Raw genomic sequence first — 144,179 nt, 5'->3', positions numbered from 1 at the left:
GTGACACTAAGACTGGAGTCATAGTGGTGGACAGCGAGGAAGGTGTCAGAGCTTGCAGCGGGATTAACCCAGTTAGAAAAATGGCAGATGGAATTTAATGCGGACAAATATGAGGTGTTGCACTTCGGCAGGGCCAGTCAGTGTAGGTCAGTAAGTACTGTTGCTCACTCCTCCCCAATGTCCAATTTCACTGAACGTTCCCCTACACAGAAGAATGGTGTCAATAAGGATAAATCCCCTATCCTCACCTTTGTCAGTTCTATGAGATTTAAGTGATTTTGATAGTTTTTTAATGTCATAAACATTAAGCCAAATTCAGTAATTAGAAGATATATTAACATAGCCAGAAATGTCAGAACTTAACTAGAAATATCCAAAAACAATTTGAAATTTTGAGAGGAAATTCATCAGCTTGGAGTAAGTCTGGTCTCCTATGAGGATTCACAAGGCAACTAGCTGTCCAGCGAATGGATTTAGCCTTCCAAATTTAACAGTAAGTCCAGGATTTCTGCACGGAAGTCTGGGAATTATTGACATTTACACTGCTAAATGCCAGCTCCTTTTGAGAATTGTCGGTGTTCATCAGTGATATCTGGTCCCCTATCTCCACAAGAGCAAGGATAAACCTCAGAAACATTTTCCACCTGTTCTGCAACTGATAAATTAGAATTTCCACTTTCAGCATGTCATTTAAATTTGAGGCACTTCACAGAACAATAAGTAATTGCATGCTCCAATTAAAATGAGCTTGTCTGTGTGGTTTCTGTTACTGTTACAGTGTTTGTAGTTCTCCGACAGGACAGTAACCAGCTGGCAAACTGTCATTCAGCAAATTCCCTCTGGAGTCTGGGCATTAGTACATAAGGTTCTCATTTTACTCATCAGCTGAGCCTCATCCATCAAAGAAGGCAGATCTCCAAGGATCAAAATAGTTATGGAAACTGAGATGATCAGTGTATATCAGTCAATTTTACCACAATAAATATTTCAAGATCTGTATTTTATAGCAATCTGGATTGTGTTTGATGCATGTTGAACAGATGTTCTCTGGTGTGAGAGCGCGGTCCAACGCTTTCACATGCAATGGGTTTTGCAAAGTTATGAAGATAATCAATGTTGGGACACAGAGCTAGTGGAAAATCAGGAGGATTCCAGTTTCAATAAATCATCTGAAATAAAGACTGGAAGAGTTGGAATTAAAGTTTGAGGAGAGAGAAAATGGCCTATTATCAGTACAGTTGGGGATGAAACAAGCTTTGCATTGCAGAAAGTAGGAGTGTGGCTGGAGCAGAGGAAGGAAAGGGAAGTTCTGTGATAGGACAGAAAGAAGGAAAGATTGAATGATAAAAGTGGTGATGATTCTGAGAGAGGATAGTGTCAGAGAAATGTAAAGAGGAGATCATGAAAATGAAGAGAGCAAAATATGTATGCTGGGAATTTCAGATAGCTAGATCGGAAGGACTGATTACTTACAAACGTAGAAACATAGAAAACCTACAGCACAATACAAGCACTTCAGCCCACAAAGTTGTGCCGAACATGTCCCTACCCTAGAAATTACTATGCTTACCCATAGCCCTCTATTTTTCTAAGCTCCATGTACCTATCCAAAAGTCTGTTAAAAGACCCTATTGTATCCACCTCCACCACCTTTGCCGGCAGCCCATTCCACACACTCACCAGTCTCTCAGTAAAAAACTTACCCCTGACATCTCCTCTGTACCTACTCCTCAGCAACTTAACCTGTGTCCTCTTGTGGCAAACATTTCAGCCCTGGGAAAACGCCTCTGACTATCCACACGATCAATGCCTCTCATCATCTTATACACCTCCATCAGGTCACCTCTCATTCTCCGTCGCTCCAAGGAGAAAAGGCCGAGTTCACTCAACCTATCCTCATAGGACATGCTCCCCAATCCAGGCAACACCCCTGTAAATCTCCTCTGCACACTTTCTATGGCTTCCACATCCTTCCTGTAGTGAGGCGACCAAAACTGAGCACAGTACTCCAAGTGGGGTCTGACCATGGTCCTATATAGCTGCAACATTACCTCTCGGCTCCTAAATTCAATTCCATGATTGATGAAGGCCAATACACCATACGCCTTCTTAACCACAGAGTCAACTTGTCCTATGGACTCGGACCCCAAGATCCCTCTGATCCTCCACACTGCCAAGAGTCTTACCATTAATACTATATTCTGCCATCATATTTGACCTACCAAAATGAACCACTAGAAATTTATCTTGGTTGAACTCCATCTGCCACTTCTCAGCCCAGTTTTGCATCCTATCAATGTCCCGCTGTAACCTCTGACAGCCCTCCACACTATCCACAACACCCCCAACCTTAGTGTCATCAGCAAATTTACTAACCCATCCCTCCACTTCCTCATCCAGGTCATTCATAAAAACCATGAAGAGTAAGGGTCCCAGAACAGATGCCTGAGGCACTCCGCTGGTGACCGACCTCCATGCAGATTATGACCCATCTACAACCACTCTTTGCCTTCTGTGGGCAAACCAGTTCTCAATCCACAAAGCAATGTCCCCTTGGATCCCATGCCTCGTTACTTTCTCAATAAGCCTCGCATGGGGTACCTTATCAAATGCTTTGCTGAAATCCATATACACTACGTCAACTGCTCTTCCTTCATCAATGTGTTTAGTCACATCCTCAAAAATTCAATCAGGCTCGTAAGGCATGACCTGCCTTTCACAAAGCCCTGCTGACTGTTCCTAATCATATTATACCTCTCCAACTGTTCATAAATCCTGCTTCTCAGCATCTTCTCCATCAACTTACCAACCACTGAGGTAAGATTCACCAGTCTATAATTTCCTGGTCTTTCTCTACTCCCTTTCTTGAATAAAGGAACAACATTCGCAACCCTCCAATCCTCTGGAACTTCTCCTGTCCCTATTGATGATCCAAAGATCATCGCCAGAGGCTCAGCAATCTCCTCCCTCACCTCTCACAGTAGCCTGGCGTACATCTCATCCGGGCCCGGCGACATATCCAACTTGATGCTTTCCAAAAAGTCTAGCGCATCCTCATTCTTAATATCTACATGCTCAAGCTTTTCAATCAGCTGTAAGTTGTCACTATTATCACCAAGAGCCTTTTCCATAGTGAATACTGAAGTAAAGTATTCATTAAGTACCTCTGCTATTTCCTCTGGTTCCATACACACTTTCCCACTGTCACATTTGATAGGTCCTATTCTTTCACATCTTACCCTCCTGTTCTTCACATACTTGTAAAATGCTTTGGGGTTTTCCTTAATCCTACCCACCAAGGCCTTCTCATGGCCTCTTCTGGCTCTCTTAATTTCCTTCTTAAGCTCCTTCCTGTTAGCCTTATAATCTTCTAGATCTCTAACATTACCTAGCTCTCTGAACCTTTTGTAAGCTTTTCTTTTCTTCTTGACCAGATTTATTTCAGCCAGATGGTAATAGAAATGGTACTTGATGATACTTGAAATGGTTGAATTCAGTGCTGAGTCCTGATGTACCAAATGGGAATTTTTTTGAAGGTTTTGTTGAGTTATGTTAGAATTGCAAGATGCCAGAGACAGAGCTGTCAAGGTGGGAATGGGCTGGCAAATTCAAGTCTGTTACTCTCTCCACCAGTGTCACTATAAAGTACTTCAGATTTTCTGCAAATTTTGCTTTTTGAACCTCAGAATTCCTTCCTGCCTCAACTGGAACAGATGCTGGAGTTTACAGCATTTATAGCATTTTCTGTTTTCATTTCAGACTGCAAACGACTACAGTGCTTTGCTTTTGAATAGATGTTCTAGCTGAGATTCTTTGAGGATCATTTACATCTACACACAGTTGTAAAAATTTTTTAAGACATGACAAAATGAAGAAATCCAACTGAACTAAACACCTCAGTCTAACGTCCTCCATCAGCATTTTTGCCACCTCTGCAATTCCTTCAAGTGCTGCAGTGTGATTCTAGTGCAGCCTAGTGGGTGGGCAAGGAACTTTCTTTGTCTCCTTGTTTCCGCATCTCCTTTGTCTCTTTCCCTCTGGGTCTTCCTGACTGATGAAAAATAATTGACCTGAAACATTAACTTGGCTTCTTTCCTCAGAGATGTCACCTGAGCTGATGAGTATTTCCAAAATTTTCTGTTTTATTTCAGATTTTCTGCAGTTTTACTTTTCAAAACTAGGAATTCCTTCCCGCTTCAATTGCAGCAGATGCTGGAGTTTCAATCTTTGGCACCTCTGTTGCATTTCAACTATTTTTGATCAGTGTTACCTCTGTCTGAGTTAGAGACTCACTCCAGAACCCGAAGGATACATACTTCAGTACAGTGGAAAACTCAGGTATGGTTGGGCTTGCGACCTTACAAGCGTGCTTTTAAACCGAGGTCTCCTCCACTTTTCCAGTGACTGTAAGGGATCCCTGCTAAAGAACAGCAGCAAATTCCTGTCAACATTTATCAACATTAACCATCAAAAACAACTACTGGTTATGTTTCACATATGGCAGAGAAACTGATCAATAGTCATTGTCATTAAACAACTGGGTAGCAATTGCATGCTTCCACAGTAGGGACTCACTTATGTTGAAGTGACTGGATTGCAACGAATGGCAACAAAACTTTCATGTGTATTTGGTTCATATAATCTTTCTCCCTAGATGCATACAAATTAACTACCATATTTTTCAATCTAACAACAGTTACTAGTGCCTCACTGGCTGAAAAGATTAATTAACATTGTGCAGAAGTGTAATAGATTTTTTTTAAGTTTCCAGTTCTTCGTTTTTAAAATGACTTTTTTACTGTCACTTTGACCAGCTCAGGGATCATAGAAAGGTTAAAGAATAATTATTACATCTATATCAATATTATCTAGTTAATATTTAAATTAAGGAAGTCTTTAACGCAATAAAATTTCACAGGCTCACCATTTTGCAAGCAGGTCACAAAGAATAGTGAATGGCAGCATTTAATTCCTTTTGCAAATGAGAGAAATGCGATCTGTGCTCGAGATATCTCAAACAGAGGAAAATTAGTGGCAATTATTTAATTCTTTCACCTATCTGTGGGAAGACTCAGTTGTCAATGAAAGCTTTACATATACAGTATAATTTGAATGTCATTTAATTATAAAATCTTATAACTAAAAGCAAACATATTATAATTTTGACTGTAAGTTCCATTTCAATTCTGACAAACATTCTGTGCTGGATGAATCCTGTTTGTATAGTAGACCAACCAATATGTCCAAAGCAGGAAGCTTTTAAAAATTATTAATATTGATGAATATATTCATAACTTGGAACAGTTTGAAATTACAAGGAATTTTCTAAAATTTTTGGGAACCTAGCTTCCTATTTTAATACTATTAGACTTAATTATCTATTCATGCATGTCCTATTAAGACTGATTGTAATTTAGATGAATGCACAGAACTATTAGACAAATTGAAAGCACAAAGAGGAGTTAATTGACTCAGATGGAACAGATTGGGATCATCTGCACCAATGCATAATAAGCTGACAGCTATTTGTTCTGTTTGTATGCAGCCTGAAGTTTGTATACTCAGTTTGTTTTCATTTCAAATTCTGAAATCTGCTGTCTCAGCCAATATCTTTCCTCCCTCCCTCCCTTCCTTCCTTCTACCCTGACCACCCAAATGTGCCTCAGCCTTGCCCACCACACAGCATTCTGCAGCTTTTCTTCCTTTATAAAAACCACCCTCGTTTGATCTAGCTGCTTCCTACCCAAGTCCTGCCATCACTATTCTTAATAACTCTGATTGTCCCTCTACTCTCCCCCATTCTTGGGGCAACTTGGACTTAAAAGCTTTCAACCCCTTAATAAATGCAAATATTTTAAAAACTGAAAATTTATCATCTGATATGAAAATGTGAAACAAGAGTATTTGAACCTTCACTGAATTCTGCAAAATATTTTATCATTTGCAGTGCTCATTATCAAAAATTAACGAGGTTGATAGTGTTAACAAGTATTATATTGTGAGGGTAAAATGTGAAACAGCTTTAATCATAAAACATTTATATAGCTAGTATCAAAAGACAGAAAAAAAATCACAACTTAAACATAGCTTAATTGCGGGTTTAATCACATCATCCTGGAATAAGGCAACAGTAACATTTTTATCAAACGTAGGGAGTGGGATGGAGAGAAAATGAGTGAGAAAAGGTTGGTGATATGGAGTGAGTGGGGAAAGAGAAAGGGCAAATGAAGAATGGACAAAAGAGCGAGAAACACAGAGAAAAGAGGTTTAGAGAGGAAAATCAGGCTGGGAGGGAGAAAGAGAAGAGAGTGTGTTACTTAAACATTGGCAGTGCACCTTCAGGCCCCTGAATCTGCTCCCTGATAATAGTAACACAGGTCATGCCCCAGATGGGAGGGTCTTTAATGGTGGATGCCTCGTTCGTGAGGCCCTGCCACTAGAAGACGTCCTTGATGGTGGGGAGGTTTGTGTCTGTGATGGAACTGGCTGAGTCTACAACCCTCCACAGCCTCTTGTGATCCTGTGCACTGGAGGCCCCATACCAAGCTGTGCTGCGATTACTCAAACTGATCTCCCCCACAAATATGTAAGAATCCCTGGTGACATACCAAATCTCTTCAAACTCCTGATGAAGCAGAGCCTTCAGGAACTTCCAGTGAGGACAAGTGTGTGTCCTCCCTACTCCCAATTCCTCAAGTCAACAATCAACTTCCTGGTGTTGCTAATGCTGAGTCTGAGGTTTTGCTGTTGCAGCACCACTCAACCAGCTGATCTCCCTCACTCCTGTGTGACTTTCTGAGATTCCACCAACAAGACAAATTGGCAAATTTATTGATATCATTTGAACTGCACCTAGCCATACAGGCGTGTGTAGATAGAATAGAGCAGTGGACTAAGCACGCATCTTTGAGGTGGGGCTGGCCTGATTGTCAGCAAAAAGGAGATATTATTACCAATCTTAACTGACTGTGGTCTCCCAATGAGGACATTGAGAATCCAGTTGAAGTGGAAGGTACAGATGCCCAGTTTTTGAAGTTTGATGGTTAGTAGTGACAGGATTATGCTGTTGATCACCAAGCAGTAATCAATAAACAGCAGCTGACATAGGTTTTGTTGCTGTTTAGGTGCTTCAAAGTCAATTGGAAAATCAGTGAGTCCGCTGTATGCAAATTGAAGCAGGCGCAGGTCCTTCATCAAGCACGAGTTAATTCTACCTATGGCCTCCCTCTATGTTAGCCGGTGGGATAGTGGCATCAGCACCAGACTTTGAGGCCAGTGGTCCTGGGTTCACATCCAGCCGGCCCCTTGCACACTTTCCATTCGTGCTGGGTTGAGCATCAAGCAATTCAGCCTCACAAAAAACAAGTGCTAAGGAAACAGCAAAATAAGGCAGCATAAGGCAGGAGAAGGAACAACAGTAGCCAACTCCTCCGAGCACTTCATCACATTAGATGTGAGTCCTTCGGGGCAGCATTACCATGATCTACTTGGGCTCCGGTGTGATTGACAGGCAAGAAAACCACTGACTGCAGCATTGAAGATATCCTTGAACACTCCAATTTGATTGGCACAGATTTTCAGTACCCAGGCCTTTTGGGTTTTGAAGGATGTTCTGACGTCAAGAGATCACAGGGTCACCAGATGCTGTGGGGATTTGCACAGGCATGGTGTAGAAGGATCAGCATAAGTGAAGGAGATAAAAAAAAAAACACCAATAGAATCCTCAGTCTTTTTATCTGCCAGCTTTTTCTTGTTAAGAAAATTTCTATGACATTTCTTTTGGATGCTGGAAACAATTTGTAAAGCATTTAACCCAACCTGCTTTGGATCTAATATTTGTGCAAAGGGAAAGAAAGCAGTAAGAGTATAAAACTATCACTAATATTCCTTCTATAAGACCTTTTAAAATGTTACAGATTCATAGCCGATTATGGCAATCAGAAACTTTATGAACTGAATTTTAAATTTTAAATTACTTAATTTTATATAGAGAATAAATACTTATTTCTCAGGTAATTTTAATGTGTTATTTGCCATTTGCTAAAATGTGTAGTTTTCAGGTGCAAGTACGTAGAATAAATCTTGTAAGCAATTAATTATTCCTGGCTGAATGATTGGAGAAGTGGCTTGCCTCTGTCTTGTGAATGGCCATGGTTTAACAGTAGGTGGCCAAACCTTGCCATAAGCTGGAAGAAAATGCTACAGCTTTTGAGGAAGATATCTTCATGTCTTTAAGGTTAAGTTTTGGCTATTTTCACAACACTCAAAGGAGTTAAATTGTTGTATGACAACATCTGTTCCTCAGTTGAAAATCTTTTACCCTGTAAATTAGCACCTGTGTGACTTTCCACTTGTGTGGCCCTTAATCTAAAATAGCTTACTGAGGGAAGAGCTAAAATAAGGGAATTGTTGAAAACACTCAACTCATCAGGTAAGATCTACATTGTAAGAAACAGAGATAACACTTCAGGTCAACAATCCTTTATCGAAATTTGTAATTTTTTCTAATGAAGGGTCATTGATGAAAACGTTTCACTCTACAGCTGCTACCTGACCTAAAGGGTTTCCATCATTTTCTGTTTCTGGCATCCTCAGCAGTTTTGAATTTCAGCACCTTTGAATAATTTCATTAGAGATAAATTACTTTGGGACACGCAGATCTTACATAACTGCATTTTACCCCCTTTTACTTAGTGGACTCCCACTAATTTGTTAATATTTTCTTATTTTCTTTGTAAGAGACTATAAATAATTTATTTCTATTGAATAAAGCTGAAAATGCAGGAATTACTCTAAAGTTCGAACAACAGCTTTTGTAAAACCAATTAACATTTCAAAATCATGACTCTTCTACAGAGTGGGAATAGTTAATAATAAAATAAGTGTTAAGATGCCCAGGAGGAGAGTCTAGTATGGCAATTCAAATACAAAAGAGCATAAAAGGCTTCAGAGAGCAGTGGACTTCACCCAATACATCACAAACACATGCCTCCCCACTATCAGTAGTAGCATCAGAGGCTCTGCCTCAAGAAAGCAACATCATTAAATATCTCCACCATCTGGGCTATGCCATTTTTTCCACAGCTACCACTCAGCCGAAGGTATTGAAGCTGAAAGTCCCAGGCCACAAACTTCAAGAATGGCTACTTCCCTTCAGTCACTTGGTTCTAGAACCAACTGGCAAAATCCTAATCACTACAGTTCAGTAACATTACGATCAATTTGCACTAGAATGTACTTTGTTTATTTTTTAATTGTGTTCCTTCTTTTAAAAAACGTTTTATTTACACTTCCCTTCTGAATGCAGTTTACTATATATGATGCTAAGTGCCTGTGATGTTGCTGCGAGTAAGTTTTTCTTTGCACATGTGCTTATGTATACTTGTTCACATGACAATAAACTTGACTTTGGCTATCACGTGTGATTGACTTTCAGGTTTTATTTCACAGAAGGTCTCCACTCCCAGTAGAGCTTTAAGAGTTGCGTCTACTTTAATTAATCACACTGCTTGCTAATGAATCAATTTTTCTCATGCAAATTGATTGCATCAGTATCTTATTGTGATAAATTAGGATTTTAGCAACACATTGATTGAGTGGAAAGGGAATAGGCAGATCTTTTACCTTATGGCAGGCTCGGACTGGGGAGGGACCACAGAGACTGCTGCTGCTTGCTTTCCAGTTCATCTCTACCAATGTCAATGATCTGACTGAGGGAACAAAATATCATATTTGATGATAATAAACTACTTGGTGTTAAGTGGGGGAAGGGAGGAGACTGTAAAGAAATTTCTGGTGAGTATGACAAGCTGAGTGAGTGGATGAGAATTCAGCGAATAGAATACAGTTGGAAGTGTGTGAGGTCTGCGTGGCTGCATGTAATAGAAAAATGGAATATTTGTTAAATGGTGAGAAGATGAGAGGTGTTAATATTTAAAAGGTTATGGTTCTATTTAATATCAGAGAATGTGTACAGTATACAACCTGGAATTCTCACTCTTCACAGACATCCACAAAACAAAAACATAGAGATTCAGAGAATGAATGACAGAAGTGTCAAACTCCAAAAGCACCACTTCCCCTCCCATTTACACCAGCAGAAACAATGACCTCCTCCCACCCCCTCCACCATACAAGCAATAGCAAAGGCCCCAAGGAGTCCATCAGAAACTGCAGTCCATAATCCACCACTTCAGTTTTTCAGACCGGCTCACTCTCGTTAGCGAGGAAGGGAAAGATCGTTCTTGCCAGCAACGAGAGTGGGAGACCAGCAGCTCATTGTTCTGATGTGATAGCCTTTCACATCGCTTCTCCGAGCCCTACCCCTTCGACTTGAGGACCGAATGGCTGTCACTCACCATCAGAAGGAGAGATGGGGTCTTCTTCCGACAGCAGGACTCACTGCCTGCTATCTCAGTGTTCCTGGCTCCCATGCCACTTCAGTCAGCGGCATCTGCGAGGAACCAGGCCACGCCCCAAGGGCGCACGCAGCTCCTGGTCATATCGAAATGAGAGGGTGCAAAGCCAGTCCGAGAACCCACCACTTGTTGAGAACCACAGTCTGAGCTGTAGCTGTAGATCACAGACTCCAGCAGGACCACAGCCACCTTGAAAATAAAAGGAAGACATGAGAAAAGATGAGTAAGCTGCTTCGAGGATAAGTGGAAGAAGTTGCCTGGGTCTACAGAAAGAATGTGGTTGCCATGTAGGGAGTGAAGCAGAGATTCAGTAAACTGCTTTTAGGGATGGCGGTTTGCCATATGAGGAGACTGAGTTGATCGGGACTGTATCCTTTAGAGATTAGAAGACTGAGAAAAGGCCTTATTGAAGGATGAGCAATGGTGCTGGAACAAGGCATTGAGGTAGAACATCAGTCATGTTCTTGATGAATAGTGAGGTTGGCTCAAAGGGCCATACAGCCAACTCCTGCTTCAGTTTCTTATGTCCCACAAAAAAGGTAACAGCACAATCCGAAAGAAGCTGTAATAGGGAACAAAATTTGAAATGGATATAAATTGTATAGAATAACTACTTGAAAATGTGAGGAATATAGAGTAAATGTTGGAAATATGAAATTGCATGGCTGGAAATTCTTATTTTAAAATTCCCTGCTAGATTATACATCACTCTGAGTGAGACATCTCTCACCATCCCTGTGGTATTTCTGCAATAAAGTTTTGGAATGCCTTACTAACAGCAATGCAGAGAAGTTTTATTCACAGGAATTGTGGCCATTTAAGAAGGAAGTCCACCATCCACTTCAGAAGTAGGTCTATGAAATGAAGGGAATCTAATAAATTGCCGGACCCTTCATCATCAACAAGTTTTTTCAATGGTCTTCCTTCCATTACAATTGTTGATAAATACAGCATATGACTGTCTTCTCAAAGGAACATAGGGATGGATAGAAATGAGTTGATCATAGCAGCATTAAACCAACAACTGCTTCAGTTAGGCTGGCCACTGGAAGCTAGAGCAGAACCCAATGCTGTGTTTACTGAAAGGGCGTTACCTCTTTTCTTTGGCACCACAGGATGGCTGGTGGGAAGCAAGAGCTGACAGCCACATCCAGTGACTGGGAGCTGGAGTCAGGCAGTGAGCAATGTAAGTAGCTAATTGCTTGGCTGCATCATGCCCCGGTTATGAGGGAGGAGCTAAAATGAACTCCTCTGGTTTTCAAGGCACAATGAAATATGAGAATTTAGTTATTTCAAATTTATAGTTTATCCAGAACACAGTTAAAAAGCAAATTATAAATTAAACAATTAATATTTAAAATATCTTAAATAATTACTTGATATATTTTAACATTTATCGACTGGAAGTTTACTGCACTTTGTCTGAATCACATCATTTCTCCCAGTTTTTAAAAATAAATATAACTATTGATCAGTTGCTGACTGCAGTGCACAGTGACCTTGGCTCTGGATTGCTGCATCCTACACTCTCAGATTAAATTGTTCATTTCCATTCAATATCATTCTTAGGTCAGAAATCTGTGCATAACTAAGGTTAAATCTCTTAGGTTAATCATTATATTTCTTTATGCCAAAGTCAAAGAATTGGGGCATTACTATGAAAAGTTGAAAGATATCTTAGAATGAAAATATGTAGCTATGAGTTCATCAGCTCTGCTGTGCAACATTAGTATATAAAGCACACTGAATTATAATTTGAAAACATATAGCTGAACGTTGTAAATTGAATGTAAGGAAAATTAAACAGTCACTGATATAAAATTACAAACACAAGCGATTTTTAGATGCCGTAAAATTCTAATTGGTCTGAAATGAAACTGGAGTGTAATGTAATTTCACTGGGGTCAAAACTGAAGCATCATTTCTCCTTTCTCTCTAACTAACCTTCCCACTCCCCTTCCTCTGTGGGATTACCCTTGCATTCCAAACCACTCCACATCATTCTACTACAATATAACTCTTACACAATCTTTCCGAAAGTTTCCCATTCATTTCTCCTGCCTCCTTGCACTAGCATCATTGAGACAAATCAGACAGAGATTTCAGCAAACCACAAGGAAATTATGGACTGTCCAAAGCAAAAAGGGACTGCAGAGGAAGTAAGGCATTACCTTCTATAAATTTCTTTGTCTCCCTACTTAATTGAATTATGGAGCACATCAAATTAAACTACTTTGAAAACTATTGGAACACTGCATTGACATAATTCTGTTCACATTTAAAAGCAATACCTTCTGATCTGATGTTTATATGCACAATAATTTGATAAAATTTAAATTTAAAAAAGTTAAACTCGGTTAATTTTAATAAATAGTAAGTAGTGGGATGAAATTCACAATGCTGAAGGGTGGCTAATGGTATAAAAAGATAATTTTTCAGGAATGCCAATAGGAATGCTCATTAGAATATCATGTACAAATGAAATGAAAATAAAGGCAAGCAAGCAAATGAGAATTACAACAAGAAATAGCCAGTCAATTTTATTAAAGTGGAACTTCCCAAATGGATGACTCAGAAGTAACCTTCAGAGAAACATTTTGAAGCATTATCATATGAAAACATTTATATATTAACCAGTCACAGACATAATGCAGTATTGTAGGTCTCCCAGCGATATACTGGATTGCACAGAGGGAGAGAGAATTTAAAAGAAGTGAGGGGTACCTGGCACACTTTGGGCACCAGCGTTCCTGAGGAGACATTGAATCACGGAGAGGGAGAGATAGTTTAAAAGAAGCGAGCGGGGAGCAGTTAGCACATTTTTGCACGCCACCGTTTCTGAGGAGACATAAGTAGGCACTTGGCAAGGTCCAATAAAAAGAAGTCAGATAGTGGGAGTGGGCCAATGTTATGGAACGTGGGTTATGACTGAAGAAAAGATGGCTGGAGTCAGTTAGCACTTTCGTGCAAGCGTGTTTATTAGGCGCATCAAAAAATCAAACTTACAAAACTTTGTGAAAATAACGAAAAGAAAACTGCCAATATTTACAAAAAGATATCTAACAGAAAACTCAATTACAGCTCCATACTTTGGCCAATGTGAACTTCTGGCAGCTCGATCTCTTTCTCTCCTACCGACAGTGACCCACCCCTTTTACTTAGGCACCAGGACATCCCATCGTTAATTACCCACAAAGTTAACTTTAGACCAAACATGAATCAGATGCAATACACCCACAATGTAGCTACAATCGCATTACAAAATAAACAGAAGCATCTGCCTTAAATACAGTACACAAACAGCATATAGACATTTACACATCCCCATTACTAAAGAAATTAAATACTAAAGAAAAAAAATACTAAAGGAAGTGTATGGTGGGAACGGAAACACAAAGCCAAACCCATTATGAAAATATACCAGGTGGGAAGACATTGAAGAGCACACAGTCAGCACCATGGCAGCAGAACATCAAGGGGTGGGGTGGGGTGGGTGTGTGTGTGTGTGTGTGTGTGTGTGTGTGTGTGTGTGTGTGTGTGTGTGTGTGTGTGTGTGTGTGTGTGTGTGTGTGTGTGTGTGTGTGTGTGTGAGTGAGTGAGTGAGATAAGTGAAGCCCCCATGGAGAAGCATGCAAAACTAGTGGATCATGAGTAAAGTCCTCCTCATCACTGAGTGCTTTCACAGGAAAGCAGCAAAGCAGCATCCATCATCAGGACCCCCACCATCCAGGCCATGCTTTGTCTTTGCGGCTGCCATCAGGAAGGAGGCCCAGGAGCCTCAGGATCCATACTCCAGGTTCAGGGATAGTTATTACCCCTCAAGAATCAGGCTCTTGAACCAAAGGAGATAACTTAATTCAACTTCAACACTGAATGTTCCCACAACCTATGGATGCACTTTCAAGGACTCGTCATTGCATATTCTTGATATTTATTGCTTATTTATTTATTATGATTATTTTGATAATATTTGTCTTTTGTATTTGCATAGTTTGTTGTCTTTTGCACACTGGCTGTTCATCTTGTGAGTGGTCTTTCATTGTGTCTCTTTGTATTTACTGTAAATGCTACAAGAAAATGAATCTCAGGGTTGTATATGGTGACATGATTTGTACTTTGATTAGAATTTTACTTTGAACTTTGAACTGAGTAATTATAGATTTGAACTGTATCATAACATCAATAAAAGGCTTATGGATGGAATAGAAACTATAGTTGGACAGATCTACAGAACTGTTGAATGCTCATTGGCTTTTTGTTCTCTACCATCTAACATTCTTACTTGGGATTACAGTGAAATATTGAATTCATTCAAGATGAGAAAATGAAAATTGCTAAATATATTATAAATTTTATCAGCATTCAAAAGTTGAAAGAAGATTGGTTTATGTTTTGAACTAAGACAATCAATCAAAACTGATAAGGGAGAGTATGACCATTCCAAAAACAGGGTGGGAACGGGGAAGAGGGATTAGATAAAGAAATGTTACATTTTATCATTCTCTTTGTTTCCAAAGTGTTCTTTAACCTATGAAATACTTCTGGAGTGTGACACTGCTATATAGGGATGGAGGCAGCCAACTTATACACAATTGTTCGATTTCAATAATGGCCACATAATTTGTTCTGGTGAACAAGAGATAGATATCAGTCAGGCTTTTGGAATAATCTCCCTGTTCTTCTGCAAAATTTTGCCATCTTGTCTGCTACATCTACCTTCAAGTACAGGTAATGTCTCATCTGAAGGGCAGTATTTCTACCAAGACAACACTGCCTGAGGACTGCACTGTATTTTTAAAAAAGCAGAGAAGCAGAATTTAAATTGAAATCCAGAGATACAACTGAGAGCTGCATAATGCTGATTGTGTTGATACTCACGTGGTAAATCCAACTGCCTCCAAATGCTGAAATGTATAAACTAAAACTGGCCTTTCAAAGCTCCATTTTATACAAATTATGTTCAACATGTTTGTTGTTCACTTATAAAGTTGAACATTTGTTTTAAGCACAGCAGCTTGGCTATTAATGTACTTTGAATTTATAAACCTGGCCTTTCTTTTGAATAATTAGAATAACATCTATATACGGACTATTTACTTCTCAAAAGGAAAACATTGCCTCTCCTTTGACTCACTCATGATAGAAAAGCTTGTCATCAAAGTGAAAGGTTAAACTTTTCTCAGTCCTAAATAACCGAATGACTCTTATAACTGCGGAACTTAAAATTCCTCAGACTGATTAAGTGTGTGAGCCATTAAGTCCTGAGTGCTGCTTTGTAACCCAAAGCAAAATAGTACATTTCCATTTGTGTAGCCTTTGGATTTGTATGGACTGTCCCAATACTTGTAAATGACACCAGGCCAACCCACAAGAGAATTTCACTAAACTATCAGACAGGAACTATTTTCATTTCATCTTATGAGTGTGCTGCAGTTCATGAACCATGTACAGCACAGTCCAGGCTGCAGGGTAAGGTCACAATCATTCGACAGAGAAGGTGATTTATGTTAGAGTCAATTGTTAAGGATGAGGTGATGGAGTACTTGGTGACACATGACAAGATGGGCAAAGTCAGCATGGTTTCCTTAAGGGAAAATCTTGCCTGACAAACATGTTGGAATTCTTTGAGGAGATTACAAGTAGGATAGATAAAGGGGAGGCAATGGATGTTGTATATTTGGACTTTCAGAAGGCATTTGACAAAGTGCCACACATGAGGCTGCTTACCAAGTTAAGAGCTCATGCTATTACAGGAAAGTCACTGGCATGGCTAAAGGATTGGCTGATTGGTAGGAGGCAGCGAGTGGGGTAAATGTAAGTCTGTGTCTTTGCAATTGCCTAACCCACACTTGTGCTCATTGACGGTACCAATGCGCTTTTTTTGCCGGTGGGGGGAGGACTTTGGGGTTCTAACATTTGACTGTCATTCATTCTTTGGGGCACTCCCCTGTGGATGGTTGTGAAGAAAAAGCATTTCAGGATGTATATTGTATACATTTCTCTGACATTAAATTGTACCTTTGAAACCTTTGAAAAGGATCCTCTTCTTACATGAAATAATTGATTGCATAAGTATTCACTCCCCTTTAATATAATACTCCAAATTATCACTGGTGCAGCCAAATGGTTTGGAAGTCACATAATTAGTTAAATGGAGATCTGACTTTGGAGACCTGTATGCAATCAAGGTGCTTCAATTTGGTGTAAGCCAAACACCACACATCATCAAAAACAGACCATCCCTACCCTGAAACATGGTGGTGGCTATATCATGCTGTGGGGAGGCTTCACTGCAGCAGGCCCTGGAAGGCTTGTGAAGGTAGAGAGTAAAATGAATGCAGCAAAATACAGGGAAATCCTAGAGGAAAACCTCATGCCTCCTGCAAGAGAACTGTGACTGGGGAGAAGATTTGTTTTCCAGCAAGACATTGACCCCCAAGCAAAAACCCAAGGCTACACATAAATGGCGTAAAAACAACAAAGTTAATGTCCTGGAATGGCTAAGTCGGATCTCCAGACCTCAATCCAATTGAGAATTTCTGGCTGGATTTGCAAAGGGCTGTTCACTCACGATCCCCATGCAATCTGACAGAGTTTGAGCAGTTTTGTAAAGAAGAATGGGGAAAAAGTGCAGTGTCCATATGTGCAAAACTGATAGAGACCTATCCACACAGACTCAAGGCTGTAATTGCTGACAAAGGCACATCTACTAAATACTGACTTGAAGGGGGTGAATACTTATGCAATCAATTATTTTGTGTTTTATATCTGTGATTAATTTAGATCACTTTGTAGAGATCTTTGACACAAAAGAGTCTTTTTCTGTTGATCAGTGTCAAAAACAGCCAAATTAAATCCACTGATTCAATGTTGTAAAACTATAAAACATGAAAACTTCCAAGGGAGGGCGGGTGAGTACTTTTTATAGGCACTGTATTGCAGAAAAGTTTCATTTACTAGATCAGTTGCAAACACGGATAGTTTAGCCTGTAGGTGGAAGTTTCAAAGGAGGATTAAATGTTCCTCCAGTCTTACTTTGACATTATTCCTTCCTTCTCTTTCACTCATTTAACTGTATTTTTGCATGTCAGCACACAATGCATGTTTCACTTTCATAGTGCTTCTGACATTTTAAAGAGTTGTGTTCAAAGTATCTTCTGCTGGTTCGTTCTTGTATCAGGAGGAAATAGCACTCGACCTTTAGTCAAACAACATCATGTCAACAATCCCCTTCAGTAAAGCCATGTCAACTAAAACATAAAAATACAAATTCAGAGAGTAAAGGAAAACTAAACAAACACAAAGGGATGTAGCTTACATAGAATTGTCCTAAGTTTTTTTGGAAGGAAAAATAGGTGGTATCTATAATGCCGATTTTACTCACATGCCATCAAAGAAAAAGATACCTTCTTCTCTCCATTGTTAATCTCTTCATAATCTGTTATTGAAATGAAATAAATAATTCAGGATCCTATACTGGATACACTAGGCATCATTTACAACCCACCGAAAGGACATCAGAGTCCAAATCTACAGAAAATAGTAAATAGGACCCATAATTCTAAGTCCAAAGGAAACTGAGACTGCAGAGATTAATGGACTCTGTCAAGGACAGACCCATCCCCACCATCAGGAGGAGCAGCCTCGTGATGGTAACGTCCCAGATACCCATCATCCAGGCCAAGCCACAGCTACCATCAGGCAGGAGGTGCAGAAGCCTGAGGACCCGCAGCACCAGGTTCAAGTACAGTTACTTCCCTTCAACCATTCAGTTCCTGAGGTAACCAGCACAACCCTAACCCTACAGTATAGCGACACTGCTATCACGTTGATCACTTGCACTAAAATGAACTTTGTATTTTTGTGCAACACACACAAAATGCAGGAGGAACTCAGCTGGCCAGGCAGCATCTAGGGAAAGAGTACAGTCGACACTTTGGGGGTGTTTCTGTTGCTGTACTTGCGTTCTTCCTGGTAAAGTTGCGTATAACTTATGTCTAATTTATGCTTTTCTTTGGAATGCTGTTTATATGATGTGCTTCAGTTGCTGCTGCCACTGATGACTTTTTTTTTCATTGCACCTGTGCTTACTTGTACTTATGCATAGGACTATAAACTTGGTGTTGACATTGACTGTGAGAAAATATTGATAAAGGCAAAAAAATAAGAAAATACATGTTTCATAATCAGTTAAAAGCTGTGTTATATAGGAAAAAGTGAATTGTAACTTAAATATCAATCGATCTATATTCCTAATTTTTTTTAAATCTTGAAGAGAACTTTTAACCGAAGATGTCAACAATCTTGTGAGGTGAGGGAGGAGATTGCCAGAGCCTTGCCTCATATCTTCGTGTTCTCTCGAGCCAAAGGTGGGGTCCCATAGGACTAGCAAATAGCTAATGTTGTTCTATTTATCAAGAAATAAACCAGGGATAATCCTAGAACTAATTGATCTGTGAGTCTCATGTCAGTGGTAGGGAAGTTACTGGAAAAGAACTCTTAGGGATAGGGTTTATGAGCATTTGGATAACTATTGCAGAGGGCCAGCATGGCTTTTTGTGGGGCAAGTTATGGCTTACTAACTTGATTGAGTTCTTTGAGCAGGTGATGAGGATGACTGATGAAGGTAGAACTGTGAATGTTATTTACGTGGATATTTGTACAGTGTTTGACTATGTCCCTCATGGGAGGCTCATTGAGAAGATTAAGGTGCATGGGATCTATGTTGAGGTGCTTATTCTCGCTGATTTAACCGATGTGCCCCAGGGATCTGTACTGGGACCTCTGCTCTTTGTGATGTATATAAATGACCTGGATGAAAAGGTAGATGGATGGGTAAGTAAGTGAAACCCCTTTTTACCGGGCGTCCCTGGAAATGCGGCTCAATAGCCCCTCCCTAACAGCCAGTGGACTCCGTGGCGAGAAACCCGCCTTTCTGGGCTTCGTATGTCTAGGGTGCATATGACTTTGGTCCCACCAAATCCGTGAGGTTGGGATGTCTCACCCACCCAAACCCCAGTTTGTGTGAATGCTGTGTGACTTATGGCCCCCATCAGCAAGTAATAACAGATCATACACTGCATACAATTATATACAAGTATATTTAAGAATGTTAGCTTAAGCAACAAGTTATTAAAGGAAAGAAGGAAATGAACAAAAAGGATCCATTATACTTAAACACTCACATGTGCACAGTGGAGCTCAAATCTGCCAGATTTTCAGTGCACACACTGCACCTTCCAAATGTCACTTGGAATCCATCTTGAACAAACAGGCTCTCCCATAAGAGTATTATTCCTTCCTCCTTGAAACTATTCATCTGCACAAAGCACCTTGTGCAACAGGGATGACATCCTCAACCATCTTCCCTCTTGTCTTCTCCCAGCTCCTGCCAACAAAGATCTTGACTCACACCAGTGTCCCTCACAAAACCTCCCTGCCCGGCATTCTCTGGAACCTTCTCCCAATTCCACCATCCTGACTGGCTGACACCACATTCGAAAACTGAACAACAAAGCCCCTTATCTCAGCTCAAACCCAAACAGGCTGAAAGCAGAACAGACTGCTGTTACAGAACTGCTAAAATGAAATACCTACAACATAGCAGTAAAAATCTTAACCAGGATGTTACATAAATTTGCAGATAATACAAAGATTGATGGTGCTCTGGACAGCATAGAAAACTGGCAAAGAATATAGTAGGATATAGATCAGTTACAGATATGGGCAGAGAAATGGCAAATGGAGTTTAACCGGACCGAATGTGAAGTGTTCTGCCTTGGTAGGTCAAACGTAAAGGGGCAGTACACCGTTAAGGGCAAGGTACTTAACAATGTTGATAAGCAGAGAGACCTTGGGGTGCGAGTTCATGGTTCCTTGAAGGTAGCTACACAGGTTGATAGGGTGGTTAAGAAAGTATATGGCAAGCTTGCCTTTATTAGTTGAGGCATTGAGTTTAAAAGTCAGGAAGTTATATTGCAGTGTTACAAAACTCTTGTTTGGCCATTTCTAGAATATTACATACAGTCCTGGTCACCCCATCACAGGAAGGATGTTAAGGCTTTGGAGAGGGTGCAGAAGAGGTTTACCAGAACGCTGCCCGGAATGGAGAGCGTGAACTCTAAAGCGAGGTGGACGAACTTGGGCGGTTTTCTCTGGAGCGCCAGAGGCTGAGTGGAGATCTGATAGAGGTTCATAAGATTATGAAAGGCATAGATAGAGCAGACAGACATTATCTTTCACTCAGGGTTGAAATGTCTAAAACCAGAGGGCATGCTTTTAAGTTGAGAGGGGGTGATTTCAAAGTTTTTTTACACAGAGAGAAGTGGATGTTTGGAAAGTGCTGCCTGAGGTGGTGGTAAAAGCAAATATACTAGAGGCTTTTAAGAGATATTTAGGTAGGCATGTGAATGTGAGGAAATTGGAAAGGCTTTGGTGTAGGCAGAAGATATTAGTTTAGTTATCCATCTAGCTATTAATTTATTTGATTTGGCACAACATTGTGGGCTGAAGGGCCTGTAAATGTGCTGTACTGTCCTAGGTTCTAATTCCTTTCCCTCCGCAGTTACTACTCAACCTACTGAGTTGCTCTAGCAGATAGTTTATTGCTCCAACATCCTGTGTCTCCTTCTTTCTTATAGTAGTCAGGTAAAGACAGTGGACTTCCTTTCCAGAAGGGATATTAGTAAATCTCGTAAGGTTTTACAACAATCCAGTGAATTAGTGATCAACTTTTCATAGTGTTAATGGATTTTAAATTCCGCATTTGCTACGGTGGGAACTGAAGATGCCAACTAAGCAGATGGTTGGTGATGAAGTTGGTGATAGCATTGCCGTTATGTCCTTTAGACGTCACTTTTGTAAACTCTTCCCCAATATTTCACGCAGCAGATGATACTGGCTTCTATGTTGGTGGGGACTTCAGGACAAGGTCAGGAGGCATTCAAACTCTGATACATCTTGTTGACAGGATGAAATGTCTACAGAATGATGACTAATTCTAAGGGATTGAGGACAGGCAGCAGAAAGAGCCTTTTTAACCCAGAGAGCAGAGAAATTGTACAACACAGTGTAATAGCACATCCACACAACTTCAATACTCTCAGAGAAAAACCCCTATCACCATCTTTCAGAGAAGGTGTTATAGTAAATATAACTTTGTCAGCTCTTCCCATTACTTGAGAAGAGCATCTCAAAGAAGTCGAGTCAGTGTTTGGTGCATTGAGCACAATACCTCAACACATCAGGTCAGTTTGTCAGGATTAGACCAGCACATTTCAGAGGAAATACCCATTTCATGTCAACTTTCTAAATTAGGGAGATGGTAGAGTATTGAGAGGTGTAGTTGAAGACAAGCCTGCACAGGACTTAACATCAACTGTTTGGCTTTGTTTTCCTGTTGCCATTTCTATGAAATTCAAAGTAGGTATTTGCAAGGTGAAAATAAATTCCGTGGTGCAATTAGCACAGGACAGAGCAAAGCTCAGAAACAAGACCGGGGTAAAGGTCACAGGATATCCAAGCTCACTTAATGAGGCAATTCTATTCCAAGAACTAACTGAAGCCCGGGGCACAGGAACTCACAGAGAGGTTGGACAAACTTAGATTGCTTTCTCTCAAGTGTCGGAAGGTTATAAACATTTTATAAAGGCTTATAAAATTACGCGAGGCATAAATAGGCCAGGATCCTTTTCCTCAGGGTAGAAAGATTGAATACTAAATTAGATAACTTTAAGGTGAGAGTGGGAAAGTTTAAAGCAGATTTGAGGGCAAGGATTTTTATAGAGCAGTGGGCGCTTGGGAGCAGCTGCTAGGTGTGGTAGTGGAAGCAGATATGATAAACACATTTAGATAGGTACATGAACATGTAGGGAATGAAAGGATATGAATTATATGCAGATAGAAGAAAGTACTTTAATTCGGCATCATGCTCAGCCCAGACGTGGTGGGCCGCAGGGTCTGTTCCTGAACTGTACCGATCTGCGGTCTATTTCATTATAGAACAGTGGGGCCAAAATTCACAAAAGTTTTAGCCATCTTCCAGCCATTCACTGGATTTCCAGTTGACAAGGTCATTGGTACAGTGATAATAAAGTGCATGAGTTCCTTTACCTCAGGCTTCGGTTAGGCCTCAGAATAGCAAGACCTCATTAAGCATGATTTCATTTGACACACCTTACCTTACTGGAGGAAGGGAGGCCAGCCAAAGGGTTAGGGGTAAATGAATCATTTTTGAATACAATTCTGCCTCTCCCGACAGTGTCTTCACCTTTCTGGCATGATACTAATATCCCCTACTTCTGGATTGAAGGCTGAGGTTGGTGTTTCAGATTCCAAAACTTGAAAAACCCAATAGTAATGGCCTAAAAATTCATCAAATTGCCCTTTCTAGAAAGCATTTGCCATGTTAAATCTTTGTCAGTAAATGTCAACCAATGCCATAATAAAATTGCTAAAACATTAAACTAACATTCATTGCATCTGCTGTTTTGATCTGTAAATTAGTAAACATCGAAAGGCATCCTTGTCATCCTCCTCCTCAAATCATCTCATCTTATAAACACACACCAATAACAGAGTTTAAGTCTTAACATTGCAAACACTCACTGTATACACACTACGTAAAGAGCATTCTATTGTAAACAAACATGCTCCTCCATGATCTAAATGCTCCACTCACAACTCCTTCTGCAATTTTTCTCCAGCGGGCTAACTCTGGAACTCAAGAAATGAAGAATTACCAGCTGAAATCAACAATTTACTCTGTGCGGGTTTTAATTCTTAATGTCTTGCCAACACATGGAATGGAGACTCCTGGGTTCCCAGCATCTGTTGTGTTGCTTTTGAAGAGATCGGTGCAGGAGTTGACTGTAGATACTCAAGCCTGCTCCCCCTTCATAGAACATAGAATGGTACAGAATAGAAACAAGCCTTTCAGCCCACTATGACTCCACCAGTGATGATACCAGTTTAACTAATCCCATTTGCCTGAATGTGGTTCATATCTTTCTATGTCAGTCTAAATGCCTTTTAATCATCACCTTAAAGTCATTCGTGAACAAGTGTGTCCCCACAAAATCAATAGACAATAAAGTGCAGGAGTAGGCCATTCGACCCTTCGAGCCAGCATCGCCATTCAATGTGATCATGGCTGATCATCCACAATCAGTACCCCATTCCTACCTTCTCCCCATATCCCTTGACTCTGCTATCTTTAAGAGCTCTATCTAACTCTTTCTTGAAAGCATCCAGAGAATTGGCCTCCACTGCCTTCTGGGGCAGAGCATTCCACAGATCCACGACTCTCTGGGTGAAAAAGTTTTTCCTGAACACTATTCTAAATGGCCTACCCCTTATTCTTAAACTGTGGCCTCAGGTTCTGGACTCCCCCAACATCGGAAACATGTTTCCTGCCTCTTGCGTGTCCAATCCCTTAATAATCTTATATGTTTCAATCAGATCCCCTCTCATCCTTCTAGATTCCAGTGTATTCAAGCCCAGTTGCTCCAATCTTTCAACATATGACAGTCCCGCCATCCCGGGAATTAACCTCGTGAACCTACGCTGCACTCCCTCAATAGCAAGAATGTCCTTCCTCAAATTTGGAGACCAAAACTGAACACAATACTCCAGGTGTGGTCTCACCAGGGCCCTGTACAACTGCAGAAGGACCTCTTTGCTTCTATACTCAACTCCCCTTGTTATGAAGGCCAACATGCCATTAGCTTTCTTCAATCAGAGTCTTTCTCAATCAGAGCCCTGAATGAACCAAGAGATCCTCAATCTGCTGAGGGCCAGATCAGTGGTGCTCAAGTCTGGTGACCAAGGAAAGTACAAGAGGTACAGCTATGACCTACAGATGTCCTACTCCCTCGAGATCCTTCAATCTAAAAATCAATCTCAGTACTGGATTAAGCAGTACTTAATAATTCAGCATCTACCTGTCTCAGGGGTAAACAGCCCCAAAGATACACAGTCCTCCAAGAGCAGAAAAATACTCCCGTTCACATCTCAGCCTCAGAATTAGAGTCCGAAAGTTATTCAGCATGGAAACAAGCCCCCTGGCCAAAATCATCTCTCACACTCTCTTACCTCGAAATCATATTCTGCAGTTCTAGATTCACTTTATCTCCTGTCAAAACCCCACAGAATTTTAAATAAGATCACTTCTCATCTTTCTTAAGTTGAGTTTATCAACGAATGGTTCTTCATGAGACAACCTCAGTACCCAAGAGTTGATGGGCTCACTTGAACTTGAAATCATTAGTGTGGAATATGTAGAAATGAGTAATAAATACGTTACTCTGTGTGACACTTTTAATAACAGCTGGCAGGCATTTTGTGATGCAGCAGCAAGAAAGGAGGTTGGGGACAGGCTGGTATCCTCAGGGCATAGAATTCAAGTAGAGTGCAATTTCATTATCCAATTTATTTTCTTATTCCATTTACCAGGATGAGATCCTTACAAATAATAACTTAAGCCACATGGAATATAATCAGAAAAGAGCCCACGGGACACTGGAAAATGTCAGACTGGATTCAGATTTGTTTCAGTAAAAGTAAAGAGTAATGGTCGAATATGTTTGTGACTGGAAGTCTGTCTCCAGTCGGTTTCTACATTATTGAGTCCTTTACTTGTCCTAATAGTGTTATTTAAATGTAGGAAGCGACAACTAAGAAGCTTGCAAATGATACAGTTATGCCATAACCTCCCTGCTCATTTAGTAATCCCTGGGCTAATGATGGCAAGTATCCCATAGGACTTCTTAACCACCTTTTCCAGTCTTCAGGGACCCTGTACACCGAGACCCCTCTGTTCCTCAGTATTTTCTGGGTTCTACCATTCATTGTGTATATTCTAGGCCTAATAGTCCTCCCAAAATTCAAAATGGTTGCAGTTGGTAGGAAATTGTAGATACAGAATGTGGTGAACTAGATATACCTGTCTGACTGCTCCTGTGGCTCCTCCCACAGACCCTGCTGACTGCTCCTGTGGCTCCTCCCACAGACCCCTGTATAAAGGCGACTGTGGGCTGCTGCTCTCCCTCATTTTCCCCAGGATGTAGTGCTGTTTATTCTTCCAGTCAATAAAAGCTGATATCTCGCTTCCTAAGTCTCAGCGTGAGTTATTGATGGTGCATCAATTTTATTGACTGGAAGTTAAAACATGGAAACCGTTTTACGCCCAGAACGCTTAGATTTGGACCCCCAAGACCCTGAAGCAGCTCTTGCCTTTGAACACTGGCTTGTGTGCTTCCAATCATACTTGGAGGAGGTTCGTGCCACCGACTCAGCTGTTAGGCTCAGACTTCTCCTCTCGAGGGTCACCCCAAAAGTTTATTCATTCATCAGGGACCTCTCCACCTACGAGGGGGCGCTTGCCGCCCTCAAAAGACAGTACCTGCGGGCGTCTCGGACCAAAAGTTCCGTATGCTGTTCCGCTGTGAGCGTTTGGCAGTCACAAGTCCGCACGAGTGCCTGTAGAGCTCAGAGAAATTCAGCAGTCGACTCATTAGGCCGCTGTTTTCGTGTTGCCAAGCGATGCCGGGCATAAACTGCGTTCACCGGCCGCAGGTACTGTCTTTTGAGGGCGGCAAGCGCCCCCTCGTAGGTGGAGAGGTCCCTGATGAATGAATAAACTTTTGGGGCGACCCTCGAGAGGAGAAGTCTGAGCCTAACAGCTGAGTCGGTGGCACGAACCTCCTCCAAGTATGATTGGAAGCATACAAGCCAGTGTTCAAAGGCAAGAGCCGCTTCAGGGTCTTGGGGGTCCACTGCTATGTAAACATGCGAGGAGTAATAAGTACTCCCCGCTGGTCGAGAGGGTTCACCTCCTGCATGCTAATCCCCAGTATGCCTACGTGGTCTTGCCTGATGGGCAGGAGGACACAGTCTCTGTCCGCGACCTGGCGCCTGCCGGAGCAGCAGACCACTACCCCGAACATTCCACGGTAACTATGAACCCTGTACCTGAGGTGACACCGCACACACCGTGCCACACCCAGACTCCTCACGACGCTCATGTACCGGGCATCTCGTACGCGTCTATTCCGGGGACCTCGCACGCACGCGAGGGATCCCTGACACCTCCAGTTGGGACAGAACCAACCCGCTCTCCGCCTCCGGTGCAAACACCACCTCCGGCACCTGTGCCATCACCACCTCCGGCACCTGTGCAATCACCACCTCCGGCACCTGTGCAATTGCAGCCGGAGCTACGTAGATCGCAGCGAACGATTCGACCACCTGATAGACTTAACCTGTAAATATACTTGGGGACTTTTTTTTTTAAACAAAGGGGGGGTGAATGTGGTGAACTAGATATACCTGTCTGACTGCTCCTGTGGCTCCTCCCACAGACCCTGCTGACTGCTCCTGTGGCTCCTCCCACTGACCCCTGTATAAAGGCGACTGTGGGCTGCTGCTCTCCCTCATTTTCCCCAGGATGTAGTGTTGTTTATTCTTCCAGTCAATAAAAGCCGATATCTTGCTTCCTACGTCTCAGCGTGAGTTATTGATGGTGCATCACAGAAAAATACCAATCCACTGTTTAGGTGATTAAAAAATAGCAAATGTATGATGCCTCAGGGTTCTTTGAGTTACAGCAAACAGATAACTTGGCAAAGGCTAGAGCTGTAAACAGAACATCCTTTATTGAAGTCAGCGGCTCTTAACCAAGCAGCAGTGTCTGGTGGAGCAATGTACCAAACTCATACCTAAAGAAATGCATAGAGAGATTAACTGCAGGATGCTTAGACATCAGGTCATATTCATAGAGCAGTTAGAAAGGAGTACGTTTGCCCCCAGTGATGGGAATCACATTTACAACCTACTTTCTCATAGCCTTGCTCTACCATAAACTACAAAGCTGCAGACAAGAGCCAATTATGGGATAGTTCAGGCATTGGCTGACATGGACATGATGTCCAAATAGTCTCCTTCAGAGCCATAAACTTGGTTGCTAGGATCCTATGGAACAGTGAGTTCTACTCAACCTATAAGGTTAAACTATAGGCGTGTCATTTTACTAAAATACCGTCAGTTCAATGAATAAACAAACTGCCTCCGAGCAAGCTGCTAAAATGTTTTTATGTTGTGTGGCAAGGCTGCTAGCTAGCAGGAAGTATTTAAAAATGTTCCTAGCACTAACCCCTTGGGGACTCCATTGCATACATTCCATTTTTCCAAAGAAAACTCTTCATTACTACCTTGTGCACTCCAGGTTGTTAGAGTGAGTCCAGAGACGGCATAGTGGGAACTCTGACAGGAAGTTTCAAATTTCCAACAGCAGTAAACATGAGAGATACCTGGAGGATAGTGAATGTGGTTTGTTTATTCAGCAAAGCATTAGGGATAAAAAAAAGTAATAGCAGGCCGCAGTTCTGATGTTAGTGGTAGAGAAATAATTGGAAAAATATTCTGAAGGATAAAATAATGGTCACTAGATCAGATCAGATTCTGAATAGATTCAGATTCAGATTATTGTGATATACACCTGGCTGCAATGAAATTCTTTCTGCCTGTGAAGCTCACAGTGCTAATAATAAATACAGCAATAAATATGGCCTTGAGTGCAAAACAGCAGTATGGTGCAGAGATTGCCATGCAGTCTGAAGTAATTTACGAAGAAATGCTAAGTTGACAACAATGAATAACTGAAGTAAAACTAAGAGTCTGAGAACATGGCACCACCATTGGGAAGGGGCTGTGAAAGTGGTATTTGATTCAGGTCTGATAGCAGTGTTGAAGAAGTTCTTCTTGAGTCTGGTTGCCTCTGTGGCTTTGCTATGGGGGAAATCTGCCTGATTCATTCAAATGAAGAGGTAATTGAGTGTGTGGTTTGGATAGGTTACATAGATTTCAGTAAGGTCTTTGACAAGGTTCCTGATGGCAGCCTGGTCCAGACAGCAAGAGTCCATGGGATCCCAAACAAATTGACAAATTGGATCCGAATTTTCCTTGGTGACAAGAGGCGAGGATGATGTTCAACAGTTGTTTTTACAAAAGGAAGAGTCGTGAGGTTTATTATATACACTAACGAACTGGATGGGAATTTAGGAAATATAATTGGCAGGTTCATACAAGACTCAATGGCTGATGACATTATTGACTGTGAGGAGGGTAATCTTAGGCTGCGGAATGGAACTGAAGAGTTGGGGAGATGAACAGACTAATAAGGACGTAGAGATTAATTAGAGGCAGGGACGTAGAGATTAATCCTGAAAATGTAAGGTGATGAATCCTGGGAGGACTAATCAGGCTAGGATATACACAATGAATGGTAGAAACCCAAAAATACCGAGGAACTGAGGAACTCTCCTGAAGACTGGAACAAGTGGTTGCAAAGTCACATGGGATACCGGCCTTCATTAGTCTGGCCGTAAATAGAAGAGCAGGAAGGTTGCTGTATAAGTGTATAAAATATTAGCTGGGCCACATCTGGACCAGCCAGTGCCATTCTTGTTGCCATGCTATGAGGAGAATGTGAGTGTCTGGCAAGAGTGCAGAGGAGAATCACTGGCATGTTGCCAGGAATGGAATGCCTCTGCTAAAAGGGGAGACTAGATGGGCTGACTCAGCTTTCCTTGGAATAAAAGGAAGCCAAAAAGGAAGCTGACTGAGGTACACAAAATTTTGATGGATAACAGTAGGGGAAAAATTCACTACCTATCCTATATCCAAAAATATTAGGTTTAAAATGTAGGTGATTTGGAAGAGATTTGGGAAACAATATTTTCATGGCTGAGAACTGGAAGGCTCTGCTGAAAGTTGTGGTGAAGGGAGGTACTTATTTTTGGTAGAATTTAGATGTGCACTTGAAATACAAAAGTGGGAAGCCTATGTATTAAAAGAGTTTAATGTCAATAAGCACATTGAAGGCAGCGCAGACCCACTAGGACAAGATCCTGTTTCTGTGCTGTATGATTGTGTAACTCTATCCCTACCAACTTCTGAGAACTCTACCATGACTGCTCAAAATGAGGATGGATCGTTTGGAATATCACTTCTTTACAAAAGCTCAGCTTTACCCCTCCTACAAACTTCTCACCAATCTACCCCATCAAGTACCTCCTGCTCCATCGTTGAAGTCTATGGGCCCCACATTGTCCTCACCAGTTACTGCAGAACCCACGAAAATAACATATCCTCAACCCTGAGGGACTGCTTAAGAAAAAGATTCCCATTCATGTAATGATATTATACAATATATCTTGATCAATTTGCCAACTATCTCGATCTTCGTGTTATATTGTATGAAATTAACTTCTACATCTTTGATCTCCATTGATTTCTATTTTACTGGAAGAAGATTCTCCTAGATAATGGCCACCTAAAGATGGCTGGCTTTGCAAGCCTTTCTTTCCAATTACCTGAGAATGTTCTGCGCGGCTTTGCCATGAACATGCCACTTCCAATTGCTACATAGCAGAGATCATATTATGAAAGTTCTGTTTAGCTGATGGTGGAAGATGCTGTCTGGTCCAAGTAATTACACTACAGAGGCTACCAGTAAATGGGATTAATGTAGATAGGTAAATCAGGTGGCATAGATGTGCTGAGCTGGAAGACCCATCTCTGTGACTCAAAACCAGTTGTTTAACTTCAGTGTTGCATAAATTTTTTGGAATCAGTCCCGAGGGGTCGTATAAGCTTTCATTTAGAAAGCCACTAATCATTCAAGCACAGTCACTGTGTATTTATTAAGGGAAGGTCACATCCAACCAATTTGATTGATTTTTTTTTTGTGGTGTGTGATTCATCTGAAATAGTCAACAAAGATTCCAGCAGGAATTCTGACAAGATCCCATATGGCAGGATGGTCAGAAAAGTAAAACTGCATGAGATGCAAGGAAATGATGTAAATCAGATACAAAACTGACTCAGAGGCAGGAAATAGTGGGTAACGATTCATGGGCGATTTTGTGACTGGAAAGCTATTACCGTGAGCTCAGTATTTGGTCCTTGGCTCTCTAGTTGTATCTGTTATGATTTAACCTTTAATGAAGAGATTATGATGTCAAAAAATGCATATGATTCAATTACATGGCCAAAAATCAGGCAGTGTTTAAACGTCAAAAGGTATTGATGGCCTGCAAGTCAGACAGCTCTTTATCAACTGTACAGACACAATGGAAAGAACGCCCTCTTTCTGTGTCATAAATTTATATGATACTGCTAAAAGGACTGATAGGGGAAATCTTCTTTGTCAAGGAAATTCAGTTCTTACAAAACTTTTAAACACAGTTTGGCCTTTGCTTTTCACATCGCTTTGTGTGGAGTTTGAGCCTGCAGTTCAGGGAGCCGTCATCAGCTCGCCCGGAGAAGTCGATATCAAAGGTCAAAGCCCAAAGGTCAACTAGAAGTCTGGAAATTGAGGGCTAATGGCCGAAGGCAGGAAAATTGAGACTGGAGGGTTTTGATGACCGTCCTTGAGTGAGAGAGTGTGGGTGGGAGGGATGAAACGGACCTGTTTTGCTGTTTTTGTTTTGTTGTTTGCTGTGTTCTGTTTTGTTGTTCTGAGCACTGTGGGCACGCTTCTCTAGCACTGGAATGTGTGGTGGCACTTACGGGCAGCCATGAGTTATCCTTGTGTTGGTTGTTAACGCAAGCAGTACATTTCACGGTATGTTTAATGTACATGTGATAAATAAATGAATCTGAATCTGACAAAGAAAAAGATCAACCCTCACCCCTACTCCTACTAATCTCAAACAATCTAGGAAGAGCTTATTCAATTAGGGAGGAGAATATATTTCAACTATAAATAAGTCTAATACTTATTATGATTCTTCAGTTAGCAAAAATCATGTTGTTTGATGAGTTATGCTAGGTTTGCCAATAAAAGATGTATGAAACTTGCAGTGCCAACAAGAACGGAACAATATTTGTTTTGATTGCATTGGAGGCTTCGAAGTGAAGCCCAGGAACTGTGGAAGTCCATTCTAGAGTGATAATGCACCTGGAATTTTCAAAGAAGTATTCAAATGGAACGAAAAGACTGAAGTAGTTCCTTGTGCAGCTTGCTCCTTGAATCTAGTTGAAAGGAGTACTTTTCATGTTTGCTTAGAAACTGCACTGCTCCTTTTCTCAGTCAACAGGACTTTGTCATACCCTACTAAAATAATATCCGAACGAAAACCATCGATTGATTGCATTCAATAAAAAGTTTTGGGCACTGGATGCTGATAAAACAAAAGGCCTTTCAGAAAACATCGTTACGATTCATTGAAAATCTCAAAGGACTCAATTATCTTGCTTCCACGCTTCCGCACTAGATTCCACCCAGCACATTCAAGACTGTTGAAGGATCTTTGGCAAGCAACTGAGGAAAGGCAAACCAGCCAAGAGCAGCAAAGCGAAACATTCCAGGAACTGCTCAACACTGCCCAGCTCTCTGTCTGTTGGGTGATGGTGGTTTTACTGAAGGCTGAAACAAGTAAACAGAGTAGACAACATCAATGCAGACAAAACGCTGGAGGAACTCAGCAGGTCAGGCAGCATCTATGAAGGGAAATAAACTGTCAACATTGTGGTTCAAAACATTAACTGCTAATTTCTCTCCAGAGATGCTACAGAATATCTTGCATCTCAGGATAGACGATGTGATGTCAATGGAGTGAAAGAGAACTGCGTCTATATTTTATCATAAATGATCAAAAAGTAATAATTTGTTATAACTGAGAGAAAGAACTAGAATGAGAAAGCTTCAGGCAAAATGAGAGGAGACATAAAAATATGTAATAAATCATTTCACAGATTATTCTTATGTTTGGGATTGGGACGATGTGGGGTAACAGTGCTTTCCCTCAGCACTGTAGGAACCAGTTCTATGCATGGTCTGTGGCAACACGAGAAGCAGCTTACAACCTTTCCCAGTAAAATGAGGCTAAGCAATATATGTATGACATGCTGTCTACATCGGAACAAAATCAAAGAATCAGAATCAGTAGATTCAGAAAGGAGTTAAGTACAATTAATCAAACTTGAAACAGTGAGTTAAGGCACTTGGATTTACAGCCACTGCTCCTGTCTACCTTTACAAACACAGAGGCTCTACCTAACTAACCCAAAGCATCCTCAGTTCCAGGAGGTCTGAGAAGCTAGACTTCTGGCAAAACATTGTGGAAGCACCCACTCCCTCCCTCGTAAAACTTTCAACAATTCTAATTCACTTCAGTGGGAACAGAAACAGTCAGTAACTTAAACCGTCAATGGCTGCGCCAGACCATTTTGTAACACTAGCCCACGTGAAGCTGTACATAAACTACAGTTTTAAGAAACTATAGTTCTATCAGATATGATACATGTTACATCATACTTCTAAGAAAAAGAATAAAGTGATGGTGTTGTGGTTAGATCCAGGCATTAGTAACCAAAGCCTGAGCTAATTAATTTACAGATGTGAATTTGAATCCCATGAGAGTAGCTGTCAAAGTCAATTAAAAAGCTAGTCGTTAATGGGAGGGTGAACTGAACCTTTACATTGGATGCACTGCATCCTCATGAGCATACACTGCAACATCTTTAGTCCTCCCTGGAGTCTTTAATAGCAATGATCTTAAGAGCCTTGTTATCTCTGCGCACATATGCAGCTCTGTCTTAAGTGCGCTGGTGAAACCTATTCAGTCCCAAGATCATCACAGGGAGCTTGTTTTCAATTTATGCAATACGCGTCTCAGAATCTGCCTGTTTTGATAGGCCATCAGCTGACTATCCTGCATGATTAGTGCTCTTTTGTGTTATCGCATCTCGGCACACTCAGACTTCAGTAAGATTGGCGATAGTCCTTAAAAGAAATTGTACTAGAAATGGGTGGAGATACATCTCTATTAAAGGAGGTGTAATGTGTTTCTTCCCTCGCTAGCCTGCAGCTCACCCTTGGGCAAGGTGCAGCACCTGCTTAACCCCCCCAATCAGGTTCACGTGAAGCCATAGGAGCAGGTGCTGGATGGCCGTATGAGCAGTTGGTGCATATCACAAGTCCTGGTTATGTGACCACTGACGCCAGGCGAGCATTCCCTGAAGAGTATCAAGAACTGCTGAGATCCCCCTTCTCGTAAAGACACGGCCTAGAAGAAGGCAACAGCAAACCACTCCTGTAGAAAAATCTGTCAAGAACAATTATGGTAATGGAAAGTCCATGATCACCCATGTCATATGACATGGCACATAAATGAATGTGTGAACTAAAAAAAAGTACAACATTAAAGCTACTCCAAGATCCATTGCCTATTTGAAGTGTCTGCTTTTAGCCCCAGCTGATCCTCATTAAAATATTAGTCTGGACAGGCCCCTTGATTTGTTTCAACCGCTTTATCATTGGTGTCCAATTACCTCTATTCCAAACAGAAAGATTACCGAGAGTTGGTGTTCAAAATAACAGGTGATTTATTAAAAACTGACGCACACCAGGAGAACAGCCAAAACATGAACTTAGTACAAGTTTTACATTCTCAGTTGTTGAGACTGACGAGTTGATAGAACTATATTTTGATAATGGAATGGAATATAGAGTAACTCTTAATTAGTTAATAGACTAGGTTCTGATTACAGAATAAAATGATTATCTAGTCTAACAATAAGTCTAATTTTGCACAACAATAGGTGCATGCTAGAACATAATTAGTGAAGTTCCTGCATTTGTTGCTGCTGCATTTCATGTCTCTACTTTTGCCTGTGATTCCCTGTTACTACATTAGCAGAATCCACATCACTATTTACTAGCGATTAGTCCTCACTCTTCTTACCCCTACAAGAAGTAGGTTGGTGAACCCAGAGAACTGTTGCAACATCCATTGAGCATGGTATCTCCCTCAACACATTGAATTTTGCCAGATCAGACTAATCAATAAGCTTCAAGACACTGGCATCAATACCTTCTTGGCCATTTGGATCTTCGATTTCCTCACTTGCAGACCCCAGTCAGTTCAGATTGGCAACAATGTCTCATTCACAATCTCCATCAGCACAGGAGCATCACAAGGCTGTGTGCTTAGTCCTCTGCTCTACTTGCTTTGCACTTATGACTCTGTGGCTAAACACAGCTCCAATACCATATTTAAGTTTGCTGGTGACACCACTATCCTAGGCCGAATCAAAGGTGGTGATGAATCAGCATATAGGAGTGAGACTGAAAATCTGTCCGAATGGTGCCACAACAACAACCTCTTACTCAGTGTCAACAAGACTAAGGAGCTGGTTATTGACCTCATGAGGAGTAAACTGGAGGTCTGAGCCAGTCTTCATTGTGGTATCAGAGGTGGAGAGGGTCAGCAACTTGAAATTCCTCAGTTATCATTTCAGAGAACCTGTCCTGGGCCTAGCATTTGAGTGCCATTACAAAGAAAGCATGGCAGTTCCTCTACTTCCATAGTTTGCAAGATTCAGCATGACATCTATAACGTTGACTAACTTCTATAGGTGTGTGGTGGAGAGTATATTGACTGGTTGCATCACAGTCTGGTATGGAAATGCCAATGCCGCTGAACAGAAAATCCTACAAAAAGTAGTGGATATGACCCCGTCCATCACGAATAAAGCCCTCCCCACCATTGAGCACATCTATACGGAGTCACAGGAAAGAAGCATCCATCATCAGGGGCCCCCAGCACCCAGGACATGCTCTCTTCTTGCTGCTGCCATTGGGAGAAAGGCACAGGAGCCTCAGGACAAACCAGCAGGTTCAGAAACAGTTATTATCCCTCAACCATCGGGCTCTTGAACCAGAGGGATAACTTCACTCAACTTCAATTTGCTTCATCATTGAAATGTTCCCACAACCTATGGACTCACTTTCAAGCACTCTCCATCTCATGTTCTCAATATTTATTGTTTATTTATTTATTATTATTATTTCTTTTTCTTTCTTTCTTTTTGTGCTTGCACCGTTTGTTGTCTTTTGTACACTGGTTGTCCACCAGTTGGTACCGCCTTTCATAATTCTATTATGGTTTTTTGGATTTATGGAGTATGCCCGCAAGGAAATGAATCTCAGGGTTGTACATGGTGATATATCTGTACTTCGATAATAAATTTACTTTGAACTTTGAGTTCAAGTATCCCTTCAAAAGGAGATAGCTGCACTCATTTAAGGACTCTGCTGTATTGTTATATACTCATTATTTGTTGTTATTTATTTATATCTGCATTTGCACAGTTTGTTTACAGTTTACAGTTCCTGATATTTACAATTACTGTTCTATAGATTTGTTAAGTATGCTGCAGAAAAAGAATCTCAGGGTTGTATGTGGGGACATGTATGTACTCTGATAATAAATTGTACTTTCAACTTCCAGTGCTGTGGATTTCAATTTTTGTTAACTGCAGTTGTCTCTCCCAGAATCTGTTTACTCTAGCCCACAGCTCATGATCAACCTTCCTCTTTCATTGTTTCTTCTGAGAAAAATTTGTCATCTGGTTTTCCCACTGCAACCTTAAAGTATTGCACACAGCTTGTGTCAAAATTGCTGTGTTATAAATGGATTCTCCTCATCAAGTTTTCAATATCAGAACCCATTCTTTACATCCAATTCACTTAAAGGTTTTCCCCTACTCAGATTTGGCAAGATATCTTCTCTTATCTTCATATTCTACATGCTCTTCTTCAGAACTCCGTTAATATCTCTTGGATCTAGACAAATTTTCAACTTCTCAGTTTCTCAAAGCAAACCTTCCCAGATACCCAGGGGTTACTATCTCAGTCTGTCTCTCCTCTGGACCAATCAGAACACATCTAAGTGAGCCACTTCTCACTCACCTTGGACTTGATGCTAATTAAAACAAAAGTGGTAAAAGCTGGAAAGACGTAAGAAGCATCTTCATATTTGTGAAGATTTCCATCTATCATTGCATTGAAGGAACCTTCAAGATCCTGTCATGATAAACCTTAATCCATCCCATCTCTGGACTTCGCCATTTCAAGTATAAGCATGACATCATTCTTGTCTGCTCCGATGAAGTCCACAGCATATGTCTCTTGATTCTTTAGAATACAGGCTTTACAATACAGGCAACCAGGGTTCAATTCCACAGCTGCATGCAAGCAGTTTGTATGTTCTCCTTGTGACCATTTAGGTTTTGTCCAGGTGCTCTGGATCCCTCCCATGGTCCAAAGACTTACCAGTTGGTAGCTTAATTGGTCATTGTAAATTGCCCTGAAATTAGGCTAAGATTAAATCAGGAAACCGCTGGGCAGTGTGGTTTGACGGACCGAGAGAGCCTACTCCATGCTGTATCTCAATCAATCAATAAATAAATAAACAAACACACTTTCAGAGAGCACCCTCCAGGCCAATATCTTGCTTGCATACATTGTGTTTTTAAAGGTTAATTCTGTTTCACCTAATCGTTATTCCCTTAGGAAGATTTGCCAGATTCCACAAATAACCTGTAAAATTCCAATCATCTTCTAGTAATCATATTTCTTTTTTGAAATAACAAAATATACTCTCTGTTCCTTCTTCTGAGTAATAGTCCGCAGTTTCATTTCCAGGGGGGGTTGTAACGTGTGTGTAATTCATCTAATGCACTCCCAGTTTCAATCACAAAAATAAAGAGGTCCTAATGTCACAATTGCATCCAGATATAGAAATCCTTTTATATCAAGGAAGGCAGAACTAAATTACTTCCTTTGCTGGGAGAATGCAGGAACAATGCACAACTATCTTAAAATTAGACCTACATCACTTTGCAATGAAATGCACTTATAACATTGTCTTTATATATAAACCCAAAATCTGGAGCATACTTCTCCCAAAAGGCTTCGAGCACAGGGTCACCTGAAATGTTTAAGCAATAGTATCAAGGAAATGGAGCATGAATAGGTAAACAGCGTCAATGAAATTTGCTCAGATCAAGCTGATTAGACCTATGCAATCACTGCATGAGCACAGATCAGTGAAGACACATCAACACTTTCTCTAATCAGTAATCTATCTTATTGCTTCTATGAAATATATTCAGAAAATGCATTGTTTAATTTTAAAGTAAAATAAGTAATGAAAGAAAGTTGGTGTTAAAAAAATGTCACAAATATTGCATTGGTGTACTTTCAAGGTATTTTAGGATTTGTCAAAGAACATCAAGACTCATTAACAGTTCTGCTCCATTGAATCCTGTTTTCAGAACTCTCTCACACAATTTGCACAAAGATTTCAGTATTCACAGCACATCTGGTGCAGATGAGGGAGACGGAGAGAGCTGCTTTTTTATTCAGCTCATGTAAAATATACCACACAATTTCATTTCCATAGCGTATATAAAATGAGCTCTGCTGTTTATATGAAAATAACCATTAGTAAAGCCTCCAAAGGAATAAATGCAAAGTAGCCATTCCAATCCAAGAGACCATTCCACAAAATAGATCACATCATATTGTCTTGCTTAATAATTCGATGGAATGAATCATTTCAGAAGAATGTCCTTTATCATTATGATGGGGTTGGTTGGCTTAATATGTTACACAGTGTATTTTCATTTCTGATTCCTCTGTTTAAATTCAGATGGATGGAAATCTGTTCTCTAACGGTTCTAAGCAAAAATATAGTTGGGAAATTTCAGTCCAGTTGATCATGAAAAAAAAAACTGAGTGGAGCATCAGTTTAAATTGTGATAGTGGACATGGATGGAGGATTGAATCAGGAAATTAGCCTTAGAGCTAATTGGAGCAAATATTTCTGCATACAGAAAAGGATCAAATATACATTTTCATGTGAAAAATGAAAACAGAAGCACAAGAATCTTTTTTTTTTAAAGATATCTTTAATGAGAACTTAAAACTATTCCAGGTGGATGACTGAAATAAGCCAATTTGCTTTCTGTATTCCTAAGTATCTTTTATTCTTGTACAATCTCACCCAAATGCCCAAGTACAAAACTGAAATAATCAATTAGGATTATGTTGTGGCTTAACTGAGGGTGGCCTGTGCCCATAAGGAAAGGCACATCCTTATCCTTCGAAAGCTTTCATTTTAAAAAGCAGGACATAGTTGGGAATATATTTTTCATTTAAAATATATATACACAGGAGTGAAATTGTAAAGTGTGCTTAAGAAGGGAAGCCTAGAAATTAGATTCATTTGCAGCTGCTTTTTGCATTTTAATCATGCATAAAAAGCAAAACTCACCAGCCTTTAAGTGCTTGAATGTTTTCACAACAGGCGTCCTGCCTATTAGAAAATTGTAGCCAGCATTTCTGGTGCTATTTGTGCTGAGGTAAGTACACTCATCATGTTTTACACATGATGACATCATCAAAGTGCTCAGCTCGCATTATTGCTTAAGGGCAGAAGCCGTGTCAAAAACAGTGCAACCTTTCTAAATTATTAACAAAAAAATGAAGAAAGCTTCACATTGAAAGTAGTGGGTGCTGCATGAAATAAACAGACATTGCTGGAATACTGTGATGATATTTTAGCCATCACCCACTGAATTTTGTTACTTTAGAAATGCTTGCCCGTCGTGGTAAAAGATCCACTTGTGGCTCTTGCCTCATCTCCAGCCTGAATGCAGCTCAGACCTGATGGGTGTCCTAGTCAATCCTTTAGAGTCATAGAGTAATACAGCATGGATACCAGCACTTCAGCCCAACCAGTCTATGCTGACACACTGTCCACTCGTCCTATCATGATCATGGCCGATAGTGGCCGCTAGTTCATCCCAAACCAGTTCATCCCCTGCACTAATCACCACTCATTGAGCCCTATAGCTCAGGATCCAGCTTGAGTCATTTTGGTGAGCTCCAGTGAGTTCATTTGGGTCACCCAGGAATTCTGTTACAGCAACAGCAACTGTGAAATCCATGAGACAGGTTTTAACAACTCTTAAATAGGGAAAACCATGGTAATAATTCCTCAAATCAAGGGCTTCCCAATTTTGTGATTTTTGTGACATTAGCTTTGTAGGCATGCCAAAATAGTCCAAAGTTCAGTTACTAGCTAGTTGCTCCATTCACAACTCCAGTGAATTTAAAAGTAGCCCTCTATTCTACAATAATCCTTTACTGCAAACATCTGGAGTTCATATGTAAAATGTTATCTTATATAACTTCACTTACCTCAGTCCTGGGTTTTCCAAGGGATTCCCATTACACTTTGACCGCTTGTTGTAAACCCTTGGAATTCCAATACTAACATGTGCAATAAAATTTCTAAATCTGGACTTGATTTAACTGATGTAACTACAGTAATTTTAGACGATAAGCTATAGGGACAGAATTAGGCCATTCCGTCCATCAAGTCTGCTCCACCATTCAATAATACTGATCCTTTATTTCCCTCCTCAACCCCACACCCTGGCCTTCTCCCTGTAACATTTGATACTGTGTCCAAACAAGAACCTATCAATCTCTGCCTTAAATGCATCCAACAACCTGGCTTCCACAGCTGCAGGTAGTAATAAATTCCACAATTTCACACCCTCTGGCTGAAGAAATTTCTCCCATCTGTTTTAAATGGATGCCCCTCTATCCTGAGGCTGTGCCCTCTTGTTCAAGACTTCCCCACCATGGGAAACATCCTTTCCACATCTACCCTGTCTGGGCCTTTCAACATTGAAAAGTTTTCAATCAGATCCCTCCTCATCCTTCCAACTTCCAGCAAGTACAGACCCAAAGCCATCAATTGGTCCTCATATGATAAATCTTTCATTCCCCTAATCACCCTTGTGAATCTCCTCTAAACCCTGTCCATAGGCAGCACATCCTTTTTCAGATAAGGAGCAAAACTGTTCACAATGCTCAAGGTGAGGCCTCACCAGTGCCTTACAAAGCCTCAGCATCACATCCCTGCTTTTATATTCTAGACCTCTTGAAATGAGTGCTAACATTGCATTTGCCTTCCTCACCACTGACTCAACTTGCAAGCTAACCCTTAAGGTGTTCTGCACAAGGACTCCAAAGTCCCTTTGCATCTCAGATTTCTGGATTTTCTCCCCATTTAGAAAATATTCTGCACATTTATTTCTTCTACCGAAGTGCATGACCATGCATTTTCCAACATTGTATTTGAAGGAAATATGAAAGATCAGATTATTATTTAAATGGCAAATGATTGCAGAAAGCTGCTGTGCAAAAGGACGGGAATCGCAAAAGGTTGGTCTGTAGGTGCAGCAGGCTATCAAGGAGGCAAATGGAATGTAGGCCTTCATTGCTAGAGGGAGGTTATGCTGCAACTGCTCAAGGTACTGGTGAGGCCGCACCTGGAGTTCTGCATGCATTTCTGGTCTCCCTACTTGAGGAAGGATATACTGTATTTGGAGGCAGTGCAGAGGAGGTTCACCAGGTTGATTACAAAGATGAGGGGGTTAGATTATGAGGAGAGATTGAGTCACTTGGTACTGTACTCACTGGAATTCAGAAGGATGGGAGGAGATCTTATAGAAACATATAAAATTATGAAAGGCCTAGATAAGATAACGGCAGTAAAGTTGTTTTCACTGTTATGTGAGATTAGAACTAGGGGACATAGCCTCAAGATTCGGGGGAGTAGATTTAGGATGGAGATGAGGAGAAACTGCTTTCCCAAAGAGTGTGAATCTGTGAAATTCTCTGCCCAATGAAGCAGTGGAGGCTACCTCAGTTAATATACTTAAGACAAGGTTGAATAGACTTTTGCATAGTAGGGGAATTAAGAGTTATGGGGAAGAGGCAGGTAGATGGAGGTGAGTCCATGGCCAGATCAGCCATGATCTTATTGAATGGCAGAACAGTCGTGATGGGCCAGGTGGCCCACTCCTAGTCCTACTTCTTACGTTCTTATTTGGCACTTTGTCACCCATTCTCCAAATCTGTCTAAGTCCTTCTGCAGCCTTCCTGTTTCCACAACACTACCTGCCCCTCCACCAATCTTCATATCATCTGCAAACTTGGCAAGAAAGCCATCTATTCCATCATCTAAATCATTGATATACAGCATAGAAAGAAGCTGTCCCAACACTGACCCCTGTGGAGAACCACTACTCACTGGCAGTCAACCAGAAAAGAATCCTTTTATTCCCACTCGCTGCCTCCTACCAATCAGCCAATGCTCTAACCATGCCAGTAACTTTCCTGTGATACCATGGGCTCTTAACTTGGTAAGCAGCCTCACATGTGACACTTTGTAAAAGGCCATCTGGAAATCCAAAAATACAAAATCCATGGCATTCCCCTTTATCTATCCTGCTTGTAATCTCCTCGAAGAATTCCAACAGGTTCTGTCATCCCTGCCAGCATCTCCATTCAGTTCACTTTGGCCAACTCCTCTCTCTCATTCCACTGTAATTTCCTTTACTCCACTGAATTACTGCTACATCAGACTTTCCTTACTCCCTATCAAATTTCAAGTTGAACTCAATCATATTGTGATCACTGTCTCCTAAGGGTTCCTTTACCTTCAGCTCCCTAATCGCCTCCAGTTCATTACATAGCACCCAATCCAGTATAGCTGATCCCCTAGTAGGTTCAACAACAAACTGCTCTAAAAAGCAATCTCATAGACATTCAACAAACCCACTCTCTTGAGATCCATTACAAACCTGGTTTTCTTAAGCTCCTTCCTGGCAACCCTGTAATTTTCTAGAGACCTATTAGTACCTCGTTTCTTGAACCTTTCATAAGTTTTTCTTTTCTTCTTAACTAGATTTTCTACATCTTACATTTCTATATTTCTGTTGGACTGCTAGAAAATGATACTGGAAAGGTAGTAATGGGGGACAAGGAAATGGCAGATGAACTAAGTAAGTATTCTGCAACAATATTCACTATGAAAGACAGCAGACTTTACATCTACAGTTCTTTTTCACTGCAATCCTTTCCCTGCCTCAATGGAACATACCTATGCAGAACGCCATGCAAACGTTCCCTAAATATTTGTCAAACTTCTGCCATGCATTTCCCTGAGAACATCTGCTCTCAATTTAAGCTCCCAAGTTCCTGCCTAATAGCATCATATTTTCCCCTACCCCAATTAAATGTTTTCCTAAATTGTCTGCTCCTATCCCTCTCCAGCACTACGGTGAAGGAGATAGAGTTGTGATCACTATCTCCAAAATGCTCTCTCACTGAGAGACCTGACACCGGACCAGATTCATTTCCCAATACCAGGTCAGGTACAGCCTCTCCTCTAGTTGGCTTATCTACATATTGTGTCAGGAAACCTTCCTGAACACACCTAACAAACTCCACCCCATCTAAACTCCTCGCTCTAATGAGATGCCAGTCGATATTAGGAAAGTTAAATCCCCCATGACAACAACCCTATTGTTATTGCACCGTTCCAGTATCTGCCTCCCTGTCTGCTCCTCAATGTCCCTGTTATTATTGTGGGGTCAATAAAAAATAACCCAGTAGAGTTATTGTCCCCTTCCTATTTCTGACTTCCAACCACACTGACTCAGTAGATAATCCCTCCATGACTTCCTCCCTTTCTGAGCTGTGACACTATCCCTGTTTATCAATACCATGCCCCCATCTCTTTTGCCTCCCTCCCTGTCCTTTTTGAAACATCTAAAGCCCAGCACACTCAACAGCCATTCCTGCCCTTGAGACATCCAAGTCTTTGTAATGGCCACAACATCATAGTTCCATGTATTGATCCACACTCTAAGTTCATCTGCCTTGTTTATGATACTCTTTGCATTAAAATAGGCACCTCTCAAAGCATCTGGCTGAGTGCATCTTTGCTCTAACACCTGCCTATCCTTCCTCACAGACTCTCTACAAGCTTTATTTACTGTGTGCCAATCGCCCCATCCTCTGCCTCTTCACTTAGGTTCCCACCACCCTGCAAATCTAGTTTCAACCCTCCTGAACAACCTCCCTGCCAGAATATTGGACCCCTTTGACTCAACTGCAACCTGTCCTCTTTGTACAAGTCACATCTGCCCTAGAATAGTTCCCAATGATCCAGAAATCTGAATCCCTGCATGCTGCTTCAATCCCTCAGCCACACATCTGCCACCTCACTCTATTCCTATAATCACTGTTGCATGACACAGGCAGCAAACCGGAGATTACTACCCTTGAGGTCCTGTTTCTCAGCTTCCTTCCTAACTCCCGTACTCTGCTTTCAGAACCTCCTCCCTTTTTCTACCCATCGTCGTCGTCTTGGCTATCCCTCGAAGTCGAGGATGATGGTCTTCATTTTGTTTCCACAGAGCGAAGACGCTTGTGTGTGTATTTGTTTAACATGTACTTGATGTTGCACTCCAAGAAGCACATGATACTTCACAAATCAACCAACTGATTCCAATGGCATGGAAACCACGATGAATGGAGCTGATGGATTTGTTGCAGCCTTCATCTGCCTTCACAGCTGTTGAGTTCGAAGTAACTTTGTCCGCCTGTTCCACAGCTGGGATCTTGATTGGATTGTTCTTTGTCAGGGACCTCACCCTTGACCACGGATGACCCTACCAGGAGCATAGCTCCAGACGGCATCGCTCTCGGGATCTCAGGACCACACAAGCTTCTCCACCACAACAAGGTGACAATCTACAGAGAAGTGGGTGTGGTACCTATTGGTACCCATGTCATTGGTACCAACATGTACCACGACCTCTGGTCGCTCACCTTCTCATATAAGGATATCGTGGACGCATTCAGAAATGTCATGAACCCTGGCACCTGGGAGGCAAACTATCATCCATGTTTCTTGTTTACATCCACAGAATCACCTAACAATAGAGGCCCCTGTTACTGCTGCCATCCTCTTCCATTCCCTACCCGTCTAAACCACAGCGCCAGACTCAGTGCCAGAGGCACGGCCCCCAGGTAGGACACGTCACCCCCCCCCCCCCCACAACAGTACTCAAAATGGAGTGCTTATTGTTAAGGGGGACAGCCGCAGGGGTGCTCTCCACATGACATTCTTCCTTCCCCCTCCTGACAGTCACCCACTTATCTGTCTCCTGTGGCCCCAGTATGGCTACCTGCCTGTAGCTCCTATTGGTCACCTCCTCACTCTCCCTAACAAGCTGAAGGTCATCAAGCTGCAGCTCCAGTTCCCTAACACGGTCTCCAAGGAGCTGCATCTCGAGGCACCTGTCACAGATGTGGCCATCAGGGAGGCTGGAAGTCTCTTGGATATCCCACATCTGACACCCAGAGCAGAAAACTGGCCCCGACGTCAAACCCACTATTCTTAAGTTAGAGGAAAAAAAAGGAAAAAAGTAACTTACCTCCTTACTTCACTTAGACCCATCCTCGCCGAAGCCCTAATGAGCCAGAACCCTGCTACTCTCTCTCACGCTACTCTGCCAACCTCTACTTCAATGATCCTCCACTAGGCAGTGTCTCCTTTTTATCCCAGAACCTTCTCAGCGGCCTTGCACGATGGCGAGCTACTGCACCAGTAGTAATATGCCAGAAGTCCAAGAGTGTCGGGGGTAGATGTGAGTACAGTTGCTATTACTAGGGAGGTGGTGCATGGGAAACTGGAAGGTCTGAAGGTAGAGATGTCATTTGGATCAATGGACTAATCCACAGGGTCTAAAAGAAGAAGCTGAAGAGATTGTGGAGGCATCAGTAAGAATCTTTCAAGAATCAATGGATTCTGGCATGGTTCTGGAGGGCTGGAAAACTGCGAATTTAACTCCACTGTTCAAGAAGGGAGGGAGGCAGAAGAAAGAAAATTATAGGCTAGTTAACCTGACCTCAGTGGTTGGGAAGATGTTGGAATCAATTATTGAGGATGTGGTTTTCGGGATACTTGGAGACGGATGACAAAATTGACCAGTCATCATGGTTTCTTTAAGGGAATATCTTGCCTGACACATCTATTGGAATTCTTTGTAGAAGTTACACGCAGGATAGACAAAGGAGAATCAGTGGATGTGGTGTACTTGGATTTTCAGAAGTCCTTTCACAAGGTGCCGAACATGAGTCTGCTAAACAAGGTAAGAGCTCAGGGTATTACAGAAAGAAAACCAGTGTGGATAGAGCGTTGGCCGACTAGCAGGAGGCAAAGTGGGGGAATAAAAGGACTCTATTGGTTTTGGCTGGCGGTGACTAGTGGTGTTCCACTAGTCTAAATTGTATATCAAAAATTTGGATGATGAAGTCTTGTTGCCAATTTTGCGGATAATATGAAAGTAGATGGGAATGGCAGGTAGTATCGAGGAAGCAGAGAGACAGCAGAAGGACTTAGACAGATTAGGAGAATGGGCAACCAAGTGGCTCACAACAGTACCTGCACAGTTTGTTAGCTTTTGACACTGTTTATCCACCCTGTTAGGTGCAGTCTTTCATTGACTCTATTATGGTTATTGGATTATTGTGTATGCCCACAAGAAAATGAATCTCAGGGTTGTAAGTGGTGACATATTTGTACTTTCATGATAAATTTACTTTGAACTTTGAATTTTAGATTCTATTTGACAAGTTTTATATTGAATGCCTAATCTTCCAGACCTCTGGAAGCCCAGAGGAAGGCAAGAGAGAAGGGTATTACACTGGGAGTTTTGCTGTAAGTATTGGAGGCAGTGAATCAATTCCGGTACCAACAAATTGTCATCACTTTTATCACCTGTGTTATTTTCTGGGATCCACTACAGTGCTCGTTTCATTGAATTTGTTCAGAGGACCGCTTTGAAAAGGAGGATTTAGTACCTTTCATAACGTAAGCTTCACCAAAAACATTTGGAGATGAACTTTAGAAGTGCTGGATTGGTTGCAATGCCAGAATCATGGCAGGTAATTAGCACACAGCAAGACTGCTCAAACGGCAATGCTAATAACCAGATAATCTGTTTCTTCTGATGATGGTGATTGACTGTTCAGCACATTTGAGGCCACTTAGGATGACTTAATCGCTCACCTTCAAGATATTGCCATGAAATTGTTCACATCTACCTGAGAGAACAACGTTGCCATAAAAAAACAGAAAATGTTGGATATACGCAGCAGGTTAGACAGCATCTGTGGAGAAAGAAACAACATCTAAGTTCAAGTCAATAATCTTTCATCGGAACTCTTGAAATCGTGCAGAAGTCTCTTTACTATGATGTGAAACTGCATAGTAACCATACGGCTCGGAGTCTAAAGAGCCATCACTGAGCCACAGCCAGCTCATATAATTCCTGCAGTGTTACCAACAGCAAAAGGAAACTAAAGCACACAAGCAGCATTTACCTAGTCTTTGCCTTCACCACAGGGTCAGACTAAAATTAAAACTTGAGGGGAAAAACAGAGTTCAAATTACAGAAAGCTGTTTTCTTGTTTACACCACAGATAACATTTAAGGATGGGCATTGAACTCATCAAACTCTGCATTTTGTGGGCTGAAATGTATCTATTTGGACAGATTCCATCATCTCCTTTCATTCAACTCGTGGCTTTTAGTATTAACGCATGGCAAACCGCAGTTTTTCTATTGCCAATTAGCTTCAGTGGGGTCAAAATTCAACACATTATTGGCTGCTATCCAAGAAATTCAGCAAAGACCACATACTTTGATGGAAGTGCATTATTTATATATACAGAAACTTTAATTTTGCAAAAATACTCCAGTAATTGCCATTGAGCCATATTTCCTGCTCTGTGGCTAAAATTAAATTTACATAAGACCATAAGATATAGGAACAGAAGTAGGCCATTGGGCCCATCGAGTCTGCTCCACCATTCAATCATGGGCTGATCCAATTCTTCCAGTCATTCCCACTCCCCTGACTTCTCCCCATGCCCTTTGATGCCCTGGCTAATCAAGAACCTATCTATCTCTGCCTTAAATGCACCCAATGACTTGGCCTCCACAGCCGCTCATGGCAACAAATTCCACAGATTTACCACCCTCTGACTAAAGTAATTTCTCCGCATCTCAGTTCTAAGTGAGTGCCCTTCAATCCTGAAGTTGTGCTCTCTTGTCCTAGACTCCCCTACCATGGGAAATAACTTTGCCATATCTAATCTGTTCAGGCCGTTTAACATTCGGAATGTTTCTATGAGACCCCCCTCATTCTCCTGAACTCCAGGGAATACAGCCCAAGAGCTGCCAGATGTTCCTCATACAGTAACCCTTTCATTCCTGCAATCATTCTCATGAACCTTCTCTGAACCCTCTCCAATGTCAGTATATCCCTTCTAAAATAAGGAGACCAAAACTGCACACAATGCTCCAAGTGTGGTCTCATGAGTGCCTTATAAAGCCTCAACATCACATCCCTGCTCTTATATTCTATACCTCTAGAAATGAATGCCAACATTGCATTCACCTTCTTCACCACCAACTCAACCTGGAGGTTAACCTTTGGGGTATCCTGCACAAGGACTCACAAGTCCCTTTGCATCTCTGCATCTTGAATTCTCTCCCCATTGAAATAATAGTCTGCCTGTTTATTTTTTCCACCAAAGTGCATGATCATACATTTTCCAAAATTGCATTTCATATGCCACTTCTTTCCCCATTCCCCAAACCATCTAAGTCTCTCTGCAGGTTCTCTGTTTCCTCAACAGTACCCATTCCTATCTTTATATCATCTGCAAATTTAGCCACAAATCCATTAATACTATAGTCCAAATCATTGACATACATCATATAAAGTAATGACCCTAACACTGACTCCTGTCGAACTCCACTGGCAACCGGCAGCCAACTTGCATAGGATCCCTTTATTCCCACTTTCTGTTTTCTGCCAATCAGCCAATGCTCCACCTATGCTAGTAACTTCCCTGTAATTCCATGAGCTCTTATCTTGCTAAGGAGCCTCATGTTTGGCACCTTGTCATAGGCCTTCTGAAAATCCAAGTACATCTACTGCATCTCCTTTGTCTACCCTGCTTGTAATTTCCTCAAAAAATTGCAGTAGGTTAGTCAGGCAGGATTTTCCTTTCAGGAAACTATGCTGGTTTTGGCCTATCTTGTCACGTGCCTCCTGGTACTCCATAATCTTATCCCTAACAATCAATTCCAACAACTTCCCAACCACAGATGTCAGGCTAACAGGTCTATAGTTTCCTTTCTGCTGCCTCCCATTCTTCTTAAATAGTGGAGTAACATTTGCAATTTTCCAGTCATCAGGTACAATGCCAGAATCTATCAATTCTTGAAAGATCATTGTTAATGCCTTCGCAATCTCTCCAGCTACTTCCTTCAGAATCCGATGGTGCATTCCATCAGGTCCAGGAGATTTATCCACCCTCAGACTGTTTCTGAGCACCTTCTCAGACATAATTTTCACATAAATACTTCACTTCCCTGACACTCCTAAATGTCTGGTATACTGCAGATGTCTTCCACTGTGAAGACTGATGCAAAATACGCATTCGGTTCTTCTGCCATCTCTGCATCTCTCATTACAGTATCTCCAGCATCATTTTCTATTGGTCCTATATCTACCCTTGACTCTCTTTTACCCTTTATATACTTAAAAAAGCTTTTAGAATCTTCTTTGATATTAGTCACCAGCTTCCTTTCATAATACATCTTTTCCTTCCTAATAACCTTTTTTGTTTCCTTATGCAAGTTTTTAAAAGCTACCCAATCCTCTATCTTCCCACTCGCTTTGGCTTCCTTGTATGCATCCCCCTTTTGCTTTTACTTTGGTTCTGACTTCACTTGTCAGCCATGATAGTGTCCTTCTTCCACTCAAAAATTTCTTCTTATTTGGAATATATCTGTCTTCTTTATATCCTTCATCTTTCACAGAAACGCCAGCCATTGCTGCTCTGCTACCCTTCCTGCTAGGGTATTTTTCCCAGTCAACTTTGGCCAGTTCCCTCTCATGCCATTGTACTTTCCTTTATTCCTCTATAAAACTCTGGTTAGCCCACACTTGGAGTATTATGTCCAGTTCTGGTCACCTCACTATAGGAAGGATGTGGAAGCATTGGAAAGGGTACAGAGATTTACCAGGATGCTGCCTGGTTTAGAGAGTATGGATTATGATCAGAGATTAAGGGAGCTAGGGTTTTACTCTTTGGAGAGAAGGAGGATGAGAGGAGACAAGATAGAGGTATACAAGATGTTAAGAAGAATAGATAGAGTGGGCAGCCAGCACCTCTTCCCTAGGGCACCACTGCTCAGTACAAGAGGACATGGCTTTAAGGTAAGGGGTGGAAAGTTCAAGGGGGATATTAGAGGAAATTAGAGGAAGGTTTTTTATTCAGAGAGTGGTTGGTGCATGGAATGCACTGCCTGAGTCAGTGGTGGAGGCAGATACACTAGTGAAATTTAAGAGACTACTAGACAGGTATATGGAGGAATTTAAGGTGGGGGGTTATATGGGAGGCAGGGTTTTATGGGTCGGCACAACATTGTGGGCTGAAGGGCCTGTACTCTGCTGTATTGTTCTATGTTCTATGTTCTATTCCACTGAAATACCGACATACTAGATTTTAGTCTCTACTTCTCAAATTTCAAAGTGAACGTGATCATATTGTGATCACTGTTCCCTAAGGGTTCCTTAACCTTAAGCTCTCTTGTCACCTCTGGATCATTGCACAACACCCAATCCAGCACAGTTGATCCCTTAGTGGCTCAACAACAAGCTGTTCTAAAAAGCCATCCCTCAGACATTCTGCAAATTCTCTCTCTTGAGGTCCAGTACAGGCCTGGTTTTCCCAATCCACTTTCATGTTAAAATCCCCAATGATTATCATGTCATTGCCCTTCTGATACGCCTTTTCTATCTCCTGTTGTAATTTGTAATCCACTTCCTGGCTGCTGTTTGAAGGCCAGTATACAACTGCCCTTTTACCCTTGCCATTTCTTAACTCCACCTATAGTGACTCTACACCTTCCAATCCTATGTCATCTCTTTCTAATGATTTAATATTATTTCTTATACACAGAGCCACACCACCCCCTCTGCCTACTAACCTATCTTTCCAAAACACCCCACAAGGACCATATCTAACTTCCTCTTAAATAAAGCTAATGAACCGGCCTCAACTGTTTCCTGTGGCCGAAAATTCCACAGATTCACCACTCTATGTGTGAAGAAGTTTTTCCTCATCTCGGTCCTAAAAGGCTTCCCCTTTATCCTTAAACTGTGACCCCTCATTCTGGACTTCCCCAACATCGGAAACAATCTTCCTGCATCTAGCCTGTCCAATCCCTTTAGAATTTTATACGTTTCAATAAGATCACCCCTCAATCTTCTAAATTCCAGTGAGTATAAACCTAGTCGATCCAGTCTTTCTTCATATGAAAGTCCTGCCATCCCAGGAATCAATCTGGTGAACCTTCTCTGTACTCCCTCTATGGCAAGAATGTCTTTCCTCAGATTAGGGGACCAAAACTGCACACAATATTCTACGTGGGGTCTCACCAAGGCCTTGTACAACTGCAGTAGAACCTCCCTGCTCCTGTACTCAAATCCTTTTGCTATGAATGCCAACATACCATTTGCCTTTTTCACCGCCTGCTGTACCTGCATGCCCACCTTCAATGACTGGTGTACAATGACACCCAGGTCTCGTTGCATCTCCCCTTTTCCTAATCGGCCACCGTTCAGATAATAATCTGTTTCCCTGTTCTTGCAACCAAAGTGGATAACCTCACATTTATCCACATTAAATTGCATCTGCCATGAATTTGCCCACTCACCTAACCTATCCAAGTCACCCTGCATCCTCTTAGCATCCTCCTCGCAGCTAACACCGCCGCCCAGCTTCATGTCATCCGCAAACTTGGAGATGCTGCATTTAATTCCCTCATCTAAATCATTAATATACATTGTAAACAACTGGGGTCCCAGCACTGAGCCTTGCGATACCCCACTAGTCACTGCCTGCCATTCTGAAAAGGTCCTGTTTACTCCCACTCTTTGCTTCCTGTCTGCTAACCAATTCTCTATCCACATCAATACCATACACCCAATACCGTGTGCTTTAAGTTTGCACAATAATCTCCTGTGTGGGACCTTGTCAAAAGTCTTTTGAAAATCTAAATATACCACATCCACTGGCTCTCCCCTATCCACTCTGCTAGTTACATCTTCAAAAAATTCTATAAGATTCCTCAGACATGATTTTCCTTTCACAAATCCATGCTGACTTTGTCCGATGATTTCACCCCTTTCCAAATGTGCTGTTATCACATCTTTGATAACCGACTCTAGCATTTTCCCCACCACCGATGTCGGGCTAACCGGTCTATAATTCCCCGGTTTCTCTCTCCCTCCTTTTTTAAAAAGTGGGGTTGCATTAGCCACCCTCCAATCCTCAGGAACTAATCCAGAATCTAAGGAGTTTTGAAAAATTATCACTAGTGCATCCACTATTGTCAACCTGAAATTATTAAACTGCTCAGTTGAGGAAAAACACCAGAGACACGAAATTACCTCTTTTTATTCAGAGAGGAGTTCGTAGCCCCACGCACTTCGGACGTAAGGTAGCCAACTCCCAATTTGTGGGTTTACAAAGGTCATACTTATACCCAAAAGCAGGATACTACATTTGCAAATATGGTTACTGATTCAAATTCATCAATTGATTGGCTATTGCATAGCTAAGCACGCGAAATACTCGGAATAAGCATAGACGCAAGCGTAATACTTGGAATGGGTATGGACGCAAGCAAAACGCTTGAACTAGGTATATAGCTCAAAATACTTTGCGGAACACATTGTCTTGTGGTTGCAAGGTTCCTCTTCTTTGTGGTTGCCACATGTTGTCTGGAATCTTATTTTAGCTACCTCTTCCCTGTCCTCCTACACTTCCCCAATGACGTATCCTCTCCCTGGTCCTGTCTACATATTTTGCTACACATACACCTCGCCCACCCCTTCTACACATAACCCTTACCCTCTTCACATTCTCACTATTTCTTGGGCTACTTCCTTAAGCACTCTGGGATGCAGACCATCTGGCCCTGGGGATTTATCTGCCTTTAATCCCCTCAATTTACCTAACACCACTTCCCTACTAACATGTATTTCCCTCGGTTCCTCCATCTCACTAGACCCTCGGTCCCTTACTATTTCCGGAAGATTATTTATGTCCTCCTTAGTAAAGACAGAACCAAAGTAGTTATTCAATTGGTCTGCCATGTCTTTGTTCTCTATGATCAATTCACCTGTTTCTGACTGTAAAGGACCTACATTTGTCTTGACCAATCTTTTTCTTTTCACGTATCTATAAAAGCTTTTACAGTCAGTTTTTATGTTCCCTGCCAGCTTTCTCTCATAATCCTTTTTCCCTTTCCTAATTAAGCCCTTTGTCCTCCTCTGCTGGTCTCTGAGTTTCTCCCAGTCCTCAGGTGTGCCGCTTTTTTTTGCTAATTTATATATCCCTTCTTTGGACTTGATACTATCCCTAATTTCCCTTGTCAGCCAGGGGTGCATTACCTTCCCTGGTTTATTCTTTTGCCAGACTGGGATGAACAATTGTTGTAGTTCATCCATGCGATCTTTAAATGCTTGCCATTGCATATCCACCGTCAACCCTTTAAGTATCATTTGCCAGTCTATCTTAGCTAATTCACGTCTCATACCTTCAAAGTTACCCTTCTTTAAGTTCAGAACCTTTGTTTCTGAATTAACTATGTCACTCTCCATCTTAATGAAGAATTCCACCATATTATGGTCACTCTTACCCAAGGGGCCTCGCACGACAAGATTGCGAACTAACCCTTCCTCATTGCTCAATACCCAATCTAGAATGGCCTGCTCTCTAGTTGGTTCCTCGACATGTTGGTTCAGAAAACCATCCCGCATACATTCCAAGAAATCCTCTTCCTCAGCACCCTTACCAAGTTGGTTCACCCAATCTATATGTAGATTGAAGTCACCCATTATAACTACTGTTCCTTTATTGCACACATTTCTAATTTCCTGTTTAATGCCATTCCCAACCTCACTACTACTGTTAGGTGGCCTGTACACAACTCCCACCAGCGTTTTCTGCCCCTTAGTGTTATGCAGCTCTACCCATATCGATTCCACATCCTCCAGACTAACGTCCTTCCTTTCTATTGCATTAATCTCCTCTCTAACCAGCAATGCTACCCCACCTCCTTTTCTTTCCTGTCTATCCCTCCTGAATATTGAACATCCCTGGGTGTTGAGCTCCCATCCTTGGTCACCCTGGAGCCATGTCTCTGTGATCCCAACTATATCATATTCATTAATAACTATCTGCACATTCAATTCATCCATCTTGTTATGAATGCTCCTCGCATTGACACACAAAGCCTTCAGGCTTGTTTTTACAACACTCTTAGCCCTTATACAATTATGTTGAAAAGTGGCTCTTTTTGCTTTTTGCCCTGGATTTGCCTGCCTGCCACTTTTACTTTTCACCTTACTACTTTTTGCTTCTACCCTCAATTTACACCCCTCTGTCTCTCTGCACTTGTTCCCATCCCCCTGCCACATTAGTTTAAAGCCTCCTGAACAGCAGTAGCAAATGCTCCCCCCTAGGACATTGGTTCCAGTCCAGCCCAGGTGCAGATCGTCCTGTTTATACCGGTCCCACCTCCCCCAGAACTGGTTCCAATGCCCCAGAAATTTGAATCCCTTCCCCTTGCACCATTTTTCAAGCCACGTATTCATCTGAAATATCCTCCTATTTCTACTCTGACTAGCACGTGGCACTGGTAGTAATCCAGAGATTATTACCTTTGTGGTCCTACTTTTTAGTTTATCTCCTAACTCCCTAAATTCACCTTGTAGGACCTCATCCCGTTTTTTACATATATCATTGGTACCTATGTGCACCACGACCACTGGCTGTTCACCCTCCCATTCCAGAATGTCTCAGAGACATCCTTGACCCTTGCACCAGGGAGGCAACATACCATCCTGGAGTCTCGTTTGCGGCCGCAGAAACGCCTATCTATTCCCCTTACAATCAAATCCCCTATCACTATAGCTCTCCCACCCCTTTTCCTTCCCTCCTGTGCCACAGAGCCACCCATGGTGCAATGAACTCGGCTGCTGCTGCCTTCCCCTGATGAGACATCTCCTCCAACAGTATCCAAAACAGTATATCTGTTTAGGAGGGAGATGACCTCAGGGGACTCATGCACTACCTGCCTACTGCTACGCTGTCTAGTGGCCACCCCTTCCCTTTCTGCCTGTGTAGCCTTTACCTGTGGTGTGGCCAACTCACTGAACGTGCTATTCACGACTTTCTCAGCGTCGCGGATGCTCCAGTATGAATCCAATCGCAGCTCCAGATGCTCAATGCGGTCTGCCAGAAGCTGCAATTGGACACACTTCCTGCACACATAGTCGTCAGGGACACTGGAAGTATCCCTGATTTCCCACATGCTGCAGGATGAACAAACCACGGGGCCAATCTCAGCTTCCATGACCTACCCAATACTTGCCTCAACTTTTGAAACTTTCTCCTTTGAAAGGAACTTACCTGGCCTTACCTCACTTGGAGTGAAGCTCGTCCTCAGCCTCTTCTCATCGAAGCCTCTCGAGTCAAAGCCTCAAGTCTCCACTCCTTCACTGGCCCACTCACTCACTGGCTGCTCCGCTTGAGGTAACCCTCTATATATTTGTTTGAGCTTTTCAAACTGCTTGGTCACCTGACCTCGATTGCCCAATCAGCTGCTTTCTGCTGAGTCTGAGCTATTCAAATCTTGATTGTCTAATCAACGGCTTTCTGCTGAGCTATTCAAATCTTGATTGACTTGATTGCACAGTCCAACTGCCAAAACTGCCAGAATCTCTCGAGTCAAAGCCTCAAATCTCCACTCCTTCACTGGCCCACTCACTCACTGGCTGCTTTCTTGCACTCATTAGCCTGTGGCACATGCAGCAATCCTGAGATTACTACCCTAGAGGTCCTGCCTTTCAGCTTCCTACTTAACTCTCTGAATTCTCTCTTCAGGACCTCCTCCCTTTTTCTACCTAAGTCGTTGGTGCCAACGTGTACCAAGGATTCTGGCTGTTCACCCTCTCCCTTCAGAATACTCTACACCCAATCTGAGACATCCCATACCTTGGCCACACACCATGCAAGTATCTCTATCAGGCTGGCAGAATCTCCTATCTGTTCCCCTCACTATGAAATCCCTTATGACTAAGGCATTCCTCATCTTCCTCTTTCCCTTCTGCTCCATGGAACCAGGCTCAGTGCCAGAGACCCGATCGCCATGGTCGTCCTCTGTCAGGTCATCCCCCTCTCTCAACAGCATCCAAAATGAGATAACGATTACTGAGAGGGATGGCCACAGGGGTGCTCTCCACTATCTGAGCACTTCCCTTCCCTTCCCTGACCGTCACCCACTAATCTAACTCCTGCAGCCTCAGGGTGACCAACTCCCTGTAGCTCCTCTCTATCTCCTGTTCACTTTCCCTGATAAGCTGTAGGTCATCAAGCTGCAGCTCCAGATCCCTAACACGGTCTCTCAGGAGCTGCATCTCGGTGCACCTGGTGCAGAGGTGGCCATCTGGGAGGCTGGAAGATTTCCAGGATTCCCACATCTAGCACCCAGAGCAAAGCACTAACCCTAACATTTAATAAAATTAAGTTGCAATTTTCCCCAATTTTTCCCCCTTGGATTAGAATCAAGCATACCATTTACAGTCTATCTGCTTGTAGTTTTAAATCAGAACAGATTCAAGAATCCAGACCTATTCCCCACCTCCATGGTAAATGAGTTATCATTAGACAGGAAGAAACCAACTTCTGAGGAAAACTGAGGTTTGAAACACCAGTTATTATTTTTCTAAATTAAAAAATAATTATCCTGGGTAAGCACATGCAAAATACCCACTACCACACGCTCTTTTAGGAAGTACCTGAACAGGCCCTGAGAGACTGCTTCGGTACTACTAACTGGGATGTACTGCAAGGGGGGCTCTGTGGGGGCGTTGAGGAGGTCACTGAATGCACAACGGACTATATTAACTTTTGTGTGGATGTAGTTGTCCCTGTTAGAACTGTTCGCTGCTATCCCAATAATAAGCCCTGGATCACTAGTCACATCAAAGGCCTCCTAAACCAGAAGAAGAGGGCCTTTAAAGATGGTGATCGGTTGGAGCTTAAAAGAGTTCAGAAGGAACTCAGAGTACAGATAAGGGGGGCAAAGGAGCAGTATAGGAGGAAGCTAGAACAAAAGCTGCAGAAAAAAAGCATGAAGGAGGTGTGGGATGGGATGAAGATCATCACCGGATGCGGTGCAAAGCGGGGGGCGAACATAAGTGGAGATGTGGAGAAAGCGAACCAGCTGAACAACTTCTTCAACAGGTTCGACAGCTCAATCTCATCCTCACCGCAGAAATCCACACCAGGCTTACTTCCCTCACAGGAAAATAGCCACTCACAGGAGACCTTGCCCACGCCCAGGATTACGGCTGCACAGGTGGAAGGTCAACTGAGGAAGATCTGTACTAGCAAGGCGGCTGGACCGGATGGAGTTTCCCCACGATTACTGAGGGCCTGTGCGACTGAGCTGGGAGAACCACTACAGCGCATCTTCAACATGAGCCTGGAGCAGAGAAGAGTACCCAGACAGTGGAAAACATCCTGTATTGTCCCGGTACCAAAGAAACCACAACCAAAGGAGTTGAATGACTTCAGACCTGTTGCCTTGACGTCGCACGTGATGAAGACCATGGAGCGACTGATAATTAAGAATCTGAGGCCACAAACCAGGCACGCCCAGGATCCTCTTCAGTTTGCGGATAAGGAGAAGGTGGGAGTGGAGGATGCTATCACGTATTTGCTGCACAAATCACTCTCTCACCTAGAGGGGGTCAGTTGTGCTGTGAGGATTACATTCCTTGACTTCTCTAGTGCCTTTAACACCATCCAGCCCAAGATCTTAAGGCACAAACTAACGGAGATGGGAGTAGACTCTCACATGGTGGATTGGATAGTGGACTACTTGACAGATAGACCTCAGTATGTGCGGTTGGGAGACTGTAGGTCTGACACGGTGGTCAGCAGCACAGGGGCACCGCAGGGAACCGTACTCTCTCCGGTCCTGTTCACCCTGTACACATCAGACTTCCAATATAACTCGGAATCCTGCCATGTGCAGAAGTTCGCTGATGACACGGCCATAGTGGGGTGTGTCAGGAATGGACAGGAGGAGGAGTATAGGAAACTGATACAGGACTTTGTGATATGGTGCAACTCAAACTACCTGCGTCTCAATATCACCAAGACCAAGGAGATGGTGGTGGACTTTAGGAGATCTAGGCCTCATATGGAGCCAGTGATCATTAATGGAGAATGTGTGGAGCAGGTTAAGACCTACAAGTATCTGGGAGTACAGTTAGACGAGAAGCTAGACTGGACTGCCAACACAGATGCCTTGTGCAGGAAGGCACAGAGTCGACTGTACTTCCTAAGAAGGTTGGCGTCATTCAATGTCTGTAGTGAGATGCTGAAGATGTTCTATAGGTCAGTTGTGGAGAGCGCCCTCTTCTTTGTGGTGGCGTGTTGGGGAGGAAGCATTAAGAAGAGGGACGCCTCACGTCTTAATAAGCTGGTAAGGAAGGCGGGCTCTGTCGTGGGCAAAGTACTGGAGAGTTTAACATCGGTAGCTGAGCGAAGGGCGCTGAGTAGGCTACGGTCAATTATGGATAACTCTGAACATCCTCTACATAGCACCATCCAGAGACAGAGAAGCAGTTTCAGCGACAGGTTACTATCGATGCAATGCTCCTCAGACAGGATGAAGAGGTCAATACTCCCCAATGCCATTAGGCTTTACAATTCTACCGCCAGGACTTAAGAACTTTTTAAAAGCTATTATTAATGCTTTTTGAGATAGTGATTTAGATGTATATCATATTTTTTACTGAGTTAAGTATTGTATGTAATTAGTTTTGCTACAACAAGTGTATGGGACATTGGAAAAAAGTTGAATTTCCCCATGGGGATGAATAAAGTATCTATCTATCTATCTACTGGAGGAACTCAGCGGGTCAAGCAGCATCTATGGAAATGAATGAACATTTGATGTTTTGGGGCCAAGACGCTTTATTGGGAATGGAAAGGAAGGGGGAAGAAGACAGAATAAAAAGGTGTAAGAGAGAGGATGGAATACAAGCTAGAAAGTGATAGGTTAAGCCAGGTGGGTGGGGGAGGGCTATGAAGTATGAAGCTGGGAGGTGATAGGTAGAAAATGTAAAGGACTGAAGAAGAAGGAATCTGATTGGAGAGGAGAGTCAACTATGGGAGAAAGTGCACCAAATGGAGGTAATAGGTGGGTGAGGAGAAGATAAGAGGTAAGAGGGGAGCCCGACTGGGAAATCAACGAAAGGGGAAGGGGAAAAATTATCACCCATTAGAGAAATCAAAGTTCATGCCATCAGATTTGAGGCTATCCAACAGAACATGAGGTGTTGCTCTTCCAACCTGAGAGTAGCTTCATCATGGCAGTAGGGGAGGCCATGGACCGACATGTCAGAATGGGAATGGATATTGGAATTGAAATGGTTGACCACTAGGAAATCCTGCTTATCGCAGATGAAGTGGTAAAGCAGTTTCCAAATTTACAATGGGTCTCCCATCACCTCCTTATTCGGGCTTCTTCTCCCTTCATTTCCAGCTCTGATGAAGTGTCTTGGCCCAAAACATTGACTGTTTATTCGCTTCCATAGATAGTGTCTGACCTGCTGAGTTCCTCTGGCATTTTGTATGTGTGTTTCTCTGGACTTTCAGCATCTGTAGACTCTCTTTTGTGTTTGTGATACCCTGAGTAAACGTATATTGTTATCAAATTCATTTGACAAAAAATACTAAGAACTGCATGGAAGCCTGACCAATTTGACCATTTTTTCACAAAATCATTCATGATTACAACACAAATAAATGTCATTTAGCACGTCAGTTTTGTGCAGGATCTCTCAGGAGATTAATCCCTGTCTTCTCCCCATGGACCTGTATATCCTTTCCTTCTGGATATTTGTCCTGTTCTCCTCAGAACTGAGAAATTGTATTTTCTGCCATCATTATGCTTTGTGATTCACTCTTGGCAGTAAACACTAACTGTGCAAAATTTCCCTCTTGCCCTATTTTGAATACTTGTTTAAATACTTAAACAGGATATTCCAAATTGTAATGATAGAGATGTTTACAAACATTTTTGTATTCCAGGAACTGTTAAACTACAAACGTTTGTACTAAAAGATTTTATTTATTAAACATTTTAATTAATTCTTAGATGTTGCTGTTGTTAATAAGACAAATAAATGTTGATGATCTCTAGTTACCTTGATATGTAAGCAATGGGCTCTTCCCAAGTCAAATTTGTTTGGATGTTTGGAAGTTTTCATGCAGAGTGGAGAAGGTTCCCTTCTCCAGAAAGCTTCTCTGAGCATCTGATTCTACACTCCTACCCATCAGCAAATAGATTTATGTCAGCAGGATTCAATCTAGCAAATTCAGATTTCAACCATATAAGAGCGTAGGGTCTGGTGAAAGTGCTAAAGTGTCCATTGCAAGCAAATTTTGATGAGTTTTGGAGAATCAAGAGACTGCAGTTGCTCAAAGATGGAGCACCAAACAAAATATATGGGGTACTCAGTGGGTCAAGCATCTGTGGAGGCAAACAGACAATGGTTGTTTCAGATTGAAACCCTTCATTTTACTTGACGACTTTTACCGTTTTTGATTAACTATAGCGAGAGTGCAGAGGAGATTTACAAGGATATTGCCTGGATTGGAGAGCGTGCCTTATGAGAGTAGGTTGAGTGAACTTGGCATTTTCTCCTTGGAACAACAGAGGATGAGAGATAACCTGATAGAGGTGTATAAGATGATCAAAGATTTGAATTGTGTGGATATCCAGAGGCTTTTTTCCCCAGGGCGGAAGTGGCTAACACAAGGGGGCATGGCTTTAAGGTGCTTGGAGGTAGGTACAAGGGGGATATCAGAGGTAAATTTTTTTACAGAGTGGTGCATGCATGGAATGCACTGCCAGCAAATGTGGCAGAGGCGGATACAATGGGGTTTTTTAAGAGACTCTTAGATAGGTACATGGAGCTTAGAAAAATAGAGGGCTATGCGGTAAGGAAATTCTAGGCAGCTTCTAGAGTGGGTTACATGGTCAGCACAACATTGTGGGCTGAAGGGCCTGTAAGGTGCTGTAGATTTTCTATGTTTCTATGTTTCAGTATCTTCAAAATTAAATTACCTAAATATAATGCTGGGAAATAGAGCAGGCAAGATATTTAAAAAATTGTTGTGGGACAGTTGTGATTTAAACCACAACATTAATACTAGAATGTCATTGTAAGCAAGGTGGAACAGCAGAAACCTGATTGGATGATGACTCGCCAATCCGGGGGGGGGGGGGGGGAGGACAACAGGGGTATAAATATATCTGGACTAGACACGCCCAGGCATCATCCCTGGTGTAGGTGGCAGAGTTTGTCATCGAAGTGTCAGTTAAAATTGATACCTCTACCTGGCTGGAAGCCCAGGAAGAGTTTATTTGTAGAATATCATTAAGTATCGTTTTTGAAAAAATTAAGTATACTTAAATATATTTTATTTTATGCTTAAAATTTCTAACTTAACTTCTAATGGTTTCAATACAGTTACATTTGATTACGCCTGAATATTGGTAACATTCGGAAATATTCACTGTATCTTGAACATCCTCCAAGATGCATCTATTGCTTAAAAACTTGTCAAATTTTATTGGTGGATAGGACTTCTGCAGCCTCCTACTGCCCCTCTCTAGGTGGGAAGTCCTAAATGGCAATACTCAGAAATGCAGAAAGTGTTGTTTTCTACTGACAGATAATCCAGGTCAAGTTCTCTTTATTTTTAATGACTGTATTCAATTAAGATATTTTTTAATTAACTTTGCAATAATCACATGTATTTACTTTAATTTATTGGCAACTGTAGAAATAACATACTAACAATGGTATCAATTTTTGTGGATTGTTAATGAGTTTGCTGAAATACAAAATAATACACTGTTTACATTTCTAGCAGTTGCACAAGGATTAATTTTCAAGATGATATACACTCCTAAAGATGTAAATTGTGGTTTTAATAGCCTTATATGTACATAAATCAACGTGGTTATATTATTCTGACTCTTGTTACAGCCTAGGCGTATGCCAAGGGAATTGATTAATGAAGGTAGCTCAGGGCATTTGTGAATCAACAGCGCAAGATTGTTGTGTTTTGATTGCAGTATGGCACCATTAAATAATGTATGATAATTAATCCAGAGTCACTAAGGTTAAAAAAAAGCTGAACATTCGGAAGCTCATTATTCCAAATGAGCATGCGAGGTGACTAGTAGTTAACCTCTACCTCATGCATAATCACGAGTTCCAAAACATAACACTTTTAACAAGGTGTTGAATTTATTGAAATCATTAAAATTCCTTTATTATGTCTTCAGCTTCCAAAATTGCACCAACAATCAAAGAGACACAGAGTCATAAAGCACAGAAACAGAGCCTTCAACTCATCGAATCTGAGTCAACCACCACGTATCCCTCTTTCCTTCAGTATTAACTGAAAACAATCCACTCAGTCGGTTGAAGAGTGTGAAACTCTAGATGTTGTAGTCTGAAATAACCCCAGTAATTTCTGTTTTATTTCCTCTTTAGCACATTTTCTATTTTAAATAACAAATAAAAATGTGTAGCTCTAAAGCACTTGGATTTAAAAATGCAAATATCCTTGCATAATTTGGACGTATTGATGAGCATTCCACATAGTACCTCAGTATAACATTAGAAATTGCCCCACCGGTCTCAGGATCATTGTTCCCAAAGGTTACTTTGAATATGGCAGCATAGCTTTGACAGTGAGTTTCTGCGCTTATTCAACTTCTTTACATAAAGTAAAAATGCATTTGGTAGAAACTATAGATTCTGATTCAGCTTCTTGCTGCAATTTTTTTAAAAAATCATTTCAGTTCCCTCAGGGGATGATAGTATTACACATTTAAAGTATCAAGTAATTTCACTCCATAAATCTTTCTCAGGATGCAAGTGTTACTGGCATAGTTGGAATTCATTGTCTATCTGGTTACCTAGCAGTTCAGCTGGGTGGCATATGAGGCCATTTCAGAGCTGAAATGAATGCCAATCACATAATGTACAAATGCAGCAAAATATGAACCAGACCAGCAGAGAATAGCAAATTTCCTTTCTGGGTCCATTTGTGAACCAGCTGGGTTCCTTTGATAAATTTGACTATTTCTTTTCCTGATAACATTCCTTCAAATGAATTTAAATTCTCAAACCTCGGCACTGAGTATTAACCTGGTGTAAGAAGTTTGCACAGCCTTCCTGTGAGTGTGCGGGGTTCCTCAAGATGCTCTGGTTTCCTCGTACACTGTGGTGCGGCTCGTTGGGTCGGAAGGGCCAATTCCGCGCTGTATCTCTAAATAAATAACAAAAAATACTGCAAAAGAGGACTACAGTAGTGAAGTATTGCTTATGGACCAACCAAAAATCTGAAAGCAGAAGGGAAGAAGCTATTCCTAAAACACTGAGTGTCAGTGTTCATGCTCCTGATGGTAGAGAGCATGTCCTGGAGGGTGAGGGTCCCTAATGATGGATGCCACTTTCCTGAGATACTGCCATTTGAGAATGTCCTCAATGGTGTGAAAACTTGTGCCCATGATGGAGCTGCCTGAAACTACACCCTCTGTGGCCTCTTTCATTCCCGTGCATTAACAGACAGACAGACATACTTTATTGATCCCGAGGGAAATTGGGTTTCGTTACAGCCGCACCAACCAAGAATAGTGAAGAAATATAGCAATATAAACCCATAAATAATTAAATAATAATAAGTTAATCATGCCAGGTGGAAATAAGTCCAGGACCAGCCTATTGGCTCAGGGTGTCTGACACTCCGAGGGAGAAGTTGTAAAGTTTGATGACCACAGGTAGGAATGACTTCCTATGACGCTCAGTGTTACATCTCGGTGGAATGAGTCTCTGGCTGAATGTACTCCTGTGCCTAACCAGTATATTATGAAGTGGATGGGAGTCATTGTCCAAGATGGCATGCAACTTGGACAGCATCCTCTTTTCAGACACCACCGTCAGAGAGTCCAGTTCCACCCCCACAACATCATTGGCCTTACGAATGAGTTTGTTGATTCTGTTGGTGTCTGCTACCCTCAGCCTGCTGCCCCAGCACACAACAGCAAACATGATAGCACTGGCCACCACAGACTCATAGAACATCCTCAGCATCGTCTGGCAGATGTTAAAGGACCTCAGTCTCCTCAGGAAATAGAGACGGCTCTGACCCTTCTTTTAAACAGCCTTGGTGTTCTTTGACGAGTCCAATTTATTGTCCATTCGTATCCCCAGGTATTTGTAATCCTCCACCATGTCCACACTGACCCCTTGGATGGAAACAGGGGTCACCGGTGCCTTAGCCCTCCTCAGGTCCACCACCAGCTCCTTAGTCTTTTTCACATTAAGCTGCAGATGATTCTGCTCGCACCATGTGACAAAGTTTCCCACTGTAGCCCTGTACTCAGCCTCATCTCCCTTGCTGATGCATCCAACTATGGCAGAGTCATCAGAAAACTTCTGAAGATGGCAAGACTCTGCGTTGTAGCTGAAGTCTGAGGTGTAGATGGTGAAGAGAAAGGGAGACAGGACAGTCCCCTGTGGAGCCCCAGTGCTGCTGACCACTCTGTCTGACACACAGTGTTGCAAGCGCACGTACTGTGGTCTGCCAGTCAGGTAATCAAAAATCCATGACACCAGGGAACCCGTAAGAATGGTTCTGTAGAAACTTGCAGGAGTCTTTGGTGACAGACCAACTTTCCTCAAACTATAAAGCAAAGCATGAAACCAACCAGGCCATACCAGATTTATCTTTCACCTCTGCAGGGCCACCACTGAGCAACAGGCCAGCGAGATGTGGAAACTAGCACTTTTTCCAGCAGCAGTGGAGCGCCATCTAGTGCTTGCAGCTCATTGGCAACAAACAACAAAACAAGATCTGGATTATCAGGCCTGATCCAGGAAGAAGGTGTAACACACACACACAAAATGCTGGAGGAAATGAGCAGGTCAAGCAGCACGTAGGGAGGGGAATAAACAGTCAACGATTCAGGACAAGGCACTTCATCAGGACTGGAAATGAAAGGGGAAGAAGCCAGAATAAGAAGGTGGGAGAAGGGGAAGGAAATATGAGAAACCAGATGAGGGGGAAGGGAGCTGGCCATGGGGGGGGGGGGGAGTGAAGTGAGAAGCTGAAAGGTGGAAACAGTAAAGGGCTGAAGAGGAAGAGTCTGATGGGAGAGGAGAGAAGACGATGGAAGAAAGGGAAGAAGGAGGGACCGCAGAGGGAGGTGATAGATGAGAAGAAGTAAAAGAGTTTCAAGATGGGGAATAGAAAAAGAGAGAAGGGAGAGAGGGGATAAATTACCAGAGGTTAGAGAAATTGATGTTCATGCCATCAGGTTGGAGACTATCCAGATGGAATACAAGGTGTTGCTCCTCCAACCTGAGGGAGGTCTCATCATGGCAGTAGAAGACCATGGACCGACATGTTGGAATGGGAATGGGGATTGGAATTAAAATGATGGGCCACCTGAAAATTTCCTTGTCACAGACAGAGTGAAGGTGCTGAGCAAAGCAGTTGATCTCTCTACGATGGGGCTCACCAATGTAGAGAAGGCCGCATTGGGAGCACCGGATACAGTCGATAACCCGGAGAGACTCACAAGTGAAGTGTTGCCTCACCTGGAAGGACTGTTTGAGGCCCTGAGTGGAGGTGAGGGAGGAGGTGAATGGGCCGATACAGCACTTCCTCCACATGCAGAGGTAAGTACCAGGAAGGAGATCAGTGTGGAGGAATTGAATGGATAAGGGAATCGCAGAGAAAGCGATCTGTGCAGGGAGGTAAAGATATGTTTGGTGGTAAGATCCTGCAGCAGTGGGCGAGAATGATGTGCAGGTTGAAGAGATCATGGAGTGGCAGGTAAGGGCAAGAGGAATTCTATCCCTGTTAAGGTGGCAGAAAGGAGGGGCGAGGGCAAATGTTTGGGAAATGGAGGAGATATCATTCCTTCACTTCCTATCTGTTTCAGTAGAAACCAAAGGTTTCTACCTCCACTGTTTTGAAGAAATTTAATGAAACTTTGTGATTACTTAATGAAAATTCATAGAGCCTGCTGACATAAATACATGAAGTGGAAAATTAAGGGATGCCAAAGACTAAGCAATTGCTTAAAAGGAAAAAAATATTAAAACAACCACAGGATTATAGCCAGGAAAAGCATAACTGGGCAAATGAATATTGGAGGTTCATGGCTTGCTTATGGCTACTTGTTTACTTTATGCTGATTCTCCGTGTCTCCAGTTTGTTCTATAGCCAAATTAATTCTTCATTTCTACGACCATGTATAAAATCACCTCATTCGACTTTGCTTTGTCACTGCTATTGTGAAAAACGGAAGCTAATTTCACAAGTGCGTCCCTGACTTATGAAAATCATCCCAGTGAGGTCTCGCTTGCATGTTCCAGCTGGAAGACGGACAGCTTATATTGGAATAAAACAACAGCAATTTGAGGAAGCCCAGGCAACCTTTCATCAAAACCTGGCAAAGTTAGAGCAAAACAAGCTTTAAAATGTGAAAAGTGGACTGGAAAAGAGAGAAAAGGTGAGGTCTGTGCTAGAGCTGAGGGCGGGGGAAGTTCAATGTTGACAAGGATACTGCAGGATTTGCCCATTACATTCCAGATTTAATTTAAGCTAAACATAGAGACTTGTTTTTGACAACTTCAGACCACCATGGATATTTTTTGTGCTTCAAAGTTATAAGTATATTTATTACCAATGTATGTATACTATATACACACTTGAGATTTGTCTCCTTATGGGCAGCCACGAAACAAACCCAATAGAACCCATTTTTAAAAAGACTGTCAAATATCCAACGTGCAGAAAAAGAAAACAAATCGTGCAAACAATGAAGGTAAGTAAATAATATTCAGAACTCATAAACACAAAGTGCACTGCAGGTGGTGTGGTCAAAGCATATTGTACGTATTGCAATATTCAGAACTGAAGTTCATGAAAGTGAGTCCACAGCCACAAAGCCAGTCATCACGGCAGCTGATCCAGGAGTCCATTAGTTGCAGGCCACAGCCTCAGTTCAGTGCACAGATGAGTAAAACTCGCGAAGCAGCCAGATAAACTGGCCCACCTCCTCACCTCCTGCCTTAACACCCTGACCTTTTCAATCTGGCCCGGTGCTAAAATCATCAAAACTCTCAGACTAAAGCCTTGTCGCTTTAATACGCTTTTCAGCCCAGGCCCCACCACCTTGTTTCGGCCTGCACCCGACTTTTCCAGTTTGGCCTGGGACTTAAGTCAATCAACCCTTGGGTCTTTGCTTGCTCTCAGGCCTGGAAAAAACAACTTTATTTAGTAAAATTGTTCTTATGCAAAGGAGCCTGCAATGTCTGTGTTGGAGGCCAACATCCAAACAGCCTTCAAGAGGCTGAACCCTCACAAGGGGCCAGGCCCCAAATGGCATACATGACAGCAAACTGAAAACCTGTGCTGACCAACTGGCCGGAATGTTCAAAGCCCTCACTGCTGCAGTCAGAAGTTCCTACCTGCTTCAATCATACTAGTACCCAAGAAGAGCAGAATGAGATGCCCAACAACTATCACCCGGTGGCACTCACATCTACTGTGATGAAATGCTTTGAGAAGTTGGTGTCGGCAAGAATTAACTCCTGCCTGAGCAAGGACCTGGACCTGCTGCGATATGCCTACTAGCAAACCAGGTCTACAGCAGATGCTCTTCATTGGACCACCTGGAAAAAGGAATACCTATGTTAGGCTATCAAGCACAGCTTCATATACAACACCATTATCCCTCAGTGATAAGTTTCAATACCTGGCCGTCTACAGCTCCTTCTGCAACTGGATGCTTGACCTTGTCAGGAGATCACAGTCAGTGCAGACTGGGAGAAAAACATCTCCTCACTAGCAATCAAAACAGGCACACCTCAAGGATATGTGTTTAGCCCACTCTCTGTACACCCATGATTATGTGGTAAGGACAGCTCAAACACCATCTATAAATTTGCCGATTACACCACTGTTGTTGGCAGAATCTCAGATGCAACAAGGTGAGATAGATCAGGTGGTTTCATGATGCATTCAATGTCAGCAAGGTGCAAGAAAAGGTTGTGGACCTCAGGAAGGGGAAGTCTGGAGAATGCACACCAGTCCTCATTTCATCTGTGGACAGAGTGAGCAGCTTCCGTTTCCTGAGTATCACTGTTTCAGAGGTTATCACCTGGTCCCAACACATTGATACAAAGAAGACATATCAGCAGCTATGCTTCATTAGGAGCCAGAATATGTGGCAACACTTGCAGGCTGCCCCAAGCACGTCATTGGGTGTATTGGTTGTGAACACAGACAACACATTTCACTGTATTGTTTAGATGCACATGTGATAAATAAACCTGAAGCTGAATTTGAGAAGACAGCAAATTTCTACAGATGTGGAGAGTATTCTAGCCGGTTGCATCACTGTCTGGAGTGGAGTCTCCAATGTACAGGGTTAAAAGAGGCTGCAGAGGCTCATAAGCTCAGCCAGCTCCATCATAGACTCAAGCCTCCCAGTGCTAAGGACATCTTCAAAAGTCAGTGCCTCAGAATGATGCATCCATCATTAAAGGACATTCACCACTCGGGATATGCCCTCTCCTCAATAGTATCCCCAGGGAGGAAGTACAGGAGCCTGAAGACCCATACTCAATGTTTTAGGAACAGTTTTATCTGCTCTACCTTCAGATTTCTAAACGGTCCATGAACACAACTTTGCTATTCCTTTTTTGCACTATTTATGTATTTTTTATCTAATAACTGATATAAATGTTAGCCGTACTGTCCAATTACACCTATGTGACCAATTAACCTACTAACCTGTACGTTTTTTTGGAATGTGGGAGGAAACTGAAGATCTTATGCTGTAATTAAATTTTATTGTGATCTTCCTTGACATTTGATTGGCCTTGGACACCTTAGTTATAATATCTAACTTCTCTAACCCAGAGAGGAGTTAGTCATTGTTAGGATGATAGATAGAATCCTTAAAACGAAAGTTATTGTTCATACCCAGCATTACATATATATGAAGAGTAAACGCATTTCAAAATAATTCAATATTTCTCATGCACAACTTGACATCCTGAGACATACAGTGATGAACAAAATAGAGAGCTTTCTTATTCATGAAATTAACACAGATTTGATAGATTCTGGAGACATAATGAAAGTTTCAAGGTTTTGGAAAGTGTTGACAAATCACACCTTGGCCATTCTTTCCCATATAGAGCAGGTTTTTATTTCACTAGTCATGCCTAAATATCAAAAAGTACAAAATAAGTATCCAAAATAATGTAAGGATTAGAATTTAATTGGAGACACAGATTAACAGGGAAGATCTGGGCACTGGTACAAGTTGTGAAAGCAGAGGTAGATTGGCTGCTTGGGTACGCATAGTGTTTGAGAAGTCTTCAGTCTTCAAAGTAGATTCTATTACATTGTGGATTCATTGTAGATGTTCAAAGGGAAAGGGACAAACGACTGCAAGCAAAAATTAAGAGTTGCAGATGGTATAGAGTTAACTGTGGTAACTGAAAGAACTCCTTGGGAGATCATCAGGTTGCCTACTAGTGTTGGAAACGAATTTTCCAGAGTTTACTTACTCCCAAAGACTGTTGCTCTGAACTTATGCCTTCACCATGAGAATGTAGACATTAAAAATATATTCATATTATCTGGACTTCTCAAAGCATTTTGCAATCAAAATATTTCATAGTTTACAAGCACTTTTGAAGTGTAATATAGAATGTGGTATCTAATTAGCAGAAAGCAAGCTCCTAGAAACACAGTTTATGTTTTGCTTGGATTTACGTACTTCCATTTTCATTTATTCTAAGATGATACATGTCTATGTTGTAAATTCCAATACAAGTAAACTTTATACTTTAAAATACAGTGGATTCTGATTAATTGGGACACATCAGGACCAGTGCGTTTTGGCCCAATTAAGCAATTGCCCCAATTAGCCGGTTTCATGGACATAGTTAAAAATGTTCAGAAAAGACAAACTTCCATTTTAATAAGTAACCTATTATATATTGAAATAAAATGAAGAACAAATTAGAACACTTCCAATGCTACAACAGTACTATAAAATAAAGTATTAATTCCTAATAGTTTTTGACAGAGGAATTCAACGTGTATAGAGTGTCTACGGAAGGGTAGCACCTCTAGTGAAGAGACTTCTTGTACCCATTCTGGGGCAGTTCAATCACCATTGCTCCCCACTGAATATTCAGCTCTCACCTGTGAATGCAAGTAGCTGTTCGCATGCAACAACAGCTACACCCCATTACACCACTTTGACAGGTGGGCTAAACAAGGTGAGGGTGGCTGGCAGGCCTCATACCCCAGTGAAATAGACATGCCTGTCCTAGCACATGAAGTCAGCTGCAGCAGACTGAGCGGATGAGATCAACAGCAAGATCCAACGGCCAGAAGATGGTTCTACAATGCTTCATGAAGAACAAAGTGCATGATAAGTCACAGATGTAGTAATGGTTATCACTGCAACCAAGGAAGACCCCATTTTGTGCCAACTACTCGTGCCACTGGACCTGAACTTCTGAGGTGTAGAGAGTGGAAATGGCCCAGTGCAACGGCTTTCCTTGCTTCTTTAAAAGCTCTTCCACACAGGTTTCACTGTCATCATTGGGTACGATGTACAACCAACACACTGCCATGTTCTTTTGCTTGACTGTAACTGAACAACATCAGCACACCTAGTGCAGGTAATGAACAGTTTCATACAATGCTTTAGAAAATTGCCTCCTCCAAATCTTCATTTTCATTGTAACATTCAAGATGATTGTCAATATCTTCAAATACTTTGTACAGTTCTGGGCAAAAGTCTTAGGTACATATATAAAGTATTAATTCCTAATAGTTTTTGACAGAGGAATTTTGACATAGCTAGGGTTGCAGAATACTGTATATTGGTTACAGTAGGAAAGTGACTGGGAAACAGAAATAAGAGTACTTAGCCTTGTATTAGCTCAGTAATATTAAGTGGTATTTGGTAACTGGAAAGTCATAATATATATACAGTATTGTGCAAAAGTCTTCAATATCCTAGCTATATACACATACACACACACACATACCTAAGACTTTTGCATAGTACTGTAGTTCCTAACTGGAAGTAGTGAAATCATTACATTTTCACTGCCACCCGTTTGTGACATCTCTGAGCCTGAATACTTGAAACTACAGTGAGCAAAACAGTTCTCAATTGCCTTACTGCTTATTTCCACCAACTATCAGTGACAAAGAGCACTTTTTGAACACAAACAAATGCAACTGTTGCTATTTAAAAACTGTTCAATCTAAGCATGGTATGCTGTCTAGCAGCCACACAAGTTCATGTGACTGACACTGATTAGAAATTGTTCAGTACCAGTCTCATTGTCCAAATTAAGTGGCATAGTGTCCCAAATAAACAAAGGGGATCCTGGCTATTTTCTGGATTCGTTTTTGTTCTGTAAGAGTTGTCCCAAATAAACAGATGCCCTGATTAACTGATGGACCAATTAACTGGAATCCATTGTCTATAAGAAAAACATGTAATATTCTCTCTCCACTTCCTACTTAGAGATACTGAAGTATAAAGCATTGTAACATTGACATTGTCCAAGATGTCCTTTATGAAACCGCACAGATCTGTTACCAAATGAAATGGGGTCAATGTGGAGAATCATACGAAAGTAAATGGAACAGAACAAGGAATATTATTTCAAGCTTGACAACCAGTGGGTAGTACTGGGACAAATGTGTAAGAGACAAGTTTAGAACTGGATCCTTGAGATACAGCTATTGTAGTTCCTTTGACTGGTCCAGAAAGCACACCAAGAATCCTTATTATTATGGAAGGAGTGATGAACAACTGGAATAATTTACCAGAAAGGGGATTGCTGACAAAACCACACGTCAAGCTAGAAGCTGATCTAGATGGATCCATTGGTTTCAATGAAAGGGATAGTCTGAATGATCTTCAGTGACCCCTGACAGGCTGTAAGCAGTGATAGAAACAAATATAAAAAGGATATGGCCATCAATGACAAGCAAGCACACATATGGCTAAAAATAATTTGTAGCTGTAATAGCCAAATATTTTCATGTCTATTTCAGTCTTTGTGAAGGCTATTTAAGTAGCAAATAACTGCCAAAATCCATTTGCTACCAAAATAAATAAGCAGACAGGAAAGGATGAAGTGATGGAGTGGCATAATACTTGAATGGTCTGCTTAATACCTGACAAAATGAATGAGCTACTGCAAGAAGTATTGGTGGCCTTGTTTGTTGATCCAAGGCGACTTCCCTTTAAAACAACAATGCAGCTTGCCAGAAAGAAGGTAGCAGCAGAAACCACAGCTGAAATTACATTGCACCGGCAGTTCTAGCCCTAAAGTACACATCAGCTGTCTCCTTCCCTGCAGGAACTGACCTGCCTCAGTCTTGATCTCACTGAATATCCAGAGTTTCTCAGGAAAAGTCTTCTGACAAATCTGTTAGTGTCTGTAAGTGTAAGAACAAAAGTGATGGGTTCTATCGCTGGTACATCCCAAGACAGCTCTCTAATATTCTCTCCTTTCTCCTCTAATGAAAATAGGGATAGAATCAAAGTCAAAATAAATTTATAATCAAAGTGCATATATATGTTACTATATATTACCATATATGTTTCCTTGAGATTCATTTTCTTGCATTTCCAGAAAAATAAAGAAAACTGATAGAATTTATTAAAATTATACATAAACAAAGCAACCATTGTGCAACAGAAGACAAATTGTGCAAATAAAGAAGCATAATTAAAATATAAAAAATAAATAAAAAATAAATATGTGTGAAACATTTCCCCCCACTATTGTCACATCCCTATAGTTTAGGGAAAATGTTTTAATAAAATTTTTAAAAACTAAATAAAAATTCTCTTCATGACAGCTGATCCACAGGAGAATATGGTGCATATTTTATATAACTGGGGCAACAACAATGTTATTTCAGCCCAAGCTGCAGGAGAATTCATGGGTGTCCAAGTATATGAGTCTCATTCACACGTATCTTTTCAAAAGTTAATTGTATTTCCCGAGCTGCTTGTAAACGTGAATGTAATATTAAACTGTGCGCTAAATAGACATAAGCAATATGTTGCTGTAAGAATTTTTTTAAACTGAAAATGGTGGAAATTTGAATTAAAAGCAGAAATAGTTTCACCCTCTCAGCAGGTCCCGCAGCTTCTGTTGGAAGAAAAGCTAAGTGCCACCTCTGCATTCTCACTTTATTGCAGAAAATTGCCTGAAGTAGTGCAAGAGCTCCCTCAAAACAACACCAATATGACTACATTCATCTACAAGGAGTATGGCAACAGTATGACTACATTCATCTACAAGGAGTATGGCAACAGTATGACTACATTCATCTACAAGGAGGATAGTAGGTAGTTGGATCAGCAAATGGAGTAAGGTGATTGTTCAGCCTCCTGTGGGGGTGGAGGTAAAAAGTTTGATCACTTTTGGACAGCCTCAGACTGCTTTTGTTCCTACCTTAGCCGATCAACAGATGGCATAATGAAAGGAGAAGATATTCCAACAACGTGCAATTTCAGAAAGAGGGAGTTAAAAAGTCAGAACATTTAAAGTCCAGCACATTCCAGAGTTGGAATGTTATGGTGAGGTTGTATAAGGCATTGGTGAGGCTGAATTTGGAGTATTGTGAGCAGTTTTGGTCACCGAATTACAGGAAGGATATTAATAAGGTTGAAAAAGTGCAGAGAAGGTTTACAAGGATGTTGCCAGGACTTGAGAAACTGAGTTACAGAGAAAGGTTGAATAGGTTAGGACTTTATTCCCTGGAGCGTAGAAGAATGAGGGGAGATTTGATAGAGGTGTATAAAATTATGATGGGTATAGATAGAGTGAATACAAGCAGGCTTTTTCCACTGAGGCTAGGGGAGAAAAAAACCAGAGGATATGGATTAAGGGTGAAGGGGGAAAAGTTTAAAGGGAACATTGGGGGGGGGCTTCTTCACACAGTGAGTGGTGGGAGTGTGGAATGAGCTGCTAGATGAAGTGGTAAATGCGGGCTCACTTTTAACATTTAAGAAAAACTTGGACAGGTACATGGACGAGAGGTGTATGGAGGGATATGGGCCAGGTGCAGGTCAATGGGACTAGACAGAAAAACAGTTTGGCACAGCCAAGAAGGGCCAAAAGGCCTGTTTCTGTGCTGTAATGTTCTATGATTCTACATGACACTGACTGCAATGCTTCAAGCAGTCAGTTCACCACTATTTTACAGGAATAAGTGTTGTACTTGCTAATGGTCCCCATATCCCCTGAATAAATTTTAATAAACTGAACTGAAGTTTCCCTACCAAGAGACATGTTTGACACCATGTGGAAGATTCACACTTCAACCGTGTGCTTTTGAGCTCTGTCAGCTGTTTGCAGATATATGGATGTCTTACTCTCCAATTTAAAAACATAATGGGTGTATGTCAATGAATCTGTTTTGTGAGGGAAATTATTGATCATGTATCACAAACTGAACACATACAGACAGCTGGCTATGTTCCCAGCTTCAAAATTCAAATAGATTTATTACCAAAGTACGCCTTTTGATATTCTCGGACTAAACTGCAGTAACCAGTGCAGCCTGGGAATAATAAAGACACATTTCAGAATTAGCTTAACGAATGAAATTCCACCAGTAAATAAGTATAATAGATAAGATTACATATGCTATTGCATTGTCTGAGCTATTACAGTGGAACAGCCTGCAGCAGGACCAGACTGTAAAACCATTAGCTTCTCTCACTCCTGCTCACACCATTTATTGGCCGAGTTCCTACTTCAATACCAGCAAGAAACAGCATTTTCAAGGAACATGAATGGAATGCTGATGCTTGGTATTATTTTGGATAAACTTCAGTTCAGAATCTTGGTGGTCATTTCACAGAATAATTAGGATTTACAGTTCAGACTTGGGATAGCCCGCAATTGTCCTGTGTAGCCACTTAAAGCTCTCCACCGCTCTTCCTTACTCAGCTAGAGAAAACATGTGAGAAGGTCGATTCCTCCTTTTGAATGGCCTTGATTCTATCTGTCTTTTTCACAGGTTACAACACTGTCCTTCCCAAACAATAAAAATGCTACCTAATCTTCCAGAAATTATTCCAAGTCAATGCAACATCAGGAAATGAGGTATTTAAGATACAAGTTGCAAGCCAAATAGTTCACTACTCACTTTTGACATTTCTGCATTTCTACTGAGATGTTTTGGACTCATCGGCATGCGAGGACCCGGAGAGAACTGAGCTTTCTATTTGTTATCATTTGCACATTTTTCTTCAACAACTCTGCATTCTATTAATAGCTGATCAAACTAATAATTATACAGACTGACTGGTTCACTGGCCATTTGAGAAGTGTTGAAGGATCATCATTGCAGAGTGAATTGTGGCTAGCTTTTCACATTTGTGAGCTCACAGTTTGATATGCCACATATTGGAGAGCGACATGCTTTTGTTAGCTATTTAGATGATGCCTTTTTATTTATTCATTTATTTAGTTATTGTCCTTATTTAGATTCAGTGAGAAATAGGCCCGTCAGGCCCTTCAAGCTGTATTGCTTAGCAACCTCTGATTCAACCTTAGCCTAATGATGGGACAATCTACAATGACCAATTAGCCTACTAACTGGTACGTCTTTGGACTGTGGGAGGAAACCAGAGCACCGAGAGGAAATCCACATGGTCACAGGGAGAATGTACAGGCTCCTTATAGACAGTGGCAGAACTTCTTTTCTCTGGCGACTGGTCTCAAAGCCCTCAGAGGCAGGCAGAACTTGCAGGAGGAGGCAATGTTTCTTCTTAGTATTCACGTTCATCTTCATTCCGGTCCCCTGCTTTAGTTGAGAGTGTGAAGACAGCAATTATCTCCCAGCCTTTCGCGTTTGACCCACTTACACATTTAATCAGAGGGTGTTTTGCATTTTATTTAATTCACCCACTGATTTAAAATTGTTAACTCAAGAGATTCTTCTGACGCTGGTGATCCAGAGTTACTCACACAAAATGCTGAAGGAATTCAGCAGGTCAATCAGCGTCTATGGAAAAGAATAAAAAGTCGAAGCTTCAGGCCGAGACCCTTCATCAGGATCGGAGAGGAAGGGGAGAGAAGCCTGATTAAGGTGGTGGGGAGAGGAAGGAGTACAGGCTATAAGGCATTACATCTATGATGCAGCATTCACTATTGCCTTAATTGCTTTTGTCAAAAAATATGCGGTCTTTGTAACATTAATGCCAAATAGGGGATGCCTATGATCTGCTGAACAAGATTCACTTGGCTTGATAAAATATACAAGCACTGGAAATGTACAGCCCTTTTTTATGGCTGGATGCTGCCCAATATTCCAAGAGTTTTCTCAAGACACAGCACAGTAGTATGGTAAAGGAACAACATTATGAAAAGCAGTATTTTAAAATAAAAGTTATAAAGCAAAAGGCATACCGCATTAACACTTCAATAAACCATTTTAAATCCATTTTTGAAGTTTATATATTTCCTACTGAAATGTTTTGCAAATCCTTATGAAATGTCCGTCTTCCCAAGTCCTGGGAAAGTGTGAATTTATTTTGGAAGGTGAAATTTGAAAGCAGAACACAGGGTTAATAGCAAGGTTCTTGGTGGTGTGGAGAACAGAGGAATTTTGGCGTCTATGTCCATAGATCCCTCAAAATTGCCGCCCAAGTTGATAGGATTGTTAAGGCAGCGTATAGTGTGTTGGCCTTCGTTAGTCAAGGGATTAAGTTGAAGAGTTTATCTACAAAACCTTGGTTAGACCACACTTGGAATATTGTGTTCAGTTCTGGTCACCTCATTATAGGAAGGATGTGGAAGCTTTAGAGAGAATTATCAGAGTGCTGCTTGAATTAGAGAACATGTCTCATGAGATAGGTTGAGCTAGTTATGGCTTATCTGTTTGGAGCAAGAGAGGATGAGAGGTGACTTGATAGACTTGCACAAGATGATAGCCAGAGATAAGAACTTTGCAGAGAGTGGTGGGTGTGTGAAATGGTGCTGGTAGGAGCAGACACATTAGGGGCATATAAGAAACTCTTAATCGCTGATAGAAAAAACTGAGGGTTATGTAGGAGGGAAGGTTTAGATTAACCTTAGAGTAGGTTAAAAGGACAGCACTGCATTTTGGACTGAATGTTCTAAATGTGGGGTGGGTTAAGGAATTTCTAATGTGATTGAGTAGGGACTGTTCTTAATAAATATTTTAACAATGAAGTCTATGATTTAAGATGTTAAATTTCAAGAACTGCATTTTTCAGAAAGCTGACTGCTAGGGAGTTCTTTAAGAAGCAGTTACTTGTAAAATTTCGGAATGTTAACATTCCCCATCCAACTACTCGCTTGCGGGTGGATTCCAGGCCTCCTTCTAACAGGCTTCTATAGACTTGTTGCCATTCCACACACACACAGGATGGAAGGCATCCAAGCTCCCTTTCCTCTCTCCATTTTTATATGGAATGGAAGTGCTTGTCTGGGATATATAAATCCTCTCAGGAAATTTCATCAATCCTCAATACCAGCTTTAAAGTTCCTGACTGGAATCACTCATTTCCGAGTGGAAGAATGTTCTCTATATGAGCCTTTTATTTTTAAAGACCACCACTAAGTGGCAATCAGTATCGGATCAAAATTCTCAGCTGCTTTCCTTTGTCCTAGGGCAGGGGTGTCAAACTCATTTTAGGTCTCGGGCCGGATTGAGCAAAATGCAGCTTCATGCGGGCCAGATCAGTCGGACGCGTGCGAACGCAGCTTTCGTTGCCTCCGTTTTTTCAGCCTGTTCTCATGTGTCTCAGTCTCTGCTATAACTACAAAGTGTTTCACTTTACAAATTCCGTTTCTTATGAAGAAGACTGCCGAGCAAGACTGCCGAATAAACACTAAAAACCCTGAAAACCTGGTACCTGAATAAACTCAGCATTAGCCATATCATACGCCATAGGCGCTTCGATTACTGGGGCCAGCTTTAATAGTAATTAGATATTATCTCGCGGGCCAAAGATAATTCCACCGCGGGCCGGATTTGGCCCGCGGGCCTTGAGTTTGACATATATGTCCTAGGGAATTGAGATCAATTGCAATTTCTCTGTTTTCACCCAACCAAATGGGTACTATATCAAATTATCTGACAGGAGCTGAAGCTGAAGTCTTCCTGATAACAGAGCGATTGGAGATCCAAGCATTGTGCCAGGTAAAACCTCTTTAACTTAGCAGAAAATATTATGGAACCACTAAAGTATTTATGTTACACAATACCAGATAAAAGCAAGGCTCCTCAGCCAGGGACTCAATCAGCACCATGTGACATCCTATTTATAAATTTAACAGGTAATATACTTTCATTTAATTTGATCATTTAAAAGCTTTTAGAAAATATATAATAGTGTAGAAATATGAAAGGATATACAGCATTGTGCGAAAGTCTTAGGTACATATATATAGCTAGGATGCTTAAGACTCTTGCACAGTACTGTATGTCAATGTGGAGCGGAGAGAGAGTTTGTAAATCTGGCAAGAGCAAAGGATGTTCAGAATGGTGAGGGTGCCATGGTAGGGTTGTGGGACAGGTGGCAGAGAAGGAGTGCCAGGGACGGGAGTTGGCGCAGGTGCAGACACACCCAATCTTGAGACACGAGGCAAGGTCATTTGATTCCAAGCAATTGGTTTATTGATCATTATAGGATGTCTGTTTGGTGCTTCCAGCTCCCTCCCCTCTCCCTTCCCCTTTTCTCAACCAACCCTCTCCTTTCCACTCTCAGTCCACAACAGAGACCCACATCAGAATCAGGTTTATCATCATGCACACGTCATGAGATATGTCTTTTGTTTGTGGCAGCATTACAGTGCAATACATAAAATTCCTACAGAACTGTGCAAAAGTCTTAGACACCCTAGCTATATATAAATGTGCCAAAGACTTTTGCACAGTACTGTAGGTTTGAATTACTGTCGAATAATTGAAATGAAACATATTTTGAATGAATACAGTGGAACTAAGTTTCAAGGGTGTGATTGAGATGCAAAAATGACTCACAACAGTTGTTCTAATTCTCAACAGAAAGAAACCTTTTACTTAAAAAGATGAAATTTCTCAGTACAAAATTTATCATCAATCGGGAAATGAATAAAATCAGTCTTCAAAAGGTTATGCTGGATGATAGCTGATTCACTATGCTGACACATAGAAAGGCACTTCATTTATTTTACGGTATGTGCAGTTTTGAAGAACAGGCCCACTCTGTTAAGTAAAATAACAATCAAAAAATCTAACATGTGCAAATAAGGCATCAAAGTTATTGTGTGCATCAATCTCTGATGGTTCACCCAGCATTTTCGTCATTCATGCCAAAAATAAAGTAAGGGGCAACTTCTGCATTTCGATGGAGTCTAGGTAAGAAAAAGAACCACATTGTTAGTTTTCATACTTAACACTTGTTTTACCAATGCAATGAATTCCTTAAAAATTACAACAAATCCTATTCCAAATGACACACAATTTTCATCAGGAAAGCACATATACAGTATACTGAGGCCAGCTGAAAATGAAACTGAAACTGCTTGAAATTAAGCTAATTTTTATTGCAATTAAAATTATACCTTGTGTATTTGGAAATGGTAACAAGAACTTTTAGCAATGCAGCCGGAAATAGGGGGTTTACACTTAATGTTGGGTATCAAGTCTGTTATCTCTGAGGAAGCCAATTTAAAGTCACTGAAAAAGACTTCAAAAAGAACTGCACTGAAGCTTTGCAGATCTTGCTGCAGTACACAATTCTGCACTTGGTCCACGTGAATTTTAAAGTGTGGCTACTAGAGTCATGCAGCAAACAAAATTAGCACAATTTAAATACCCTGACTGATTCACTGGAATAAATTTCTTTTAGGGTATGTTGCGAGTTTGAGTGCAGTCTACAACTTCAATGTCAAAGATTATGGAAACACAACCCAAGGCCTTTAGAGCTTAGATCTCAGTTCATGTTCTCAATTCACAGATCTGTTGCATTGGTTTGATAAGCTACCGTCGAACCTGGCACAGAATTAACAAAAAACTAGAAGAGGTACACTGCACAAGTTTCAGCCAATAATATCTGACTAGAAATTCCAGCAATCACACACTGAAATTCCATGGCATGACCATCAAGTAGTCACACACACAATGTGGCTACAAACGCAGGTCAGAGTAAATCACCTCATAATTCCCCAAACTTACCCATCACCTACAAGGATCAAGTCAGGGGTGTGATGAAATACTCTCTACTTACCTGCACTGGGCACATTCAAAGACATCACCTGGTTTGGAGAACAAGTCATATGAAGCAAGGTTAGCAGAGCTGGGACTTTTCTCTTTGGAGCGTAGAAGAATGAGAGGGGACTTGATAGAGATCTACAAGATTATGAGAGGCATAGATAGGGTGGATAGTCAGTACCTGTTTCCCAGGGCACTAATAGCAAACACCAGAGGGCATATGTACAAAATTAAGGGAGGAAAGTTTAGGGGAGACATCAGGGGTAAGTTGTTTTTTTTTTTAAACACAGAGGGGTGTGAGTGCTTGGAATGACTTGCCAGGGATGGTGGTGGAGGCTAAAACATTAGGGATATTTAAGAGCCTCTTGGGCAGGCACATGGATGAAAGAAAAATGGATGGTTATGGGGTAGTGTGGGTTTAGTACTTTTTTTTAAGGATTATATGGGTCGGCACAACATGGAGGGCTGAAGGGCCTGTACTGTGCTGTAGTGTTCTATGGTTCCATGGTTCATGTAGCTCAAAGCCACACAAGACATAGCAGTCCACTTGACAGGCACGCCATCCACAACCGTTCACTCATTCCACCATCGACACACAGTTGCAGCAGCTTGCACAGCAGAAGCCTACCAGGACCCCTAGACAGCACCTTCCAAACCCACAACCTCACCAGCCAGAAGGACAAGGACAGCAAAAACATGGGAACACCACAGCCTGGAAGTTGTCTTCAGAGCCACACAGAATCCTGACTTGAAAATGGAATCGCCATTCCTTTACCTCTGCTGGGTTTCTCACTCAAAACATTGCGGGTGAACCCATAACTCAAGGACTGCAGTGATTCACAAAGGGAGCTCCACACTACGAAAGTCACGTCCCTTGAATGAACAAATCATTAAAGCCTGTCGTTTTCTTTGAGGAAAACTAATTTATATCATTTCAGTTGTTGTGCCTATGTACAGCATAATGACATTCAAATTTGAAAAGTATAGTTCTACCCTAAATACCTTGGGGAAGTTGCAATAGATACGACTGCAGTTGTAGCCAAGGATTGAACTACTGATCAGAAAGCACAAGTTTGAATCCTACCACAGCAGCTGGGAAATTAAAATTTTTAAAAATTATATCTATTTGAAATGAAAAATCAGTTTCAGTAATGAACAACTTGAAAGAATTACATGCGGGATGGGACGTCTACCAATCTTAACTAGTCTGGCCTATTTCAACCAACACAGATAACTCTTCTAAAAGGACTCAGTAGCTACTTAGTTCAAGTGATAATTAGGGCACAATAATAGATATCTCTTCCACCCACAACACCTTGTATCCTGAACAAAACATAGATCACTTTCTACGATCCACTTAGAAGTAGGGAACGGAAAAGATGGATTTTCATTTCTCAGACACATGCTGCAACCATTCAATAAGAGAAAAGATGTTCTAAAACAACCAAGCATTTTATCTCTGTTGGCTTAGGTACCAATGATGATTACCATTGAGGACTACAGAGGGAAAATGCATTAAACTGTCCAATTATAGGTAATACTTCATTAAATAATTTGTTAAAAAGCTGAAGAACAAATATTCCACTTAGACACAGAAATTCGAGTGCCCTCTTGACAAGGGCATTAAATGGCCAGGTTAGGGGTTTGCCAGCTGTAATTTGGGGGAGGAGCCTGCCATTTTAAATGTTGGTGGTGAAAAGGTTGCACCACTTTCTTCGGGCCAAAGGTTGGCCAACTGCGACCAAATTCTTCCCTGAAGGAGAGAGAACATGAATGATCATGGACCCAACCTAAGAGGTGGGGGCTTGAGCAGATCTGGGGTAGTGGGAGCCTAATGAGAGCGAAGGGACAAGGCTCAAGATATCATCGTATATGTGCATATTATTTAGCTATCAAAGCCCCAGTCCAATGCTGCATTATGAGCAGCTGGTTCTCCTGGGAGTGCTCAATGATGGTCAATGTCAAGGATAAATAGCCTAAACTCCCTCGCATTGCTCTGAAAGGAGCACTTCACCAGAAGCCCATCTGTTGTTGAATTCATAATTGTGACCCATGCCGTGAAGTGCTTGAATGAATTTCCCAAATGAATTGAAAGGACTTGGGTTTGTCGGCACTGCATTCTGTACTGTGTTAAATACACTCTCAATCACATAGCAGTGAAGCAGACAGTGCTAATTATTCTAATTCCAAGGCCATCCTGTGTTGTGACAACGTATCTATAAATATTTGACGATTCTGTGAACACCCAAACCTGACATACAAGCAACTAAAAGCCAGCTTGATGCTGAATCACAATGGAATTAAAATGATAAGATACAAAGGATACATCACTGCCCAGGAAATGGGAAAATGTCTCTGTCATCTACTGAGAAAATTGATTTAATTGACCAGCAAGTACAGTGTAATAGTTAAATTTGGTACATTTAAGCACATCAGGCCCTGTCCCTGAAATAAGATGTTTTATTTTATAATGAGTACTTGACCTTCCCGCAAAATAAAAGATCAGATAGTACAGCTAGAGTCTGCTGAATTAATAGATTAAACCTTTTATTCAAAATCTCTACAGAAATACAAATAGAGGTGTTAACCTGCATCTGTATTTTTGCTGGAAATCTGAAACAGCTCTGATGAACAATCATTAACCTGAGGTGCTGTGTCCCTGCCTGACATGCTAAGTACTGCTAGCATTTTCTGTTTCAGATTTCTATTTATTTTACTTTAATAATTGATGTGGTGTGGTAAACCATGTATATCTGTCTGGACACGCCCCTCTGCAAACTGCTCCTGTGGCTCCTCCCACAGACCCCTGGATAAAGGTGATTGTGTTTCTGCTCCTCCCACAGTCATCCAGCATGGACGTGCTCAATTTTACTGCTAATAAAAGCCTTTCAGTATTTACTCGACTTCCAGTCTTTTGGAGTTATTGATAGTGCATCATGTGGTTAAGCAAAATTTATCCTCACATTTTAAAGTAAGCATGTTAACATTGGTAAATTACTTTACCATCGTCATATGCACCGAGATCCAGTGAAAACCTTTGTTTTGCGTGACATCATAAGTACATTGGGGTTGTACAAAAGGAAAATCATAACAGAATGCGGAATAAGTGGTTTACTTACAGAGAAAGCTCAGTGCAGGTAGACAATAAAGTGCAAGGTCATTATGAGGTAGATTGCACGATTGATCCTCCATTTTATCGAACTAGGCAGCCATTCAATAGCCTTGCAGCACTGGGACAGAAGCTGCCCTTGAGACTGCTGGTACGTACTTGCAGGCTTTTCCATTTTCTGCCCAATGGGAGGGGCAAATAGAGACAATGTCCAGGGTGGATGGGAACTTGGACAATGTGGCTGCTTTACTAAGGCAGTGAGAAGCATAGACAGAGTCCATGGGGAAGGGGCTGGTATCAGCTGTCTGCAGTTTCTTGCAAGAGCAGATGCCGTACCAAGCCGCGGTGTCTATGGATAGGACGGTGTCTTTGGTGCATCTATAAAAGTGGTCAAGGTGGACATTCCAAATTTCTTTAGCCTCCTAAGGAGTATAGATACTGGTGCACTTTCTTTCTTAAGGCATCTACATGGATGAACCAAGACAGCCTTTTTAGCGATGTTCATTCCTAGAAACTTAAAAATGCCTGATAAAATCGTGCTTCTAAGCAGTCTTGTTTTGCAGTTCAGGATTCACCTTTATTATTGACTAGAAAGCTTACAGCCTCCATTCAGAATGTTTGATGTTTTCTTTTTATTAAGCACACAAGTAGAAGCCAAAACTTTAAACTCCATGGTTAATGAAGGCAAAGCAGTTTAGGGAGTAAACATTAAAGTAGTATCTTTACTTGCCAATAACAATGACTGGATGACGCTAACACACAATTTTATAAGTAAACTGGATGTTTAAAATGGTACACCCACATATTGCCTGAATTACATAAATGTGACGTCTCACTGCTGGTAATCAACACTTTTCGGTTAGACTGTAACCCATCGACATGTGCCAGAGTCCAAACTGAAACCACAGGCAATTTCTTGTGTAATTACACAAACATATAGCAGGAAATTCAAAACCTGGACTAATCATAACTTCTCCCAAAATACACAAAAACTTTTTTCAGTCAATTTTACACACACAGCCAAAGACTTCCCAAATTTCTTCAAATAAATACACATGCTACTTTATATCTCTTTATATCCTTCTTTGTAAGGCGATTGAGTACAGGTCAGCTTTTCAAGTTATAGCACAGAAAACATCATTTTTGCTTAATTTCTATCTGCTGCTTCCAATCCAGGCTCCTTGCCCCTTCTCCATACCTTTCTTCACTTTTTCTTTCCAAATACTTTTTTGAAAGTACTTTTGTTACAGTCTCATGAATAATCATGTTTCAGGAAACTAGCAGGAAATATTTATTTTCTTCTAGCAAAAGTATTTAGTCCTCTGACTAAGTCACCAATTAATTGTAAATTCACAATCATTTATATTTAGCCTCTCTTTTAACCAGGAAAACTCTTGCTCTCTTTAAACAATGAGAAATCACATAAAAGTGGCCATGAAGGTTCAAAGTGAATTTTATTATCAAAGTACACCATATACAACCAAGATTCATTTTCCTGTGGGCATACTCTACAAATCTATAGAAAAGTAACTATAACGGGATCAATGAAAGATCAATCAGAGTGCAGACGAAAACAAACTGTGCAAAGGCAAATATAAATAAAGAGCAATAAATCATGAGAACATGAGATAATGAGGTAAAGAGTCCTTAAAGTGAGACCATTGGTTGTAGGAACATTTTATTGTCGGGCAAGTGAGTGTAGTTATCCCTTCTATTCAAGAACCTGACGATTGGGGGTAGTAATTGTTCTTGAACCTGGTGCTGCGAGTCCTGAGGCACTTGCACCTTCTACCTGATGACAGCAGCAAGAAGAGAGCATCACCTGGGTAACGGCAATCTCTGATCACGGGTGCTACAACAATGTTTCATGTAAATGTGCTCAGTGGTTGGGAGAGGTTTACCCATGATCCACTACCTTTTGTCAGGTTTTCTGTTGAAAGGCATTGGTGTTCCCACACTACGCCATGAGTCAATACACTCTCTAGTACACATCTATAGAAGGTAAATTGAGGATTGCTTTAAAGTGAATCCAACATTCACAGGTTGAAGCATTGAATATAAAAGTCGGAACATTACACTGCAACTTTACAAAATAATAATTAGCCCATACTGGGAGTATTGTAGAAAGAATATGATTATGCTGAAGAAAGTGCAGAGGGGATTTAACAGGATGTTATCTAGGTTGGGGGACTTTATAGGTTATAGGGAGGGTTTAGACAGGCTAGGCTTGTTTTCCCCAGAGCGAAGAAAGCAGAGGAGTGATAGATGTATATAAAATAATAATGTCATTTGTACAGATAGGTGGAGAGTCAAGTTTTCCAATTGTATGGTTATAAAACCAATAGGGAAGAAGATTAGGAGAGGGGAAGGAGTTTTAAACGTGATCTAAGGAGAAAGTTTAGATGAGATATGGATCGCACTTTTAGAATCAGATACCTCTTTGTTTAAGGGACATAAAGACAGGTTCTTGACCAGGCGAGGTGTAGAAGGATACAGATGCAATCAGGCAAATGTGATTACTGAAGATTGCCAGAAATGTTTGGGATTGGAAACAATGGGCTGGAGAGCCCATTCCTGTGTAGTATGACCATGATGCAATGACCATCAAGAAACTAACAGGATTGAATTAGCATCTATGTCGCAACTCTTCCAATCATACTTTCAGCTGACCTCCATCGAGTTCTTGCTCAACAGTGCTAAAGGACCATCAGTTTTCCTCCATCTCTGTACTAGTAAATTTTGGCCTTGAATCTTACTACCTGGAGCACACCTCTATTCCATGTTCTTTCTCTCCCTCCCAATAGTCTATCCTCCTACAGCATTAAACATCATTTGTCATCAAACTGCCCAATCCACCATCCTGCCTACAGATTCACGTAATCTCCAAATTTCACAAATACCTAGGACTCAAAAACTGTTAACTTTGTCCTGTCTAACATATATACATAAACAATACCGTAAGGTGCATCGCGTCCCCCATTCTACCAACCTCAAAATATCTACTTTGGTCCACTGTCTCGATCCATTCATTTAACCACAGCAATAATAACATTTGCTTTTATTTTCATAACTACTCTGATATGCTACTTAATACACATATCATAGGACACACACTTCTTAGATGCTATCACTTTGTTTTTTTAAATGAAGCATGACCATCACTTTCCAGATGCATGCCAGCTGGCCCAGATTAACTTATGCCCTTCCAAATGTTCACAAGTTTCACCCGTACATTGAGTCTTTAGGCAAAGCTAATTGATTTGTAATTTTCCAGTCTCTCTTTTTTTTTGAAGGGGGAGATCATTTTCCACCCTGCAGTTCTTCGGATAAATTCACATTGCCGAGGCTCATGTTTTTAATCATTATTGCTATAACTATTTCTTCCCTAACTATTTGGAAATTCACACCATTCAGATTTTGTCTTGACCTCAATCCTAACCGAGTTTCGTTTGATTGCACTTTTTTTTTAAATACTTACCTCAAGTGCTCTCGATCCTGCTGGGGTTCTCCGACATTTATGTTGTTTTATTAGAATGAGCATATTACATTCAAACATTAGTTTCTATTTGATTCACTACTGCCTCCACCACTTTAACCCCAAGCAATTAAATCAGGTTTTACCCCCTACACATCTACATGAGCACAAAGGAATACAATCTCACAATTATGACAAAACTAACTATCTTATAAAGTTACTTGAACTATTTCACTAAATTATCAGAAAAATTATTTTTGTACAAATTGCCTTTGTACATGCATTTTAGTTTATTCAAAATGAAAAGGATGTATTTTCAAGCTAGAAATGCAAATTAAGCCAGAAAAATGTTCAAAATTGCCTCATCTTAAAATTAGCGTTGCAAATACTGAGCAAATGATTTTGGAATGAATGTCAGCGAATGAAAGCAATATTATAAAACTGTTAAATTAATGCACTAAATTTATCAAAGCTTTGCCACAAATCTAGATCTTTGCTACACATATGCCTATCCTTCCTTTGTTATTTTAATAACTTTGAAAATCAGCGTGAAAAAAAATAAAATTTATGTAACAATAATGGAATGCATTTCAATAATGAAGAGCTCTGCATGTTTATTTCTTAAACTAAAGCTGTAAAGACAGGTTTAGTCCAATTATATTTGACTTTTATTTCAAATCAAGCCTCCTTCTGCCTAATAAGCAGATGAACAATACTTAATGCTTCCTGTCACTAATAGGCATTCATTATCCCCAGTCCATAATTTTCTACAGCTGTGTGAAGCAGATAGCCAATAAGGGAAAGAATACAGCTTAGATGATGCATTTAAATGAACTTCTATTCAAAATAAAATTAGTTGGCAGAAACAGCTACTGAAAGCCAATTTGTAAGGTTTTATATTTTTGCATTTATATGGTCATGTCTAGTACTATCTCTGTCTTTAAATATTTCTCTCTATCCCAATCATTTAAGTTCCTTTCCTACATTTGAGAAACTGAAGCAGGATAGCTTATTTGGCCCTTGGGACATTTACTGCATTACTGTTCATTAAACTGCGTGCAATTCATATGCCAGCTTGATACGTAAGCACTTTGTCCTCAGTCACTGGTTCATGCTAACAAAACCAATGCCCAATAAAATTGTTACAAATCATTTCCATAGTGAGAAATACGACACTTTTTGACATATTCCCTAAAAATTCACCTGCTGATTTAGTAGTGTTGTTACATAGCACTCTAAATATCACTTCAATTCTGAGTTCACCACAGTTAAATTCAGCAGCACCCAAGATGCAAGGTGTCAGATCTTTGTTTGCCCGTTTCCTTCACACCCGGATGAAAATCGGGAAAAGCTGGAACCATTTGCAGATTGATTGAAAGGGAGAAGGCAATCGATCCCTTGAAAGACGGGTGGCCTGGAATTGGAGCTAGTGAGATTGCCCAGATTTCACCCCAGTCCTAAACATGTTGCTGTTTTGTAACTATTTCATATTTTTCAGTATAACTTTCATGTTCAAGCTCATTATATATACATGTAGCAAGACAGAAATGCAAGAAACAGAAATGTGGGCATAATTAGATTTAAAAAAATAAACATCGGTCTCCCAAAATTCAGCACATTTTGACATCAAGGAAACCAAATGACAGGCTGCAATAATAAATGGAAACCTCCTCATGGTGCAAAATGTTTGCGGCATTATAGGGAATAACCCTGGTCCAAAAATATATTTAGGTAAATTATCTACAACCTTAAGCAATGTTAAGTTCAGCCAAATAGAAGAAATCAAGATCTATAATTTACTAAAATAATGTAAAATTCAAATAATCCGGACACCTTACCTTAGAAATGCCCGTAATCGCTCATCTCGTCTCCACTTTTTATAAAAGGAATAGGACAGGTACATCAGGATTACTCCACCAATGCAACCAAACACAGCTCCAGTCAGCACATCACTACCCAGAGAAGAAAACAAAATATCCTTTGAGGCAATGAGATAACACTTAAATGCTGCAGCACTAAACAGAAATGCCGGCATAACAGAAGTCCCACTTTGGCTCTGCTAAGAAAACCTTTCAAAGTTAAACTGCATTAAATCAAACTATAACTAATGACTTCTGATGAGGTTCATTAGCTTACCAATGAATACCAGGCCATTGTCTCTTGGACAATTGCATCCTCGTTTCCGTAAGTGCAATGCTGTTGTGGCAGGGCAAGGTGACCTCTAACTCGCAGAGTCCAATCGCCAGCTTTCAGGTATCTCCTCATTGCTCCATTAACCCACCAATCAATATCAGGCGATTGTCTCCTGGACAATTGCATCCTCATTTTCACAAGTGCTCTTCCTTCTACAAGATGGTGCCGGTGACCAGCAGCAGCATTTTTCGGGCAGCTCACAAAACGGCTAGAAACTCTACAGGATATACTTCTTCTGATCGGTGATTGCTGCAGTCTGCAGCCTGTAATTTCCTTTTTAAGGATGTACCTTTTAAATGACCAAATGATCTGCCACTTTTGTGATCTCCTGGGGGATTTGACGAACTAGACTCTCAGGGCTGCAGGTACGGCTAGGGTGACCCTCACCGGGAAGCAGGCACTGCATCAAGGCGTGATGGCAGAAAACGAACCCATTGTTGGCTCCGTGTTGATTAAAGCATTGAGCAAGATTAAAATCGTTGAGGATGAAAGCAGAAAGCGAGCAGGTTATCAGTGCTGTCTGCCTGGGTTTGATCGGTCTCCCTCTCTCCCTCTTGGGTCCCACAGCGTTAGGTTTGGGAGCAGTCGTTGTCCAGCAGCCCTGAGGCTCCTGGACAGGCTTCGCTCACCTCAGCACTGAACGGGCTCCTTGGCTGTGGCCTCACTTCCAGAGACTCTGCAGCTCATGTTCCACGTCTTTTTCTTGGTCTACTTCTTCCTTACTATTTGCTCGATTTGTCCAAGGCATCAAGGGCGAAGGACAAACGAGTGTTCAGCTCACTTCTCTGCGAGGTTTACTCATGTCTGCTCTGAACTAACTCTGTAGCTGCGGCCTGCAACCATCAACACTAGGCTCAGTGCTAACTGGCTCCATGGCTACGGTCTGGACCATCTTCACTCACCTCCCTGGCTGTAGACTCACTTTCGGGAACTCTGCAGTTAATGTTCTGTGTGTTATTTGTTTACTTTTTTATTGTTTGCACAGTTTGTTCTTTTGTGCGTGTGTTTTTAAACGGGTTCTATTGTACTTCTTCATTTTGTGGCTGCCTGCAAGAAGATGGATTTCAAGGCTGCACACAGTTTACATACTTTGAATGTACTTTGAACTTTGACACAGCTTCCAGTGTGGTAGCCTGCTCCAGTCTTCTGCCCAGTTTCACAAGTAGAACTGTCCAGGAAATGAATGATCAAGACACTGGCAGTAATATGCAGAACATAACTTGAGGACTGTTTACTCAGGATATATATTCAATGTGGGACATACAGTTTAGACACGGCAGAGAGGAGGGGCACAGCTAAAGTCCAATATTAATCTTTCAAAAAAGAACATAGATTTTCAGTTTTGGCAACCAGCAGTCAAAAAGCAGCACTGGAGAAATATTTAAACAGTAGGAATGTAATGAACCTGCAAAATTATATTAAATTGTTGGGATAGTATAAAGCGAACATATTAAGAGGAAATTTAGATATGAGAGAAGGGGTGGTGAAATCGGTGACTGACCAGACTCCTGGATAGAAATGTGAAAGAAAGAAACAGACGAATCATTTATAAAGGTTCGTTTATAGAGGTTGCTGCAGCATGGGTGTAAGTCTATGACATTTTTGAAGACTGAATCTGTATCATTGTCAACACGAGTGAATCTGCAAATGCTGGAAATAAATAAAAAACAAAATGCTGGCAAAACTCAGCAGGCTGTCTGGCCTGCTGAGTTCTGCCAGCGTTTTGTGTTTTTTATCTGTATCATTGTACTTACTTTGAAATAGTCACTAGAGGGATTAATGGGGGTTTGTCTTTTGTGGATAGTGTTAAGTCAATGGGAGAGTATCAGCTACCAGCTGTATGCACCTCCTTACATGCTGCTTTACAACAGAGCTCACATGAGGGTGATTACACCCAACAGCTAGTACCCTTGCACATATTTAGTTCCAGCTCCCGATGACCAAGTTCATCACAACATTGCCCAAAGCACACAGCACGATTCGAAGCAAAAGGAACACAGTGCAACTCCACTTAGCTGACACAAACTCCAACTGCACAACCTAAAAATGTCAATATACACTCATTGTTGAATATAATGCATCATATTTCATCTAAACTGAAACAGATGTGGTTCCACATGCACTTCATAAACATCCTTCCAATTTACGGGAAACACTTAAATTTTTAATCAAGAAGCATAGCTCATCTTTGAGAACTGGTTTTGCAATTTAACCACGAGAAGGAATTACACAAAAGTCTGTAAGATCATTCCATGTCATTTGTATAGTGACTAGCTGTTTACATGTGACTAAGCCATTGAAAATGACTCATGTTTTGCTGCTAGCTTGTTTGTGCCACCATAAAAAAATGGAATACAAATAATGAAACTTTAAAATTATCATTTGTTAATGTGAATTATAAAACTATGAAATGTATTTATTTTATGCAAAAGGGATTCTGTATCATTGCAAAAGTTAGATTAATTCTGGAATACAGGAATTCTGGAAGTTAATGAGACCGCTAGACAGGTATATGGAGGAATTTAAGGTGGGGGGTTATATGGGAGGCAGGGTTTGAGGGTCAGCACAACATTGTGGGCTGAAGGGCCTGTAATGTGCTGTACTATTCTATGTTCTAATACCTTTACACCATTCCACAATTTCCGGCAGAGTAGAAATCCAAAAACATTTGCCAGATCTAATTCTAATTTTGAATGCTAATCCATGCCCAATGTACACAATTTTGACATAATAAAAAACGATGAGATACAGCAAGTTGTGTCAAACTACATGGCAATAAAGTACAAGCTGCAGTGACTTTTAAACTGATGTTTAAGACTGTTCAAAAATCTGCATAAATATGATACACAACAAAAACAACAGTTAATCTATTCTACCAATATATAAATATGGCACTGGTGATAATTACAGGGGACTTCAACCATGTGACTTTGGACAAGACACTACCTGCTTTCTCCCAGTACGTGGATTGTTACACCAGGGGTAATAGGACTATTGACCTACTGTATGCAAACGTAGAGGAGGCATATAGTGCATCCCCACTGCCTTCATTGGGGAAAGCTGATCACAACCTGGTTTTGTTACAGCCCAGATATAAATCAATTGTGATGAGGCATCCCACTACCACACGCTCTTTTAGAAAGTGGACTCCTGAAGCTGAACAGGCCCTGAGAGACTGCTTCGGTACTACTAACTGGGATGTACTGCAAGAGGGGCTCTGTGGGGGCGTTGAGGAGGTCACTGAATGCACAACGGACTATATTAACTTTTGTGTGGATGCCATTGTTCCTGTTAGAACTGTTCACTGCTATCCCAATAATAAGCCCTGGATCACTAGTCACATCAAAGGCCTCCTAAACCAGAAGAAGATGGTGATCGGTTGGAGCTTAAAAGAGTTCAGAAGGAACTCACAGTACAGATAAGGGGGGCAAAGGAGCAGTATAGGAGGAAGCTAGAACAAAAGCTGCAGAAAAAAAGCATGAAGGAGGTGTGGGATGGGATGAAGATCATCACCGGATGCGGTGCAAAGCGGGGGGCAAACATAAGTGGAGATGTGGAGAAAGCGAACCAGCTGAACAACTTCTTCAATAGGTTCGACAGCACAATCTCATCCTCACCGCAGAACTCCACACCAGGCTTACTTCCCTCACAGGAAAATAGCCACTCACAGGAGACCTTGCCCACGCCCAGGATTACGGCTGCACAGGTGGAAGGTCAACTGAGGAAGATCTGTACCAGCAAGGCGGCGGGACCGGATGGAGTTTCCCCACGATTACTGAGGGCCTGTGCGACTGAGCTGGGAGAACCACTACAGCGCATCTTCAACATGAGCCTGGAGCAGAGAAGAGTACCCAGACAGTGGAAAACATCCTGTATTGTCCCGGTACCGAAGAAACCACAACCAAAGGAGTTGAATGACTTCAGACCTGTTGCTTTGACGTCGCACGTGATGAAGACCATGGAGTGGCTGATAATACAGAATCTGAGGCCACAAACCAGGCACGCCCGGGATCCTCTTCAGTTTGCGTATAAGGAGAAGGTGGGAGTGGAGGATGCTATCACATATTTGCTGCACAAATCCCTCTCTCACCTAGATGGGGGCAGTGGTGCTGTGAGGATTACATTCCTGGACTTCTCTAGTGCCTTTAACACCATCCAGCCCAAGATCTTAAGGCACAAACTAACGGAGATGGGAGTAGACTCTCACATGGTGGATTGGATAGTGGACTACTTGACAGATAGACCTCAGTATGTGCGGTTGGGAGACTGTAGGTCTGACACGGTGGTCAGCAGCACAGGAGCGCCGCAGGGGACCGTGCTCTCTCCGGTCCTGTTCACCCTGTACACATCAGACTTCCAATATAACTCGGAGTCCTGCCATGTGCAGAAGTTCGCTGACGACACGGCCATAGTGGGGTGTGTCAGGAATGGACAGGAGGAGGAGTATAGGAAACTGATACAGGACTTTGTGATATGGTGCAACTCAAACTACCTGCGTCTCAATATCACCAAGACCAAGGAGATGGTGGTGGACTTTAGGAGATCGAGGCCTCATATGGAGCCAGTGATCATTAATGGAGAATGTGTGGAGCAGGTTAAGACCTACAAGTATCTGGGAGTACAGTTAGACGAGAAGCTAGACTGGACTGCCAACACAGATGCCTTGTGCAGGAAGGCACAGAGTCGACTGTACTTCCTTAGAAGGTTGGCGTCATTCAATGTCTGTAGTGAGATGCTGAAGATGTTCTATAGGTCAGTTGTGGAGAGTGCCCTCTTCTTTGTGGTGGCGTGTTGGGGAGGCAGCATTAAGAAGAGGGACGCCTCACGTCTTAATAAGCTGGTAAGGAAGGCGGGCTCTGTCGTGGGCAAAGTACTGGAGAGTATAACATCAGTAGCTGAGCGAAGGGCGCTGAGTAGGCTACGGTCAATTATGGAAAACCCTGAACATCCTCTACATAGCACCATCCAGAGACAGAGAAGCAGTTTCAGCGACAGGTTGCTATCGATGCAATGCTCCTCAGACAGGATGAAGAGGTCAATACTCCCCAATGCCATTAGGCTTTACAATTCAACCGCCAGGAGTAAGATATGTTAAAGTGCCGGGGTTGATTGTATTTAATGTATTTAAGTAAACTACTTAAGAACTTTTTAAAAGCTATTATTAATGCTTTTTGAGAGAGTGATTTAGATGCATATCATACTTTTACTGAGTTAAGTATTGTATGTAATTAGTTTTGCTACAACAAGTGTATGGGACATTGGAAAAAATGTTGAATTTCCCCATGGGGATGAATAAAGTATCTATCTATCTATCTACCTATCTATATGTATAAATGAACATCTGCACATCTTAAAGCAAGCCCCGACCATCACTGTCAGCAATATTCTGTCCCTAATATTTATTTTTCTTTGAGTATATTGCTCCAATTAGTCCCCAGAGAATCTTTGAAAAAGAGTCGAGATTCTAATAAAGCATTGTTTGATGCTGATGTGCTCTTCCCTTTCCTTCTCTTTTTTTTTTAAATTGATTTTTTATGCATTTTCTACAACACTACAAACAAAAAAAAAACCAAAAACAAAGTAGGAAATAAGTACAGTGCAAGATAAACATACAATAGTAATATAATACAAAATAAGATCATTGAGAAAACACCCAAGTTGAAGTCGTGTAAAGTTAGTGTCCACCCCAAGCCCCACAACAAAAAAAACTCCAGACCAACCAAAACAAAATGTAGGAAATACAAATCAGAACATTCAAACCCCCAAAACTGTAAATACAATTGGAAACAGAAGATATTAATGCCTACTACCAAAAAAAAGAGCTGAAAGCAAGGGACTGGAAAAAAAAACTTAATTAAGAGGAAAGTTATGAAAATACTCCATAAAAGGTCCCCAGACCTTATGAAACTTTATATCCAAATTAAGAATTGAATAATGAATTTTTCAAGGTCTAAACAGGACATGATATCGTTAAGCCATTGAACATGCGCGGGTGGGACAACATCTCTCCATCTAAGAAGAATTAGACGTCTGGCCAGGAGAGAAGCAAAAGATAATATTCGACACTTAGTCGAACTCAAACGTATATCTGTCTCACCCAAGAAACCAAACAGAGCAATTAAAGGGTTAGGTTCTAAGTGGCGATTCAGAATACAGGATAAGGTTATAAAAACATCTTTCCAAAATTTCTCTAAACTAGGACAGGTCCAATACATATGAATAAGAGAGGCCTCACCACTTTTGCATTTATCACAAAGAGGACTAATATTAGGGTAAAATCGAGATAATTTAGATTTGGACATATGGGCCCTATGAACAATCTTAAACTGTAAAAGACAGTGGCGAGCACAAAGAGAAGTTGAATTAACCGATTTGAGAATCAAGTCCCAAACCTCATCAGATCAAGGGATATTTAAGTCATGCTCCCAAGCCATTCTGATTTTATCCACTGGGCATGCCATAAGGATACTAATTTATCACGGATAAAGGATATTAAACCTTTACCTAGTGTATTAATAGAAAGAAATAAATCCATAGCATTTTTCTCAGGCATTTCAGGGAAGTTGGGAAATAAAGGATTGATAAAGTGTCTGATTTGAAGATATCTAAAGAAATGGGCATTAGGAAGATTGAACTTAGCAGAGAACTGTTGAAAGGATGCGAAGTGATTATCGATAAAAAAAACTTCAAAATGCCTAATGCCCTTTCTATACCAATCACAGAATGTTGAATCATACATAGTAGGTAGAAAAAGATGATTATGTAAGATAGGACTAGAAAGGGAAAAACCATAAAAACCATAAAATTTCCTAAACTGGGCCCATATTTGCAAAGTGTGTCTAACAAGAGGATTAACAATTAGTCTAGACAAACTACTAGGGAGTGCAGAGCCAAGAAGTACAGAAATAGATAGATCTTTAGTGGAATTCAGCTCCATTGCTACCCAATTAGGGCGATCAGACTGGCTATGAAAAAAAAACCAGAAGATAAGGCAACAAATGTTAGCTGCCCAGTAGTATAAACAAAAATTAGGTAAGGCCATGCCACCCTCTTTTTTAGATTTTTGAAGATAAACTTTATTAATTCTAGAACCCTTATTCTTCCACAGATAGGACAAAATAATAGAGTGTAAGGAATCAAAAAAGTTTTTAGAAATAAAAATTGGAATAGATTGAAATAAATATAAAAAATTTAGGGAGAACGTACATTTTAATAACATTAATATGACCTACCAAGGACATAGATAGAGGTGACCATTGTGACAGACTCTGTTTTGTAGTATACAAAAGATTGGCAAAATTTTCACGAAAAAGATCTTTAAACTTCCTTGTAACTGTAATACCAAGGTAAGTAAATTGTTTATGAACTACTTTAAAGGGGAGGTCACGAAATGCTAATACTTGTGCTTCTTTATTAATTGGGAAAAGTTTACTCTTATGTAAATTAAGTTTATAGCCAGAGAACTGGCTAAATTGATCAAGAAGTGAAAACATTAAAGGTAAGAATGTGGACGGATTTGAAAGAAAAAGTAATAGATCATCCGCATAAAGAGAAACTTTATGCTCAACACCCCCCCTCCAGATCCCCGTCAATTCAGGACAGCTTCGGAATGCTATCGCCAGAGGCTCTAAAGCCAAATCAAAAAGAAAGGGACAAGGGGCATCCTTGACGGTTGCCACGTTTAAGGTTAAATAACTGGGATTGCTGAGAATTAGTCAAAACAGAGGCGGTAGGACATAAATATAGCAATTTGATCCAAGAGATAAAACTTTGACCGAAGTCAAATTTTTCTAAAACCGCAAAGAGGTATTTCCACTCTATACGATCAAATGCTTTCTCCGCACCGAGAGGAATAACGCATTCAGGAATTCCAGTTGAAGGTGAATATAAAATATTGAATAAACGCCGTATGTTAAAAAAAGGAAGACGGTTTTTAATAAAACCAGTTTGATCATCAGAAATAATAGAGGGTATAACAGTTTCTAATCTATAAGCCAAAACTTTGGCCAAAATTTTAACATCAACATTAAGCAAAGAGATCGGTCTGTACGAGGAACACTCTGTTGGGTCTTTACCCTTTTTTAATAAAAGAATAATACATGCCTCATTAAATGAGGGTGGCAATTTACCATAGTTAAACGAGTCAGATAGTACTGAGAGTAACTGAGGTGAAAGAAGTGAAGAGAATGATTTATAAAATTCTACGGGGAACCCATCAGGTCCAGGAGATTTGCCTGAAGACAGTGCAGAAATTGCAAAAGATATTTCTTCTAATGATATAGGCTCATTAAGTTTTGCTTTAGAATCAGATGAAAGTGAAGGGATATTCAAAGTATTTTAAATAAGATCAACAGAAATATTCTCATTCAGAGATTCAGAGGAATAAAGCCGGGAATAAAAATTTTTAAATACGTCATTGATTTCTGAGTGGCAGATGTAATATCCCCGTTCTCCTTCTGGATCTTTGTGATATGTTGTTTAGCTTTAGAACACCTCAACTGATTAACTAGAAATTTACCAGATTTGTCACCGTGAATATAAAAGCGACTCTTACTTTCAAGAAGTTGACGTTCAACAGGTTGAGTAGAGAGAAGGTCAAATTTAGTTTGAACCTTTCCTTCTCAATTACTAATTTTTCATATGCAAATATATCCTAGCTGTTACTAAATACTAGTACACAGACTAAATATACAAGAGCTGAAGCAGCACACTGAACCGTATATAATACATAAAGACCATAATTAGCTGTCACACTCATTTACTATGGTGTCACATTCCCTCAATTCAGAACTCAGGCTGATTATTCCAGTGTTCTTTTTAGTCACGTTAAATTCTAATCGAGTGAGCATCTGGGTTGTTTATCCAATGACAATATTGCTTGAATATATTTAATGTGTGATTCACTCATACATCAATATGCATCCCATGACTGTGATGGGAATGAATCGAAAGATTCGTACAGTTTGGAAGGTGAACGAGATGGCAGCTGGAGAGCCCTAATTTGATTTACAGAAACTTGATTCAATATAGTGGCATGGGACAAAACAGTCCTCCTTTTTTTAAAGATAATATGGTTTGAGATTTCAAAGGAAACGATTTGCTGGCCTCTGCTGGTGAGAGCTAAAGAACTTGTAGCCTGTCAGTGTTATTCAACAGCAAATGAAAAATAGCACAGAAAACTTAAAAATTAAACTTTAAAGTGGTTTTAACCAGTCTCCATATAAAACGACCAATGAGATTAGATTGAGTAGGACCTGAATAACAGTATCTTTCTCATTACCTCATGCCCTCTCTTGGACCAGAATCAAAATCAGGTTTATTATCACCAGTATGTGACGTGAAATTTGTTAACTTAGCAGCAGCAGTTTGATACAATGCATAATATAGAAGAAAAAATAAAATAATAATAATTAATAAATAAGTACATCTTATTCAGTATACTTTATACAGTATATGTCTATTGAATAGATTAAAAATTGTGCAAAAAACAGAAATACTGTATAATAAAAAAAGAGTGAGTTAGTGTCCAAGGGTTCAATGACCATTTAGGAATCAGATGGCAGAGGGGAAGAAGCTGTTCCTGAATCACTGAGTGTGTGCCTTCAGGCTTCTGTACCTCCTACCTGATGGTAACAGTTCCACAACCTGAAACAGTTCCTACAGACACAAATGTAGGAACCGTTTAGTGAAGAAGAAAGTTTCTGAACTCTCTTCTTAACTAAATTTTAAATTTCATACCTGTACAAAAAAGATTCTACAATTGCTTTTAACATCCTATTACTTCTTACCCTTTTTATGTCAGTCAATACAACTCTGCATTACATTATCACAAAACATAACGTTACCCTTGAAAATATTCTGAAAATATTTTGCTGAATCTGATATCTCTCTCCTTTAAAGGCCAATTATTCTGAAGTCCAGAGCAGGAACAAAGCTAGTACTCCAAGTGTGATCGAAGCAGGGATAGATTTTCAGCTGTAGTGGATCACTCCCTCTTACAGTGAGTGGTATTGCTTCTTTAATATTCTTGCATTTGACAGCAATGTTTAAGTAAATTGGCTACATAGACTCTTAAATTTTGAGCTCCATTACTCCAAAATTCATCAGTTTAAGAAAATACTTAGATTGAAGTAAACGCCTATCTTCATGGAAATTCATCTGTCACTACTCTGAGTCATAGAAAAGTACAGCACAGAAATGGGCCCTTCGGCCCATCTAGTCCATGCCGAACCATTTAAACTGCCTACTCCCATCAACCTGCACCCGGGTCCATAGCCCTCTGTACCCCTATCAACCGTGTACCAAACGTTGAAGTTGAGCTTGCATACACTACTTGTGCTTGTAGTTCGTTCCACACTCTCACCACCCTCCGAGTGAAGATTCCCCCATCAAGCTCCTCTTAAACTTTTTCACCTTTCACCCTTAACCCATGACCTCTAGTTGCAGTCCCAGCCAGCCTGCTTGTACTTACCCTCTCTATACCCATCATAATTTTGTACAACTCTATCAAATCTCCCAACAATCCTCTATGTTCCAAGGAATGAAGTCCTAACTTATTCAATCTTTCCTCAGGTCCTCTAGTTCTGGCAACATCTTTGTAAATTTTCTCTGTACTCTTTCAACCTTATTTACATCTTTCTTGTAGGTAGGTGACCACCTTTAATACCTTTATTTTTCCATTTCAGGGTTCTCTTGAAGACCCTGACCTGGAGTTACATGCAGGCTTCGGTTCTTTGCGGGAATGGGACCCATTCTCAGGGTTCCACGACTGGCCATTACTCAACATGCCAAGGGTTTGGCCTGAGAGTCTCGATCGTATTCGGAAGCCTAAGATCTCGGGATTCTGGAGACAGGCGGTTCGAGGGTCCGTGTCACAGCAGGAGACTCATGTGCCATCGGGGAGGCCGGAAAATCTTTTGCTGTGGGCCCAAAGACCCGAGGTCTTTGCGATCTTTGGACACAGATCAAAAAAAATCGACGAAATTAACATTTAACATCATAAACCAGCGAGTTGTTGTTATGTCTCCTGCCCGCTGTGAAAATGGGGGACACCTCCCTCGCCCTTGCCAGGGAGAGAACGAACCTGTGGGTTGTCGAATGTTGGATGAAATGCGAAGCCTTTGGGATAACTTTGGTCTGTCTTTGCTATTGCTTAGCACACGCTTGGGCTCGGTGACGGCACCGATGCACTTTTTTTGCCGGTGGGGGGAGGGGGGATTGTGCTTGCTGCCGCTTACACGCGGGAGGGGGAAGCTGGGGGGGGTACTTTGGGGTTCTCACATTTAACTGTCGTTCATTCTTTGGGGCACTCCTCTGTTCTTGTGGATGTTTGTGAAGAAAAAGCATTTCAGGGTGTATATTGTATACATTTCTCTGACATTAAATTGGATCTTTGAAAGTTGAAAACTTCATGCAATATTTCATATTAAGCCTCACCAGTGTCTTATACAACTTCAACATCCCATCTCCTCTACTCAATACATTGATTCATGAAAGCCAATGTGCCAAAAGCTTTCTTTACAACTTGTGATGCCACTTTCAATGAATGTCAATGTTTTCTTGTAACTTAATGTTCCTCATCATTTTCTAACAACCATCATCTTCTACGCCATCAGTAAACTTGAGTGTCTGTCTATTAACAACTCATTAGTTAATAAAAAAGATGCTAGAGATCACTTCCCTCTGGAACGCCACTTGTCACTTCCTACTATTCAGTCACACTATCACCTCTGTTTTCATTTCTCTTCTGTCTCAGAACCGATGATCTAACCAGGTCACAGAGAAAATCTGCAGATGCTGGAGATCGAAGTAACACACACAAAATGATGGAGGAACTCAGCAGACCAGGCAGCATCAATGAAAAAGAGTATTGTCAGCATTTCAGGCAAAATCCCTTCAGCAGGAACTAAGCAGATCATTGATTTTCCCTTAACATCTTAAAAAACAAAAACGAATTGAGAAAACAGCCAGAGTTTTCTTGTTTATTTGGGACACTATGCCACTGTTGCCAAATGATTTCTAAGGTCAGTTGCGTGTCATTAAAACACGAAATCAGGTGTTCCTTTTTTTAAAATATATATAGAAATCACGTGACCTTTAAGCACTGCATTGCGCTTCATGCGAACAGTTTTTAAATAGCGTCAGTTGTGTGTGTGTTTGTGTTCAAAGGTAGCGATTTTCATCACTGAAAGATGGCGAGAAAGAAGAAGACAACCCAGAACTATTCTTTCCACTGTGGTTTCAAGCATTGAGGCTCAGAGATGTCAGAAACAGCTGGGAGTGAAAATGAAATGATTCCTCTGATTCAACAAGTTAGGAACAATTAAGATTTTGAAGGTATCAACAATAATCCAATGAAAATGAAGATTTGGACAATGCAATCATCAAACTCATTGTACGAAGGTAGTCCATTATCTGTACTTGGTGTCTCTGCTGATTTTGTTCATTTACAGTCAATCAAAAGAATGCGGCAGCATACACTAGATGAATTCCTCGGTCAATAACTATTAGGAACTAATGCACAGTTTTATAGTACTGTAGCAGTATTGGTAATGTTCTAATTTGTCCCGTATTTTATTTAAATACCTGATTTGTTACTCAGTTAAATGTAGTGTGTCTTTTTTTTTAATATACCTTTTTAACTAATTCCATGAAACTTCTAGACTAATTGGGGCAGCTGCTTAAGTGGGCCAAAATGTACTGGTCCTGCTGTGTCTCAGAATCCCCTGTATATGCAATTGATAAATGTCTTTAACCACCAGGTTTTACATTTGATTTCAACATTTTCCCTACTACTGTAAAATACTTAAACCAATTTTAAGTGATGTTGACCGAAAACGCCAATACACAGAGTTAGAATTGATCAGTTACATATAATCCCACTTTGAAACACCGATATATAAGGCTTACATACGAGCTGAGTAGCTTGGCATCGTTCCAGCGACCATCAGAATCGGACTGTGCCTTTGTTCTTGATATGGATTGTGAGGTTAAAGGTTGAATACTTGGCTCTATTCCTGAAATGCAAAAAAAAATGCACTTTAAATAATAGGTACCAAAGTTGATTAACATCTACTCTTTGCAACTTTAAAACCTACAATGAAGGCACTCTTTTCCATGTTGGCTTGATAAGGTTCCTAAAGACCACCATAGTATGTTATTCTGTGTGAAATATTTTTTTTAACTTCGAAGTGAAGAATGGAACTGAAATGATGTTGACGGAGATTTAAACAGTTCTCATCAACTTGTGAAATAGACAATAGACAATAGGTGCAGAAGTAGACCATTCGGCTCTTCGAGCCTGCACTGCCATTCTGAGATCATGGCTGATCATCTACTATACTATCAAAATGTTCATTTGCTTCTCTACTCTCACTCTTCCTAAAGTTATAAAAGCTCAAATGAAGGTGGCCCAGAAGAAAGTCCAATCGGGATTTCTGGGTAACCTAGTTAAAAGATTACATCAATGGAAAATTTTGTGGGGCTTGTTAAAATGATGACAGGTTTACACTCAACTTGAATAGGCCGATTTAGTGTCGGTTTGGTCTACAGAATGCACTGTGAACCAAGTGTAAAGCTGGGAATTCAATCAACATGGGCGTTTACTGCAAAGCAGAAATGTTGTTACATGTCTCTAATATATGCAGTAATTTTCATGACCTTGAGATAACTATTATTTCAAATTTGACAAGAGCTGCAATGTTTAATACAGGTCAGTGTGTAGAGAAAGAAGAAATTGCAATTGAAGTAAAAGGTTAGTAAGTGAAACAAATCAAGAGTACACAGTAAACTCAGTAGAATGGCTTGGGGGTCTAGAGTCAGAAAGCATGACTAGATCACACCTGGCAGGCAGATCTGGATACCTTAGAAAGCTTTGGCAATGGTAGGAGTTATAAATAAACTTGCCGGTATGGTACCTAGACTCCAACATTAAATTAGGAGTGATCCTCTATGATTTAGTTAAAGGAATTAACTTACAGCATAGTATGTAGTCTTTGGGGCACAATGTTTTAACTTAAACCATGATCAATCTAACCCTTCCCACCTACCATCCACTGCCTATCTAAGAGTCCTTTAAGTACACCTATTGTATCAGTCTTCACCATCACTCTAGCAGTGCACTCCAGCCAACCACTACTCGGTATAAAATAAAATCTCCAACATCTCCCCTACACTTTCCTTCACTCATCTTAAACAGATATCCTCTAGTACTGGCCGTTGCCACACCGGAGGAAAAATATGTTGGCTGTCCACTCTACCAATGGCCCAGGAATCTCTTCCCTCACTTCCCATAGTCACCTGTCCAGCTCTAGGGAACGAGATCAGCAAAGTTCTGGAAGTATTAGTAGAGAACATCAATCTAAGTGGGAAGGAATTATTTTGACAACAGTCTAAACGCTTGATACCTCTGCCTTGAACAGCACATTATTTTGGGTCAATTTTATTTTAATTTATAAATTCTCATTAATCAAATGTGTTAAGGGATGTAAGCTAAGATTATCTCATTGGGCTAAAAGCTAAAAGCCTAGTCTTGGTTCTACAGAGTCAGAATAACATCGCATGGAAACAGATACTTTAGCCCAAGTTGTCCATGCTTACCAGGTTGTCCATGCTTAGCTAACCCCCTTCTTATTTATAAACTTATCCAAACGTCATTTAATATTGTTATTGTAGCTCCTCAAGCCCTTCTACTGGTAACTATTATCCAATATTTTCCATTTCGCTAGGCAGTAATGACAAGAATACCTCCTATTCTGACTTAGATAAATGCATACAAGTCATCACTATTGGCAGCTAGGTTACTTGTTACTGAATAGTTGCATATACGATATATTATCAGTTCACAATGGCCCAGAGACAACACAAGGCATACCATAGAATCACAATATTGTATCGGGGGATTAAAGGTTACAAGCAAAAAAACATGCCGAAGTACAGTAATAGTACATTTAAAAAACTGTTTTGGCTGGAGATCTGTAATAAAAACAAAGTACTAGGAACCCTCGGTATCCACGCCACATCTTCGGGCATGATTCCATTCAAAAAACCAGTTTACTTTTTTTACTCCTAACTTTGTCACAGATTCTAGCAGTCTAACAAAGTAGACGTGCTATAACATCATAGATTATTGAACTAAAATATTCTAGAAGCCCTTAAATAGAGAGGATCCATTTCTGCTATTCATAGCGGTTAGCATAACGCTGTCTCAGCACCAGCGACCTAGTTTCAATTCCTGCCGCTGTACTGTAAGGAGTTTGTACGTTCTCCACTTGACCACGTGGGTTTCCTCCGGGTGCTCTGGCTTCCTCCCACTCGCTAAAGATGTACAGGTTAGGAGGTTACTTGGTCAAATGGGTGTAAATGGACAGCACAGGCCCACTGGGCAGAAGGGCCTGTAACCCTGCTGTATCTCTAAATATATATACACCCATAGAAATCACAAGCACAAATTCACCAGCCTTTGAGTTTACTCTTTCTTTACATTTAATGAACTAAAGTTATTCTAATACCTGTTTTATTTATTGCGATGGCTAGACACAAGATATAGCCAAGATCTGGAAACATGACTGCCAAACTACAGGCAAAATACCATGGACGTTGGAAATCAAACAGAACAGAAAATTCAGGACACGTGGCTGCATCTGTTGAGAGATGCACAGCGATAATGTTTAGTGTTCCAAATAAAATGTAGCTGCTTTCCTTTCCACAAATACTGAATGTTCCTAGCATTTTCTGTTTTATTGAAGAAAACAGATCTCCCTTATAAACAGTTGTTAGAGACTACATATGATACCTGTATCAATGGTGACATTCGAAGATTTGAGAACCGTCTCTTCATTAAAACAGGTCAAGCTGATGGTATAAAGTGTCCCAGGTTTTCGATCTGTTAGCTTCAGGCTTCCATTTCTGAAATTTTAAGGAGTTTAATTAAATATACAGACATGCTACCACCTATAAAGTGCTAAAAACATGGATTTTAATGTGAAAGAAAAACATGATGGGTATGGTGTTCTGGTGTTCATCTTGCAGAAGTTGGAGACAAATCAAGCTTTCGTAATTTCATGCCTTGTTATTTTAAATTGTGGCAAATGACACACTGGGTCTCTGCGCCCACAAGTCCCACACAGAATTAACTGCAATTATGAAAATACACCAGACAGAAAATTAATAATATGAAAGAGAGAACATTTCAGAAGAAACTGTTCTTACTCAGAATATTACCATGGTTTACGTTTTGATTATTTGATAAGGGGTTTAAGTTTGATTTCCCATGCAAAAACAGTACGGTAACATCATTTGGCATAATTGACATCCACGATCAGCACAATTTAGCCAAAATGAAATTAAATGGTACATGGATTAGTAATCTCAAAACAATTCAGCGCCCAGCATTTTCTGGTTACGTTTTGTTCTTGGGGCTCAGATCAGAATCTCAATGCCATCATCTCCAGCAACTTACTCAATGTTACATGAATATAACAGGCTGGAATCCACCAACTCTTCCAAAAAAACCATAATGCTCATCAACATCCACCTTGATCCTTCTAAATATATTTGCTATATCATTCTCCACAAAGAAAAATGGATAGCTTTGGTGAGGATCAATAATTCCAAATGTTATGTACCCCGTAACTGGGTGTCTAACCAGCAGAGAAAGAAGAATCCATTGGAGTCTGGTGGTACTATATTCAAAAGTGTTTATTAATAAAATAAGCAAATCAATATCAATAATGCAAATATATAGATAACACACATTAGCAATAATAAACCTAAAAGTGTAGGAATAACAATAAGCAATAATAAACAAGCTCTATCGATGTCTAGGGGTAAATAAATTGTCTTAGAATATAAAGTTCAGTTCAGTTCATGCGTGCTGAGGTAGATATGGTTGTTGAGTTGTAATCGATGGAGAGAGAGAGAGAGAAAGAGCGAGCAAGATGTAACAGCTACAGCAGTCAAACCTTCCTTTTCATTCTTGATCCGTCGTGTCGTTGTGGCCATTCAGTTATGACCCCTCTGTCCTTCAGCTAGACCGTCCTTCTGTGGTGGACTCATCACTCTGGCATGAGTGGACACACACACAAGTCCCCACCAGCCCTGCTATAACACTGAGTTTTACTGACCGATCTCTTTGTTCGGTCTCCGATGCCCCACACCTTCCCATGGGTTCCAACACTCAATCAGTGTCCACTGGTGTGTCTCCTGGTGCGTCTGAAGGGTGTCTCTCCAGACCTGACTTTTATCCCTACTCACAGGGTCTCAGCTATCAATCAATTTTGAATGACTGTGTCCATCAAACCAGCCCACTCCGGCTGTCCGCTGAGGAATGTTAATGAACAGGATGGTATAAGACAAATAACTCTCGCAGAAGTCAAAATATGGTAAATCAACAAGACTCTCTCCCCTCTCTTATCTGTAGCAGATGTTCTGGCATGTTTTCTCCTCAACTCCCTCTCTCATGAGCAGCATAACAACAGTAATGGTTTGCGATTCTCCGGGGGGGGGGGGGGGGGATATGGGCAACTCTGCACCCTTGTGCCCATCAGAGCTGTTCATCCTTCATAACACAAACAATCAAGGACTCTAAGCTGACAGGTAATGTTTTAACCTCTGGAATATGACCATTTTAAATCCTCTTCTGTCAGTTTTTCCAAATGATTTACATTTTGATTACACCTTGGCTTCCTTCTCCTAAACCCACATTTGTAACATTGCATGTTTAAAAATACTACCATGTCTTACTTATTCTGTCTTTTTCAGTCGTTTATTCAAACACAGCAAAATCCAATGGGCTAGGAGAACACAAAGTACCTCAGAGAGAGGTCTGAAACTCAAAGCACCTGTGCTTCTAGCACCAGTAGTTTATTCCTTCAGTTTACCTTACTTATAACTTATTTTGTTTTGACTAATTTATATACATTTCAATGAATTTGCTTCATTTCTTTCTTTTAGGGGCCACAGCTTAGAATCTGCTCTTCTCCAGAGGAATTACATTAAATTCAGGATACACATTTAATTACTTTCTATTTATTCTGAGTCTACCGGTTAATGCCTCGAAATCCACACGCTGGCTTTTCCGCCCTGCTTCAGCTGGTAATAGAAAGGGTAGTAGCGCCATCTACTGATCAACTACAAGAATTAACATTTAGCAACTCCAATGATCCAGTATCCTCGGGACTTCTGTAGTGCCAAACTCTTGTAACAATACAACACACATATTTAACTTTATTTACTTGTTATAATGTAATAAATTATCCAGTAAACACAGTGAGCTTAAAAGGAGCAAGGAATACATGAGCATTCTAGACTCTGGCCCTCAGTGTGGACTCCCAGGAGTTGGTTGCACATTCTGTTCACATTCTTGAACACCGGCTTATACTCTGAACTAACGAGAGATTCAAATGCCAAAATATAAAGATTTATGAACAATTGATTGCCGGGCCAGCAGAGTTTTATTGCACCTTAAAACTTATTTTTGAAAAGTGAAATGATAAAGTAATGCATGCATGAAGCAGAATATTGCAATAACGATAGTTTGCGCTTTATTGTCGCTGCTGAGACGAGATTGCAGTGCAAAACAGCATACTGGCAATTCAATCACTAAAAACACATTAAGATAATGTGTGAGTTCTTTAGAGCGGCACTAAGTTACAACTGAATTAAAAACAAACTACTCTAAAATGAAAAGAAACAATGGCTGCCCCATTCAAGTATTGCACCTGCCTTTGTTATAAAATACAATGATCAAAGTAGTATTAAGAATTAAAGCTGAAATTTAAAAAAAATAAAGAGCTTTGAAATTAAAGTGCCTATGGACAATGGGAGGGTGGAGGGGAACATTTTCAGTTGCACAACAGCCCTGGGGAAAGAAAGCTGTTCTTCATTCTGGATGTCTGTACAGCGATGTTTCTGTATCTCCTGCCAGAAGGTAGGAGATTGAACGGATGATTACTGGGGTGGGATGAGTCTAACATGATTTTGTGTAGACAGCGTCAGTTGTAGATGGTTTCCATATCCGGTAGTTGTGTCCCAGTGATGTTCTGTGCAGTCCTGATCACGCATTGAAGAGCTTTTTGGTCGACCTTGTTGCAGCTAGTGTACCATGCTGTCATGGAGTAGGTCAGTATGCTGTCAATTACACATCTACCAGCAGATGGTGCTCTCCTTAAACTTCAGCGATAGCATAGGCACTGCCGAGCCTTCCCTTCTGTTCAGGAGGTGTTGGTGGTCCAAAAGAGCTGCTCTATGAGGTTCACTCCCAAGAACTTAAAGCTGGAGACCCTTCCACTGCTTCACCATTTATGAGTATTGGAGGTTGTTCTTACCTCTTGATCTCCTGACATTGATAATCATTCCTTTGGGTCTTTTTTTGATGTTGAGTGAAAGGCTCTGGTTATTGCACCATTCAGACAGTTTCTGCACCTCCTCTCTCTACGCTGTTTTATTGTTATTTGTAATTAATCCAATCACTGTGATGCTATCTGCAAATTTGGTGACGGAGTTGGTGGCGCAGTCACGGGTGAAAAGAGAGTAATGGAGTGGGCTCAGTACACATCCCTGTGGTGTACCAGTGTTCAGGGTCAGAGAGGTCGATGTGTACTTGTCTAGTCTGACTGTCTTTGGTGTCACTGTTTGCAGGGCAAAAGACCTTTGCTTTATATTCAATGATGGGCCTGATGCCTTCCCACACATCAGGAGTTAGTGGTATTAATGAAGTGTGTCTCTATCTGTTGATGGTATCCATTTGTCTGTCATGTGCTGTGTCACTGACAAAGGCGATTATGGTCTTTCCATGAACACGATTGTTCTTGGCAACTTTTCTACAGAAGTGGCTTGCCATTGCCTTCTTCTGGGCAGTGTCTTTACAAGACAGGCGACCCCAGCCATTATCGGTACTCTTCAGAGATTGTCTGCCTCGTGTCTGTGGTCACATAACCAGAGCTTGCTCACATGACCATCCACCACCTGCGACCACGGCTTCACCTGACACTGACTGGGGGACTAAGCAGGTGCTACACCTCACCCGAGGTGACCTGTGGGCTACCTTACACCTCCTTTTGCAGAGATGAAAACCCACCCCACCTTCGTTTGTATCTGTACTTGGCGGTTTCAATGCCTTTTAAAGTTTGACTTGACCTCACTGTATGCTGCAAGGACACTGGATCTGTAAACAGTAGCCCGAGCCCTGTGCAGGTTCCGAACTTAGCTGTTCAGCCGTGGCTTCTGATTCAGGAATAGACGGGTGTTTTTATTGCTGGTGACTTTGCATTATTCGATATAGTGCATGACATGGAGGTGTATTCTTCTAAGTCCATTCCACAATCATGCTTGGATACCTTTCAGCAAGTATTAGACTACATAGAACTAGGGTGGCATGCTAATGTAGTGGTTAGCACTACGCTTTGCAGTACAGGGTTCAATTCCTGCCACTGCCTATAAGGAGATTGTACGGTCTCCCCTTGACTGTGTGGGTTTCCTCTAGGTGCTCCAGTTTCCTCCCACAGACCAAAGACATACCAGTTGGTAGTGTTACGGATTCAGCAACAGTAAATATACAAGTGAGGCAGGGTCTTTATAACAAATAAAACATTTATTAAACACTGAAAAACAAACCCCAAAAGTAAACAAACAACTAACGCAACCGGAAACCAGCTGCTGTGCGGCAGCTTAAACAGTTCTTAAAGCGATGTTGCAAAAACAGTTCTTCAAAGTAGTACTGCAAAAGTTCAAAATGCTTACAGTCCATTAAAGGAGAGACTTTTTAGACGATTTAAATTCTCTTTCACGTCGTGTTACTGCGGTTCCCAGTTGAACTATACTTTTCCCGGAGAATTTACGAAGATGGAAATGAGACGGCTTAAAGGCACTGACCTTTCCTTTACAAAACTGTACCCAACCCTTTCTGCTATTCACAGGGGTTACCATGGGGACTGCTAACGAATTCCTTCTGAATGAGGATCAAACAAGGTCGAACCTGTTTCACCGTCGAAATCGACTTTCCTCGATCTCTTAGCTCCCGAACTCCGATCTTCTCTCTCCACTGATTTTTAACTGGCAGTATTATAAAGAAACTGCCGGCAATGACCTTTTAAACTTTAGGCATTAAATAAAACTCCACCTTTCAACCAAACTGCATCATAATATTGGACCATGCAGTGGCATGGAGTCGAAATGGCAAATCCAGCCACGAACTGCCCCTCCTTACAGGGAGGGGTTCCCCTTTTATACCCTGTAAAAAAAAACTGTCACATGACCTCTACTGGCGGGAAAATGACGTCACTCCACCATCACAGACGACTACCTTAAGTCCAGTATAGCTTCAACACCACTGTCACGTGCCAAGTACAAGATACCCACAGGTACGTAACAGTAGGTTACTTGGTCATTCTAAATTGTCCCATGATTAGGCTAGGGTTAAATTGGGGGATTGCTGGGCAGCACGGCTCGAAGGGCTGGAAGGACCTGTTCTGCACTATATATCAACAAAATAAAATTATTTGTGAAACTGGGGTGGCCAACAATGTGCAGTAATCATTCAGAAAAGATGTCAAAACCATACACTCCTATTATATAGAAGTAATTTTTTTTTAAAGTGTTTACATCTGCCGTTTGTTAGTCCTCATTGTGAGGCTGGTTAAATCGTTGTTAAGATTTGAGCACTCCTAGCATCCTCCCAGCGCTAACTTCAGAGAGATCCCAGTGCAAGAGAGCTTGCTCTCAGCTAAATGAAGTTTTCACATCTATGATAGAATTCGTTGAGGACAAATGACCAGATACGCATTTTCAACAACTGGTCGCCCAATGGGACAACAGCTTACAGGAAGAGAAACAGGACAGTAAATCACCGATTTTTTCTTTGGACTGAATGAAAATATTTCCTCCCACTCTTGGTCCTTGAACTCCAGTCCTACTGCTTCTGCTCAGGTCAAGCTGAAAGGAATTGACAGGAGGGGTGCTGAGAGGGAACACTGATTCAGAGTAAGAGATCACCTATTTAAGACAGAGGAAAAGAAATTTCTTCTTTCAATTGGCCGTGAATCATTGGAATTCCCTCTAATAAGACATTTTTCCCACTCCACCATTTTTCATGAAAAAATAGATTTTTTTTTAATAAGTGGAAAAAGCTCTCATCTCTTTCCCAAATTAAAGTGGAGTTGGGGGGCAGGGGGAGTATGTGCAGGTAAAGGTTACTGAAGGCTTCAATGGGATATAATTACTACTATACTAACTAAATACTGTTTTTTAAACAAAAATACTATTATTTTCTAAACTAATATTTTAAAAGAACAATACAGTACTGTCTAAATCTAATTGAAATGCATTCATAACCTATGAAAAGGTTGAATGATGAATGGAAACTAACGTTAAATTCCCAAAACAGCATTTCACTTTTGGATGTGCAAGAGCAAAACTGACAGACCCGTAGGCTTTTTATTTAGTGTCCAACCCTGAAACAGAATCACCAACTTGTGATTCACCTGTGTACCTGTGCTCTCAACATCAATCAACCAGCATAGGGATGTGGCTGTTAAAAGAATACTATAGATCAGCTTTAAAACCTTTAGTCTCCTACCCTTTCAGCAGTGCCTTCATCTGCTCTTCCATCTGTACCTTGCATTAGATTAGACTGTATAATTGTTATTTCTTTGCAGTTTAAATTTTTAAATAATTACCTATGTATATACAATTTTACAGTATGTTTTCTAGTCGTCAGTATGTATCTGATTAGTACAAGTTTGAATGGAATGTTTGCTATCTATGGAATAAATGCAAAGCACGTTGGCTTGCTGTCTTTTTCCTTTTTTGTTCTTTCCTGCCATCATCTTCTTTTTCGCTACTCTCCTTCCCCAATTCCTTCATAGTGGCCTTAAAACGATTATGAAGCATCAAGTTTTAAGCTGTATTCTTGATTTCTGAGAGAACCTCAGATCAAAACCACCAAAAATCAAACACTTCTCAAGGCACTTTCCCTTGTAACTGCAGAAGGGAAAAAACGTGTCCTCTTACATCTTCTCTTCCTACCACCTGGGATCCCAAACAGCATGTCCCGGTGAAACAGAGACTTGTTTGCCTTTCTTCCCAATCCCATTCCCTGTAATCAGTTCTCACAATGTGGTTTCCACTGCACTGGAGAAATCTACGAGGCGCTAGGTGATCGCCATGTGGAGCATCTCCACATTCTTTAGGGGTGGCCATGAGCTTCCTGTTGCCTTCTACTTTATTTCATTATCCTGCTGCTAATTGGGACCCACTTGTTTTCTCTTCCAGTTTTGACAAAGTGCCATTGACCTGAAATGCCAGCTGTTTCTTTTTCGACAGATGCAGACAAACTCAGAGGGGTTTGCACCACTTCCTATTTTTATTTCAGATTTCCAGTATCTGCAGTATTTTGATTTTTGAAACAGAATGAAGAATTTAGCCAGGTTGCATTTTAGTGCATCTGTGTGAAGAACATACTGATACTAATTCTGACAGGCAGTGCTAAAAATTCAGACCAGCTCAGAGCATCTCTGCGGCAAGAGTAACAGAGTCAAGGTTACAGGTCGATGACTTCTCTTCAGAACTGCTGTATTTCAGTCATATTGCCCACATTACATCTTTTTTTTAAGATATGAAGTATAAAAATATATGGCCACATTCATCCTCCTTCATGTTCAGTACTCTGTCACTACTGTAGCATTAATTTTCTCCTTGCAAAGGTATCTGGAAAGAGGGAACATTAATTCAGAATAAGGAATCACCTATTCAAGGCAGATGGGAACAAATTTCTTCTTCCAGTGGGTCATTAAACTTTGGAATATAACAATGTATTTCTATCTCTACCATTTTTCTTGGAGGAGAGATTTTTTGATTAATTTTGTCATTTTTGATTAATTTGTGACTTCTTTTGCGAGGAGTACTAGTGAATAATGCAACCTAGTCTTAGCACTCTGAGGACAACGCGAGCTCATTCCTAGGCTGCCCACTTTCTTCTCCAATAACCACATCCCCTCAGAATTGTTATTGCTTTTCCGATGATGCTCCCTTTGACACATTTCATTATAAAATGTTAGACACAACAATAACACCATCCCTTTTAGACATGAAAAATACTTATATGATTGTACTGTGTTGGATTCTGTTATTTAAATCTAAAGTTCTTTTTGAAGTCAGGAACGAGGCTTAAAAACTCATTGCTTCACGATTATGTCAGAAGAGCTGATAGAACAGAAGGATGATGAAACAAACATGGTCAGAGGGTTTTACTACTTGAAGAAGAGAGCAACTGTAGATGGTGCCTAGCCTAAACCCAAAGTTAAGAAAAATACCATTCAAATCAATAGATAAGGGTGAACCAATTAGAAAGCAGTTAGTCAATGCTGCAGTAAAAAATAACCAATGACAAAGTACTCATTCACTTAAAGAAGTACAGAGAGGCTTTCAGAATTATACTTTGTACAGACAATAGAGGAATATTGCATATAAAGGGCAATTAAAATACAAGCAGATAATGAATTGTTAAACTGCAAAGAAAATGGCAATTAAACTCAAGGAGTAGGATCCAACAGCTAATTCTTATTAATCTAGCTATTTCAAAGTCACTTACTCTTAAAATACCACTATTGCCTGTTATGCATCCGTACACGTACACTATTCACTAATTTGAAGTGTGCTTTCCTAATTGAAATTTTAATAAAGGAAAATGTAATTCTAATGAAACAATAAATACATAACATCCTGATCAATCAAAAAGGAGATATTCAACAAATGAGTCAATATCTGTGTAGGGAGAAAGGAGATCACCTCTTGGCAAATCATTTTGTATGAAATCTTAATGATGCCTTCTCTTACCAATCTTATAGAGTTCTCTAGCAATTTGCAAACAATCTCATACAGCTTTATTGAGGGAAACATCAGGAGTGTTGATGAAGGCAAGCCCGTGGATGTGATCTACATGGATTTTAGCAAGGCTGTTGACAAGGTCCTGCATGGGTGGGGGGGGGGGGGGGGTGGCGGGGTTGATCAAGGTTCAGCCACTTGGCGTTCAGTAAGAAAGATTTGATATTGGCTTTGCGAGAGAAGCCAGAGTGGTAGTAGATGGTTGCCCCTCTGACTGGAGGCCTGTGGTGACTGGTGTATTGCAGTGATTGGTGCTCTGTCTGTATTGTTTGTCATCTACGTCAATGATCTGGATGACAATGTGGCAACTTGGTTAGATCCGCAAATTTGTGAATGACACCAAGGTTGTGGGTGTAGTGGACAATGAGAAAGACTGCCAAAGCTTGAAGCAAGATCTGGAGCAGCTGGAAAAATGGCAAATGGAATTTAATGCAGACAAGTGTGAGGTGTTGCACTTTGGGAGAACCAAAAGCAGGATAGGATTTTGCTGTGAGTTGTGGGTTTTGGTGAAAAAAGAAAATGGCTGGAATTGCTTAGCACTTCCAAGCAAGGTTGTTTATTCAGTGCGACAAAAATCCAACTTAGCGAAAAGAAAACTGCTAATATTACAAAAAGTCATCTACCAGAACACACAATTATAGTTACATACTATTTTGTCCTGTGTGAACTCCTGGCAGCTCAATCTATCCCTCTCTCCTACCAAGAGCCATCCACCCTATTCTTTTAGCATCAGGACATACCATCTTTAAATAGCCTCAAAGTTAACTGACACATGAATCAGAATATGATGCATCCCACGATGTAATTACAATCATACTACAAAATAAACATAAGTATCTACTTCAAATACAGTATACAAGCATGTACATATCATTTGCACATGCACATTACTAAAGAAACGGATTATTCCACCATGTTTGGCAGGAAAGGCACCATAAAGCCAAGCTATTATAAAAATATAGAGAGGAGGAAGACATTGAAATTCACACACTCAATGCAATGACAAGGCAGTGTGCATGTGAATGCATTTACTGTGTGCTGCCCCTCACAGATTTACACAGTGTCCAGTTGGGCACTGGGAGTGTGGTATAACAGAGGGATCTGGAATACAGATCCACAATTCCTTGAAGGTGGCATCACAGGCAGAGAGGGCCATAAAGTAAGCTTTTGGCACATTAATCTTCATAAATCAAAGTATTGAGTACAGGGGATTGGATGTTATGTTGAAGAAGAATAAGATGTAGGGGAGGCCAATTTGGAGTATTACATGCAGCTTTGGTCAGCTACCTACAGGAAAGTCATCAATGAGAATGAAAGATCACAGAGAAAGCTTACAAGGATGTTGCCAGGACTGTTGGACCTGAGTATTAGAGAAAGGTTGAACAGGTTTGGACTTTATTCCATAGAGTATAGAAGAATGAGGGGAGATTTGATAGCAGTGTATAAAATTATAAAGGGTATTAGTTAGGGTAAATGCAAGCAGGTTTTCTCCCACTGAGGTTGAATGAAATTAGAACTAGAGGTCATGGGTTAAGGGTGAAAGGTGAAATGTTAAGAGGAATGTGAGGGGAAACTTCTTCATTCAGAGGGTGGTGAGAGTGTGGAACGAGCTGCCAGCAGAAATGGTGCATGCAGGTATGATTTAAACATTTAAAAGAAATTTGGATAGGAACATGGATGGGAGTAGTATGGAGGATTATGGCCTATAGGTTGATCATACTAGGCAGATTAGTAGCTCAGCATTGATTTGATGGGATGAAGGTGCTGTTTCTGTGCTTAGTATTCTATGACACCAACTCCTCTACTAAGTCATTACCTTACCTTGGCAATAGGAATATTTCATCTTCCTTCCTTCCTTTTACAAAGATAAGGAGAACACATTCAAATATGGAAAACAGATGTGAATCCCACTCAATTTGGAGGGTAGTAGAGTTTTCCACTTCCAACTGCACATCAACACGTTGTTCTGTGACTCCTGTAACATACAAGATTAATAATTGAGCTTAGTTTAACTTTTTCAGATTCCAAGTTTATAAGACAGGTATGGAGCTGAGGAGTTGTGGTAAATACTCCACTTGACCATGTGATCACCAGGGGTCTACAAGCACACAAGAAGACTTAATGACCTACGGCAAGAATTGTCTCACATTGAAAACCTTCATACACCACATCTTTCCTCCTAACACCAACATTAAATCGCACTTCTACTAATCGTGCATAAACCAGCTCTAATTGTTAATCACTTCACAGCAACCCCTTTACACATACTCTCAGGCTCAATACGGGTTGCTGAGCTCAACACCATTCTCTACTTTCCTCCGAAATTCTATCATCTCACAGTATGCCAGTTATCCATCACCTACTTCAAAAGCCAAACATTGTAATTGTTGAAAATCTCTAATGACAACAGAAATTAATGGAAGTATTTAGTAAATCAGGCCACATCTTTCGAGAGAGAAATAAAGCATCTTTATTGCATTTTACCACCCAGGCCAGAGATCCCCATCACCCAGGTCATGCTCTTTTCTCACTGCTCCTAGCAGGTAGAAGGTACAAGAGCCTCAGGACTCGCACCACCAGGTTCAAAAACGGTTACTACCCCTCAACCATCAGGCTTTTGAGCAGAAGGGGACAACAGCATTCATTTTATTTCTGCCGTTCCCACAGCCAATAATTTCACTTTAGAGGCTAATTATCTTGTTAATTCATGCTTTCATTTTTATTGCTATGTATTTATATTTACATTAGCACAGTTTGTGGTTCATTGATCCTGTTTACAGTTATTGCTCTATAGATTTTCTAAATATGCCCCGAGGAAAAAGAATCTCGAGGGTGCATGTAGTGACGTGTATGTACTCCGATAATAAATTTTACTTTGAACTATGAACTCCTTCCTGCTCCTCTGGTAAAGTACTTGTTTCACTTGTTGAAGATTTACACTGTAATCATTGGGATAAAATTGAGCAAGTATGGCCCTTTCTAAAACTGTCACATTTACTCAATTTTAATGATCACAGTATATGGCGTGACTTTTAGTACATCATAACCTTGGGATAATTAAAAAAATGTTAATCATTGATATCCCCAGGAACTTGCTATTTGTTTCTTTGTTCAAATCAAGGATTGAAATTGTAATAATTTCCCAAGTATTGACAAAAAGAAAAACATTACAAAAATAACAGATTTTCTGTGATCGTCATTGTATCGTAAGGATTTGACTGACAGCTTGAGTGTTCACAATGGTGCTGGGCCTCTGATTAATATCAGAAAGTCTGTAATTCAAGATTCAAAAACTTTATTGTCATTCTAACCGTACATCAGCTCTGCAGGGCAGAATGAGACAGCGTTTCCCAGGAGCAGTGCAATCATAACATAACAAACACAACACTAAATAATAAACATAACAATAAATAGTAAAACACACAGCCACATGTCAGTTAAAATCAAGTTATAAAAGTGTCCAGTGCAAGTTAAAAGTGTCCAAAGCAGTGTCAGGTAGAGCAGCTATTTAGCAGTCTGACTGCCTGTGGGAGGAAGCTGTTTAGTAGCCTTGTGGTTTTAGTTTTGATGCACCATCAATAACTCACGCTGAGACTTAGGAAGTGAGATATCGGCTTTTATTGACTGAAGAACAACACTACATCCTGGGAAAATGAGGGAGAGCAGCAGACCACAGTCGCCTTTATACAGGGGTCTGTGGGAGGAGCCACAGGAGCAGTCAGCAGGGTCTGTGGGAGGAGCCACAGGAGCAGTCAGACAGGTATATCTAGTTCACCACAAGTTTTGATGCTCCTGTAACATTTGCCTGATGGCAGAAGAACAAACAGTTCATGGAGAGGGTGTGAGGGGTCTTTAATGATGTTCTGTGTCTTCTGGAGGCATTGACTCTGAAAGAGGTCTTGGACAGAAGGTAGGGAGACCCCAATAACCTTCTCTGCTCCCCAACCACCCTCTGCAAGGCTTTTTTTTTGTCGGCAGCACTGCAGCTGGAGTACCAGGTTGTGATGCAAAAAGTCAGCACACACTCAACCACGCCTCCGTAGAATGTAGTTGTTAGTGGGGAGTGATGCTTGTTTAAGCTTCCTCAGAAAGTGCAATCTCTGCTGGGCCCGGTTCACAATCCCAGTGGTGTTCCTGGACCAGGTGAGATTATCCAAGATCTGCACCCCAAGGAACTTGACGTTTTCCACTCTCTCCACTGTGGAGCCACTGATGCTGAGGGGTGTGTGCTCAGGCTGACACCGTCTGAAATCGACGATCATCTCCTTGGTTTTGGTGACATTAAGCATCAAGTTGTTGTCACTGCACCAGCTCCCTGGGTGTTTGACCTCCTCCCTGTACATTGTTTCATCAATATTGCTGATGAGCCCCACCACTGTGGTATCATCAGCAAATTTAATGATCAGGTTCTCCTTGAATCTGGTTTTGAAGCATCTGGGGTCAATGGCTTGACTAAGGGAGATGTTGAAAATGTCTGTCAGGACATCTGCTAATACATCAGCACATTCCTTGAGCACACGTCCAGGGATGTTGTCGGGACCTCCCGCTTTTTGTGGGTTGACCCTGGCAAGGGTCCTCCGTGTTTGCTCTGAATCAATGATTGGAGCCGGCTGGTCAGATGGTAAGGGACTGGCTCTCCCCCTTGCTGTAGTGTTTGATGCTTCGAAGCGTGCAAAGCAATTGTTAAGCCTGTCTAGAAGAGAGGCATCGCTGTCATCAGTTTTCTGCCTGATCTTGTATTCTGTCAGAGCTTTAATTCCCTGCCACATCCATCTGGTGTCACCTCTGTCACAGAAGTGTCCATGTATTTTGCCCGCATAGGTCCTTTTCGCTTTCTTGATCCCTAGTGAAAGCGCATACCTGGCTGAGCGAAGCGTACTCCTGTCCCCCGATCTGTAGGCTGTGTCACGGGCCTTCAGTAGTGAACGCACCTCTGTTGTCATCCATGGCTTTTTATAACCACGTGCGGTGAAGGTTTTCATCACAGTGACATCCTCCGTGCATTTGGCTATATAGCTGATTACTGCCTCCGCAGTAATGTTCAACAAACTGCATATAGAGAACAACAGAGTGAACCCACTGACTTCAAAGATTCAATCCCTTTTAAGATAGAGCTTTAAATAGAATAAAATTGGAGGTCTATGGGGAAACAGCAGGTGAATGGGATTAATTAGGTCTCTTCTGAATACCCAGTAAAGAGGCAATGTGCGACAAACCTTCTTCAGTGCTCCATGAATCTATATAAAGCAAATTTACAAAAAAATATGGAAAACAGTTTACCCAAGAGGCAACTGTATAAAGTTTCAAAAATTACCATCGCGTTTGCTTTGATTACAATACCTAAACTTGCATTTATATAATATTTTAACCATTAAACATCCAAGCCGCCTTTAGGAGCGATTATCAGACAAAAATCAACACCAAGCCAATAAACTGATAATGTGGTAGGTAACCAAATGTTTGGTCAAAACTGTAAGACAACTAGATAAAAATAATCATCTGCAGCGGTTCTAGTAATCAAAAACAAACTTTTTCATGTATAGATAAATGTATTTTTGATATAATTTTGAGGATTTTTCTGTGCTCTCACCCATCCTCTAAGTATTGTGAAAGGAATACTAGCATGCAGCATTCTTAAATATGGTCTAACCAGGTTTAGCACAACATTCCCTTTTTTCCCAGGTTTTTTTTAAATTTTGAGAAATAGAAGTTTACTGCTTAGCTTGCTTATTTTTAAAAAAAAAATAACTTCAGTACTCTGTGGCACAACTTTTAGTGATCAGTGTATTAGTATTCCAAAATTCATTTATTCCTGAACTTGTAACTTTCATGTCATAAAACATCATTCAAAATGTCCAATTGCATTCAGCAGTTTATTTCTGCTGAACTTCATTTGCTAATTCTTGGCTCATTGAGATAATTCATTAACTTCGGAGTCCGAGGGACGTACAGCACAGAAACAAGCCCTTTGGCCCAACTAGCCCATGCTGGTCAAGATGCCTCATTTGCTAGAATATGGCCCCTAACCTTCTAAACCTTTCCTGTCCATGTACCTGTCCAACTGTCTTTTAAAAATTATCATACTTGCCTCAACCGCTTTGCTCTGGTAGCTCAATCCACATACATATCACCCACAGTGTAAAAAACAGTTATCTCTCAAGTTCCTATTAAATCTTACCTTCTCACTCACTTTAAACCTATTAAAGTGGTGAACAACAGGATGTTCAAGGTCTCCTTTGAAGACCACATGCAAGAGTTCTGCAGTGGTTACTCAACTGACATTTGGTTTCTCCAATGCAGAGGAGACCATGTTGTGAACACTGAATGCAATGTATTAGATTGTAAAAGTAAGTGAATCACTGCTTCACCTGGAAATACTGTATGGGGGTTGGTCCCTGGATGGTAGAAAGGTGAAAAGGCAATGTTGTATCCACCCTGGTTAGAAGGGAGAATGTCAAAAGGAGGTGGTTGGTTGGCAGGAGTAGATCGATAAACCAGGAAGCAGGTTGCAAAGGGAACAGTCTGTGACATGATGTCAGGTGGCGGAACCTCTTTGAAAGTGGTGGAAATTCTGGAGAACGTGGAGACTGATGGCGTGGCAGGCAAGGGAACTGTATTCTTGTTCTGTCCTGAAGAGGAGGGATTGAGAGCAGGAAATGAATGAAATGCAATCAAGGGTTTTGTTAACAGTGGTAGAGGAGAAGCGACAGTTCGGGAAAAGGGAAAGACATTCAAGTTGTAACTGTATGGAAAGTCTCAACACCTGAACAGACATAATGCAGACAGAGGAATAATGGAATAAAGTCCTTAGAAGAGGTAGGATGAAATGAAGAATAATCGAGATAACTGAGATTCAAGAGGCTTGTAACAGATGTTAGTAGCTACGGTAATTTATCTTCTGAGATAGGGAGAGATCCAGAAAGGGAAGGAGACAGCAGAACAAAACTAGGCAGCAGAAGTTGTAGTAGACGAAGCAGCGCCTATACAGGTTATCAAGGTCTCAGAAAAAGTGTCAAGGGAGTGGGTCAGAGAGGCCTGAAACAAATACTCCACAAAAAGATGAACATAGGTTAAAAATCAATATCGTTTTAGCACTCATCCATGAACCTTATACTCATGCCTAATGCTGAAATGGAAGCACTTCCCCAAGGAGTAAGTTGCATCTTATCTTCCTTTTAAAAAGGGCACGGAAACAAACTGATCAAGTGCAATTGGGATATTCTCTGGAGTGGAGAACACACAATGATAAAACTAGTTTGACTGCACAACTTGCTTTCACACTGAAACTTGTCAACTTGTAGATTTCACCAGCCAGGGGTTTGCACATTTGCCCCAGGACCGCATGGGTTCCTCTGGCTATTCCGGTATCCTCCCACATTCTAAACATGTACACTTAGTGAGTTGTGGGCGTACTATGTTGGCGTCAGAAGGGTGGTGACACTTTGGGCTGCCCAGCACAATCCTTGCTGATTTCCTTCAATGTAAACTGACCACTTCACTATGTTTTGAAGTAAATGTGCCAAATAAAGCCAAACTTTATTGCTCTGTACTCCTTTATAATGCATCTTAAAAGCTATTACATTGAGCAAGCTCGTGTTCACCCTTTTGTTGTTCCCTGACAAACTTTGTTCTCATTCTTGTGACATGCCTTGGGAGTTCTTGCTGTGTGAAAATGGCTGTAGATATTGTTTCATGAACAGTAAACATGTATTTTGAAGGGGAATGGAAGTAAAATATATAAAGTGGGCCCAGAATAACATGTTGATAAATAATATTGAGGTTGAAATGTCCACATAAAACTCACTCAATTTTTGTTTGCATCAGTATCGTGTAATGACTGTGTGGGGCTATCAAGTGGAACTTCTTGGAGTGGTACAGTCAGTGGACTAATTTCACTATGATACCATATAACACTGAAATATGATTTAGCATATTTTTCTGGAGACGTTTACAATGTACTGTTATACCTGCACCAACAGTAAAACCTGAAATACCAGGTTTGAAGAATGTGCCCGCTTTGTTTGCTAGCGATTCTAATTGTAGGCTTCCCTGAAGCATTATTCTTTGCCAAGTCTACTGTACAGAGAGCAAGAACAAAGTACTGACCCCAAAAAAAATGCTAAAGGAATCCACTAAGATATTTAGCAGGGATAGAAATGTCACGCTGAAATCAAGAGCATAGTCTCACTCATCCTTTAAACACTTTGATATTTGGTTTCACTGAATTCATTGGTAAATAGGGTAAGTCAGATAATGTGCAGGCACTGCAAGACTGCTAGTGAGACATTCTCCACCTCAAAGACAAAACTATAAGTAGTATTCCTTCATAATTGGATTCTGATAGATAAATAATCTGGGAGTGAAGAAAGGAGGGGGTGGGCCACAAGACATTGGAGCAGAATTAGGCTATTTGGCCCATAAAGTCTGTTCAGCCTTTCCATTTTATCTGATTTACTGTCCCTTCAACCTCACTCACCTGTCTTGTCCCCATAATGTTTGATGTCCTTACTATCAAGGCCCTATCAACATCTATTTTAAATAACCCAATGACTTGGCCTCCACAGCCATCTGTAGCGATGAATTCCACAGATTCACTACCCTCTGGCTGAATAAATTCCTCTTCTTCCTCTCAGTTCTAAAGGGACAACCTTCTTTTCCAAAGCTGTGTTTTTTGGTCCACTATAGGAAACGTCCTCTCCATGTCCACTCTATGTAGGCCTTTCAATATCTGATAATGAGATCCCCCTCTCATTCCGCTAAACTCTAGCAAGTACAGGCCCAGAGCCATCAAATTTGCCTCATTCCCAGGATAACTCTCATGAACCTCCTCATCTGTAGGGAAGAATGCTGCAGGAGAGATTACAGAAACTCAGTGGTATGATAATTATACCTACCAGCAATCCTGACTTGGAGTATGTTGCCTTGATGTACGATTACATTATTGTATGGTTGTGACAAGCTCAGGCATCATCTCTTTAAAAATAACTCACAAGAACTGACAGTATGGACTACTTATACAAAGAATGGCTATTGTGGAGATAGTGAAATTTTGAGCACATTTTAAAAACTTTTGTATGACTTTGTTTGGAATGCACATTTGCATTTGAGAAACATTGAGAAATGAGGGATCTTTGTAAGAGCATGACAAAATCAAAGTCCTGGGAGGGCGGAAATGGAACAGGCAAACAGAATAGGTGAAATTACGTGACAGGGCATTTTGTTACAATGAGAATAAAAGGAAGAGGTAGGCAGCAGTACAAAACTTAATAAGAAATTTAAAGAGACAAAGAATGTACTTAACAATGTACCACTGCAGTTACTCTTGGGCTAATGCCAACTGAAAATGAAAAATCTTGAGAATGAAAAAAATAAAGAGTTTGTTGTTTTGTAGAACTGCATGTAGTCCAGCAAATGGAACTGGAACAAAACAGAGAACCCATGAGAGTATAGAAGAAAGATGCAAAACAGGAAGAATCCCTGCCAGAGCATCCTTGGGTGAAGGAGCAGTGAATCTCTTCATAACTGAGGTGAAAAAAACTATCTAGTCAATTATTATTTTACCATAACTTCTTGTAAATACTCTACTGTAACAGACAAAAAAAGGTATTCCACAATCCACATCATACCATACACAGTCCAGTGGGAAGGTGCAGAAACATGCCAAGTCGTTTAGAATGGCACAGAGACTGATGAACTGCTGAGCCACTGAATGAACTTGGCATCATCATGAGTTCCAACTAATTCAATTCACTCCACACTACATGACATTAAGCACCAACTGAGAGTACTGGACGTAGAAAAGGCAGTAGGCATTCTAATTGCTGTACTGAAGTCTTGAGTTGCAGAACTATAACTATCTATGTCTCTAGCCAGGTTGTCCCAGGACAGTTACAACACTTGCATCTATGTACATGGACATTTGTAATTACATCTTCAGCTGCTTCGTCAATTAGATTTCTGCTGTCATAAAGTCAGAAGCGGGATGCTTACTAATGCCTGAAAAATGTGAACTTCATCAGCTATTAAGCAGTACAGACCTGCATCCAGCAAGACCTCAGCAACTTTCAAGCATGGTGATGTGGCAAGTAACACACCACAGGAAATGATGTCACCTAACAAAGGGTATGGAAAACATCAAAGCCAATGATGAGCTCCCAGAAGGTAACCCCAACCCTTACGACAACCTGTGACAAATATATGGGACAAATCACCAACTAAAACACCTACAATCTGTAGCAGATGTCAGTCAAGATCCATACATTAAATTGTAGTACAGATGGATATATTTAGGTATTTTGGATTTTGAAACAAGGACAGAATAAACTCAGTTTTCAAAGTTGGAATCAGACACATGACTAAATATAAAAGATGTAAGTGATGCTGTGATGCTCACATACACTCAGTTGCCACTTTATTAGGGACCTTCTGAACCTAATGAAGTGATGACTGAGTGCACGTTCGTGGTCCTCTGCTACTGGAGCTCAACTACTGCAAATTTCAATGTGTCGTGCCTTCAGAGTTGCTCTTCTGCACAACACTAATGTGCAGTTATTTGAGTTACAGTTGCCTTCCTTCAGTTTAAACCAGTCTGGCCAGTCTCTTCTGACCTCTCTCATTAACAAGGCGTTTTCGCTCAAGAACTGCCATTCGCTGGATGTTTTTTTTATTTTTCCACACCATTCTCTATGAACTCTAGAAACTGTTGTGCATGAAAATCCCCGATCAGCAGTTTCTGAAATGCTCAAAAGCAGCACATCTAGCACCAACAATCATTCTACAGTCAAAATCATTTAGATCACATTTCTTCCCCAATCTAATGTTTGGTCAGAACAACAACTGAACCTCTTGACCATGTCTACATGCTTTCATGCAATGAGGTGCTGCCATATGATTGGCTGATTAGATATTTGTATAAATGAAGTGTACCTAATAAAGTGGCCAGTGAGTGTATAATCAATTGTAAGCATCAGATACTTCTGGGTCAGGGGATTTGTTTAAGATTGAACATAACTAACTTTGCAGGATGTGCAGCTCAGAAAAATCATTTAACAATAACCTCCCAAGATCCCACGTAAAACAAAAAGGAGTACTTTATTTAAAGAAAGAACAACTATTGGAGACAGCATTCTTTACAGGGCACTGCCATGGAATCTGAAAAGTTTTTGGATGATGTTGTAGACGGACACAATATGGATAAGAATAAGGAGAGAGTAAAAGGCACAACCTGAGGAAACTCCAGACTAATGGTGTGGGAAAGGTAGAGGAGTAATTAAAAGTTATCTTCTAACTACAGTGTAATAGAATTCAACTGTTGCTAGAAAAGGTGCAGACAAGGTGAAGGAGTATCCTGAGGACTTCTGGAGATACATCAAGAGCTAAAAGATAGCAAGGGACAAAATTGATCCTCTTGAACATATATGTCAAACTCAAGGCCCGCGGGCCAAATCCGGCCCGCGGTGGAATTATCTTTGGCCCGCGAGATAATATCTAATTACTATTAAAGCTGGCCCCAGTAATCGAAGCACCTATGGCGTATGATATGGCTAATGCTGAGTTTATTCAGGTACCAGGTTTTCAGGGTTTTTAGTGTTTATTCGGCAGTCTTGCTCGGCAGTCTTCTTCATAAGAAACGGAATTTGTAAAGTGAAACACTTTGTAGTTATAGCAGAGACTGAGACACATGAGAGCAGGCTGAAAAAACGGAGGCAACGAAAGCTGCGTTGGCACACGTCGGACTGATCCGGCCCGCATGAAGCTGCATTTTGCTCAATCCGGCCCGTGACCAAAAATGAGTTTGACACCCCTGCGATCAGTATGGTCATCTGTGCATGAAGTTGAAAGACGGGAGAGATCTTTAATGGATTTTTTGCATGAATATTTATTCAGGAGCTGGATAGAGTCTGTTGAACTAAGGCAAAACAGCAGTAGGTCATTACAGAGGATTACAGGTGCTTGCTGTCTTGCAGCAAATTATACAGGATAAGTAGTCAGAGCCTGGCAGTGTGTATCCTCAGCCCTCGTAGGAGACTAGTACCAAGACTGCAGGATCCCTAGCAAAGGTATTTAAAACACCCATGGCCACAGGAGAGGTACCAGAGGATTGGAGGATAGCTAATGCTGCTCTATTGTTTAAGAAAGGCTCTAAGGATAAGCCAGAAAATTATAGGCCAGTGAGCCTGACATCAGTGGTTGGTAAATTAATGAAAATTATTTTAAGGAACCAGATATATAAATATTTGGATAGATGGGGATAGACAACATGGCTTTGTGCATGGTAGATCGTGTCTAACCAATCTTAGAGAGCTTTGAGGTCACCGTGAAAGTTGATGAAGGAAAGGTAGTAGATGTTGTCTATATGGACTTTAGCAAGGCCTTTAACAAGTTTCCACATGGAAGGTTAGTCAAGAGATCCAGACGCTTCGCATTCAGGATGAGGTAGTAAACTGGATTTGAGGTTGGCTTTGCAGGAGAAGCTACAGAGTGGTACAGAAACTGCACTGCGGCAGATAGATAGGCTCTACAATGGGTAATCAAAACTGCCCAAAGCATCACTGGCACAAGCCTACCTGCATCGAGAACATACATACAGAAAGCTGCCAGAAAAAGGCCAGCAATATCATGAAGGATGCCACACAACATGTTCACAGACTGTTTGTCCCACTCCCATCAGGGAGGAGGCTAAGTAGCATCCATGCCAGGACCATCAGACTTAAACAAAGTTACTTTCTGCAAGCAGTAACATTAAATAAAACCTCCACCAAATAACCCACCTCACAACAACCCCCACCTCCACTACTTTATCATTTCCTGTCAAAGTCACCTTATGTACACACACTCCTGCATCTAATAATACTTTATGTACAGTCCAATCAACTTAGTGTTTTTTTATTGTGATCTTTAAACCTAACTTTTTTTGCGCAGCATCATATCTGGAGTAACAATTATTTCATTCTCCTTTACACTGTTTACTGTCGTTTCCAGTACACAAATCTTTATCTGTCCCACAATCTCTGACTTCCTGCCATTAGGCAGAAGGACTGTGCAGTACAGGAACACGGACTGTTAGGCTGGATAACAGTTTCTTCCCCCAAACTGAGACTTCTGAACACCCTACTACCACCCAGCACACATTATTGATGACAGTGTTAGTAACATTATACTGTTACATATTGAACTACATGCCGTATATGCACCTGATGTCAACTTGTACATCCACTGATCTTTTTAAATTTTCCATTGATATTATTGTGTTCATTTTATTTTAGCACGATGCAATTACAGCTCAGAGCATCACTAAATTCTGACACTGCAAGAAATTTGCAAATCCTTCTCATGAGCATATGGGTTTCCTCTGGGTGCTCGTTTCCTCCCACATCCCGGGCTGTCCCAGTTAGAAGGTTAATTGGTCATTCTAAATTATTTAGGCTACGGTTAAATAGGTGGAATGCTGGACAGTGTGACTAATTAGGCCAGAAGGGCCTGTTCTGTACTGTATTCTAAATAAATAATGCACTGTATGTGATATATGTACTGCTTTTTGAAGGTCATGTTTGACAAATCTTAATGAATTTTTTGAAGAGGTTACTAGGAAAGTTGATGAGGATAAAGCAGTGGATGTTGTCTATATGGACTTCAGTAAGGCCTTTGACAATGTTCCACATGGGAGGTTAGTTAGGAAGGTTCAATCGTTAGATATTAATATTGAAGTAGTAAAATGGATTCAACAGTGGCTGGAGGGGAGATGCCAGAGAGTAGTGGTGGATAACTGTTTGTCAGGTTGGAGGCTGGTAACTCGTGGTGTGCCTCAGGGATCTGTACTGGGTCCACTATTGTTTGTCATATACATTAATGATCTGGATGATGGGGCGGTAAATTGGATTAGTAAGTATGCAGATGATACTAAGATAGGTGGTGTTGTGGATAATGAAGTAGGTTCTCAAAGCTTACAGAGAGATCTAGGCCAGTTAGAGTTGGCTGAAAGATGGCAGATGGAGTTTAATGCTGATAAGTGTGAGGTGCTACATTTTGGTAGGAATAATCAAAATAGGACATACATGGTAAATGGTAGGGCACTGAGGAGAATGCAGTAGAACAGAGTGATTTAGGAATAATGGTGCATAGTTCTCTGAAGGTGGAATCTTATGTGGATAGCGTGGTGAAGAAAGCTTTTGGTATGCTGGCCTTTATAAATCAGAGCATTGAGTATAGGAGTTGGGATGTAATGTTAAAATTGTACAAGGCATTGGTGAGGCCAAATTTGGAGTATTGTGCACAATTCTGGTCACCGAATTACAGGAAAGATGTCAACAAAATAGAGTACAGAGGAGATTTACTGGAATGTTACCTGGGTTTCAGCACCTAAGTTACAGAGAAAGGTTGAACAAGTTAGGTCTTTATTCTTTGGAGCGTAGAAGGTTGAGGGGGGACTTGATAGAGGTAGTTAAAATTATGAGGGGGATAGATAGAGTTGATGTGGTTGGGCTGTTTCCATTGAGAGTAGGGGAAATTCAAACAAGAGGACATGAGTTGAGAGTTAAGGGGCAAAAGTTTAGGGGTAACACGAGGGGGAACTTCTTTACTTTGAGAGTGGTACCTGTGTGGAATGAGCTTCCAGTAGAAGTGGTAGAGGCAGCTTCGATATTGTCATTTAAAAAGAAATTGAATAGGTATATGGACAGGAAAGGAATGGAGGGTTATGGACTGAGTGCAGGTTGGTGGGACGAGGTGAGAGTAGGCATTTGGCACGGATTAGAAGGGCCGAGATGGCCTGTTTCCATGCTCTAGTTGTTATATGGTTTTGCACCTCAGTCCCAGGGGAACATTGTTTCGTTTGACTGCACACGTGTGTACGGTTGAATGACAATAAACTTGAACTTGAAAGTGATGTCATAGCTAGATAGGGTCGTGAAGAAAATTCTTGGCGCACTTCCTTCATAGATCAAAGAATTGAGTAAAGTTGTTAGGATGTTCTGTTGAAGCTGTACAAGATGTTGGTGAGGTCTAATTTGGAGTATTGTATGCAATTCTTGTCACCTAGCTACAGGAAAGATATGAATAAGACTGCACGAGTACAGACGAAGTTTACAAGGATGTTACCAGACCTTGTGGACCCAAATTATAGGGAAAAGTTGAATAGATTAGGACTTGATTCCCTGGAGTATAGGAGAATGATGTTCACTGAGGTATACACAATTATGAGGTGCATAGATAGGGTTAATGCAAGCAGGCCTTTTCCACCAAGGTTGGGTAAAAGGTAACATGTTTAAGGGGAAGCTGAGGAGGATATCTTCACTCAGTAGATGGTGCGGGCATGAAATGAGCTGCCAGTGGAAGTGGTGGATGGCTTGTTTCAACATTTAAGAGGCGGAAGGGGTATGGAGAGCTATGGGCAATGGGACTACACTGAATAACAGTTTGGCATGGACTACGTGGGCCAAACAGACTGTTGGTGCTGTGAAGCTAACCCGTCCAGCACAGCTACTTCAAAGATTGCTCTACAGAACCAGTAAATTGAGCCATCTGCTGTTGTACCTGAATTTGTCTGTTTAGTACCACGCATTGAAATAGTGGAAACCCAAAACTAGATAGATAGCATATACAGGAGGAGATGACTGCTTGGGAATCAAGCAAAGTGGGTGCCTTGAGATGCCTAAGAAAAAGCATCTTTGCAGTTCAAAGTAAATTTTATTAACAAAGGACATACATGTCACCATATACATCCCAGAGATTCAATTTTGCTGTGGGCATACTCAGCAAATCTATAGAATAGCAACCATGACAGGATCAATGAAAGATCAGCCAGAGTGCAGACGACAACAAACTGAGCAAATGCAAATATAAAATAAATTGTAGTAAATAATGAGAACATGATATAATGAGATAAAGAGTCCGTAAAGTGAGACCATTGGTTGTAGGAACATTTCAGCAATGGAGCAAGTGAGTGTAGTTACCCCTTCTATTCAAGAGCCTGCTGGTTGAGGGGTAATAACTGTTTCTTGAAGCTGGTGGTGCCAGTCCTGAGGCTCTTACACCTTTCACCTGATGACAGCTGTGAGAAAGCATCTGTGCTGACATACGAGGCCGTGATGCAGCCAGGCAATATACTCTTTAACAAACTTCTACAGATGTGTGGTGAAGTTTCAGATGTCATGTTGAATCTTGGCAGACTTCTAAGGAAGTAGAGGCGCTGCCATGCTTTCTTCAGAATTGCTCTTACATGCTGGGTCCAGGACAGGTCCTCTGAAATAGTAACACCAAGGAATTTAAAGTTGCTAACCCTTTCCACCTCTGATCGTCTGATGACGACTGGCTCATGGACCCCTGGTTTCCCTCTCCCGAAGTCTATAATCAGATCTTTGGTCTTGCTGACATTGAATGAGAGGTTGTTGTTATGATACCACTCAGCCAAATTTTCAGTCTCCCTCCTATCTGCTGATTTATCACCACCTTTGATTCGGCCTATGACAGTGGTGTCCTCAGCAAACCAGAACGTGGCATTGGAGCTCTGCTTAGCCACACAGTCAAGTGTAAAGCCAGTTGAGCAGTGGAGCTGAGGAAACAGCACTGTGGTGCACCTGCATTGATCGAAATCGTGGAGGAGACAAGGCATGTGTGGGAGCAGAATTAGGTTATTCGACTCTCTGAATCTGACAACCATTCCACTGCTGCTGATTTATTGTCCCTCTCAACCCCATTCTGTTGCTTTCTCCCCAAAACCTTTGATGCCCTGATTAATCAAGAACCCATCAACCTCAGCTTGCTCTATGACTTGGGCTCCACAACTGTCTGTGGAAATGAATTCTATAAGTTCACTACCCTCTAGCTAAAGAAATTTCTCCTCATCATTTCTGTTCTAAATGGGCACCCCTCTATTCTAAAGCTCTCTGGTACTAGACTCCACCACCATAGGAAACATTTTCTCCACATCTACTTTACCTCTGTCTTTCAATATTTGATAAGTTTCAAGGAGATACCCCCTCATTCTTCTGAACTCCAGCACATACAAACCTAAACACTCCTCATACATTAACCCTTTCATTCCCAGAATCATTCTTGTGAACTGCCTCTGCATCCTCTCCGATGCCATCACATCTTTTCTTAGATAAGAGGCTCAAAACTGCTCACAATACCCCAAATGAAATCTCAGCAGTGCCTTACAAATCCTTTACATTATGGCCTCACTCTTGTATTTATTCCTCTCGAAATGAATACTAATATTGCATTTATCTTCCTTACCACTAACTCAACCTGCAAGTTAGCCTTTAGGGAACATTGCACAATGACTGCCAAGACCTTTTGCACCTCCGATTTTTTAATTTCCTTCCCATTTAGAAAATACTCACACCTTTATTCCTTCTACCAAAATGCATGACTATACACTTCCCTACAGTATATTCCATCTACACTCCTTTGTCCATTCTCCCAAGCCAAGTCTTTCTGTAGACTCCCTACTTCCCCAACACTATGTGCCACTCCACCCATCTTCTTATCATCTACAAACTTGGTCACAAAGCCATCAATTCCTTCATCCAAATCATTGACAGTTAATGTGAAAAGAAGCAGTCCAAACACCAGCTTCTGTAGAACACTAGTCATGGGCAACCAACCAGAAAAGGCTCACTTTATCCTCTCTTTGCCTACTACCCATCAAACAACCTTCTATCCATTCTAGTATCTCTCCTGTAATACCATGGGCTCTTATCTTAAGCAGCATCTTGTCAAAGGCCTTCTGAAAATTGAGGTAAACAACATCCATTAACTCTCCTTTGTCTATCCTGCCTGCATTTTACCCAAAATAACTCCAACAGATTTGTCAGGCAAGATTCCCCTTAAAGGAAACCATGCTGCCTTTGGCTGATTTAATCACGTGCCTCCAAGTACCCAGAAAATTTATCCTTAATGATTGACTCCAACATCTTCCCAACCAGAGATCAATCTCTTCAGCCACCTCTTTCAGAACCCTGGGGTGTAGTCCATCTGGTCCTAGTGACTTGGGACCTTTCAGCTTACCAAGCGTTTTCTAATAGCAACCGCATTCACTTCTGACCCCTGACCTTCTCGAATTTCTGGCATACTGCTGTTGTCTTCCACAGCGAAGACTGACACAAAATACTTATGCAGTTTGTGCAGCATTTCTTTGCCCCCCTATACAACCTCTCCGGTGTTTTCCCAATGGTCGGTATGCACTCTCAACATTTTTATTTATATATATGAAAACATTGGTATCTTCTTTTATATGATCGGCTACCTTACCTTCGTATTTCATCTTTTCTCTCCTTATACCTCTTCTTTCATTATTCTCTCCTATCTAGTTACCTTATATGATTTTAAAAGCTTCCCAATCATCTAACTTCCCTTGTCAGCTACGGTTGCGCTATCCCTCCTTCAGAGTGCTTCATCTTTCAGATGTGTCTATCGAAGTGCTCTCAGACGCTCCAGCCATTGCTGTTCTGTCGTCATTACGTACAGATTAAAGAATTCTGACGATCAATGGAATTCAAGAGTATTTATCTGTAAATAATCTATTAGTGTACAGATACAAGTAATTCATTGATAGTGTTAGATATTCGGTATTGATATTTATCTACGTTGTAGAACTAAGTGATAACTTTTGGGACACCGCAAGTCACTGAGCTGTGTTTGTCATCAATAAAAGATGTAAAGGTTCGATGTTACTTGCCTTACCTATAACAGCACAGATTAAAAACGCGGAGATTTCAGTAGCCAGTGCAGCATTACCATTCGTAAACTCTGACCATGTTTGATTTTTATCCTAGTTGTGAGTCAATTCTACGTACAAGACTTTATCCTACAGTCCTAATATTTCGATAACTGAACACCATTCCGCAATATTTTAAACTCATTTACTTTCCTAACTATTTGATTCAATTCGCAGTTTTTATCCCCCTGTATCCCGAAACTGAAGCCTCGCGGGAGGTGGTGGGATTGGGAATTCGGAAGGTGGCTGCAGTAGGTTACATTTTAATTTGCCAATTTAATTATATAGTCTTAAAATACAGCGACACACGGGAGGTTCCACGCTGTTCTAAAATACTTTTAAGTTACCTTCATATTGAAACAACATATCCAAAGTGAGCAAGTAAGGTGGGGTTGGATGAAGAATTACAGAAGTCAATTCCAACACACAAATCAATGCTTGGCCAATGATCAGGTCGTGTTTCCCCTCCAGCTACAGCCTGTGACAAAATTAATGGACAATGACCTCAATCGTACCACTAAATATTATCACCATCCTCCTGGAAACGAATAGCGCTGGAAAATCTGCTATGACTATTCTAAATCGTCCATTTACAGGAAGATCCGCCTACTGGACACTCATTCGTCCGCTGTGACGAATGGCATTGTAGCCCGTTGTTTAATTAGACAGAGAGCGCATCAATCAAAGGCAAACGACCCTTTTGTTTTCACGGGACCCCACCGCAGTTCTTGTTGCTTTGTGTTCGGAGACTTAATGTTCTGATGTTGTGTAGCTTACCTTGGGTGCGCATGATGGGTGCCAAGGATGCCAAGAGCAAGATGCGAAGGCTCATCTTGCCCGGGACTCGATGCAAAGTCTTATTGCTGCCGAAAGTTTGGCTGCCTCTCCATCGCGCGGCCTCGCTTACTGACCGTCCTCTGGGCAGAAAGCCAGCGACGTGCGCTGCTCGCAGGGCATCACTGCTGACAGCGTACGAGGCGGAGTTGGGCCTTCACTCCATCACCTTAGCTTTCAATAGAGAAGGCAGCGTATGTGTGGTGTGGGGGGGGGGGGGGGGTGGAATCTATCTCCTATGTTTCCGCATTAGGTGGAAAAGCCCCTTGTCCATATTAAACCCAATAGCCTAATATAACAATGCTAAAACTTGGCACTTTGTAATTATGCATTCCGGGCACTGAGTAACAGTTAGCTTTTCATTACAAGTTCCGCAAATTGGTTCACATAAGTAAATTGAAACTAAAGTTTTACAGTAATTACAATAGATACTAAATTCTTCATTTGAGTATTTAGAAAATCTGCTCTTCCTGCAAAGTGTGCTAGAAATGGAAAACTATTGCATACTGTACCATCAGGGACCTCGAGGTAAAGGAACCATTAGGAGGTAGTGACCATAATATATGTTTTAACATACAATTTGAGAAAGAGAAGGGAAAATCAGATGTGTCAGGATTACAGTTGAACAAAGGGAACTATGGAGCTATGAGGGAGGAGCTGGCCAAAGTTCAATGGAACAATACCCTAGCAGGGAAGACAGTGGAACAAAAATGGCAGGTATTTCTGAGAATAATGCAGAAGGTGCAGGACCGGTTCATTCCAAAGAGGAAGAAAGATCCTAAGGGGAGTAAGGGGCGGCCGTGGCTGACGAGGGAAGTAAAGGGCAGTATAAAAATAAAAGAGAAGTATAACATAGCAAAGATGAGCGGGAAACTGGAGGACTGGGAAGCTTTTAAAGAGCAACAGAAGATAACAAAAAAGGCAATACGCCAAGAAAAAATGAGGTATGAAGGTAAACTAGCCAAGAATATAAAGGAGGATAGTAAAAGCTTCTTTAGTTATGTGAATAGCAAAAAAATAGTTAAGACCAAAATTGGGCCATTGAAGACAGAAAGGGGTGAATTTATTATGGGGAACAAGGAAATGGCAGATGAGTTGAACAGGTACTTTGGATCTGTCTTCACTAGGGAAGACACAATCTCCCAGATGTAATAGTGGCCAAAGGAACTAGGGTAAAGGATGAACTGAAGGAAATTTATATTAGGCAAGAAACGGTGTTGGATAGACTGTTGAGTCTGAAGGCTGGTAAGTCCCCGGGACCTGACGGTCTGTATCCCAGGGTACTTAAAGAGGTGGCTCTAGAAATCGTGGATGCACTGGCAATCATTTTCCAATGTTCTATAGATTCAGGAACAGTTCCTGCTGATTGGAGGGTGGCTAATGTTGTCCCACTTTTCAAGAAAGGAGGGAGAGAGAAAACAGAATTATAGACCGGTTAGCCTGACGTCAGTGGTGGGAAAGATGCTGGAGTCAATTATAAAACAGGAAATTACGACACATTTGGATAGCAGTAGAAGGATCAGTCCGAGTCAGCATGGATTTATGAAGGGAAAATCATGATTGACTAATCTTCTGGAGTTTTTTGAGGATGTAACTATGAAAATGGACAAGGGAGAGCCAGTGGATGTAGTGTACCTGGACTTCCAGAAAGCTTTTGATAAAGTCCCACATAGGAGATTAGTGGGCAAAATTAGGGCACATGGTATTGGGGGCAGAGTACTGACATGGATTGAAAATTGGCTGGCTGACAGGAAACAAAGAGTAGTGATTAACGGGTCCCTTTCGGAATGGCAGGCTGTGACCAGTGGGGTACCACAAGGTTTGGTGCTGGGACCGCAGCTGTTTACAATATATATTAATGATTTAGATGAAGGGATTAAAAGTAACATTAGCAAATTTGCCGATGACACAAAGCTGGGTGGCAGTGTGAAATGTCAGGAGGATGTTATGAGAATGCAGGGTGACTTGGACAGGTTGGGTGAGTGGGCAAATGTATGGCAGATGCAGTTTAATGTGGATAAATGTGAGGTTATCCACTTTGGTGACAAGAACAGGAAGGCAGATTACTATCTAAATGGAGTCAAGTTAGGAAAAGGGGAAGTACAATGAGATCTAGGTGTTCTTGTACATCAGTCAATGAAAGCAAGCATGCAGGTACAGCAGGCAGTGAAGAAAGCTAATGGCATGCTGGCCTTTATAACGAGGAATTGAGTATAGGAGTAAAGAGGTCCTTCTGCAGCTGTACAGGGCCCTGGTGAGACCCCACCTGGAGTATTGTGTGCAGTTTTGGTCTCCAAATTTGAGGAAGGACATTCTTGCTATTGAGGGAGTGCAGCGTAGGTTCACAAGGTTACGGGAATTCCCGGAATGGCGGGACTGTCATATGTTGAAAAATTGGAGCGACTGGGCTTGTATACACTGGAATTTAGTAAGATGAGAGGAAATCTGATTGAAACTTAAATATAAGATTATTAAGGGATTGGACACACTGGAGGCAGGAAGCATGTTCCCGCTGATGGGTGAGTCCAGAACTAGAGGCCACAGTTTAAGAATAAGGGGTAGGCCATTTAGAACAGAGATGCGGAAAAACTTTTTCACCCAGAGAGTGGTGGATATGTAGAATGCTCTGCCCCAGAAGGCAGTGGAGGCCAAGTCTCTGGATGCATTCAAGAGAGAATTAGATAGAGCTCATATAGATAGCGGGGTCAAGGGATATAGGGAGAGGGCAGGAACGGGGTACTGATTGTGTATGATCAGCCATGATCACAGCGAATGGCGGTGCTGGCTAGAAGGGCCGAATGGCCTACTCCTGCACCTACTGTCTATTGTCTATCTTCAGCACTAGCTTATACGGAGAATAGCATAGAATCAGTCACGTAGAAATGGACCCTCTTGGCCCATTTGGTCTGTGCTGGCCACTATGCCCATTCACAACAGCCCCATTTCCTTGCATTCATTCAACCCATATCCCTTCACCCAAATGCCTTTTAAAGGTTGTAACTGTATCTGCCCCAGCCATCACCTCTGTCAACTCAATCCAGATGATCACCACCAAGCTGTGTGGAAAGGAGGCTGTAAAAGGGATCAGGGAAAGAAATGTAGAATACAAGAGTAATTGTTCTGAAAATGTACCTCATTTTTATCCAGAACTGTCATATATGCAATCTGGGCACATATTGTTTGAGATTCTACTGCATGGCAATTAAAAAATAATTGTTAATGTGGACCTAAGTTCAAGTACCAGAGGAGTTTGAGATGGTTGCTAGTTGAACAATTTTTCATCAGCAGCAATATTACCTGTTTACTGATGATTATTATAGTGTTCTACTGAAAATTAAGTAAATTACTCCCATGAACCAAGCTGACTACATCTGTCACATGCTATTAATGATCATCCCAAAAAATTCAAGCATTTTGACCTTCAGCAGTGGCAAATTGCACAAATCACACAACTGAATACAAGCTTAATTGACCCAGTCATCTCAGCACTAACCATGCATCGTGGCAGCATTTTTTCAAATAGGCAGCACATCTTATTTGATTGAAGATGGGGCATTTGAAGATCAAGACAAAGCTCAAAGTTGACCTAGTAGCATGGTCCACCTTCCCCTCCAATATGCTTCTGACACTTGGGAGTACCCACAGCAGATCTCCAAGCACTGAAAAATAGCCCTAGTGTCTCAAAGAATTTTCTAAAGTCATCTGGATGAGCAAATCAAAGTAAACATCCTCCCCCAGGCCAACATCCCCAGCAGCAGGTGCTGCTTACCCTCCACGAATACATTGGACTGGCTAAGTCATTTACAAAGCCTGACAGATGAAGATTAAAAAGGTCCAGTTCTTCACTGTCCAATATGATCAGCAAAATGATTACATTAGACCACAATGGGAGACAAGCATCCAACACTCCACCAGAACAATCTTTCATATACTGCACAGTTGGTAAATGTTCCATTGATAACACTGACATGTAGTATAGTATCAGACTTTAATAAAACAAATATAGTTTAAGATTTTATTGTCAAACAATAAAAGTTATCCTAAATTGCTTGAGGATCTTGATATCATCATTACTGATTCAACAATGATAAAATAAATGAGAAAAGTCATCAATTCTTGCTCAACCTGCTGAGTTCCTTCAAGTTTGTTTTTGTTGCAATTGACAGTAATGCCTGTTGAAATAACTAGCTTTGTCCTGAAAATGTCGTCATTTTCCATGTCTAAGAAATCATCCTCATGCAATATTTTGGCATCAAAGGTGTTTATTTTGTTGTATTGGGAATCAAATTCTCATTGCCCAGTGTTCTATCAAATCTGAATGAGAAGCCTTGTTTATGGCAATGGACATGGGGAGTCAACCAGCTATCAAACAGACTGAATGAACAGAAAAGGTCATTATCAACATATTCTACATACATTTGCTGAACTTTCTACAGTGTAAACTTATCATTAAGATGGATGAAAGTGAAATAGAGCGTTATTGTCGATGCAGGAGTAAAGTGTTAGATTGATTGTGGAGTAGATTGTCACAATATCGTTGGCTCAAGGGCCCATACTGTGTTGTTCTCTGTAAACCTCAATTCACAACTAAATAATTATTTAAATTAGTCCAACTCTGATATGAGGATTCTTTTCTTTGAAATGGGAAGATGTAACTTTGTAATGAAGTGCTGGTGTTTGCTAATACCTGAACCTAGGTGTTGCAATGATTCTGGCATGCAGGGCTTTGGTTTATACTTGTATAAATGATCAGAGTGAAGACAAGTGGGTAAGGCATTGGTGTGGGGAGATGATCAGCCGGGTTTCTGAGTACAAGGAAGCTCCTTAGATAAGGCTTGTATAAATTTGTAAAAGATTTTTTCACGCATGAGAATCATAAGCACACAAGTACAAGTTTAAAATGTTGTCAAACATTTCGAAGTCCAACATGTAGTACAAATTCCAATTATGATCTAAAATTAACTAAAATATGTAGTAACTTGCACCTAATCAATGCAATGTGTTATCTCAGGATGAAAGATTATTAATTTGTGATTATGCAATGAAATTTACCAGCAATCTGTAATGGAAACTAACCAATGGCAACGTAAGAGCATCTTCTAATACCACTTTCCTGAACGAGCTATTAGAAAATCCCAAACTCAGTCATACGTGTATGTTAATAACAGGCTGCAACATATAATATAAACATCTTGCATGATGGAACAGAACCTCATTTCTTCAAACTAACATGAATAACTTGTAAAGAGCAATGGAAGATTTTTATTTTAAGAGAGAGACAGAGAAAGAAATCCTGAAATTCTCATAGCACTAAAGTAGTCTCACCGAATGGTCTGCAGTTGCTCAAATTAATCCTGGCTGTAATCCTTGATTCAGCTTTGAATTTTAAAACCCACATAAAGAAAAGTGACTAGAGCAGCAAAATATTGCAAAGCTATATCTGTTTTTGTCATGTAATGTTGCTCACAGAAGCAATAAAATCAATTTACTTCTGGAAGAGAATTGTGCATCATTCAATCCTGGGAACAGATTAGATTCCTTGTTGCTATGGATGCTAAGGAAGAGCTTCCATTCCACAATATATTTAATACTTAACACCTATCGTCAAAATCCTCTGACCTTCATATACAAGGTTTAATGCTACAAAAGTAGTTTAAAAGTCTTCAAATTTACTTAGTATGTTTGAAGACTGATTGTACCTTATATTTTGCAAAGGGCTGGGTCCGTGTTTCCAAAGTTTCTTCAAAAGTTTGATCATTTCACACACAAATTGTTTCTCTCAATAGGATATATTATGGGGAATACATGTATTCCAGTTTTATTACATCTACAATATCACTCAGATTTTCTGCAATTCGATATAAAATAAGTTTACCTTTGCCTCATTCCAAATAGCATTACAAAGTGTCATGGTGTCTAACTGAACTAACAGTACATAGGCCACACTTAAAATGGAATGTCTAATTACACCTCACTCACAGGTTTCCTATACTTGGGTTCCAACCTGTACCATAATTGAGCTATAATCGAGGTAGGAATATACTGACCCAAAGTGAGAAAGAATTGTCTAGGAAGCTGACAATTGGGAAAATAAAGCACGAGAGGCAATGATAGTGCAAGTTAACAGAACAAACAATAGCTCAAGATATTTTGCACGGTTGGTTTGAGCCACTCATTGTCTGCTGTTTGATATATATAAAAGCAAATAATCAAACACATCTGGAATGATGCCTTCTATTGCAAGGGAGGGGGAGAGGGGTTGCAATAACTGTACAAACCATTGATGAGGCAACAGCTGTCTGCAAAATCAAAAGAGTTTTATCTCCCGTATTCTGAGGGATATACCTGAGATTTTTTTTAAAATACAGATTTTAGAAAAGTTAATGAATAATGAGAAAATGCTGGAAGCACTCAGCAAGTTAGAGAGATTTGTGAACAACGGAACAGTTAACATTTCAAGTCAAAGATCTATCATTAAAACTGGGAAAGAGGAAAAAGTTACAGGCAAACCCCCAAGTTACTGTGCACAAAGAAAGAAAATCTGCAGAAGCTGGAAATCAGAGCAACACACACAAAATGCTGGAGCAACTCAGCAGGCCAGGCAGCAACTATGGAAAAAGTATATTTGATGTTTCGGCCTGAAACAGCAACTGTACTTTATTCCATAGATACCACCTGGACTGCTGAGTTGCTTCAGCATTTTGTGTGAGTTGCCCAAGTTGTGTGGGGCTCTTTCCAGAAAATACTCGTTTTCTGAAACATGATGCCATATCATCGGCACGTGCATCAAGAAATGAGAGCTAAAAAAAAAAAAATTGATCACCTCAGTGCTTATAAAACCATCCAGCTATATAGTTAGGTCTGTGAGAGAAAACAACCAAAGCATATGGTGCCTCGAAAAAGTATTCAACCCTCATTTCACTCTCCCATTTTCTAAATTTAAAATATATTGAAGTAGGATTTTTGAGCTAATCACAAAACACACATCATGTCCAATCAAAAGAAAAATTACAAAACCTGTCAATTTACTAAAAAAAAATTTTAAATTGTAAGGCTCCTCCCGTTTGTAATTATGTGAACTTTCTTCAGTTGCAATGTACTCACCCAACTTGTTGATGTAGAAATTTGGAGGATCACCTCTTTTTAATGAATTGATAAGAAAAAAATACTCCCTTTTCTTTGTAAGAACAGTATGGTGGATTTTCAACAGACCAAACCAAAACGAAGACAAAAGAACTGTCAAGACAAGTCAGGAAAATGATAATACAGAAGCTCAAATCTGGGCTCAAATCAAAGGCACTGAACATACCTTGAAACTCGGAGCAGTCAATCATGAAAGTGGAAGAAATATGAAATCATAGCCATACTGCCAAGGTTAGCCAGTCCCACTAGACTTCATCGTCAGAGAATGGCACTTGTAAGAAAGGCTATTGTGACTGTCACCAAGTGAGCTGCAGAAGTCAGTGGCTGCAATTGGAGATTAAGTTCATGGCTCTACAATCTCCAAGGCTTTGTACAAAAATGTTATTTATGGAAGAATGGCAAGGACAAAGCCCTGGCTTTAAAAAAAGCATACCCTTGCCCATAAAGACCTGTAAAACATCACTTAGAAAATGGTTCTTTAAGGTTGTTATAGCCAGGGGTGGTAATGGAGACAAGCTCCCACTACCTATTAAATGCTCCAATGACGTGTGACTCAAGTAGCATCTAACGACCAAGTCCAGCTCCTGTCCTTCACATGTTGCTTAGCTACTAAGCCCAACAGAACCATGTCTACTGACAGGAGAAGGGGCAAAGGCAAGTTACTGGTGCCTTAAAACTAGTCTCCTCTGGCAGATGGGTCTCATCAGCCATGGTTAGCAGCTCATCTAGGAGTAGGAAAACTCTGATTTCAAACCTCCGCTGCCTTGCAGCTACTGTACACCTACTTGTGGGGAAGACTTCATGAGTAATCCCACAGGGAAAAATCCTGAGCTGGAGTCTTTAAGGCAGTCCTACGTTGAGTTCGGTGCTAAGAGGCAATTCCTGCAACTCTGCTGGTGCCAAACTGATATCCGTCTCTGCCTGTCCCTTTGGGTTCATTAGATGCGTGGAGAGGGGGAGCTTTCTACATTGGCAACAGCTTGTGTATCTGGACTGCTAGGACGCAACATCCATAGTCAACTCTGACCGATGGAGGCCTCACTCAGCCAGAAGATACTGCAAAGATGTGGAAGGAGGTCTTGTGGTCGGATGAGACTAAAGTGAAACTTTTTGGCTCCAACAATAAGCAGTATGTGTGGCGTAAATCTAATATTGCGCAACAGCCAGTAACCCCATCCTTATGGTAGAGTATGGTGGAGGTAGCATCATCCAGTGTAAAGCAGTAGAGACTGGAAATCTGGTCAGGAATGATGGGAAGATGAATGCTGCTAAATACAGAGAGACCCTGGATTTAAAAAAAACTGGTAACTTCTGCCAAAAAGCTTAAACCGGGGAGGAAGTTGATCTTTCAGCAGGACAACAACCCAAAGCACACTGCCAGAGCAATCATGGGTGGTTTCTAATGAAGAAAACTGATGGTCTCCAGTGGCCCTGTCAGAGTCCTGATCTTAATCAGTTTTAACATCTCTGGCAAGATTTCAATAATATTAGAGAGGATACCAAAAGTTTCTTTGGATAGATACAAGTGTAAAAGAGAGGAGAGAGTAAATATTGGACTGCTGGAAAACAATGCTGCAGAGGTAGTAATGGGAGACAAGGAACTGGTAGGCAAACTGAATAAGTATTTTGCATCAGTCTTCACTGTGGAAGACACTAGCAGTATGGTGGAAGTTCCAGGGGTCATGAAGTGTATGAAGTTGCCATTACTAGAGAGAAGATTCTTGGGAAACCTAAAGGTCTGAAGGTAGGTAAGTCATCTGGAGCAGATGATGTACACCCCAGAGTTCTGAAAGAAGTGGTTGAAGAGATAGTGGAGGCATTAGTAATGATCTTTCAAAAATCACTGGATTCTGGAATGGCTCCAAGAGCACTGGAAAATTGCAAATGTCATTCCGTGCTTCAAGAATGGACAGAAGCAGAAGAAAGGAATTTATAGCCTAGCTAGTCTGATCTTAGTGGTTGAAAAGCTGTTGGAGTCTGTTGTTAAGGATGCCATTTCAGGATACTTGGAGGCACATAACAAAATAGGCCGCAGTCAGCATAGTTTCCTCAAGGAGAAATCTTGCCTGACAAATCTGTTGGAATTCTTTAGAGAAATAACAAGCAAAATAGACAAAGCAGAATCAGTTGATGTCTATTTGGATTTTCAGAAGGTCTTTGACAAGATGCCACACATGAGGCTGCTTCACAAGTTATGAGCCCATAGTATTACAAGGAAGATACTAGCATGGCTAAAGCCGTGGCTGAATAGCAGGAGGCAAAGAGTGGGAATAAAGGGAGCTTTTTCTGGTTGGATGCCAGTGACTAGTGCTGTTCCACTGGGATCTGTGTCAGGACAGATTATTTTTACGTTATATGTTAATGATTTGGATGATGGAATTGATGGCTTTGTTGCAAAGTTTGCAAACGATATGAAGACAGGTGGAGGGGCAGGTAGTTTTGAGGATGTAGAGAGGCTACAGAAGAACTTAGATGGATTAGGAGAAATGGCAAAGAAGTGGCAGATGGAATACAGTGTTGGGAAGTGTATGGTCATGCACTTTGGTAGAAGAAATAAAAGGGTTGACAATTTTCTAAATGGAGAGAAAATACAAGAAACTGAGGAGCAAAGGGACTTGGGAGTCCAGTGCAGGATTCCCTAAAGGTTAATTTGCAGGTTGAGTCTGCAGTGACAAAGGCAAATGAGATGCTTGCATTCATTTCAAGAGGACTAGAGTATAAAAACAAGGATGTAACACTGAGGCTTTGTAAGGCTCTGGTGAGAACTCACTTGCAGTATCATTTGCAGTTTTGGGCAGTTTTTCTTCGAAAGGATGTGCTGAAGCTAGAGATGTTTCAAAGGAGGTTCACGAAAATTATTCCAATATTGAATGATTTTTCACATGAAGAGTGTTTGAGGCTCTGATTCTGTATTCACTGGAATTCAGAAGAATGACAAGTGACCTCATTGAAACCTATCCAATGGTGAAAGGCCTTGACAGAGTGGATGTGGAGAGGATGTTTTCTATGGTGGTAGAGTCTAAGACCAGAGGACACAGCCTCAGAATAAGCTGTGTCCTTTCAGAATGGAGATGAGGAGGAATTTGTTTAGCTATAGAGTGGCAAATCTTTGGAATTCTTTGCCATAGGCAGCTGTGGAGGCCAAGTCTGTATGTACATTTAAGGCAGATTCTTGATTGGTCAGGGCATGAAGAGATATGGGGAGAAGGCAGGAGTTTGGGGCTGAGAGTAAAAATGAATAAGCCATGTATGATGAAATGGTGGTGATCACTCAATGGGCCAAATGGCCTAATTATGGTCCTTTGTCTTAAGGTATTGTAGTCTTAGATTGCTGCCATCACTGTTTCCCAACTAACCTGGCACAGCTGGAGCAATTTTGCAAAAAGGAATACCGGTAGATATATCTTGCTCCACTACATTGTGCAAAGCAAATAAGAGACGTATCGAAAAAGACGACTGGCTAAAATAGATGTGAGGTGGTTCAACTAAGAACTGAGCAGAGCTATGACTACGTTTGATCAGCTGACATTTCAGGTTTTGAATTTTAGTTCTTTATACTTTACAACCTTCCTTGTTTTTTGGGGGTTCTACTGTGAGAAAAGGAGCATGTGATTCACAAATAAAAATTCTCAGTTAAATTGATCGAAATCCCTGGTTGTAATACTCATTTATGTGAACAAAGAGTTAAGGGCTGAATACTTTTACAAGGCACTGTACATAATAGCTATACAATGCAGTTCTGAAACCAAAGAGCAAAAGGAGAATGTTGGGAATGCTTGGCAAATCAGATAGTTTTTCCCACAGACACCAAGCTAACTACCGATGGAAAAACATGTATAATTTAAACAATGTTTCAAGCATTTCTATGATCCTACTGGCTAAATCATTGCAAATGAGCAAAAGAATTCCTGTGAAAATTCCAGACTCCAATTCCAGAATTATCAACATCACACATGGATTTCGTAGAACTGGACTTCTGCTTAAAAAAAAATACCATTTGAGCATGCAATAATAGAATTTGGCTTGTAAATCTCGATAAAGTCAATGATCATGATATTATTTTCAATGTATAAAGATTAAAACTCAAAAGAACAATGCCAAGATCTGTTATAATTTAGTCT

At 40.9% G+C, this 144,179-nt stretch overlaps 1 protein-coding gene across 4 annotated transcripts; it reads right to left on the bottom strand.

Annotated features, from left to right (window-relative positions):
- Positions 1-61,612: 61,612 nt before the first annotated feature.
- On the bottom strand, positions 61,613-133,019 carry LOC140737807 (uncharacterized). 4 transcript variants are annotated; one of them, XM_073064470.1, is made up of 6 exons: positions 132,859-133,019; positions 115,185-115,338; positions 104,278-104,390; positions 101,394-101,500; positions 62,541-62,661; positions 61,613-61,839 (listed from the first exon to the last, which is right to left on the bottom strand). In XM_073064470.1, the coding sequence occupies exons 1-6, from the start codon at positions 132,911-132,913 to the stop codon at positions 61,826-61,828; spliced, it is 564 nt and encodes a 187-aa protein (XP_072920571.1). In that variant the 5' UTR covers positions 132,914-133,019; the 3' UTR covers positions 61,613-61,825. The 4 variants fall into 4 exon arrangements, with proteins under 4 accessions (XP_072920571.1, XP_072920569.1, XP_072920570.1 ...); XM_073064468.1 differs by lacking the exons at positions 61,613-61,839; positions 62,541-62,661 and adding exons at positions 78,501-78,848; positions 88,130-88,243 and having other exon boundaries at positions 101,398-101,500; positions 132,859-133,016; XM_073064469.1 differs by lacking the exons at positions 61,613-61,839; positions 62,541-62,661; positions 132,859-133,019 and adding exons at positions 78,501-78,848; positions 88,130-88,243; positions 132,429-132,571 and having other exon boundaries at positions 101,398-101,500.
- Between the last annotated feature and the right edge of the window lie 11,160 nt (positions 133,020-144,179).

The sequence above is a fragment of the Hemitrygon akajei genome, chromosome 13 (genome assembly GCF_048418815.1).
Source record: "Hemitrygon akajei chromosome 13, sHemAka1.3, whole genome shotgun sequence".
Taxonomy (NCBI): domain Eukaryota; kingdom Metazoa; phylum Chordata; class Chondrichthyes; order Myliobatiformes; family Dasyatidae; genus Hemitrygon; species Hemitrygon akajei.
The sequence above is the reverse complement of the archived record's forward strand: the minus strand, read 5'-3'. Positions and strand labels throughout refer to the sequence as shown.

Bases quoted from the DNA above. Each gene is read 5' to 3' on its own strand.
- LOC140737807 (XM_073064468.1), bottom strand. From the start codon at position 132,913: ATGAGCCTTCGCATCTTGCTCTTGGCATCCTTGGCACCCATCATGCGC. The intron at 104,391-115,184 runs GTAAGGTAATGA...TTAAAATTTCAG, and splicing joins GAAATATTCCTATTGCCAAG to AAATGGAAGCCTGAAGCTAA. The intron at 78,849-88,129 runs GTAAGGTGTCCG...TTTCTTACCTAG, and splicing joins CGATTACGGGCATTTCTAAG to ACTCCATCGAAATGCAGAAG.